This window comes from Epinephelus lanceolatus, chromosome 3 (genome assembly GCF_041903045.1).
Source record: "Epinephelus lanceolatus isolate andai-2023 chromosome 3, ASM4190304v1, whole genome shotgun sequence".
NCBI lineage: Eukaryota > Metazoa > Chordata > Actinopteri > Perciformes > Serranidae > Epinephelus > Epinephelus lanceolatus.
In genome coordinates, this window is record NC_135736.1 from 22,626,532 (window position 1) to 22,754,516 (window position 127,985).

Genomic DNA, 127,985 nt, shown 5'->3' on the forward strand with positions numbered 1-127,985 from the left:
TCTATAAGCCCTCTGTGGTTTGTGCCTCTCCCTGCACCTAATATAATTTGTTATTGTTGGTATTTTGTGTATTTTAAATTGTGCAAAAAAATAAGTGATCTAACTCTCAGTGGGACATATTTCCCTTAATGTCGAACTTTTCCAGTTGACAGTAACTGAGCTACATGTCCAACTGGTGCTAAGAGGGCGTGTGTGTTAAGTTGTTGGTAAAGTAGGCTGGTGAGGCCAAAATAAGGCACATGAACTTGTAAGATTAAGTCCCACTACAGTATAATATAGACTAACACTGTGGTATCATTAGTAGACATAATTTTCAGGCTGTAGTCTATCTTTATCAAAGCATTTTAACTGAGCAGTCATGTTAAACTTGGCTTAAAGCTGTTATAAGCTCTGAGAGTCTGAGCTTATTCTTCACTGCAGCAAAGCTGGTTACATGTTAAATGACAGAGCAGCAGGCTTGACAGACTAGTCACAGTCAACAGTGCTTCTAAAAGTAAATCATGAACAGTCCACATAGTGCTGGACCAGTGAGATCCACAAACTATGAGTAATATTACAATGCTGGTTTAACAGTAATCTCTTTTGCCTGCTTAAATTAAACACAGTTCACATGAGATTCAGTAATAAGCCTTCATTTTTAAAAACACACGCCCATAAAAAAAGTTCTTGATCTGTTGAGGCAGCCTGCATGTAAAAGTCTTCGGTGCTGGTGAGGCACTAGTGCATTTGTGTCCAGTGATCGAGGGATTCGTGACTCACAGCATCATGGAGTAAAAATCGTGCATACACACTAACACTTAACACTGCAGATAAAAACATATAAACATGATTCTTTAGTGACGATTATAAGAAATCAGTGCATTTAGTTGCAAATATCTTTATGACTTGTAAATTGTTTCTGTCCATCCAGGGCTCATGCTGCATGTGTGTTTCTGTGCAGCTGCATTGAGCTATAACAGAAACTTAACACCGGTGGTCCACGTCCTGCGTGGCGCTGTTTGATGAGGTCACACAGGAAATGCATCACTCTCAAGTCGTACTCACTGCTGCAGAATCCCCGCATGAGCAGGAAGTCCGCTTCTCCTGTGCCATCTTTCCTTCCAGCAGTGTTTGAACGTTGTAAAGCGGGATTAAATGTGTACAGCAGAGCCTTGTTGGCGAGCGCGGTCAGGCCGCTCTCCAGGTGCAGCAGGTACGTGATGCCTCGGCTGATGCTGGTGTGAGGGTCGGCCAGTCTGCTGACGAGAGAGCCGGAGTATGACGGACAGCGCAGCGTCCTCTGGTCCAGATCCAACAAGGCCAGATAACGACTGTAGCGAGTCAGAGAGTGCAGAATGCTGGCTGAAGAGCTGGAGGACGATCTGGTCAAAAAGAAAAGAGGATGTAACAGAGCAGTTTCTATTTGGTCCTAACAGTGTCTCAAAAGAACCCTGTGACCTCAGGACTATGCACAATTAGGAATTAAAGGAATAATACATTTAAACCATCAGTAACCATCAGTCGACTGTGTGTTACGGAGTACCTGTGTATTCCTATCAGTCTCCAGGTGAGCAGGTCTGTCAGTTGCAGCGGCGTGGTCAAACACAGCATCACAGCGTTTCCATCAGGACCAGGAGCAGGCAGGAAGAGACTCAGAGCGTCCACCAGTTTTTTGACAAAACTCTCATCTCCTCCGATGACGACCAGCGGCCGCCCACTCAGGAGACAAAACACGGCATGCTGGGAGAATGAGTTCTGTTTGAGGAACCTGAGGGCTCTGAGTCCAGCCTTCCGTCTCCTCTTCTGATCCCAGCGGGTGTTGCTATGGACGTTTTGAGTGGGAGAAGGTGGCTCCGAGGAGCCGGTGAAGCTGGTGCAGTCGGATGCCTCGTCGACGCTCAGCAGCCTGAGAGGAGCGCAGGGCGGAGGCCACCGATCAACCTCAGCCAGGGCAACAGCAGGGGCGAAGCTGACTTGGAGGTCAGGGACTGACAGCATTGTCTGATGGACTTCAGGCCACTGGGGCGTCGACTCCAGAGCTTCTTCAGCTGATAAAACAGTTTTATTACATGTTAAAGGATATAAAGAATCGTTCCTGTTATTCACAAAGTTATTACTGAAATTCTCATACAGCACTTAAAAGAAGTCCAATGGGGCAAGAAACATGAGCAGTTGACGGATCAGATTTGGAAATACTCGGAAAGAAAATCATGGCAAGTGGTAAAATCCATCAGTTTGCAAATGTTATAAATATTTTTCTCGTACACTCACTTTCTGTTTTACCTCCAAATGAAGTGGTTTAGATCATTTGAGTTGTTTATAACCTGACTGTCTGCTCATATTTCCTGCCCCATCAGACTTTGCCGTGATCAAACAACCGAATCGAGGCTGCTTCAAAAGGCGGGTCTCGCTCTGCTTCCAAGCGGACTCTGGTGCGGTTCGTTTGTGGTGTGAAAGCAAACGAACCAACCACAGGGTTTTATGATGCAGATATGTGATTTTAGAACGATTTCAGAAGCTAAACTACTATTAAACCCATCATCTGATTGCGAAATCTGGACTCCCTGGAGCAACAGGTGATGGCCTTCTTCCACAACACTGGCTGGTATGTGGACAAAAACAACACTAAGATATGCCATCCTCTCCCTTGTTAAAACAAAAGTGAAAAACCAGTCTTAATAATTCTCTTTGTGAACAGACAACACAAACACATACTGCTGAAGCAGGGGAGAGAACTAAGAGAAGTCAATGTGTGTATATCAACAAACACCTGACAGGAAAATGCGGACATCAGCAGACAGGCATGCTTCCTGAGGAAACAGAACAAAGTACAATCGAAATGCACATGACTGCAAGGTTTTCGTCAAACTGAAAGGATCAATGGAGGAAGCAAAAGTGCTGGTAATAAGGGAAACTGAAGAACTTGACAAGTATCAGTGGGCACCTCCTGGGAGAGCAGCACGCTAAGGTAACTGATACTTGAACTTAAACTCAGGTCAGTTCACAAAAAGCACATAGCGTGACAGCAGACACACTACTTGGTCAGGCTTCTCCCGACTCCTTTTGAACGTAAAATGTTAATTTATGTGACATATTGAAAATGTGTTGAATATGTTCACCATTATTTATTGGTAACTTTTGTTTTTTACGAATACATAGTATTTATTTTTTTAATGATCTTCTTACGGTATATTTAATTCAATTCAAAGTTACCTGTCAGTCTGTATAACTTCATGTTTACTCCTCTTGGTTTGTACGTAAAAAAAAATCGATGTGAACCGAAACTGAAGATTCTTGATCTGGACCAAATGAAGCGAACTACAGGTGCACACCCTGGAGGTTTGTGGTCGGGTCTGTGGCACAAATCTTTGTGTAATAAATAAAGAAGACAACTAGAGAGAGAAGTTCAAACCTGGGCTCCTTTCTCACCTTCACACAGCTGACAAGTCACAGCTTGCAGTGGGTGTGAATGTCAGATTGTCAGTTTCTGAAAGTTGCAGAAATGGTCAGACGCAGCCCCTCAATCTGAGTCTAAAGGTGTGAGGGGATGGGGTTTGAAAAGCCATGCAACAGTCCAAGAAGCACTTATGAAGAAGCATTTTGGTAACTTAAGATGGCTACATTTAAAAACATCTTTTGCTCTCCAGTTTGGTCGTCTGCTCGTTTTACACGCTTCAAAAATTATTGATAATGGTCGATGGAGAAGAATGTGTTTTTCATGAGTAAAGAGTTTTCAAAATGAGCATAATAAGTGTGGACATAGTTCTATATTGTATTTAAATTGTGTTTCAGACATGAATATTGTAGCAGATGTTTTACCTTGCAGTAGTTTGGATGTCTTCTCAGGACTGTTGTCTTCATTGACTTGATTGCTGCTCAAACATTCAGTGACCGGCTCCTCTTTGCTCATAGCCTCACCATTACCACTTATTTGCTTTAAAGTCTCTTCTCTGTCAACACAGCTGTCGTCCTCCTGAACAGGCTCTTTGTTTTCACCCTCACTTTCTAAACTAGTTGCAGTCAGTGTCTTCTCCTCCTTGAGGACATCATCAGATTTACACTCTGCCGGTGTCTCCTCACTCTTAAAGCCGTTACTCAGAGGCTGGTGCTCTGCTTCTTCCTCTGTGATGGCAGTGAGGTCGTCAGGGATGATGGACTCTGTGGTACTCAGTACCTCAATGCTGTCCTCACTGTTGGCTCGTCTGGCGTACGCTTGCACACGCCTGATGTTTGAATCTAAAGGGGGTCTCCTGTAGGAGGTGTCCGTCATCCCAACTGGTGTTTCTGTTGAAGAGAGTGCACTGTGTCATCTGAACCAGATGTGATCTGTGGATTGCTTTTTCATAACAATAAGTTAATCATTTAATCTATAAAATGTTATAACAGAAAGACTCCCATCAAAACTTTGCAGAGCCCAAGGAGACATCTTCAAATGGTTTGTTTCGTCCGATCAACAGAACAAAAGCAAGATTAAATCTATAAAAAAAAGGCAGAATATCAGCAAATTTGCTAAGCTGGAATCAGCGAATGTTCAGCTTGATGTGTTTGCTCCATAAATACAACAAATCCAAAGCCTAAATGGAACCAAGCTACACTGCAAACTCCCTTGTTAACTATTTGCCCTCATGAACACTGTGATCATTTGCTACTGGTTTATCGGAGGTTCCCAGCAACAGTTTAAAGAAAATTGGGGATCCAGTCTTTGTCAATTACACCCCAAATCTAGGGAAAATACTACCTATAAATATCAGGGAAGCAAGCTCGCTAAATAACTTTAACAGAAAGCCAAAGACGTATCTCTTCACTTTAGACTTTAACTCAACCCAACTCAAATTTATTAATAAAGCACATTTAAAAATAACTCACATTGACCAAAGTGCTGTACTTAAATCTTTCTATTAATGCCTAACTGTCACCTGTGTTTACAGCAGCCAGAGGATGGATAAAAGAAAAGACTGCGGGTTTGGACTGCAGTTAGTTAATTTCACTAATTGTTTGTCTGTAAAATGTGTGGAAAAAGTCATAATTTCCCAGAGCCTGGGGTAGAATCTATAAATCACCACCATCAGCCCAGTAAAAAAAAAAAAAAAAAAAATTAAATAAAAAACTCATTGTTTTTTACCTCTGCTGTCAGATCCAGCGACAACATGCTGCGTCCGATAAGACTTCTCAGTCCCGAGCACCTCGATACTGTCACTGCTGCTCACACTTCCTGTCATCTCCATGGCAACACTGGGGTCAGGGGTCACTGTCCCAGCCTCTTCTGCCTCCAGTTTGATGGGGATCTCCTCCACACAGGAGCAGAATGACTCCAGGCTCAGTGGCTCTGACTGAAACATCTCGACGCGGCCTTTACTCCCTGTCGCCCTCGGCAGCTCTGCCTCAGCGCTCTCTCGCTCCTCCTCATCTCCATCCTCGGGGCTCCACAGCTCAAACAGGAAGTTGATGAATGTGAGTTTTCTAGACAACGACCGTGTGACACGAGCAGTTTGCAGCACACTCCTGTCGCCACGTAGGCGCCGCTCTGTGTCAGCAAGCTGCTCCTTCATCAGCGACAGGAAGTAAGTGTTGCAAAGCTCCTGCAGAGGCTTCAGATGGTGCTCAGACCTGCAGGAGGTGGATGTGGAGGTGGAGACAGAGAGACAGGGCTCAGGAGGCAGTAACGCTGTTGGGTCAGTGAGGGAGTCGGCTGGATCATAAGGGAGGAAGTCTGGCTGTTTCAGCTTCCTGTTTGGGTAGGAAGTGACCTGGCGTAGGAGATCTCTATGATTCAGGATTGAACGCTCAACAGCTTCAAGCTCATCTGCTGTTTCCCCGTCCTCTGTGAACCCATTTGCCGTCCTCTGAAGTTCTGTCTCCTGTTGCAGAGTCAACCGAGTGTACCTGAAACAGTCACAGAGAATTTATTTAGTCAACAGACTGTGAGAGCAACTTAACATCAGGCTAAAATGTTTCACTGCCCTCTCTGCTACACCTGTACCCACACCCAACTCTGATGTCACAGCACAGTGGAGTACACCTGCACATCACTACAGCAATATGTGAATTTTTACCACCCTAGGTCAGACAAGATTTCCAAGAGGCGTGAAGTTTAATCCAAACCTTCCACACACATGTAGCCACAAGGGTTTGACTTTTCATTGTCACCTGCCCACATCGACAAAGGTGCAAACTGCACAGAGTCTTTAATTTTGGATGTCTGCATGGACTTTATGTGCCATATACACATGTGGGGTCACATCCTGATACTTAACAGTCAGTTTAGTGAAAATAGAGCTACACTGAATTGCATGACGAATCTGGAAAAGTACTGGAAATAAACAAGTTGCCCTTGCTGCAGTGGCATCTCCCAACAACATGTGCACATTTGAATGCCAGCTGTCCTATGAAGTGAACAATTTTATCCTTTTGCCAGAATAAATTAACTCAACCAACTAACTGTGGTGTCACTGTGAAAAATAATATTAGTTGCTCTAATGAGGGCAGAGACAGCAAAGACAGTGACAATGTTGTCCAGTGTTTCAGTTTAATGAGTGAGTAATGCGTTACGGTTGCTTGTAGTGACGACAGCTCTTGAAAACCTGAAGAGAACATGTAGCTGTCCTCATATAAGCCTGCAATTTTACCTAAAATCAATTTTAAATACATACTCATATGTGTTAATTATCTACGCCAACCATTTACATAAGCTACTAAAAGTAACCATGGACACATTAGGCTGAAAGTCACGAGTTACTACAGCCATTAAATCAAACAGTTTTAACATTTATTTTGCAGACAGTTAATTATGTCTGCATTTTATGCCAAAGTTTGTCATCAATTAACTAAGATAACTTAGATAACTAAATCTCCAACCTATGCTGCTGTCACTTTCAGCAGGCAGCAGCAGCAGCAGACACTGCAGAAATGGCAGCGCCACAAGTTAGTGGATCACACAGAGTAGTTGCTGGATTGGTGAATATAATGGAATTTATTTTATTGAGATCAGTGCTGAAAAAATTAGCCAGTTATTCAATCACTGGACTGATAGAAAATTTGTCAACATCTATTTTGATATCAACTGATCTTTTAAATCACGTATCAAGTTAAACTGCCAAATACTCTTTGGTTTCAGCTTCTTATATACAAAGATGGGAAGCTGGCTGCTTTTGTCTGGTTTATATTGGTTTAATTCAATTTAATATCTTTGAAATGGACAACTTTGTGACATTATCTAGCCCAAACAAACAGGAATCTGAAAAAGATGCCACACGCTTCTCACTGGCTGAGCTGAAGTAACACATCTATGTGGCTGGGCATTGCTTGGAAAATGAGTATACCAGCACCAATACAAGTACTCTTAAAGTGATACCAACACCAATAGAGTACTTCATTTGATGCCCATAATGTGAATGGAGTGGTGTGTTGTATAGCCATACTTTGAAACGTTTTGGTGGCATCTCAGTGTGCTGAACTTGTTTATCAAAAAAGTGCCATGAAAAGATCCAGTCTAAGCCCTGAATGTCCTCAATTCCTAGAAACGCCCCTACACACACCTGTCCTGTGCCGGACCGCTGCGACTGGACCCTGGCGTCCTGTCATTTTTAAAAAGTGGCACCTGGGATAAGCAAGTTGAGTTTTCCTGCTGTATGGGTTGTAGCTGCTGCCACGAATGTGTGAGCTCCACACCAGGGATAGTTGTGAGGGTCCAGCCACCTGTACAGACAACTGACAGGGCTAAGTGCTAGCAACACATGGCTTACGTTACCTAACGGTTATTAAACTGGTTTAAAGACAGACTTTAGTTTTTTCAGTGTAGGTGTGAGTTTGTTTGGGTCAGTTAATCGATGTTAGCCACTGTTGTGTTAGCTTGTGCTAACTGTGCAGATGTCAAACTGACTATTCACTGGGGGAGAGCGGCTCTGGAGATGACAGCAACAGACAGTTTGCTGATCTGGTGGGGAGTTGGGAAGGTGCAGGATCAGACCCCCGGTGTAAAAAAGACTGCAGGTATCATTTGACACAAGACCTTTTGATACCACTTGGTACGTGTTTATTTCTGTCGATACCATAGAGGTATTGTGTTCGATACCAGGCCATATCTGTGTAGCTATGATGGTCTGTGCAACATTAATTTCATCTCATATCTGCAAGGGTCCACCCAAAACATACAGTATGGCTGCATGGACCCTAAAGCACCGACTCTCTGCACATGCAAACTAAAGTCCCGCATACCCAGAGGAGTTTCACTTTAAGTAGCTGATTTGACTTGTGCTCAGAGCTGTGTGGGTATGTACAAACTACACTTGACTGACACAACTGTCGCTCACCTGTTAGCTTTGGTGCATCTGTTAGGGTGGGACAAATGACACATTTATCATTCTAATTGGTACATGGAGTCCAGTGACCTTACATATTCCCAAAACAGCACAGGTGTTTTCATTTGACCTGGCTAATTAGACGTCTGCTAAGGGTACAGTCACATTATGTTTCAGTCCTACTGTGTACGAGAGCTGCATTTTATAGTCTGGTAGTGTGTTAATGCAACAACAAAAAATCAATAATGATACATGGGCTTAGGATAGTTTTTTAAAGATAAATGATTTCTGTACTGCAATTTCTTGTTTCTTACTGAAAACTTATTGGCTGATATGGATCTGGATCTGTAATAAGCTACTATCAGCCAAGTAGCCAGTGGTGGATGCCGATGTACATGTATATTGTTATTTCATCAAAGTAGATCTTGATCTTACTCAAGCTCCTGTAATTTCCTCTGCAGCTCCATGGAAAACGCTTGTCTGTTTCCTGTCTTGAGGCTGTCGGCGGCCTGAGAGAAGCTTGTCATCAGCTCAGAGAAGTTCTCCATCAGCTTCTTCTGGTCTGAACACACGTATGCCATGCAGAAAGGACGCACCATGCCCCGAGCCTCCAGGTCATACAGGGTCATGTGGTGAACATATGCGAAAGCGTCTTGGGCTGAATCTCCCAGAACCACTTTGGAGTCCTCGCTGAAGTTGAGGCGGGGGCCGGGGGATGAAGGAGGGGCATGGCAGGGGCCGGACGCCTGGTAGTCCACAGACATGATGCGGACAGAGAAGTGGTTGAGGTCGAATGATCCGATGACTCTGGGATCATCTGGTATCGTCAGCACAGGTTTGGGTCCCACCTGGAAACACACAGCAAAGGTTTGTAGAGACACAATATGATATAAACATTCACCCATAATGACTATTTCTGTCTTCACTGAAATCTGCACACTGAGACACAGTAAAAGGTCTGAATTAGGTCTGAAAGGATTAGTTGTTTTACACAAAATTAATCACCAACTATTTTAATAATCGATTGTCATTTTTTTTAACACCTAAACACCTAAATGTTCTCTTTTTGATGTTTTGAGGTGTTGATTGGACAAAACAAGACTTTGAAAACTTCACCTCGGGTTTTGAGATATGATAGACTTACTGTCTGACATCTGAAGACATCACATTGGGCTCTGGGAACTTGTAATGTTGTAATTTTCTAAAATTCTTTATAATCTAAAACGACTGATTAATCAAAAATATACAGCAGACAAGTCTACACCAGGGGTCAGCAACCTTTAGTATCAAAAGAGCCTTTTTTGTCCAAAGATAATCCAAAAAAATCTGCCTGGAGCTGCAAAACATATTTGAGCCTGATGGTCACACTGTGTATTGAGTCTAAATTAGCCTATCAACATAAAAAATAGGTCTAAATTAGCATTCAAAAATATTTTTCATCACAAGATGGCTCCTCTGCAGGGGGCTATATATGGTTATTTGGTATTTTAAATTGCAGTGTTAGCAGTAAAAGCAAACAAATCTGTCCACCCACTATTAAATTCTGTATTTTACCCTGAGACTTTTACTTTGATGGATTTGAATCCATTGCTAGACTAGCTAGGGAAGCTCAAGACCAGCCACCGCTGTTGAGGTTTGGGAAATTTTAGAGGAAAAGGTGCCAGGTCATAGACATACAACGCACATTTTAGTTGATGAAATGTTGAAACTTATAGTTTAGTTTAGTTACTTTATTGTCTCCCTTGGGAGAAATTTGTCTTGGACACAAGAGATGTTTACATATAACACAACAGAAAAGCACATATCAACATAGAAACATAAGAACCAGCACCAGATGTCCACAATCCTTCCATCTCGCAACCCCGCAAAGAGCCACTGGAGAGGGGCTAAAGAGCCGCATATGGCTCCAGAGCCGCAGGTTGCCTACCTCTGTTCTACACAATGAAAATAAACACCTGTGAGTTTTGTGTCTGTACATTTTTTAACAATCAATATACAGGATATACTAGACTTACACTAACTATTTACAGGACACTACCAGGCAGTGTTGTATATTCAGAGTTACACTTTGGTCCTTATTCTTAGTTCAGTTGTGTGGTTCATGTGTGACGTGGCCTTAGTTAGTGTGTCTGTGTGTGATGGCTGCTCATCTTGTGAAGAATATTAATGCAATTTGTTCTCTCATCTTTCTTGCAAAGAGAGATGTTTATCTCACTGTGACTTCCTAAATAACGTCACACTCGCCCCTCTAAGTTGTGAAACCGTTACCACAGCAAACGCTGAGCTAATATTGTGGAGAAAATGCAGCAACATAACCACACGTCTAACAAAACTAAAGGATATAAGTTAATAAACTTGTATAAAAAGATTAAATATTTCAAACTTCCTTTTATTTATGAACTTTGGTGCTTTGTTGAATTTAAAAAAGCAGATGTAAGTCACATATGTGAATGTTATTATTATTGAATCCTAGAGAGTTACACTACAGATCTATGACACTGCCACCTTAGTCTATTGTTCTACATAGCCTTATCTATTATTATGTAATTTTCTATAATGACTCTTATCATTCTACACCTTAATATCCCCAAACTATTATTGTATACTTCGCTCTGCACATGAAAATGAGGAATCTCTTTGCACATTTACAAAATGAATGCACATAAAGCACATATATAAACACTGGCCTCAGCTACTGTACTGTATATAGCTTTCTTTTATGGATTTACAGTATTTTTCCTACTTAATGTTTATTGTCCTCCACTTACTGGATCTGTAAGTGGCTTCAATCTGTTTTTATCTGAGGAAAACTGCAGGGCAGCTTTGGACAGGTGCCTCTTGTAAAAGAGATTTTCAATCTCAATACTTCCTGGTTAAACAAAGGTTAAATAAAAATCCTTACTCCATACTTTCGGTATCTTCGTCTGGTCTGTTTTATGTGCTGCTGTAACACATTTTATTTCCCCAGTAGAGCAATAAAGTTTTATTTCCACAGTTGTTCCTCCATGATAACTCCTACACCACACACTCTTGGTTCCCTCCAACATTACACCTGCATCACAGCAGGTACAGTATCTTTAATCATAAATAAAAAACACAAACCTGCTCTGAGAATTCAGCCACCAGTATGAAGTCTCTGTGAAACTGGGCGGAGGTGGTCCAGGGGTTGGGTGGAGGTAAAGGGGGGACAGAGAGCTCCTCAGGTAGACCCTCATGGTCCTCCTCTGCTTCCCCAAACTCCTCAGTGGCGGTGAAGGCCAGCAGGTCCGGTGACCCGATCATCTTCAGCCCACGGAGGATCTATGAGGAACCTGAAGATCACACATAGCTCGGCCCCGGCCTCCAGTCGGTGAGTCAGCTGTTCGGCCAAAACAACAACCGGGGACTTTAAGTACTTGTTGCGCAGTTGAGTACAACCATGAAACGAAAGCTGTACTAAATTAAAACTTCTCTCATGGCCCTCTCCGCTTCTCAACAGTCCCGTAAACAACTGTCAGGAACAGACTTCAGAGAAAACTTAACGGAGAAGCGAAACTTGCCTACGGGTAGTCACAAGGTTATGTTAGCTGACCTTTGTCCCGGGATTTATGTTCCTCTTTTTGTCGTAATTAGTTAACAAACATTCAGCCTAAAACTACTGGTGCCTCGGTGTCACATATTTGACCGGCAAACTGGATCTTCTGCTCCCATATTTAGCCATGTGACAGACGCCGGGCCGGGGACGCGCTCCTGCTGAGAGAGCGGCGCTTCATGAAGAACCAGACTGGAGGTCTCAAGTCTCACATACTAACGGACACTTCCGGTCAGCTCTTTCAAAATATTTTTTTTTTTTTTAACTTCCGCTAAAATACACAGTTAGGCCTACACTCAGCGAATCTAATGCAGTCATAAACAGTCCACTATTATTGGACTGAATTGTTAAATAATTATTGAATTATTACTTATTAAATGCTACAGAACAAAACTACTAAAGTAAAAGTCGCGCATAGTATTTTTTTTCATCTGATTTGTTTTGTGTGCGTTGTTTTTGTTTTGTGGTTTCCTTCTTTGTGTTTTGTTGTATTTTAGGTAGCCTTGTGGAACATCTTGGTCAAGGGACTACAGATGAAAAATAGCCTTTTAGCTAATTCTGGCATTTGTATACAATATACATTTATTAATTTGCACTGTCCCTTCTTAAATAAACTAAAACAGGGTATTTTCAGAAACACAACAGCTAAACTAACCATTTAAGAGAATTATGAAACAAAAATTGTAGATCAGAGCTCCTAACCCTAACCCAACCCACACAGGAAAAGTGCACACACTATGACTTTTTACGAATTGTTAAATGGCATGCAATCACTTTATAAAACTACAACAGTGGACAGTGATATAGCTTATATAACACTCACAATTTTATACTTTTTAACACATTTTAAAGAAATAAAAGAGAGAGACAGCCTATGGCGTTTGACACTGACATTAATTACCTACACACAGCAGTTGAGTAACAGCTTCTGCTGGGGTACAGCCATGCCACTTGCACAAACTGCACACAGAACTGCAGTTCACTGTTATATTAGAACCAGCAGTATTAATGATTGCTATTTGCTTAATCTATTCATGATTATGTTTATATATGCTAATGATTATTTCACACAGTGGTGCATGGCTGCTTTTTGTTGAATTGCAATTTTTTTTTTAGATTTTCTATCAATATATTATGAGGGGAGGCATATGATGTGGAGATGTGCCCTTCTAGTATATTATAATTACTGTTTAGAAATGTACTCATTATGCAGAATGGCCCATTTCAGAATAATATTTCTCATGCCTGTGGATATTCTCATTCATCCAGGTCATAGTTATCTCAAGGCAATTGAATCGAATGCAACTGGACTTGGTTTTGTCTTAGAAGACGTTTCACTTCTTATCCAAGGCCAATGATGTCACTGGTTCGTTAGTGCTCCAATGGTGTGTCGACGACAGTCGTTGAAACTCCTGCTGCAACGGTTGTCACTGGAGTCCAGTGACATCATTGGCCTTGTGAAGACCTCCCCAGAGGTTAAATACCTGGGTGCTTCCACACCAGTTTGTCAGACTAGTTCCAGCCTAGTCAGACAAGCATGAACTGATGAAGCCTCTTGGATAAGAGGTGAAACGTCTTCTAAGACAAAACCAAGTCCAGTTGCGGTCGATTCAATTGCCTTGAGATAATATTTACCATGTTATCAGATTGTTATGATTAATGCAGGGGTGTCAAACTCATTTTAGTTCCTAGGCTACAGCCCAGTTTGGGCCGGACCAGTAAAACCATTGCATAATAACCTATAAATAACAACAACACTATACACATTTCCCTTTCTTCTACCAAAAACATTAATCCATTTACAAAACAGATGATGAACAGCCTGAGATGTCTTTGAAAAATAAGTGCAATTTCAACAATATATCTCAGTTTTCCCCCACATTTAGTCAATGTACTAATCACTGTCATTACATGTGCATTTTCCCCACACATTTCACCAGATCACTACACCACACTAAAGTGGAAGCTATTGAGCAGGCAGGTTATCCCCTCCTTTACAAACCATTTGCAAGTCAAGAGTTTTGACTCCAAAATGTTCTGGAGTAGAAGTAAATAATACTGAAGTCCAAATAGGCTATATAAAATTTTTACTTAAGTACACTACTTCAGTGAATGCCACCACTGGTTATGTTAAGTTGTAGTTGAAACTGTTGAAAAGAGGTGTTAGTTCAACTGTCTGATCATACACGGAGTATGTGGTGCTATTTAACTGTACTGCTTTAAACTGACTTTTTTTTTTTGTCTATCTCATTCATATCAATAAGGTTATTGGTGGGTACTACTGGCTGGAATGGAAAATAATATTCATCATTATATTTCTGTTTGTTTATCATCACCTGAAAATAAGAATTGTGTTTTTGTGATCTTAAAATGAGCCCTTCATATGTACATATGGAGCGGGTCGTCTTCCACGGAGCATGCCAGGTATCTAAGGTAGCCCAGAAGAGAAGAACCAAAAGTGACTCTGGAGAGGGACTTTCACATTTTCATATTTCTTGAAGGCTTCAGTAGGTTTTACTAAACCTTGGGAATGGAGGCCTGAGCAGAGGGGTATTCAGTTGGTTGTAATCTGGACTTTCACCAGTAGATGCCACTGAATCCTACATACTGCATCTTTAAACTGAGCCCGTATCACATGTTGGTAGTCATCCAGTTCTGTTGTTTTCAGCTGCTGGTAATGGATCAGTGAGCTCTAATACCTGACTGACAGTCACATGACATGATTTCAGCATTTTGATTTGCATGACACCTGTGGAAGGCATTAACAATGTTGCACGACTCTTTGATTAATGGCAGGGGGCGCTACACACTGGGGAAAAAAGGTGTATGTCAAAGTTTCCCATGCAACACTGGGCCAAGACTCTCTTTAACACATGCTTTAAGTTAGACAAAAAATTCAGGGCAAGTGAGAACGAATCTAAACAAATGCTTTAATTTTTATTTGCAGTTTCACTTCTCATCACAGAAATTCAATCGTCTTTCACTCAGCAAGAAAAAACACAACTGAAGAAATGGCCACAACATTCATTCGGTATTTAAAAGCAACTGCATAAAATTATTAGGCAACTTTAATCATAATGTTGAGGGTTAGTTTACCCAAACAAGATTGGCAACATAACGAACACTAAATAAGACAAACAAAATCAAGCACACCTTCATCTCCAGTATAATAAAATATACACTCTGTGTTTAATAAGTCCAGCTGAGACAGACTGAATGGTTTCATTAGTGCATCAAAGCCTGTTGGTTTTCAGCAAGTCATCATTTTTCTGCATAGCTAGAATATATTAAAGAAGATTTAGGAAAATAATGCAGAGCACACACTACCAATAAGAGGCTAGAAAGAATGAATCAACCGTCCTCTGCCGTTATTAGATATACTGAACTGTATGTGGCCGTGCAGGATGTTCATGACTCCCTGTGAAGAATGATGATCACACAAACTCAAATGCAGACTTGGATGTGGTGTTAGAGTCAGGAACCTCCTGAAGCAGTGTTTCAAACATCTTAATGAACACTTCCTCAGCTCCTTTTCTCATCAGGTCTCTTTTCCTCGGGGCGATTTGTTTAGCGTGATTATCACTTTCATATCTGTAGTCTTCGCGTAGCGTCTCCTCCTCCAGTGTAGACAGTCCATGGTGCCGGCCATTTGTCATCTTAACTCTACCCTGTTCCCTTGCATCAAAGCAGGACGGAGGAACTAAACAAGAGTAGGCAGTGGGAAGAATACAACACCTCTGCCTTGAACCAAACATCTTGGACTATAAAGATTACTCCTTCAATCCGCTTGTGTGTGTGTGGTATGAGAGCTTGAGAGATGTGTGTGCAGACAGTTATATGAGCAGTATTTCAGGCTCTGACACAGCGCAGTACAGCATGAAGCCCATCTGGTCCACCTGGTCCTCTGACAAGCCGCTCAGCAGATTGACAGCTGGCTTGAAGTAGCTGTGTAAAGCCCCTTGTTCGAGGTAGCCAATCAGCTCTGTGATACACTGCTGGAATCTCACATCCAGGCTCATTTCGGACCAGTCGCTCTCACTGTCACTGAGGTGCAGGATGAGATTGGCCAATGGAGCTGCTTCGAGCGGCCGCAGGGCGGGGTTCAGTCTGCACACCGCCTTGAGGATTTTAAGTGTGTGTCTGCGGTGTCCGTCGTCAGCAGTGTCGAGCTGAGCCAGGCGCTGCATCTCCCACGGGTAGAGGGACAGGTGCCAGGCGTTGACCCAAGGAGAGGTGAGCTCCGGCTGGGCGGTCAGAACCACATCCTCCTCCCTCAGCAGAGGCAGCATGGTGATAAACAAGGACTGATCATTGCTCGGTGCCCCGATTACATTTCCAGGCCTAAAAAAATAACAACAGGAGAAAAATCCATGAGAGAGAGAAAGCACGTCAAGTTCAGCACGCGCAAACATCACACAGAATGTTTAACCTGTATTAAATCACATTTGTTTATAGCTAATAATACAAGCCATTCAGCTTTACAGAGAACCATGTTTTTCTTTTAGCATCCTGTTTCCTGCAGGGATTTGAAGGTTTTTTCTTTAATTGCCTTTTTAGTACTTTCATACACAAGACTGTAAGAACGCTGTTACACATCAGGAACACAAATTATCACCAGTTCAATAGATAGAACAGGTGAATCAACAGCGGCTTACCACTGAAAGTTTTATGATTATTTGGAAACTGATGTCAACACATTACATTAGCTAACTGCTGCATCAACAGCTATTAAATAAATATGTCATCACTGGCTTCTGAGCTTTAAATTGTAACTTCTAATAGTGCATGAAACCCATTAAAACTGAGCAATTCATTTGTAATTGAATCTCAACTCTGTTCTTTATTGTTGTTTTCAGACACACACCGAATCTCCAGTCTCAGGTCTGGTCCTCCCAGTACAGGTCTGACGAGACAGTCCAGGGTGCTGCTGATGGACGGCCAGTTTATTGTTTCCATAACAGCTTTACTAAACATGTTCACAACAGCTTCTGCAGACAGGTAACCACCCACCAGGTACCTGCAAGACACAACAAGAGACTGTTTTAGTGGATGGGCCAGCCTTCCTACAGAATGTTTCCCTGCAAACCTTTAGCTGTGATTAAGTGAGTCTATTACGGCTGCTTCAATGTAAGATACAAAGGCTGATGTAAAAGGTGTAGCATCACCCTTTAAGCTTAAATTGCTGAATTCTGTTGCTGGATGATGATTTAACTACATCAGTGAGCTGTCTATGGTTTCATCACTTTCACTTTTTATAATTACACATATTCTGATTCAATATTAATATAGAAAAAATGATTCAGGCTTTAAAGGACCTCGTCTGTGAATGTCTGAAATGTAAATTACAACATAAATTACTAAAAATGCCAAACATTCTCTAAATCCAGCCTCTAAAATGAGACAGCTGGTTGCTTTTCTTTGTCACATCATTGTAGAGTGAAAATTTGGGGGGGTTTGCACTACAAGTTAAAAGAAACAAGACGTGGGAAGATTCCATCTTTGGTTCTGCAAAGTTGTCATGGGCACTTTTTGACTATTTTATGACATTTCATAGACTGAACTATTAGAAAAAAGATAATCAGCAGAACAATCAATTATGAAAAAAAACCCATGAGTTTTGGTTATTTACTGATTTACATGGAAGAAATGTTGGCATATTCATTTTTCCTAACAATCACATCTGCATAATTTGTAGCAAAAACATATTTGTAACTAATAAGCAGCTGTGTTTTTCTTACAGACTTAGAATATGTAGCCCCTTTCCCACTGCACACAAAAAAACAAAACACTAACATCTGGCTTTTTTATGAAATGGGAACAGTTACAATTGGCATTCGCACCCGGGTCAAATGACTCTGCAGTAGTCACAGGTATTTATCAGCTCCAGCTCCAATCCGCTTCCATCTGCAGTGATGGAGATACAGCACCTGGGTGGACATGTTAATTTTAGCCCTATGTCGGCGCAACGCAGTGACAGGCCACGAAAATACCATTCGTCTCCACCCAAGCAGCACTCGAACATTGTACAAAGGTAATTGCCACCGAGTTTGAAAGAGAGACCTGATTAAGTAGGAGATATAAAAACCACTGTAACATTTTTACTGCGCTCCATGCTTTTTTCTGCTGCTTACTAACCTGTTTTCAGACCAGTCAGTGATGTTGAACGTGACACATCAGTGAAAAAACACACACATAGCAAGGCATACTCATTTGCTGCAGAGCTGTGTGCACAACTCTGGTCTACTGGCAATGGGAAAGCAGTCAATCAACTATTTCTAGTAGGTTTTCCTGTGTTTAAAAATGATGAAGGGGACTTGTGGAGGGGAGAACAGATCAGTCGACAAGTTTGGGATTGGATCAATCAGAGCTGATCAGATCGATAGTTTAGAGGAGCAGCTGCTGCAAAGGCAAGTAAAAGCAAACTTTTAGAGCCAGCACTGGTCTGTGAGGTGCGCGGTTTCCATGGGAACTCAGCCGGTTTCATTTGAAGTGGGTTGGAAAAACTATGGACAACACTAAAATGAGAACACTGTTGTTCTAATAAATAGACCCATATTATTTTTATATGAACTAACGAACTTTTAACTTTCATTTTCTCTGCAGCAGGCGTTTTAATGTGCCCAGAGTATGTTGGGTTCATAACCACGATTCATATATTCCAGATGCGCTCCAAATGAACAGTCCAGCTCCTTAGAAAAAAAAAAAGAAAAAAAAAAAGTGACAGCATATGCTGAATGAAAATTAAATGAAAATTATTATTCCTAAATTTGTGTGATCACCTGTCCCAGTAGCTGCGTCCTCTGGGAAAATACTCCAGATTGACCCGTCTGACCATCCAGTGCAGCGGGTGTGTGAGCAGTGTCTCCTCTCCTGGGATGAGACGCCACAGAGAGGCTTCCAGCTGTAGAGGCACCAGCAGACATGCATGGTCCGCACTGACCACCTGAACACAGAAATAAACCCAGGTGGCATTCATCTAACTTGGTGTACACTGTCACTAAAGGGAAATAAAAGTTATGTAAAAGTGTATTATCAGCTAAAAAAAAAAAAACATAATGTGTGCGTACCTGCAGGTCATCCAGCAGAGAGCCTCCAAGGCTCATTTCTCCCAGGGGCATGTCAGGGAGACGGCTGCGCAGAAAGCCCTGGATCTCAGTGCAGATGTCCAGAGCTAGCGACTGAGCCCTCTGGACCTCATGTGAAGCGAGTGCTGCCCTTGTGTGATAGTACTGCTGCAATCGCTCCTGAACACATTTCATACAGTTCTCCAGTGATTCAGAGCTCAGGCACACAGCTACTCTACTATGTCCATGTATGTGCATCCTTCACAGAGGCACAAATACTGTGTTGCTGAGATAACAGCTCTAAACATGCAGTTAACAAAAGAGTTTTTACACTTCCACGGGGAGTACTTGCAGCTGTCTCTTGAGTAATATAATATTCAAAGTCATTCTGTGCCTCTAAGCAGACTAAGGAACTCTGACAGGATGATGCTCTGCCAGTTAAGTTGCTGCGAGGAGGAAAACTATTTTGTTACTGCTGTTAAAGGAGCATTTAAAGGTGAACAATCAATCAGCAAGTGTGGGTACTGCATTAAGTTTTATGGTGCATTAAAAGCCCTACCCATGGTGCAACATGAGTGGACCTAAGAAGCATCAGAAACAATAGTAGCTGCCATAAAAATATTGTGGTACCTTCACAGAAACAAGTCGTTTAAATTACAAGTTTTGGCAAAGAAAAGTCTAATTTAAGGTTTTCTTTTTAGGCGTACACTCCCAGTATTCATTGTGAAAGCACCGTTCCAGAGATGCAGAATAGAAAATTAAGATGTGTAACTATTCATAAAAGATACGATTTGCCTAAGCTTTCTTTAAAGGCAAAAACCATTGTTTTAAATCCCCTCATGTCCAGTCATGCGTTCGCGGCCGCTCTACTAAAATTTACTGAACAAATTGTTTCATGTCGCTCACACAGAACAATCCACAACACTTCTGCTTATGTGGATGTTCTGCACACTGACTCAAAGCTGTTTTCATGCTTGTTTGACTTCTTCTATACAGCCAGTGCACAAGCGCACACAGTATTTTGATTATGCAGGGCTCTCGGGGCTCTGTGCAGCCTAACCAGTGCATAACAATGCGTATCCCCTAAGCACTGCGCTTTACAAAACATGTTACACACGCATAAATGAATGAGCCAACACTGAGCAGAGCTCTTACAGCAGCTGCTATGACTGAATGCATAATCTATGCCTTGAAGGGCTCAGAGGGGAAACGTCAGAGCGTACCTGCAAACTGAGAACGCACAGCTGGAGTCTCTTGGACTTGGATTCAGGTTTGGACTCCAGAGAGGACGTCTGAGGTTGTTGGCACAAGTCAGCTGGTTGAGAAAGAAGTTAAAACAGTGGTCAAGTAATGATAAGACCGCCAGAGTGATGATTAAAATATATATATGATGATATACATCTCTATTTATCTGTGATATTTTTGTGTGTCATTTGCCTGAACACTTTTGGTGCTGACATATAGCACATACCTTTCTGCTGTTTGGCCGCCTTGGCAACATGTTTCATCACCACACCCTCTATGCCCTTCTTGATCAGTGTGGGGGAAGCAGAGACCAAACTCAACTCCTCCCAGCTCTCAGCCATCTTCTGCTCCACCTTCTCATCATCAGCTGCACGGCCTGCGCGCTCTATCAGCTTAACACAAAGACTCATTGTCACAGACTGCACTGCATGACTGATGATGCACTGCCCAGATACAGAGTGCATACGCTGCAATAAACCTTGGGCAAAAAATCTAGATTTAAGCGGCACAAAGATATCTTCAGCTTCAAGGAACAGGACCATCCTGAGGAGTTTCATGTTTTAGTCCATTAACTACAAATTACATATTTTGCATTACTGCTGACCATTTTCCAAATGTATTTTTGACTAATTTCCTGTCGTCCAGGCAGCAGCAGATTTACATTTAATACACTACTAAACAAAAAAAATCACAACATGTTGGACACACTCTAGGTACTGTATTATTGTGAGCATTTTACTGCTTTCATTTACTTTGTCCACTTAGCTGATTCCCAAGTCAGCTGCCTAACAGCAATCATTTTAACACTCAATATTCTCAAGACAGATTCAACCTGGAAAATTACGATTCTGACCATACTGCCGGATTGAATTACCAATCACAAAGCTTGAGAATGCAAGTGACCTATTTGTAGTCTTACAGGGTGCCTACTGGTATCAAACACTTAACTTTAACACTTTTTAGGACCCCGTCAAGATCATTTTTTAACCATATTTAAGACTGATTATTGGACAAATCATATTTTTCTTTGTCAACAACTGCAAGTAGGTATAAGAGTAGGTAGTATATATGTAGTGAGATTTATCTACATTTTGCCAACAGGTAAGCGCAACTATAAAGCAAAAAGACAGTATTAGGTTCCAGGGCTAAACAATTACAAGAAGCAAGTAAAATGCCACGTCGGACTAGTTAATGTAGCAACTCACTGGTGGTAAAAAAGAATTAAACACATTGTTGTTTCCAGAGCAGATGATGGTAGCTAAGTAATGTGTCATCTTGCTCTCTTCTCATCTCTACTGACAGTTGCACGTGTGCAGTACCGATCAAACACTTGTGAGAAAATGATGGCAGGTATAGACAAAGTTAATGAGCTGAAGTGCAAGTGAGCATTTCTGAAACAGCAGCTTAGTTGAGTTAGAAGAGAAACCTGGTGGAGAAACTCCAACTAGGTCTTGCACAGTTTCCTGGAAGGCTTTAGTCTTTGTTATTTGATCACCACTAATAAATAAAACAATTTGTATTGGAGCAAGTAAAACTTGACTTTGGGCAAATAGATTTCTGACTCTCTTGCCCGACCGCAAGTGGGTTAGAAAGTTGAACTCAGTGGTAGTTTTGATGATTTGTAACATCAGAAATATGGACGTTCACACAGAAGAGCTCGTCTCATTATGATGAAAATAAATTTAAAGATGAGTAAATGAAATAGATAAAAATGTTTGAGGCAATTAAGACCTCGAAAATTCAAAACAAAGATTAATATAAGACATTTAAGACCTAAAATTTAAAATGTAAGACATTTTAAGACTTTTTAAGGACCTGCAGACACCAAATTAACAATTTGCTGTTTTTGTATGATATTCTGCAACTTTCTGAATGTACTTTCCAGCATACAGGTAATAAAACAGCTATAAGATGAACTGCCAATCTATAAGTGCACATGATACTGTTTTGAATTCTAGCGTAGTACTTATGCATTAAATATTCATGGAGAATCCTGGGCTTTTCAGCTCTTTTCCACCCTAGGTCAGAATTTTTGCAGTAATGAATACCTCCTAATAGAGATGAATGAAGAGTGCATGAACGACGCACTGATGTGGTACTAACAATCTCAAAAACACTCACCCGTTTCACTGCCAGTGTAGCAATTCCAAGCATGGCAGCCCCGCCAACTCCCAGAACCAGCCGGGCATTAGACAGCAGGAAGTCAATCACCATGGCGATGCCATCCTCTCCTCGCCTCCTACTGCCCTGGAAGTTCATTGCTTCCTTTTTTGTTGTTAGCCTTGGGAAGGAAGAATGCATAAATTCAAGCAGGCAGAAAGGAAAATGAACTTGACTTGCAGTTGTTATTTATCTCTGGAAATCATGGGATGCAGCTGCACTTCCTCATGAAAGTTATTAAATCAGAATAAACCCATCAGATGGACTGACAGGATATGTTATGCTGTATTTTTATTCAAATAAAATAAAGCATAGATATCCAGCAAACTAATACTCAAATATGTACAAACAGGTAGAAATGGAAAAATGAGTAAAGAGACTTCACAAATGCACGGCACAAAGGGTCACTGCATGGTTTGATGTATGTGAAAACACTGCAGATTATACACACGTGAACACCTTTGATCATTAAAACACTAAATACAGGAGTGTTATTTGAAGAAATGATGTTCATCCCCTTGGAGAATCAGTACCAAGCAAAAGTAAAGCTGTTCTGGAGACATATGAAGACCAACACCTTACTTAAACACATTTTAAAAGACTTTTTCCTTAAATGTGTCAGAAATATCTCAAACGCAGATGGCTTCATGCTGACGAAGGGCTCACTGAATAGTTTAGATAAAGATATGAATAAAATGCTACTGCAGTCACCAGATCTCAACCGAGTTGAACACAGATGAAAGATTTTGTATCACTGTCTAAGACAATGCTCTCCACCATTGTCTCCATAAGAGCAAATGATATAATATAAACATTTATCTCTGAATCTATTTAGTGACATCTGTGTCTCTGATGCTATACGTCCTTTTGTTATGTCTGGCTATGTTTGTTTTTCTCTCCATCTGCTGTTGCAAAGGAGAACTTGATCATAATTTGTGGATCAATAAAAGGTTGTATATATTTATGAGATGCAGGTGAATGGTGTTCATCCTTCCAACAGAGTTCCACAGACTAAGCAAGGAGCATAGACGCTTTTCTGAAAACTTGTGGTGGGCTGACTCCATACTAAGACACTTCACATTGGTTTTTCCTTTGTCACCCATCTGTATGTGATCATGTTATAAATATACGCTCAGTTTGAACAAAACTTGAACATGCTCACTGTGCTTGTCATATTTATCTCCTGGCACCTGAGATCCAGAAATAGCAAGGGGACATAATCCTAAACCATTTCAACCAAGTGCACGTCCCCTTTCCTTGCCAAAGGTACAGGATCCCAAGAATGGAGACATGCTCTATTTATAGACCCAATACATGCCTGAGTCACACCGGCTGAGTCAAATATATAACAACCTCCCCTGTCAAGTTACAGTACAACAAATGTCTGCAGCTCTCTCAGTGCTGGGGCGACACGTTCAACATCAGACCAAACTTCACTTTTTTGGTTTAGTGTTAGTTACCTTACCATCAGGTCGAGCAAAGGACCCCTGATATTGACATGTTACACAACACTGATTACAGCTGCAAACATATGAAGCAACTGATAAAAGTATAGATCAGTGAGACAATAATGCTATTTCTCAATATGCTTTTAGTTGTCTCCGGCCAGTACTTCCATAACACAGTTTATTCTGCAATTTAAGCTTGAAATATATCTAATATAAAGTATTTCTGATATATTACCTGTGGCAGATTTATAGCAATTGCAGCATCACACAACACCAGGTTGTTATTGTAAGTGAGGGGACATGCAGCCTCTCTAGACCGGACTGTCGCAAAGAAAATGCATGAATAAAAATGCTTTCTTTGCACTATTATTATTTGTGTTTGTGAGATACTGTACTGACCAAAGGTGGCAGCACTGCAATGCAATAACGACAAGTTGTTACATGAGGACACTGCAGAATAAGAGCACTTTGACATCTCCAGCAAGGACCTTAAGCAAAAGATTTTTAAAACTTAATTTATAGTATGAATACATGTCATTCTGCTGGCTGGATTGCTGACAGCTTATCACATTGACTGCATCACCCCCTGCTGATTATTTATGCAATGCTGACGCACTTCGACACTGCCACTGTGTACATCACGTACTGCACGCCACATCTTTAAGGACTAATATCTCTCTGTACATTGTATTGTTTATTTTATTTTTATTTTTAATACTGTGAATTCCTAGGATGTATTTCTGCACCTTCCTATCAACTTCTACAATTTTAAATAGATATATGGGACATATTTTTAAGCATTGTCTTAAAAATACTTCTATTTTCTATTCAATAATTATGTTTTTTGTCTACATGCACCCAACACCACAACCAATTCCCTCTATGTGAAAACCTACTCTGTAAAAACAGTTCAATGTTATACTAATGACCCTTTTTCACCCCTGCTCCTCCTCCTCCTCCTCCTCCTCCTCTTCCTCCTCCAGTGTTTTGATACTCTACAAATGTAACGCCAGAGACTGGCAACGTGACAGAAACATAACACCATAAATGTCCATCTAGCTGACCAACACAACCAAGAGACACACTAATGCTGGGTATTTTAGCAGCATGAAAAGAAGCAGTAAACGGCTGCCAACTCCTGCTAGCAGCTAACGTCAGTTAGTCAAGCTAGCCAGCTAGTTAGTTAGCCACATTAGCAGTCAGCGAGAGTTACCCCTCCAACTTCTGTTAAATATACTTACCACTCAGCGCGGAGATAAATACAACAGTCCTATTCCACACCATGAGTGTTTTGATTAAATCCGTATTTCGATACTCTTTAACAACAAAGCGTAAAGTTATTTCGTATCGTTGACGGACGTGTTAGTAGGGTAAATATAGCTCAAACAACGAGCTAACAGCTGTTGGCTTCTTCTTCGTCCTGTTAATTCCGGTTGGTATTCAACGTTAAGGTGCAACAGCGCCCCCAGGAGAAGCCCCGAAACACCGACACCAACTTTAAATACAGTGCAAGCAGGAATGAAACGTAACTAAATACATTTCTTACTGAACGTTTCTTAGCCTAAGTACAAATTTGAGATCGTTGAGATAGCTGTGCATTCTTTTGTGCAACTCTCCCTCCTCATTGCCTCTCTGTGGGGCTGTGCATTGCACATATTCTCTATAATGTGAACTTATGCACGTCCCCTGATCACAAAACTGTCCAGGTCTCTCATTCTGAAACAGTTATAGTGTAGGTATTCGTTATAGTATTTTATTGTAATCTTTCTATTCTATATTATTCTATATTTCATATACCTCCATTTTTTTACTTTCACATTTACCTGTACTTATCCGTGTCATTGGGCAGCTGCAACAGCTGATAAAGGCTTATCTTATTTTACTTGAGTATTTCTATTTAAGGGCATTTATACCCGGACTCTGCTATGCATTTCAGTGGCAAATACTGTACTTTTACTTAAATACTTGTATTTAACAGTTACTTGTTTCTTCTCAGACCAAGATTTTACTTACAAAACATATGAGTTTCCTGGACCAGTGTGTAAAATACGGCACATTACTACAGATTAAACTACAGTACATGAAGCAGATAAAATCTGACAGACTGCAAAATTGAAATACCACTAACATATTTATATTTCTCATTAGAAATGAGTCAATAATATAACACTTACAGGGGCCATTCTACCTAATGAGTACTTTATTGGATGTAGGAATTGTAATCTTTTATTTTAATAGTGTGGTATTGCCATTTTTACTTATAGGTTAAAGATTTGAATACTTCTTCCATCACTGACATTTAGTAACTATTTTAGTGCTTTTGATAACATCACAACGTCATCAGCGGCAGACCAAAAGTTTGGACAAATTCCAGCAGCTGTCCCCAGATCAAGGATGAACTTTGGACCTCTTATCTCTGAAACTCTTTTCCAATCATGCTGCAGATTGTTGGGATTACCGATCTGTCAGCTCTACTCTTTCTGTTTTTTAAATCAAAACCCAAATTATTATGAAAGCCTCAGAGCTGAAGCCAAATCTACCTCTGCATTTGGCTACAAAGACTTGATCATATTCATTTGAAAAGTAAATGAACATAAATCTTTCTATTTTGTGAGATGATGTTTTGATTTTCTTAACTGTAAATATTTAAAAGCACATATATTTTACTTGTTTTCGTTATTGAATTATTAATAACTAAGTTTGTATAAGATACAAACTTATGTACCAATTCTAGGAATATTAGAGGAAAACATAAACTAAATTTTAAAGATCCAAACTTGCTTTCCCTTTTCTTCTCACATTGAGTGAAAATCACCACTTAATTGATAAGATTCTTGAAACTTAAAGTAATATTTATCAATAAAACAACTATTCCAAAGCTGGAAACTGTCTGATTTTAATTGGGACGACAGACCAACTGCTTTTTAACAGCACACCTCTCTGCTCAGTGTCCTACAAGTACAACAAAACATTGACTCTATTCAGTGAGTAACGACTGACGTTAGATTTTATTCAGTAAAGGGAGTCTGAGCTGAGGCCATTGGTTTGTAAAATCCACTCAGAATGGGCTCCTGTCTGTATATCACAAGTGAAGACCCTGAATGATTTACAGATGAAGGGGGCCCAAAGTGGACAGAAAACCTAGATCATGCCTGGGATAATACACAGTGTATTGTACTGGTTTCACATAGCTGGATACAGAACTTCCAGCCATGTCACTGGTTCCCAAATTCCAAAGTTGAACCAAAAAGTCTGTCTGTTAAAAGTGGAAATAGACACATTTTTGGCTTTAATTTTTCAGTCTAAAGTAAATTTTGATTGCACAATGTAATGGCTATAGAATAAAGACACCATCAGCATTTAGACTGGTTACTTATGAAGCTTGCTTTCACAATGCATTTCTGTCTGCTACCAGGTGTAATCTCCTGCGAAAATAGAGGTTCAATTTACAGCAAAAAGCAATAAGAAGACAGAGCTTTTGTTTCTCCTGGTATCTATTGGCAGCTAACCCAAGTTACCACAGAGTATCACTGTAATTTCTTTGCAGTTACTGTCCCCAGTGGTGGAAATGGGGAACAGTGGGACAGCCGAAGTCACTGACTACATTAACATGCACAAAGTGTTCTGCCTTTTGCCCTTGTTTCAACAATATCCAGTCTAAGCTTTTTACATGACTAATGAAAATGAATATTACACTACAATTTCTGTTTATATGCAACAGTGGACACTGAAATTAACGTGCCCTAACGTGTTGTTTATCACTTCAAAATCCGTAAACATGGAACAGTGGGAGCTGCTTATGCCATTTTGCTTCTTTGCATCAAGAAAACACTGGTGGCGGATTAGTTTGACTGTATAAACACTGCCTTCTTGAAAAGGCTGGTGTTGCAATATTTCCTAATATCTAAAACCTGTTGATATCCAAGTCTTTCATACGGTTTAAAAGAAGTTGTTTCTTCCTCTGACCAGAAATGTGGGCTTTTCTTCAGGGCATGCATCTCGACTCAGCCTTGCAAATTGCTGACAACGCACAGAGCTGACCACTTATTCTGAATGCTCTGTATACATGTTCAAAGAATGCCATAAAAACAAATGACACTGGTATATCTTAATTGGAAAATGCTTAATTCTGAAAAAGGTCAGAATGTCTGAATGAAATGTGCTGTTTACATGACCCATACCAAATTTAGGGGCAAATTTAAGGCACAACTCTGCTTTACTGAATGGCAGACAAACTCTGGGGACAATTGCATCTTTATTTCAGTCAGCCGGCACCTTTTTAGGCTCTGAAAATGTGATCACTGAAACCCATGAAGCCATCTTAAATGCCACCAGTGTGTCCTCAAAGTTGGTGCCCCATTCTCTGTTTGAGGAGCTCTTGCAGACCTTTACTTTTAATGTTTGACTAACATGTTCGAGTTGATAACTGTAGCAGAGACTCAGAAAACCATGGGCACAACTCACCCTGTTTTTAGAAAGTAATTTCTCCTCTGAACCGCGGTTATTTTTGTTCATGTGTAACTCCAGACTAACGTAGCAGTCAGCTAATAAGTACCTCTGCCAAATGTCTGACGGGACACAAGGAACAAATTTATCTGTGTTTACACAGCAAATCACGAGGACAAATACATCTGGAAATTGAGTTTCTTCCCAGCCACGTGTTTAGACACAAGTTAAACAAGACACGATAAGGTTGGTTTTGTTCTCTCTGACCCAAACATCACCCACTGTGAATGAGGAAAAATTCGATTTAATACAGAACAGCAATTACAGGGCCTCTGTCACTATATAAGGTAAAGCAACTTCAAACTGAAACAGGAGTGTAAAACAAGGCCTGAGTTTTTCATCACTCCGTAAATGATCAGTTCAGTTGATGCACCGTATTGTGACCTCCGCCAAGATGAGCCATACAGATGAATCAAATTGTAACACAGAAAGCATGGCTGAACATCCGCCAGGTGTTTCAACTTAAATAGGGAGGCCGAAGTGAACAAAGATCTGGGATGGCACAGTAAAGGTAGGGATCAGAAATGTAGGTGCCAAAAAACAAAGGTTTCTTTCTGCATAAAAGTCGCCCCAATCAAAGACTATACAAACTTATTGTACATTATAACAAGTTAGATTACAGCTCGGGTTTTCTTTTGTACAAGTCCATACATACGTCTTTCTTTTAGCTCTTGCGGTCTGTACATCTTGGTTACAAAAAATACATGCCATTTTGAAGTATCTATAGACAGAAACAAGAAATGTTCAATTAAAGGTAATTCAACGACAGAGCCTAACTGTAGTAAGTAACAGGTTCTGCACTGTGCAGCAGACACGCCAGCTTCGTCTGCCAGAAACAAATAATGCACTCAAACCGATCCACTCAAATCAAAATGCAGACAACATGGCGACTATGCTCCTCGCGCCAGACTGAAACCAGAGCCAGAAAATGACTGATCAAAGAATGTTACAATACTGAAATACGTAAAAGAATGGGTATATTTATATGTGTACATGTGTGACAGAGAAGTGCTCAGTGGCGTCTCATTTTGACTTTGCGTCCTGAACTCTCCCGGTGTTTGTCGGAGTCTTGACCGCGTCTCCAGTAGTTCTCTGAGCTGATGCTGTGACGACGATGACGAGAGTGTGACGGATGTCTGTTCTCCTCTTTATCCATCTCTAGTACCCTCGGCCTGGTGGAGGAAAAAGATTAAATGCCAAGTCAGATTTGGATCCTCATTTATCACATGCCAGTTGACTGTACACTGTTTTGTTATTGCAATTTACATGAAACCTGCTCTAAAGGAACAATTGAACACTATTACAGTCTCAGCTACAGTACTTCCAATGCACAAGTGTGTATAGAGCCCTTTTCAGACATGCAATTTGTAACATTACTGGCCTCATCTGTATGTTAAAGTGATGGCGGTTTGTCATTCATACACAGGTGACATTAAAGTAACTCAGTCAGACATGACATGTGCACATGAACTGGTGCTCGGGAGGGAGCAGCGAGTTAAAAGTGTTATGATAGCGAGAAGGAAGAGGGTTGTCTGTTCTTTCACAGGCTGCATCGCTGATGGACTTTAAATTATTTTGACTTTGAAGTCTTAATTAATGACCATTGTGAGCGTGAGGGACGATCGCCCCCGCTTCTCACTGTGAATCCACTGATACATTCTCACATCAATCTCATAATTGAACATTATTAGAGAGCCAGTTCTGCTGCCTGGTTTCTAAAGTCCTGCGGTGCACAAGCACTGACTGACAGGAAATTAAAAGTATACTACTGTTTGTAAAAACACTCCCCAGCAAAAGTAAAAGCCAACCCCAGACTGCTCTCATTTGGTGCTGCTTATGATCTGACACCGGGTCGCTACCATTTTATAAAGCCCCAACCTCACCTGAGCAATGTGGGGTCACGCGCCCATTAACATCATGATCACAGATAATAAGAAAACAGAGGCAGAGGGCAGAGTCTCTGTAGAGATATACACCGTCACACACTTCTAGTGGGTCATAAGTGATGACTGAGACGGATTACTACTGTATGAGTTTATACATTGCTCTTACGGAAAATCCTGCACAGTATATCTTTAACTTGGGACTCTTTTTAAAATATAACTGGGTTATGTGCTGTATGTATAACCCACAGTATGAATGGACATTGAAAATGCAAGCAGAGAATGCTGGTCTGATTATTCCAATCAGTTTCCTCAACTTAAAATGGGCTCTTTCAGTGTTTCAGTTTATCAAACAGCCTTTATGTTAATCTGACTGCATTTTTTTCAGACTTGCTGTGTCAAGAGTGATATAGGATGTTACTGTGTCTGATGTAATACGATCACTGTTGTGACATCTACATAAAAGTGGGCAGGGGGCTTTGTTCAGACATGAGTCTGACATGTTCAGTAGCCGTCACATTAACACAAATGTGTGCAGGTCTGAAGGGGGATTTAAAGGTCTTCATTGTTCTACTTGGTTCTGTGATCCCAGTTGGGCTGTGTCCACATAATATTCAGTCTAACTGTGTGGAGGCAGGGTCTTGGGGTACTGCTGGAGGTCAGAATGTCGACATGTCTAAGTGTTCAGACTGAAAACAGCCCCACATTTAAAAATGCAGGGGGCTCTAATGGTGGGAGCGTGTCAGTTTCAGGTCCTGGCGAGAGGGTGAAATATGATCTAGGAGATACGTCTGGAGTAACACATCCATGAGGTGGAAGGCTTAACAGATGCAAAAACACTGCTCAGTGTTTATGATGTAATGAGGAAGGATTCTGCTGCTTATCTCTTGTTGCAAGAATCTCAAGGTAAACAGCAGAAACACTGCAGTCACGCAGCAGCAAAGTATTCTACCAAGAATATGCACTTGAACGTATTTCACTGGCTAACGCAGCGTCTTGTTGGATGAAGTTACATTGCATTCCTGAAAACGTTGAGCCTGGTTTAACGTTTTTGCCAGACAGACGAGGGGAAAGCTGTTTGTTGAGCGGCTGTCCATAATGTTGCTGACAACACTGGTGTTCCGGTTTCTCCGGTTTCTCAAATACAAAAGTAAAAATGACCTTTGACGTCAGCTAAGTGGCTCTCAGCTGTAACTATCCTCAGGCCTGTTTACTTTAATTTAATTAAATCCAGTAGCTTTTTCCCACAGATCTGTTTAAATTGGACCCATAAAGACCTTTCCTAGTGTGTCTGTGTACCTGTGAGCAGCATCAGGGTCTGCTTTCCGATGAGAGCGCTTGGCTTTCAGCGGAGGGGGTCTCTCAATGAAAGAAGAGCTTAAAGGGCTGGTAGAGTCAAGTCGAGGAGCATCAGGTCTGGTCCTGACAAACAGAGGAGGGAGAACATGTAGAGGGTTAAAGTGAGATTCCATGCAAGATGATTATTTTTAGATGACAGCATGTTGACTCACTTTCTGAGGATGATAACTGCACGCCGCTCCTTGATGTCTTGAGGCCGGATACAGTGGGTAATGTCATCAGCTGCGTAGCCACTAAGAGACAAAGATGCTGTAAGCCCTTGGCAGCCACAAAAGAAACACAGGAATGCAATTGATGCATGACAGCAAACACAAACATAGTCACCTGAGCACTGTGACACTCCCTCTCCTCACAGGCAGGACAAACACAGGCTCTGACACCCGGATGGGCTTGAACTGGAAGCGGCAGCCGAAGCAGAGCGCGCTGTCACTGAAGAAGGACACTGAGACGATGGGGCGTGCAAAGATGTGCAGGGGATCTACATGTGACACAATGCAGCCACCTGGTTGATAATCATTGATGACTGCACTGTTGACAAACCCTTCTGGGACCACTCCACAAGACACAAGACGCTTGATCACCAGCTCGTGCACCCAGTTAGGGATCTCATCCACTTCCCCTTTGCGGTACAGCCTCTCCTGGCCCGGCCCACGCTTCTCCAGCTGGGACCCATACGTGTAGCCCTCCCCGAAGAAGTACTTGTTACGGAGGGGCGCCCTGTCCACGGTGTGCTCACGGTAACGTCCAGCCTCTGCTTTGGCAACCACGTCGTCGATCTTCTCCTCGATGAGGGCGCACTCCTCCAGTGTGAAGATGTTCTTCTGCTGGATGCTGCTCCTCACCCGGCTGGCCTCCTGCTCCCTGTGGTCCGCGCTGTCATCGCTGTGCTCAAACTCATCGTCGTCGGACTCTCTGAACTTGCGCTTCCGTCCTTTTCCGCTGCTGCCGTTACTTGTCCCGTCCGCGTATTTATTCCTGTACTCGTCTCTGTGTGGAGTCATGGACTTCAGCTTCTCCCTCAGGTCAGAGTATCCGCTGGCTGCCATGTCAGCCAAAACAATATGACTGCTGTAGTGCGACGTGAGCTCCTAGCAAACAGCTAGCATGTGTTAGCGCTGCATTTCAGCACTGCTCTAACAGACTGGTTGAAATGAACGACGAGGACGTCAAAGGAAGTTTTAATAGTGGATATCGCGAACTAAAGGGATTCACTCACTCTCTCACACACACACAGCGGTGTCCAGCGCACACGTAGCTAACATTAGCTAAGTAGCTTCACCGTCCAGTGTGTGCATTGAAACAGCGGTCTGGGGTGAAACTTGACAGTCTGTAGATGATAATACCGGACTATTAAAGTACAAGCTGTTATAAACGTTGCGTCAACACTTCAACACGCTCAGGTAAACGATAGCTATCCGAGCTGCTTGCTAGCTAGCTAGCTTAACCTAGCCAGGCTTGGTCTGTCCGTTGCCGCCTGGAAATACCGACAAACCACGCAGCAACATTTCACATGTCACCGTTAAATTCCAACCCTCGGTGCTCCGGAAACGTTTCCTCTCAGATGTTAACTCCTAGGTGTCCAGGGACAACATTGTTACAATCGCACAAGGGTGGACCGCGGCCACTTTACACCATCTTTACCCGTCTCCAAGAGAAAGGCTGAAAATAAACTCGTGTAACCTGCTCCAGATCTGCGCATGCTCGGTGGTGACCTGCCAGTCTGGGGAGGGACGGTCACGTGACCTGAACGGAAGCCACATAAATCCATTTTGGGTGGCCTGAGGGCACGCGCAGGGCTGCTGCTAATTTTGCCCCACTAACCTTTTATTTACTTAAAAGGTGCTGGGTTTTATTATAGTGTTATTGATTGTGCCTGAATTATTATTATTATTATCGATAATGATAATAATAATAATAATAATAATAATAATAATAACAATAATAATAGTGGTTATTATTGTCTTTTGTTTATGTTATTATTGACTAAGTAATGATAAGAAATTTTATTTATATATTTTATTCGTATTTACCTGTTTTAAAGAAAAAATATATAAATGTTGTAATTGAAAATGTTAATATTAAATATTGTTTATTTTTGTATTTTATTAAAATAAACAATGTTTAAAACAAACAATATTTGTATTTTTTTTCTTACAAGATTGGTAATGTACGTAAGATTTTGTGTCTTGACAAATATATTTAAATATGTGCAACAACTAGGAAAAAATGCTCATTTTTGTGCTCAAATTCACTGCTGGATATCTGGTACAAAACTGGTATTTAAAGTACAGATCTTCTAAATTGTAAAATTAACTTTTTCATTCTGTGGGTACAATCTGTCACAGACACACACTTCTTTTGTATTATTTTTGTTTCTATAACCTACACAGTACTATACCTAACAGATCTAAAATGAAACATTTTTGTTTTTATGCATAGGATACTTTATGTAATATTTAGATTTTGATCTGAAATTAAAATTATCTGTAAATTAATCAGTCGATTGAGTGAAAATTAATCAGCACCAGTTATGATCATTTATTAATTTTTAAGTAATTTATCTTTAATTTATCTTATTGGTAATTTGAAGATCATTTGAAGATGGCCTTTTTTTTTTTTTTTACTATTTTCTGGCATTTAATTTACTGAATAATTAACCCATTAATCAAGAAAAATAATCAGCACATTAATCCGTTAAAAAAAAAGTGCCCGTCACAATTTACCATAAAGCAAAGTGACATATTTAAATTGCTTGTTTGGTCCAACCAGCAGTCCAAAACCCAAATATATTCAGTTAAATATCATTAAAGACAAAGAAAATCAGCCAATATTCAGGTTTGACAAGCTGGAACAAGTACATTTTTGCTTTTAAAAAAACCCCCAAAACCTTTGAAAATGAATTGATTGGGGGGAAAACCCGTGAAAATTAATTTCAATCAGACATTTAAACTGCGACATCTTTCACTATTTTCTGTCATTTTGTAAATTAATCAATTAGCTTTTAAAAACAATGATAAAAAAGATATTCTGTTTAAAATAGCTTATTTTATTTTGATACAACATTCTTTAAAAAACAAGAAAGTTGATGCATTAATATTGTTTACATTTCATCAAGTTTTACTGTAAACAGTATCAATAAAAAAATAAAAAACAACATGTTACATATCAGTTATAAAACTTTGTAATGACAAGGCACAGGCCTGTGAAGCTCCCTCTCTGTTCAGTAACAGTTTCTGTACATCTAAAACATTAGGAAAGAAACATTAACTCATATTTACTTCACTGTCTTCAGGATGAACTCTCTTCAGTTAACACAGAATAATAATCAAGTAAAATTGAGACTGACCTCAGGGTACACTTATGCATTCACATATAATATTAGAACGACTTAAGGCAAGAAGAGGTAGGATATTCATAAGGGTTTCGTCTACATGTATGTGTGTGCTCATACAATTGTGCGTATAATGTAGTGTGACCATGTGTTATAACATGGTGATTTCGCTGGGTGGCAGGGTGAGTCTTCTCTCCCGCACGGACATCATGTTTTCCACCTGCATGGCGATGACTCGACACAACTCCAAGCCCTGTGGACAAACACCGCCGACATGAGCACAGAGACAGTAACACAGCAATGATCATGTGTGGCCTCTGATGAGTGTCCTTGTCTGTATTTGCGTAATACCTGCTCCAGCTGCAGCTGAATGACCCGCTGTGTGTCCATGTCCCCCAGGGTCAGGTCTACATACGGGTAACTCGTTCCGGCAGTGGGCCTCTGGGTGCGGCTGGACTGCACCTCCACCAGGGGGACCACTGACATCAGCTCCTGCACCACAGACACCAAACACTGTAGCACACAACTGTCTACTGAAACTCTGTGACTCCACTTTCAGGCTCGTGTTTCAGTCACGATGAGCTGAGTCATACGAGAGCTTGACGATCGTGAATGTGTGTGGTGCCTTACATGTGTATTTTTATGCAGGAAGTGGAGGCCATGTTGATTGACAGCAACAATACAGGGGGCGTAGAAGGTGGTGGAGCTGCTGCTGTGGATGTAGAAGAACGAGGAGCCAAACATGGGGAATGCACTGATGAGCCCTGCACTCACAAAGACACAGAATTTACGAGAGTGAGAGACTGACTGTCACATTTTTATTCTCTAAAGAGGCACCACATGAACTGGACAAAAAAGTTTATTTCTTCTGTGATAGTGGAGGAGCTTTGTCATGTCTAAACAGAATTATCCTGGTGATGTCATCAGGGTTATCTCAGCTCGGGTTTGGATACCACAAAGCCAGGCATTCCCCATAGACCACTATGTTAAAATGCCTACCTTTACAGCAGAAATAAACATGTTTAAAGCCTGGCACAAGAAACTGTTTTGGTCTCTATAGATAATTTCCCCCATCATGACGACTGCATGGGGGCTGAATTTTTATATAACTCACCCATTTACATTTTATCAAGACTTAAAGTTACTCATAATTAAGGGTGGGCCGCTTTGAGTGACAGGCTCTCTGCGGATAGTGTCCTCAGCTTCTCAGTCAGATCCATCACTCCTCTCACTCAAATATGGTCACTTCAGTGACGGCCGAAATGCTGAACTTGAAGCTTCAAAACCCGAGTCCACAAACCAATGGGTGATGTCACGGTAACTTACAGTCTATGGGTTTAACTCATAGTAGAGACTAAAACTCAGGAAACGTTTCCCTCTGCTGCTTTGAGTTTGTTTAATCTGTCTCTCAGCAAAATAATAGAGCAACACTAAATCCCTGAAGCAGTTAATTAAGACACAAGTACTTCTGAAAACATCCTCTAAAAAGTGCAAATTTACACATTAGTTTCATAACTTCTTCTGGCACATAGCACACATTTAGATATAGATTGTGATTCCTGTTAATGTGAAGATTAACGTAATCATCCAGCAAGGTATTCCAGATGTCCCTCTCCCCATCAACATTTTCCAGCTTCTCCTGGAGGATCCTGAGGCATTCCTAGCCCAGATGAGAAAGACAATTCCTCGAGCATGTTCTGCATCTACCCCGGGGCCTACTACCAGTTAGACATGCCCAGAAAACCTTTAACGAGAGGTGTTCCAGGAGGAAATCCTGATCAGATGCCCAAACCACCTCAACTAGCCCCTTTTGGACACAAAGGAGCAGCAGCTCTACTCCGAGCTCCCTCCGGATGTCTGAGCCCAGCCACCCTATGGAGGAAACTCATTTCGGCAGTTTGTATCTGTGATCTCTTTCCTGTGGTCACTACCCCAGAGCTCATGACCATAGGTGAGGGTTGGGACGTAGATGGACCAGTAAACCAAGAATTTTGCCTTCTGGCTCAGCTCCCTCTTCACCACGACAGTCTGGTGCAACACCTTCATCACTACTGATGCAACTTCAAACCACTTGTCCATCTCACACTCCATTTTACCCTCTGCATGAACAAGACCCAGAGGGGGCAATCACCATTTTCCAGCAGAGAACCACGGCCTCAGACTTAGAGGTGCTGACTTCACACTCAGTTGCATATCGCCCCAATGCATGCTGGTAACTTCATAATCGATTGACTTTAACAGTTCATTCCTGACCTTGCAAACAGCAGTTGACAAAACTACCTCAACTCAAGGTCCACTTAATGACTTGTTCTGGAGCCTTTGATTTTAACAAATGGTCCTCATTGGCAGATTCAATCTGTTAACACCATGGACTTCAGAATAACAAATATAACCACTAGAATACAGGCCCTGCTTTTAGCTACATATTGAATCTGGTGATGGAGACCATGAGATACGGACAAAAGATCCAGAACAAGCAAATAAAGCTCACACAAAGTTCACACTACACAACCTGTTGTCTTGTAATCGGGTCTCTTGAAGTCGTTGGGGTTTTCACACTAATCTCATCTAATAGTAAGTTAGCAACTTAATGTTACTTTAGCTAACGTTTTGTTAGACTGAAATGACAAAACATGAATAAACATGGCTGGACATAAGTTGAAAACAATTTTGGTACATTTCCTCGTCTGTGAACATGATTTATGCCTGAGTCACATCAGATAGACATTCATCTGCAGTGGTGGTCGTTTAACAACGCAGACAGCAACTCCCACGATCCCACACTACTTCATGACATCATCAAAGTATGTCTTTTGTTATTGATGTGATTAAGACAGCCTCGGTGGCAGACGTTAAATATTGTGCATTGAATGTGAACAGGGGGTCTCACCTAGAAACTGTGCTCTGGCCTGGTGCGGGTTCAGAGTCTGCACTTGCTGCATGTGCTGCGTCACCATGGTAACCCACTGCTGGGGTGGCTGCTTTTTGAACAGAGGTGTGGCGATGTACTCCGATAATTCATGTCTGGAGGAGAGAAGAAGATAAACAGGAGTCGGCTTCACTCAGTGATTTCTCAACATTTCTCAGGATGATGATTTTACTCAGCGAGCTGTTTCTGTTCTGCTGTCGGCTCTGTGTGTGTGTGTGTGTGTGTGTGTGTGTGTGTGTGGGCGGAGAGAGACAGTGATAAAAACAGTAAGAGCACAAAAAAAAAAAAAAAAGTGTCACGCTCTTTAAACACAAAAACTATTGATTGCACACTGCACTCTCTCCAGCAATGAGTTTGCTCCTGTACGGTCGTTGAACATGAGTGCTAAATGGAAAATGTAGAAAAACATCCACTGCAGCTTCAGTGCTCCTGCACTGTAACTATCTACTGTATATGCTGTCATGCTGTCTGTGTTACACATAAATCATAAAACATACCACATGCCAATAAATCTAATGTACACCTCTGGAAAATGTGCTGAAACAGAGGCACCGTTTAAGGTTGATTTTCCTAAAATAATTAACCTGCAGGTAAAAAAGGATTTTTGTGGAGAAATTTATGCTAATTTCAATTTTATATTTTGGTCATGTTAAATGTTAAAAATGAATTAAATTGGTGTTAATTGGGAAATTGCAAAGGTCAAAACCATCCTGTAATAACGGATAAAAGTATGAATATTAACTTAGAAAAGTGAGAATAATTGCTTTGAATGTATTACAAGAATCTGGAGGCTAAAAGGAACTACTGAACTACTGGAGCATATTAAAAACACAGCGTTAGTGATGTCGGTATTAATACAAGATGGGCTGAAAGGCTGTGCTGTGTAAATTGAAACCTTTGAGGGAATGGATGGGAATGGATTACTTGGTGAGTAGATGTTTGTACAGTATGTATGTTTCATGTACTGCACTCTATGTTTGCATTAAAGGCTTCCCCTATTCTCTCTACAATTACAATTATTCTAGAATAGACTAGTGTATATTGAATAGAGTATATTCTGCTACACCTACAACTGTAAAAAATACTATGAATTGTGGGTCATGAAGTTTAAAGACATCTTTAGATTATCTAAAGTATTCAGATCCTTACCTTAAGTATAACTACTAATACCACAATGTGAAAATACTCCATAAGTCCTGCATTCAAAACCTTAACTTACGTAAAAGGAGTATTTTCAGCAACATTTACATAAAGTATCAAAAGTACTCACTGTGCAGTAAAATGTTCCCTGTCAGTGTTTTACTATTGCATCTGTTGTTTTTAGATTAATATCACTGCTGCATTAATGTGTATGTTGCATTTTCCTGCTGCAGATGTTTAATGTTGTGCTACTTTGCACTCCTTCATATACTGCTGGGTAGTTTAATCTACAGCAGTGTATCATACTCTACAAGATCATCATATGTTTGTTGCGTCGCTGTCCTGTGAGAACCACATATCTCTAAAAAGGCAACTTTTCATGGTGTCAGAAAAACAGCCCTGTGACGACGCATTTTCTAGCTGATTCAAGAGTTTTTTAAGTGTTAAATTTAGTTTAGGAAGTAGGAGCATTTTCTCAGCATACAAAGGAACACTTCATTCTTCAGTTTATCACAAACATTCAACATCAACACATCTGGAGATACATGGTTTTCACTGTAGGAGGAGGGTATGAAGATCTGTCATTTCACAGTAACTGAAGCTGTCAGGCAAATGTAGTGAAGTATAAAGTACAATATTTCTCTCTGCCATGTAATGCAGGAGAAATATGAAGCTAAAAGGGAAACACTCAAGGAAAGTACAAGAGTAAATGTGCTTAGTTACACTGCTGTCTGTAAGACTACTTTATCATGTGATTACTGAAACTTGAGGTTGTTTGTTTTCTCACATGCTGGGGATGAAGATGATGTCTTTGGCTCTGTGCTGCAAAGCTGCCAGTTTGGAAATCTGGTGGAACTGTTGATCGCTCACTTTTCCATGTGGAAGAACGTTAAGCAGGCCTTTACGGTAGTCTGGCAGGATCTGAAAAAAGACACAAACACAGCTACATACACGTGCACATATGTAGGTAACATATACTGTGTGTATGTGAGACATCACCTGTTATACCTGGTTATAGTGCATCGCGACACAGAGCTCATTGTCGAACTTGAGCGGCTGAGTCCAGACAACTCGTCTGAACCAGAAGCTGTAGTTGGTGTCGACTAACTCGGCTTCTGTTGCAACATCCAGGATGTACTCGTGTTTGTTCAGAGGACGCACATTCTGACCTGAACACACACACATATATAATTTCATTTATTACACAGAAATAAGCATATTTATCAAAAGATTAACTTAAATCACTCAGTTCATATTTGTTAATACAATGATTTGTAAATACAATATATGCAAACACTTGTTAAAATCCAATACAAACAACTGAGGTAAATACCCTGAAGCCGCATGTTACTGTCGTGTAGCCACATGTATGAGCGGCTGTGCTTTTCAATAACACATGAGCGACAGCAGCTGCCAGCTGTTGTCATGTGGAGATATTTAATGTAATAGGAACAAAAAACCAACAACAACAACAACAGTGGATGCAAAAAGAGTCCTCTGTGTGTGTGTGTGTGTGTGTGTGTGTGTGCTTGAAGGGACAGATCAGTACTGGAGCTTTCAGCACTGAACACTAGATAAGATGGAAGCAGCAGGAGCACTGTGCAGAGCAATATGACAAAGTTGTTCAAACAGTAAGTGCCATAACAAAAGCTTCTACATTGTTTTTCAGAGAAACATGAAGAAGCACAAACAAGTTCCTTTTGAAAGGGTTGAAAAAGTTATAGTGTTGTGATGTGCTATGTATTTATTCACTAAAATGGTGTTAGTGTTTGATGATTTGGACATCATGTTTTTAATATAAAGATAAACAGTGTTCAAATAAATGGTGCATTAACATTTTATTAGATGATAAAGAGGACAAATGTGCAGTGGATTGTTACTGGCAGAGACTCCGTGTGGTGATATCAGTATCGGAAATGAAAAGGTGATATCAAGCCATCGCTCGTTATTTTTGCCATGACAGCCTGATCAGGACTCATGAACATGAGTGACTTTCTCCCACAGCTAGAAACCAGAGCGCAGTGTGATATGTGATCTGTGAGTGGATCTGCTTCACCGACAGCGACACGATGATTGACTTAGTGCACCAATACAACGTTTCACTCGTGTGTGCGTGTGTGTGTGTGTGTGTGTGTAAGAGACAGAAGCAGACATCTGTGAGCGCACCTCTATTGGTGACTAAAAATATAGCATATTCTTCCATGGCCTCCAGTTTGTGTAAACCCATCTCATAACACAGCTCCTCGATCACCTCCAGGGCAATCTGAAAAACATGATAACATCAACACACACACACACAAACATGCACACACACGAGTATATCTCCTCATAAACACCAGAGGTATTGAGCTGCCAGAAGTGGTGGAACACTTACTGAACACGTTTTGATTTTCACGTGACGTTCAATGCCTCCAGGAAAGAGAAACAGCTGACGTTTTGAACTGCGGCCCGCCTGAGGAAGTACAAACACACATACAGTATATACTGTACGTACACTAAACATTACAAACTATGGCTGAGAGTTCACCCCAAAATCCAAAGTAGATATCTTTCCTCATTCGTGTTGTGCTATATATCAATTTAGATTGTTTTGGTGTGAGTTGTGGAATGTTGAGATATCAGCTGTAGAGATGTGGACGTTTGTGCCAAATATGAAGAAATTCCTTCAAGGCGTTTGTGAGATATTGTGTTCACGAGATTGAGACGGGTGCAAGGTCGTGATAACCCTGATCTGATTCAGTGACAAAGCGTGACAAGGAATTTTACTGTAGTTTATCCTGAAACAGGTCATCGTTTCATTCCTACCGGCTACCATATTAACTTGCTGCTTATTTCAATAATAATACTATAACATATACAGTAACATAGATCTGAATGTGGCTATTCTGCATTCTACTTCTTCCACCACTGCAGATAAATAAGATTAGGCACTGACCATCACAGCCTTCAGCTCCATGCTGTTGGGTGAAACAGTGCGGCCTCCGTACTGGAACGTCTTCTTCAGGTTCTGCTCACATGCCTTAGCGATACCTGACACATTGACAGAAAACATCACATGCTGATGGTGTTGGTAATGTGCACGGCAGATTTACACTTTGACAGTGTCTGTTTTTTACCCTGATACTGAGCCCCGGCGCTACGAGATGCCTGCTGCAGGTTCTTGAGCAGAAAGGGCTTGAGGACTTCAGAGCAGCGATGGAAAGCGGTCAGGATGTACAGCAGCCTCCAGCCTCGTTGGCAACTATCACTGTACGACACAAGAGTGCAAAGACACACTCAGGATTACAGGCTCAGGGAAGAAAAGAGGAGCGTAGTGTGGGTTGGTTTGTGGTGTGTATGTTGTTTATGTGGGAGAGCAGACTCACGGTTTGGAGCTGGTGTTAGCCGTAAGCTGTTTGATGAGTTGGCAGTAAGCCTCATCCCTCATCAAGGTGAACTCTCCTATGAGCTGAGGGGAGGGCACACACACACACACACACACACACACACACACACACACACAGATTAGCAAACCATCAAAGAAGAAGAAGCCTAAGAAAAAAAAACTGTGTTTTTACCTTAAGGAAATTGCTGACCACTTCCTGTTCTGTTGATCCTCTTGATGGAGAGTCACCCATGAAACGCATCACCGCTACACAAAGTACAAAATCAGTACACAAACACACACCATTACTGTTATATTGTCACCTTACATTTAATAAACTTTTTTTTTCAGCTGTTCACAGCTCTGTGTGTTACACTCCTGTTTACATTCAGTTTATTACTGAATTACTGTCTAATCTATATTACTTTATTTATATCATATATCTTTTATGTTAATTAATACCTTTTTCTAACTTGCAGAATTTTCTATTTATATTCTCACTTTGTTTGTACTTGTGTGAGCTTCTCTTTCTTTTTTATGCATATTTAATTAGCATTGTTGGAGGGAGCTTAAGACTTACTGGAGGATTTTCATTGCCAGTGACTGCTTATCTCTGTGTGTGTATTGTACACATACAGAGGTCAGCAATGTTTACAGGGTTCCCACATTTTAATGGACATTTCCATGACTTTTCAAGGACCCATAACAAAATTTCCATGAACATTCAGAACGTAAAACACGAACAGAACTGTTTAGTACACTTTACTCCAAATGTTAATTTTATCAATATAAGCAGTCTGCAGACACAGCAGTAGTGCTCCCGACATGGGGGAGTGACAGCTGACCGTTTGGTTAGCCTGTTGGTTAATTTGTTTGAAAAAAAGAGCGCTCCGTACCTTCAAACTACCACGCTTTACTCTCAGAGCAGGTAAAACAAAACCAAAGTGAAGATTAGTGATCTAAGTGACAACTGAACACCCTAGGCTGCCAACATCAAGTGCTCAAGCTCTAAAATGTGGTGAAAAAAAAAAAAAACAGTAGCAGGTGTGAGTATGGAAACTTTGGGATTCATGACATGTTTAAGTCAACATATAAAGTCTCAACATTATTTTTCTTGCCCCACTCGCCCAACTCCGTTCAAAAATAATTCCAGCTAGCTAGTATACGTGGAGGGAGAGATGGATCATAGGGAGAAAATGAGGAAACTACATGATGGTAAACAAAATGTTGTCACACATTGATGCATACTAGAGCTACACTATGCCAACAGCCACAGAAAATAAATTTGCCCTTATGTTACATTACTGTAAAATTGAATTACACTCAACAAAGTTTAATGACTTTTCCAAAAGGATTTTACTTATTCCATGACTTTTCCAGGCCTGGAAAACAAGAATTCCATGACTTTTCCAGGTTGTCCATGACTCTGAGAACCCTGTATTTCAATTCAGGATTCAATACTTTATTGCCATTTCAACATAGCTAATAGGAATTTGGTTTGTTGAGCTCACAAAACAAAAGCAAAAAACCCACTCACACACAGTGACAACCTCAGGACGTAGAAATAATTTAAGTTTATAATAATAAATAATTAAAATAAGCATTGCCATTGGGATGATATCAGCACCACACCAGCTATGATGCATGTTAAAGAGTACAATACATACATAGCCTCACAGGAGTAATAGCAGCACATTAATGATTAAGAGTTAAAAGCTCGAGCGGCCTCAGGGTAAGTGCTGTTACAAAACCTGCCTGTCCTGGTTTTGACTTTTCAGTCTTTAAGTATTGAAAAGCAGATTTTGTGGAGAGATCCAGAACTTAAATACCTTAAATCTGATCAGATTGTTTCATTTCAACAGCGGATGAATCTGAGCCCTGTGTAATAAGAGTAATGTAATAAGATGATGTAATTAGAGGAGAGATGAGAGAAGGTGAGTACTTACACAGGAAGAGATCAGCTGCCACTCTGTTCATGGCTGGGTCTGTAAACTCTATCAGAGACTCAGTCAGAGGAGTCTGCAAAGAAGAAAATCACACACAAAATGTGTCAATAAAAACAACCTTAATAAAACTAAAAAAAAAACATATAAGTTATGCAAAGACAGAGTGCTAAGTTAAGTTAGAGCAAGAAGAAAAGCACCTTGGAGAACTTGATCATCTCAGTCGGCTCTCTGGAGTCTCTGTTCTTGCTTTTGCTCTTCAGGGAATCTCTGAGGATAAAATCAGTCACAAAGTGCGGTCTTTAATCTAAAGTGTGCTGGAAGAAGTTTACCTCAGTAAAAGCAGCAATACCACACTATAAAAATACTCAATTACAAGTCAAAGTCCTGCATTCAAAATTTAATTTAATAAAATTACAGAGGTATTAGTGACACAGTGTATTTAAATATTTTCATTATGCAGAGTGGTGTCAATTAATGTTTTTATTCTGACATTATTATTGATGTAAACAATACTTTAATGTTGAAGTTTGTAAAGATGGAGCTGATTTTAATAACTTTTTATGTTGTTTGGGAGTTAAATCCATAGCAGTGCATCTTATTTCATAAACTAATGATATGTTTTGTATGTAAAATGTAATAAGTAACTAGTAACTTTATTTGTTAATTCAATAATAATAACAACAATATTAATACATTTAATTTAATGGCACCTTTCATGGCACTCAAGGTAACTTTACATTACATAACAACATACAATAAGCAACAAAACATAACTCATCAATGAGTTAAAGTCTGTGTAAAATAAGACACAGTTGTTGCAGTTAAAGTGGGAAATTAATGAAGTAGAATGAAAGTACAATATGCCACTCAAAAATGTAGTGAAGTAGAATTATAAAGTGTAATACAGTTAAATACACGTACCTCAGAATTGTACTTGAGTAAATGTACTTTCCACCAGTGGATTTGAAATACTTTTCTGTGTGTTTATGAGAATTTGAGTGTGTTTTCACTTTTTTTTCTGTGTCTCACCCCTTCATGTTGTTTCCCTGTTTGAAGTACTTCTTGGCGAACTCCAACATGTCATATTTACTGTCCTGCAGGGCCCTCTCATCCAGATCTCCTTCAGCAAAGCCGTCAAGGGAAACCTTCTGAAAAGACAAGAAAAAAAAGATTGACAGCGAAAAACAATCTGACACTCAGATCAATCTGACAGACAGAAAAAAAAAAAAAAAACATATGGGGTGTGTGTGTGTGTGTGTGTGTCTCTGCGTACCTCAATTGTTTGATCTATCTCGTGTGCAGCCATGGTGGACGCCACGGCAACAGCGACGGCTGATGACACAGCAAACTGTCCCGCTCCCCCTCGAGGCTCTGACTTGCGGTCCAGTGGTAGCGATAGGAAGTCAGGAGGAGCGACGGGATGGACACACTCGGCCGGGAACGCACCGGAGCGGCCGAACACGGCACCAAACTTCCAACCTGATGCACACACACACACACACACACACAAAGCAAAGGGATTACAACCCTGCATTCAAAAGCACCTGGGTGCTTTGTGCCTCTAAACAAACTGCGTCTCTGCTGTAAGTCCTGATCACTATCTGCCTTTCCTCTAAGAGCAGGTCAGCTTTTCATTTACACAAGTCAGATTCTTATCTGCCCGCTTTTCTCTCTCATTTACAAGACTTAACTCTCCCCCGCCGCTACACTGATAACCTGGAACATTATGCAGCCTCTGGTCTGATTATAAACACTATACACATGGGTTTTTCTGTCACATGTAAGGGCATTGTGTTGACTTACATTAATTCCCTTACCCAGACATTAGCCATAACAACAACATGCCAGATCCCAACCCAAGTTTGTAAACAGATGTTTTGATATAGCTTTGCTGTTGTTACACTCAGATGCCATTTACTTTAACTAATGAAGTATGATTGCCTTTTTTGGATTCTTCGTTCACCATGGAGGCGCGTGTGAAAAGCTATGGTCTCTTCAGGAATTCATGATAACACTAGGTAAGTGATTGATATACAAACAGTTATTTTATTGTATCTGTTCATTGTTTTTAAGTTTTCTTCTACTAATGCATCAAATGACGTGCAAAGTGAAAGAAGTCGCTCCTAGTGACAACCCCACAAAGAATGAGCACCTGTCTCTGTTGTTCCTCTTACCTCTATGAAGCTTTTTAGCATCTTTAAGCTCATTGTTTTTGGTTTTACAGACCACAACTTTACTGTTTTGGGTCACTTTCACCTGTTACAACTGTTGCAACCATCATAAAACCTATGATAAACTCACTGTACACCTGCTCAGCACCAAACAGCAGACAGATAAAGTTAACAGCTAGCTGGCAGATATTTCTCTTAGGATTTGGTGGAGACCAAAACAGAGCTAAAAGGAGAGGGAGTACTGGACTTACATTTGTCATATGGACAGTAACGCCACAAATAAATACTAGTGTTGCTCCACATCTGCTGGATGCGTACATGTGCAACTGTTTGCAACATGTTAGTCATCTCAACTTTGTAACGTTTTTTAAAAGGTCATTGCTGTATTCAAAGCTTGGAGACCAGCTTTTTTCCCCCAACATTGTGATATAAGTATTCACACAAGCTGTCCTCCCAGAACCCCTTGAGTTTTTAATACTTGATGAAAAATCAAATGTGTAAGAAGCTCAGATCTTACATTCACATTTGATGTAATTAAAGTTCCTACCTTTAGAAATTCTGCCTTTTTACTGGATTAAAGATGATAACAGAGCTCAGTGGATTGTACTGTGGAGGATGGCTTGTACTATGTGAGGTTCATATGAGGACGGTTTTGAAGTCCAAAGGAAAAATAAATGCATCACAGTAAATTACAAAAATGTTTGTTTGTCCTGTCCAGTATCTGTTAAGCAATGGAATGATGTGACTTCTCCTCATCTGTGATCTTATTTCATCTTTTGTGTCCCGAAGAAATGAATCAATGAATCAATATTTTTCAAATTGCATCGCCATCTTTCATCTGAAAAATAATTTTCTGATACAATATTTTATTTAAAGATCGCTGTCGGCGCCGTCAACATCACTGCACCTATTTGTCCTTGGCTTAAGATACAATCACACCTCCAGGGGACACGGACACACTCTGGGATAGTAAATCTCTCAAAGCTGTCAGTTTGAATTGTTGCATTGTTTATTTTTTAGCCATGACGTTATCATCTGGTTGTTTATAGATCTGATTTTGTTTTGGATTTAATTGAAGGGACTTAATGGACACTCACCAAAGTCTTGAGTTTCTCTTTTCAGCTCCTCCAAATACACCACCTTCTTCCTCACCACACAGCCGTAACTGTAACCTGGAAGAGACACAAGGCAAAACACACATGCTTCAATCATAGATTCACTCAGAGGATAACAGGACTACATGTGCCACAGTGACTTACCCTTCTCCAGCCCGTCCATAACCTGCAGCCTGATGATGTCACCTTTGTGAAAAGTGAGCATCGAGCGGTCATCTGTCACAAAGTTTCGCTCTGCAATCACATAATCTGAGTCCTGTAAGAGACAAAGACACATAAGTGGATACTCTCACACTATAATCTGCATTTAAAGTATCTGGACTGACATTTACCCTCAGCTTGACTCATCTACTTCTGCTTCAGACACTGTTTTTCTACATCTCTCATATAACTCACAGAAAAGGGGAGTTTGTGACATTCAGAATGTGCAAATGAAGGGACTAAAAGAAATCATCATCAAGATAAAATCACGATTTTAACATCACCAGAATGACTAGTGCTGTCCTGTTGCTGTTCATGTGTTAGCTGAAACTGCTCTCGGGAGCTGGTAGCAAAGTTTCAAGTTCATTTAATTTATATAGCACTTTAAAAAGCACCAAAGTGCTTAACAAAGACATAGAAATGTATACACATGCGGACACAACAGTGCATGGATAAGTTAAACGAATAGAGAAACATGTCAAGTACAATTAAGATCCAGAGACTAAAAATGGGTCTTGAGGTGCAACTTAAACGCATCAACAGACTCAGCCTGTCTAATGGCCTCTCAGACTATTCCAGAGCTGAGGAGCCGCTATAGAAAAAGCCCTATCCTTTCTTTTCCATGAACAGGGCACAGCCAACATGCCACGGTTGGGTGCTGCTGTAAGGAGTAAGAAGCTCTGAGATATATGTCGGGGCCAGACCATGAAGAGATTTATAGACAATTGGAAGAATTTTGAAGTGTGTCCTCAAATGAACTGAGGCTAGTGTGAGGACACGAGGACAGGGGTGGTGTGGTCTTGTTTCTCTGACCTTGTTAATAACCAGACAGCGGCAGCAAAAAAAAATGTGTGTACCTTTTTGATCTCATTGATGAATGTGTCTATGAGATGTTTGACTTGAGGGGCCTTGGCTGAGAACAGGATCAGTTTCTCGTTGGTCAGATTAAACTCCAGCATGTTCTCAGAGGGGATGGTGACAAACAGGATGTCTGCATAGCTGGAAAAAAAAAAAACATAACACAGTGCCAGGGTGTCTACAAGTATCAAACACTCAAATGTAATGCTTTTAGGACCTTTTTAAGATAATTGTAAGCAAATCTAAGACTGATATTTTGACAAATATTCTAAAAGTAAGTATAAAGAAAAGTTGTATATAAAGTTAGGTTAATCTACAAAACCTAGACCTTATATTTATGAAATAAATTAACAACATTTTTAGACTTTTTAAGGACATGCAGACACTCTGAGTGCAACAGGAAATACAGCACAAAAGCTCCCAACTTAAGTAAAACAAAGTTACAAAATCAGTAGATTGATGCAGCTATTAAATCTTAATAATGATGAAATACTGTATTAAATAAATAAAGTATTTGAGAATACAAATATAATACAGCCAGAATGCTAAATGTATTAGGTTTCTAATATGATAGATTGTCATAAAAGCAAAGTCAGGGCTTTTTATAATTAATGACAATCCATTACTTTCCTTCTGTGCTAATAAGGTTTGTTGGAATTTTAATTTTTGAGCCACAGACCTGAATAAAAACTGCTCCTTCACCAAAAAAACAGAAGACATAGTGGTATCAGTGTATATGTTGGCCAATAAGTAACAAACTCTGAAATATGGGTATTATATTGCCTTAAAGCCCAGCACTAGTCAGGCCAGATACACAAAGGAATCTTTTCCTGAATAGTTAAAAAATAAGTAGAGGATTGACATCATTATAGAAAACAATTAGGAATTTTTTTCTGTGGTTTACAACTCACCTGACTCTGACTCTGAACTGTTAAACACACACATCTGGATCTCCAAACAAAGCTTAAAGTAAGGCTTATAAAAGTGTGCAAACAAAGACATACGTGTAGGGCCGTAGGACTCTGAAGTAGTCTGGAGCTGCAGCGCTGTTTTTTACAGTCTTCAACAGCTTTATACCGCTGTGGGACACTGACAGCACCTGCACACCTGTTCCTACACTACCCTGCACACACACACAAACATAAACACACACACACACACACACACACACACACACACACAGAGGTTTAATAAAAATGAAAATAACACACTCAGTAATTACTATCCTCTAAGGGTTTAACCCCCTCACCGACGCAGGGAACAGACGGGAGAAGTATATTTCCCAGGTCTCTCTGGCAGCCGTCACGATTGTTTTCTTCACATGCTCCTCCACCGGATCCATATTCTGTTCCACCCCGTGTTTGGCTGTCATTCACACAAACAGACACATGAACTCATGAATGTCAAAGAGAAGTGTTTGGATTAGAGCATAAGGCCTAAAGAAATGTCTGCAGGAAGAACAGACAGACTACCGAAAAGAGCCTTCATTTTCTGCCTTTCATCCCGGGTGATGCGAACACATGCCTCTGACAAAGTGTCGTTCACTATCTGCAGGAGACAACAGAGGAGAGGAGAGGTGATGTTGGAAATAATTTAGTTTGATCTTTCGATGATTTTTATGTCGTCAGGTAAAAACAATCTGGAGCACAATTGGTGTCCGCAGATGGGAAAGGTGAATAAATCAACAAAAGCATTTAGGGAATACTTCACCCACAGAAAGATCATTTGTATATCAGTAACCCATCCCATGTTCCACTGACTTTATGAAGAAAACTTTGCTTGTCCCGTATCCCTCCACAGTGAACAAAGAATCAAAAAACGCAGAGAATTCTTGATGGATTGTAGTAGGAGGGGACCACTTTTAACTATAGCAAAACTGTATCAAAAAGTCAAGCAGTCTTTCTTTTTTGCCATACAGTGTGCAGTGTACTTGTGGGGTTGTTGTGGTCCCCAGATTAAGTTGCAGAGTGAGCACTCTTCACTTTCATGCTGTTCTTTGGTACAGGCAGCTGTGGACACAGAGGCAGCTGCCCAGATGAGGAGAGGCTTTGCCCTGTCAGGCTCCGAGCTAATGTTATCTTCTGCCTTTGGCTAAGAAGAGTTGAATCTACAGCTCACAGCAGCTTACTATGATATGATGTCTGCCTGTTGTTTGATATCTAGTGTCTGCAAAAAATATTGCTGCACATTTCTGATCCGACATTAGCATAGTTAGCTTGTTTACTACATTAGCGAATGTCACTGTCACCCTGAATGTCCTGCTGAACCCCATTCAGTCTCTCAAACTCTTCATGAAAAAACTTGTGCAGTATAATCCAAGTCTCATTTATCCAGTTGTATGATCAGTACTTTTTCAAACACATGCATTTTCACTAAAACGTTATGATTTAATAAACTTCCACCTATGAGTAGCATGCCTGAGCATTTGACTGCATGTGAGCTCCACTTGAGCAGAGTTTAAAGCACACGTGTGCTCAGGCATGCCACTCAGCCATGCATGTTTGTACTAACAGGTTTTATATAGTAAGTTCATAGTGAAAATGCATGTGTCTGGGGAGGACTGAGCATTGATACAGTTTTGCTGTTGTTAAACACAGCCTCCTTTTACTCCAGTTTATCAAGATTTTTGATTCGTCATTCACTGTGGAGGCGCGTGAAAGTTTGAAATGTAACATGGGGTGAGTAAATGATATACAAATGGTCATTTTTTGTGGGTGAACATGCTTTGAGTTGGTGGTTCAGTCCAATTACCAGCCCAAAGCATCAGTATTTGACAACTGGGAATGCTGCAGTTGATGCTGCATCTATTCATCCATTCATCCTGCGTTACTTCATCTATCTCTCAAGTTACCTGCTTGAAAATGAGATCCAGCACCAGAGGATTGTTGAAGCTGTCTTTGGGATAAAAAACCTGTAAAAGAGGAAAAAACACTCAACACAACAGAATACAAACATTTTGACAGTGGATCATGATGTTTGTGTATTTGTGTAAGTACACACCTCCTTCCTGAGGTACAGTCTCCAGGGAACGTTGGTGTAGGTGTAGTGCTCTTCATTGGTTCTCTGATGAAGCTGTGTCTGGATTGTCTCGGTCTCTACAGGAAGCTCTCGAGAAACTGCATCAAATAAGTGACGTCACATTTTAGTTTCACCTTTATTCAAAGTCCTTATTATATCATATCATTGTATGAAGTGAGTGTTTTAATGATCTGTTGCTTTGGGACAGTCTGACTGCCTCTGCTCCACTGTTACTCTAGAGAATGGAAAAGCCTGATCTTGTCCTAACATTGTTGTAATCTTGTTCACAGACAACCTAATGCTTTAAGGTCAAGTGCCCTCAAGACGACAGGACAAATGTGTTTCCAGAATCTGCATATCAGTAGGATCATATGGCACCTTGCCACCTGCCTGCTGTGAGAGTCAGTGTGTTCTTGTTTAACTGCCCACCTGTACTCCCGACCTTGTCTACAACATAATGAGACTATTCGTTCGCAAATAAGCTTGCCAGTGGTGATTCAGTGTGTGTAAGTAAATAAGGTTAATTGGCACTCTAGTAAATATCAAGGCAAAATTTACACTGAATAATGTGAGATGTTCTCTGGGAGAATTAAGTCTAATGAGCCAATGTATGAACAAGTGGCACAATTCAGAATAGGTCACTGCCAACTCTCTCTGATCGGGTTGATGCAATTTAACATAGTTCTAATACAGAGCATGAAACTGACAGGCTCCCCAATGGACACATATTTTTGAAAACATCCAGAGTAAAAGCTGTATGTAATATCTCATGTTTACTTTAAAACAGTTTAAACACAAACTATGTACTTTAACAATATAATTAATAGACTGAAATGTGTCTTGTGCCTCCTCCTTGCCTCACTGTCAGCAATGCTTGTTAAAAAAAAGGGGCATGACTGTAATCATAGATCTAGACATCCCAGAAAAGACATGTCTACTGGAATGGACGGGAGATCTGAAAGAGTTCAATTTCAGTTCAGTTCAGTTAAATTTTATCTATAAAGCCCAATATCACAAATCATAATCTGAGGTCTTTACAGCATACGACATCCCTCTGTCCTTGGACCCTCACAGCACACAAGGTAGAAGTAAGCTCTCTGCTCTCTGTAATGCCATTAAAAAGATAAACGACAAAAGATTTTGTGGGACCATACGGAGACTAGAGAAGTGAGTACTGTATACATGTATATATTGTTTCTGGATTAAATATTCCTTTAAATATATTAAGATATACATACAGTTTTAGTTGTCAATATTTTCATAAAGCTTATCTACTGCGCAGGTTGGGGAGCTTCATAAAGAGCTTTATGGTATAAATAGGTGGTTAAAATGAGCATAACTTTTACTTAAAGGTAAACTATGCAGGAATGGTCGGTACTGTTCATAAGCAGTTTTACCAGGGTAACTTAAAGCCAATTCCAGACATATTTTGCTTCGCTATATTTGCGTTTTGGCCACAATTTTCATAGCTTCCTCTTGGATGCGTGCTGCTTTCGATCTGGCACCTGGTTGCTACCTTTTAATAAAGTCCTGACCTCACCTGTGAGCTGTACCCAGGAATGTCCCAAACACAGAATATAAGAAAACAAAAAAGAAAATAAAGGCAGAGGGTAGAGTCTCTGCAGATAAATACACTGCCACACAATTCTGGTGGGTCATAAGTGATGATTTAAAGGGATAACTTTTGCACGAGTCTATACATTTTTTTTTGGGGGGGGGGGACTCTTACGTCGTTTACCTTTAAAAGTACCCTGGTGGAGTTTATGACCACTAGGGGCAGTGTAGTACAATGAACATAAGATAAAACATAAATCAAAGATAACATAAACAATGTAGACTAGTTTCATAACTATCAACAAGTGCTTTGATGATGCCCTACGAGGTAGGAAATACAATCTAAATATGCAAGATGTTAAAAATAACACACTGAGTTTTGGTGAAAGACATAAAACCTAAAAAAAAAAGCCAAAAGCTCACCAAGATACCTTTAACTCTGTAAAGTTATTTAGCCTTGTCTAGAATATGGGGATGAGTGTGCACTTTGTGGTGAGTGTGAGTACCTGGAGGAGGTAGGGGGGGAGGACGATCAGGTGCTCTGGTCTTCGTGGCTTTGATTGGTTTGAATCCCGCCTCCTTTATTGCAGACGCAGATGGTGAGGGGGCAACAGGACGCTTGGGCTGGACCGACACAAAAAGGCTCCCCTGCGTGACTGAATTCTAGCAGCGTCTTATCACTTTATACTGCTTGCACTCTGTGACTGTGTGTTCTTGTTTGTTTCTGTGTGTGTGTGTGTGTGTGTGTGTGTGTACCTGGGGAGCAGGAGGGTTGTCCATCTGCGGTTTGAGGATCTGTAAAGCTTCATCCCGAGGGGTTTGCTTCTTTTTAAACTTCCCTTCTGGTCTCCTAAATACATCCACACAGTGTCAACATCCCACATTAGTCTGCAGGGTTTTTCAGCTACAAATGTAGTCTACTGTATAATCTGTGTGTTTGTGCTTATTGTGTGTCAATACAATCATTCTGGTGTTGTGTGCTCACTGTGAACAATAACAGCGCAGTCAGTATCTGTTGGTGGTTTGTTGTATTCAGGGCTTTACAGTATTCACACTTAATTCTGTGACTGAAGATAGCATCAACTGCTGTGCTCTATTTACAAGCAACAATCCATCCATTTAAAGCTATGAGTACTGTGCCCACTCTGCTGTTATCAGCCTGTGTGTTTGTGGGACCTCACCTCTTCTCATGTGGCAGCAGCTCTGGCACTGGAGGCGGGGAGTTGTACCTTTTGATGATTTCTTTAGAAATAATATCAACCATTAAAGAATTATGCAGATTACACTTTATATTTTCTTTCATTGTTTCAAATCCAAATACAGACCAATGTGTCTGATTGAAATCAAGAGATGAATTACTTTATCGACTGCATGATCATCATTCAGTCATGTTCTATTAACCTGTGACATCAACACTGTTCAGCTTTTAAATTCAGTTACCTTGGATATCTTGGCTGGGGACAACATGATCTATAGTCCGAGCTGAGTATTTCACCACCTCTCCAGCAGGGGGCGGAGGAGACGTCACAACTGGGGCTAAAACACACACCATCAAAAAATAAATAAGTCAAAAAAGAGTGATGTTCTCTTGTGTAAATCTCTTAAATAAGAGCTCTAGTTAAAGGGACTCTGTCTTTGTCTCTTGCTTGCTCACTCGCTCATGTTTTCTCCCTCTTACCAAACTTCCTGGCGGGTGCGTCCTTGTTTATGGGGATGCCTGGAGCCTTCCTCCGAGAGACGCTGTCCTTCCCTGACTGAACCTGAAACAGCCACACAGAGAGAGGACAGAGAGTTTGCACTTAAAGCTTTCCAGGATATTAACATATTGTCTTATAAGATTTTGTTGACCCCAGAGAAATGTCAGAGTAAAGAAAGGGAAAGAATGTGAACGTGAATGTGAGCGTGAATAGTTGACTGGTGACCTGTCCAGTGTGTACACCGCTTCTCACCCAGTGTTAGCTGGAATAGACTGCAGCCCCCTGTGACCCTGAACCAGGATATGTGGTTACAGATAATGAGAGGTTCTCACCCTCGAGATCCTGATTACTGCAGGCTGCAGACACTGACCAAATACTCAACTTCAACTAAATCAGAACAAAGGAAAAGATTCCACAGACTCAGCAGCGGCACATTTGCTTCACCCTCCAGCCCACTTTTACTTCTGTCTGGAGATTTTGGGGGAATTTTTGTAATCCCACTGGACAGTTTTAGACTTCACAGGACTTTATCTTTGTACATTGTATATTCCTTTTATACTTTGTACTGCTAACCTCTGCACATTCCTTGGAAACTTTTGCACATTTCTGCACAAAGCTATCACTTCTAAAAATGGCACAGCTCTTTTAATTCAGATGTACTGGACATATTTTTGAAGAATTTTTTCATATTTTATGTTAATGTTTCTTGTTTCTTTTTTGCAGTGCTTGCTTTTATTTTTAATACCAATTTCTCTTACAATATTTATATTATGCACTGAAGCTTATTCCTTGTATGTCAAAACTGGCTTGGCAATAAATTGGATTCTGATTCTGAAACTTGTATTTAGTGATTGTGACTGATGTTGTTATCTGCTTTTGTTTGACTGGTTACGTGTTTATCTTTTATTTGTCTGGCTTTGATTGTTTGTCTAGGTCTCTCTGGCAAAAGAGATCCTGATCTTAATGAGAGTACCTGATTACATAAAGGTTATACATATTTTCATTTCACTCTCAAGTACACTTGCTTTTCCTTTTTCAACCTGCGTTAGCTCATTGTCCTGACTACACAGCTCTCATTCTTACTGCACACAAACCACTCACTCGTTCCATAAAAGGAAACTGCATCTTGTTCTGTTTATATAATTTTTCCTGAGGAAGTGCTGCTTGCTGTTGTCGTTGGAGATTACAATTAATTAAATTAAAAAATTAAAAAGTACTGAATCATTATGTAATGCGTTAGTTTGGACTGTTACCTCACGCATCTCAGAGTTACTGACCCGTGCAGCAGGATTAGCTTTAGGCTGTGCTGGCTCAGTTTTGTTAGTTTGGGCCTGAGGCTGAGGCTGAGCTCCGGGCCGAGTCTGGGGCTCCGCAGGCTGATCTTGAAGGTGCGATGGAGTTTGTTCCAGTCGAGCAGGGGGAGGATAGGGATGCCTGGGTGGGATGTCTGCTGCAGCAAAGGGAGTGGGAGTGAAGTTGGCATAGGGGCTGGGTGGGATGTTAGCGTATGGACTTGGGGGTATGACAGCATAGGGGCTGGCGGGAGCATAGGGGCTGGGAGGGTGGTGGAGCAGCGGGCTCATGGGAGGGCTTGTGATTGGAGAGGTGGGGGGGCTGGTCACTGGGCTGCCGACCATGGCCATGGCCTGCATGGTCATCTGCTGGGCCTGAGTAACAAGACGATGGTGCATTAACTCCAAAAAGAAGAGCGGTGGAACAAACAAACAGATCCAGACGGAGGGTTTACCATGATGATGGCCTGCTGGTTCACGATCGCCTGCTGCTGCTGGTCCAAAACAGCCTGCTGGGCATCTGGAGGAGAGAAGAGGAGAACCACAGTAAACAGGAAGGAGGGATGCAAAAATTATGTTTGATGAGATTTTTTTCCTCTTATTTTTCTTCACACTCGATACCAACCAGGTGTTACAGGTGCCACTGCAGCAACAGGAGGTGACATCACGCCTCCCACGGGAAGGACTCTCACAGCTGTGCGCACACAAACATAGGCACACATCAAATTTCAGATTTTAAGAGTGTTTGTTTTATTACACTTGCTAATGATTTTTGAAGATATTGAGGTTCCTCCAGTGTGCGAGGCGCTGTCAAAAATATGATTCTATATTTACTATAAAACACACTTTATCTACTGTCTCCTATTTCAACTGAGTGTCTGGGTTTAGTGTAAATTTATGGTGAGCAGAAAGCTCTCAAAAATTCATTTAAAAAAAAGTCTATAGAGCACACACTTATTTTGTCTTACAGTCTCACAGTAAAATGTGTTGGATTTTATAGATGGGAAAGTTGTGTGACACTGCACCTGTCAGTGACGACGCAAAAAGTAAATAGTGAATGAATGAACAAAAGAGTGATTGCAGACAGAGCCTGTGTTTTTGACTGACCCCCAGGTGGAGGTTGGGAGCCTCCTCCAACTCCTCCAGCACCCTTCATCCTGCTGGACAGTGCTGCAGCTGAATCTAGTTCCTGTGAGGACAGAGACTTTAAACTTATCATCAGATTACAGCATGAATGTGTAAGAAAACACAAAGGAGGTTAAAGAAATACTCAACCAAAACTGTATCTTCTGGGCATCGAACACCCTGAACAGGTCCAAGTATCAAACCGATATATAAGCATATTAGCTGTTACATCAGTTTGGCGTATATGATGGCTGACAATTGGCAAGAAACTTAGGTATAGTAATGCCAAAGATTTGTAACACTGATGGCTTTACATACTTCTCAACATACATACTGCTCAGTGAATATCTTTGTCATGTTCCAAAATGTTGGCCAATACATCATTAGCAGAAATTTTAAACTCAGTATCGACCTCAAATATCTGGTGTCAGTATAGTCTGTAGTTCAGAGTATCAAAGCTTGGTCCAAATGATCTTTTTTTTACAGATTATTATAATAGCTTTTTTTTGCATTTATTAGACAGGATGGTGTTGGGCTTGGGGGGTTGACATATAGCAAAGGGCTATGGGCTGGACTCGAGCCTGTGGCTGCTGCGGCAAGGACATTGTCTTTGTACATGGGACGCCCGCTCTGCCCGCTGAGCTGCTGGGCACCCCAGCTTTGTCCGAATTCTGATCATTTTAGACACTCTATTCAGGTTGCACATCTGTTTTTGTTGTTGTTGTTGAGAAAAGGGATTTGCTATGCTAGGTATACTATGCAGAATTGTGGTTACTGTTTGTAAACACACTCCCCAACAAAAGAAAAGAAAAAGAAAAAAACAACCCCAGTTTCACTCTCTTTGTCGTTTCCCCTCACTATATTTGCATTTTTCTGGTGCTGTGTCTCTTGGGTGCCTGCTGCTTATAGTGTGGTATCTGGTCACTACCTTTTTATAAAGCTCCAACCTCACCTTAGAGCTGTGGGGGTAAACGCCTATAAACCTTCTGAACACAGAAAGTAAGAAAAACAGGCAGAGTCTCAGCGGATAAATACACCACATCACACTTCTAGTTGGTCCTAAGTGATGACTGAGAGGGATTACTTCTGTATGAGTCTACACACTCTTTTTTAGGAAAATCCTGCATGGTATAAATTTAGTAAAAAAAACTGCAAGGTGCTCTTTAAGTAAGGTATAAAATAAAGTATTATTTTGGTATTGTTACCAAATCTCTGGTATTGTATCAAAACATTACATATGACACTCAGCCCTACTGTACCTGTGATGCATGTATAGTTTGCTCCTTCACAGCGAACAGCAGCTGTATTCAACATGAATTTACTGCAGTTACAAAAGTTTCTAATGGAAACCCAAAGTATTGTCAAAAAAGTGTCAAAACCAAACAACTCCAGCAGCAGAGCTTCCTCCTCCACAGTTGATCTGTGTCTTCAGTACACCCCGAAGAACTGTCACTTCACTAACAAATCGCTGAAAATACTACATTTAGTGGATGTTCAGGACTATGAGGAGGCAATAGCATAACACTGGAAGTGGTGTATTTAGAAATACTTTGACTCCGGTTCCCTATTCAACTACATGGTAACAGGTGGAAATCCTGACTACAGCCGCTGTCCGTCTGTAAAGGAGCAGACTACAAACTTTTCAGAGCTGCCTTTGAAGGACAATAGGTGAAGTGTTTGACACTAAAAGACAGATTTTTAGTAGAGAATTCCATTAATCGCTGTGTTTGTGAGTGTGGACATCAACAGGAGTATTGGAAATATATATATATATATATATATACACGTATATAACTACTTGTGTAATCAGAGCACTTTTTGACTGTCAGACCAGAGGAATCACCCTCTTATGTGTGCAGCCATTCCATCAGAAATCAGCCGCTGACCCATAAATCCACAGGAGTGTGTGTGTTTGTAGGCCATGTCTCATTAAATAGTAAGCCCTTCATTTGCCAGAGTGTCAGTTCCTCGTAAGCAGATCCCCGCGTTGCCTGGGTGGGAAATCACCGTGGCGATCTAGTCGGTGTGACAGTTACGGTAACTGGGTAACGTAATAGGTTGCTGGGCGGGAGAGGTCTGTAGAACACATCTGATACATGCTAATTCCTGTCAGCCACATCCGATAGCACGGCTAACATTCACCACGTCGCTGTCCCAGCTGAGGACTGATAGATCCAACATGGCCAGCATTCACTGCACCATTGCACTGACTTAATACATATGGATTTAACTCAATCAATAACCATCAGATATTACTACAACTGTAGTTTTCGTGACTGGGGTGAAGTATAATGTTTGTGGTGGAGGTAATGTTTCACAAATGAGCTGACATAGATGTTTCATTGCTACCTAAACTGAGCAGCGAGCATTAATCAAACACGACACCTTTACCATCTGCTAGATATATAATGAGAAACCTACTGTGGTAAAGAAAACTGTCATATGGTTTATATATGTGCAAACAGCAAACCAGTCTTGGTCCAAAAATGTGACAAGGTGCACTTATGCTCCATATTTTATTGCAACATGCCCGGAAATATACATTGAGTCTCTGGATTTCAAATAAAACACATTAATTGAAACAATGGTTGTGAACTATAACAAGTATGATAATTTGAGGCAGTGCTGTAATCAAGACCACCTAAACTGAGACCAAGTCAAGACCGAGATCAGGGTGTATTGACACCAAAACAAGAACAAGATTCTGAGGGGTTACGACTGAGTCAAGACCATGACCAAGGCAGGGAGACTCCCAAACTGCATGATACACTTACGATAACATGTGGAACATGCAAACCAAAGACACTCCTCAAATTGATCTGAAAGATCCACATTCTCATAAAATCAGCCACTGAAAACAAATAAAACAAAGATTCCTCTTCATTTACCTCTTGCCATACTGTATATATATGTGTGTATGTACGAGTTTACCATGAGAAATGTCCATAAAACAATAAAAAAAATTGTCATGTTTATGTGTGGGTATTTTTCTTTGTTTTAAATGAGCAAACAAATACAAACAAAGAGCAAGGAACTGAATTGAACTTAACCATCTTCGTTCAACACTCCTTTTCTGCACAGGCCGAATGTAAAATAAAATCCTGAGTCCTCTTTCTGAGGCTGTGACAAGATCGAGTCAAAATGCAGTTGAGTCTGAGATGAGCCTGAGCCCTTCAACAAGTGGTCTGGAGCCAAAGATCAATTGTGAGTACTACAGCACTAGTATGAGACTTTCCTTTCAGATCTGAAGGTCAAACATTTGAACAGTTGAACGACATGGACACTGAGACAGCCCAAAGACTGATTTCCAGACTGAGGGATTAGTCTGTAAACACACAGATGTGTAGAAACCACTTTATCTGTTCTGTTTATATGTTTAGAGACAACTTTGTCTTGCAGTTGTTACTGTTGTTCAGTGATAAGAAGCTCCTTCTCTTCATTTAATTTATTCTGTTGCTGTATTATTAGTGATTTGCTTGTTTTTGGTCTATAAATTATTTATATACAATTCATGTATTTATCTATTTACTATTTTGCCTACAAAAAATAAACAAAACAAAACAAAACAAACAGAGGTTTAATGAGCTTTACCTGACCTGTGCAGTAAACTACAGTAAGTGGTTGACAGAGGAGTCCCCTCTCAGGTGGTCAAGTGTGTCAGTGTGAGTGAGTTATGTAACTTACTCCGGTTCCTTCAGACAGTACAGGGTCAAACAGGCTGTCCAGATAACGATCCATCCCTCTCTGAGGCTCAAAGTCTATAAGAGCAGAAGAGAGCACTTCATATAATTAAATTTAATGTGTGTGAGTGCTTATATGTAAATGCTAAAATGTGTACCTTGTCCATCAGAGCCATTTAAGACTGAAGATATAACATCATCCTTCGTGTCAAACCCACCACCCAACAGGCTTCTGTGTAACACAAAGAAAAAGCATTACAACTTCCTTATCAGTAATTAAACCAGCAGAAGTGGAAGAAACACTCAAAACCTTTATTTTAGTAAAAGTACATTATCCGCAGAATGTATTTTAAGTATTAAAAGTAAAAGTACTTAGTCCATGTGAGTGATGAATAATGATATATTATATTGGCTGATTGTCAATAACATTGAATCAGTGCAGAAATAACATTTAACTGTAGTAGAGGGTCTAAATGGAGATAGTTCAGTCCTCCAAAGGGTCATACCATGTGTGGGGCTGTGAGATGATTAATGGGAGAAGAAAGAAGAAAATCAAACTTCTGCTACATAAACTTGTTTTCATTTTTTTTTCAAGTGTGTTCTTTGGTTTGTTTGTTTTTTTATATAAATATTGGATAATTTATCTCTTTGGGCCTTAAATGAATATTTAAATGGAACCGTCTGAGGAGTTTAGATGGAAAATGTCTCTGTGGAATGAACAACTCATAGATGTCTGAAGCCTGTGACAAGGGGCCCAAAGTAGACACTGCCTTTCTGTCAGGGGTTTTGTTTTCTATTTTACAAGCCTCCCATATTTTCTTCATATGTTTTTTTTTAATCTAAAAGCTTAATTAATTAAGTAAGTAGTAACAACAGCTGTAATATAAATGTATTGCAGTAAAAAATATTTCCTTCCGAGACAGTGGAGTAGAGCTATAAACTAGCATAAAAACCTACAACTACCAGAATGCACTGCGCCGCACCAGACCAATAAAAGCTCCTGCTAGTGGGTTACGTGATGCAAGCTTGACCGTATTTCCAAAGGAAGCAATATGGACGCTGGCTGGTGACATATGATCTCTTATTACAGTTAAATGGTAACCTAAAATAAGTTTATGACATCATTTGACGAAACAAATACAATACAAGAAACAGCATGGCACCCACTTCCGGTTTACATATTCTCGTATTACAGCAAAACAGTGCACCGAAAAATGTTTCTGAACACATTTTAGGTGAGAAGGGGCAATATAGTAACAGAATCTTGGTTTATATTTAATTAGTGCTGCCTTATTTTACCATTTGGGCTGAGTTTGGACTGCCTTTGAGACAGAGAGAAGGAAAGAGAGAGGGCAAGTTCTCCCTCTCGGTCTGCTTTTATATTCTCTGTGTCCGTGTTGGTAACAGGCATATGAAATTGAGGAAGTACAATCTGGAGTTTGAGCAACAGCCCTTTGTGGAAAATCAAGAGGGATCTGAGCTGAGAGATGAACAGGGTGATCTGGACACAGGTAAGATGGAGTAAAGTTTACCGTAGTTTATTGACACAAACTACCCACATTACTATGATACAAAGCTGGTTTCCCTTTAAGTATTGCACATTTATGTGTATTAAGTAAATGTGCGTCTCACATGCTGGCATTAGGCCGCACTCTGGTTGGCTCCTGTGCAGAGATGATGAAGTAGCTGCTGTGTTTGGGGAAGTCAGCAGGAAGCTCCAGGTCTGACATCAAGTCCAGAACGTAGTCGGAGCCCTCCAGCTCCACCCACTGAGCCGGCTCCTTTAGAAGCACCGACCAGCCTCGACGGCCCTCCAGCACACCCCTACACACAACACACACACAAAATACAGTTCCACCACAATGTCTCCTTTAGTTTCACATGTTTAACCTTTCTCTGTAATTTAATCCACGTCCTTAGTGCCTATGTTTTACAGTAAGGTGATACCTGTGTTGTAAGATGTCTTTGGCCATTTCTTCTCCTGTTGTCCAGGAGTGCAGAGGACACAAAAATGACACACCTGCAGGAGAAAGACAAAACTTTAGACAAACAAATAGCCTCTGACATACAGCAGCTACTCAACAAAACACACTACTTTTAAATGATGTAGGTTATATTTCATCTTAAAATACATTAAGAGCTGTTTCAGTCAGGTTATGAAATAGTTTCTCTTCTGTATCAATAAAACAAAGTTGGTAGCACTCTCCCCTGTCTGTCTATGAGGATTTACACAGACACCAGCATCAACAAACACACAACAAAGCCAGTGAACTAGAGCGACTATCAGGTGTTGTCTAATCCTCAGTAGACTTGCCAAAAGGCCAGAGGACAGATTAGCTGGATGAGGGGAGGAAATGAGAGACAGATAACTCTTGCGTGCTGGATAGTGTGCACACACTGACTGAGCTCAGGTTGAAAAAAAAAAAAAGAACAAAAACAGAAAGGTGAAGTTGGGTCAACAAGAGGGAGTCAAAGCCAGGGGGAGTCAAAATAAATGGGCCTCAAATTCACAATGCACATTACTCTGACACTGACACATATTGCTGGTCTGTGTTAATAGTGCTAAGCATAATAAGGCCTTGTGCAGTGTTGTAGCCTGTGATTTAGAACGATTGTATCACAAATTTATCCAAGGAAAACACAAAATTTCTTTAGACAGAATAAAATCAGTCTCTCTTTGCTGCAGAAAGTTTCACACAAGCTTTTAGTTTTACAATAATCAACACATTTACAGCCTAATTTAATTTCATTTTATCCCCCTTCTTTTTTTACTGCAGATGCAGATGGTGGTCCAGTGCCTTGCTTGAGGGTACTTAACTGCATATGCTGAGATAAGAGATCCTTTTGCACTCTCATTTCAGTCCATCCAGAATTTTGCAATCAAGTACAAAATCTGATAAAATCTCCTCTTTGCCCACTTATGTGTGTCTGTGTGCTCTTACCATCGAAACAGTGAATGTGCAGAACAGTGTGAGCTCTTTTGCGATTGGCGGTCCACTCTAGTAGACAGGGTGGGTACGTTCGGACATACTCTGGACCGACATTCAGCCGCTGCAGAGCTTGAAGCAGACGGTGTTGACACACACAGTTGTAGCCCTCCGGGCCGTAGTCAGACACAAACCTACAACAACAACATGCGCAGAGAGAGATGCAGACTGAAGTACTAAAGAAACTTGCATACACAGAAAAGCAGGTGATACATATACTGTATAATTATTACCTGGCCATATCTATGAACATTAATATGAACATACATCACTGTTTGACAGTGTCTCTTACTTCAGTAAGTACTTGGCCAGCCTTTGAGAGGGCAGGAAGGCAGAGAGACAGGAGGACAGGAGGAGCCAACCACGCTCTGAATTCAAAATGTTAGGATTCCTCCACACCTAACAGAGGAGAAGAGAAAGTAAAGAGATAATGTGCAATTAAAGTATAAGATTTTGTCTCATTTGGGTTTTTATTTCCATTCCATTGGCTAGAAAAATGAGCTGGGTCTCACCTGATTGACTACCTGAGCCAGGATTTCATCTCGCAGGCTGGGATTGGCAAGTCCCCTCTGGATGATATAGTTCCCAAACAGATTCTCCTGAGCCCCATTCAAGTTTGGATCGCCCATAAATCTTAGTATCTGTCAAAAGCAAAGGGATTTACAACGCATACTGTACCCTTACAAGACAAATTACACCAATAAAGGATGTAAAGCTTTTTAGAGGTCCTTTGTTTTCAGGTTATGCTTTGGCCTGCTGTAATATATGGTTACATCTTACTCTGGAAACAGTCTGAATCACTGACTTTTGGTAAACACAGTATACGATGTACACTTATCAGCCATAACATTAAAACCAGTGATGGGTGAAGTGAATAACAGTGATCATATTGTTACAATGCAATGTTCTGCTGGGAAACCTTGGGTCCTCCTGGCATTCATGTGGATGCCATTTAACATGCACCACCCACTCAAACACTGTTGCAGACCAAGTAAACCCCCTGAAGACAACAGCATTCTGCAATGGCAGAGCTGTCCCAGCAGGACAATGCGCCATTTCACACCTCGAAAACTGCTCAGGAATGGCCCATGGAATGGGACAAAGAACTTACAGCGTCAACCTGGCCTCCAAATTCCCCAAATCTTAATCCGATCGACCGTCCTTTGGTAACCAAGGCATGGATACAGGACCACTGGGGGCTGTCCTGTTGTGTCTGGCATCAGGGTGTCGGCAGTGGATCCTTTGAGACGTGTGTGTTGCGAGGTAGGGCACCCACATGTTCCACAGACACTCAGTAAGATGGGATCTAGAGAATGTGGAGGTCAGGGTGACACCTTGAACTATTTGTCATGTTTCTTTGGCCATTCCTGACCAGTTTTTGGCACATTGCCCTTCTGGGGGCAGTGCCATCAGGTAGTGCCGTTGCAGTGAGGGGGTGTATTTGGTCTTCGAGCATGCTGGGTGGGTGATGCATGTCAGATGGAAAGGTTTCTGAGCAGAACACTGCATTGTAACAAGATCAATGCTATTCACTTCACCTGTCAGTGGTTTTAATGCTGCATTTAAAAGGTGTATATCACAAAAAAACCTTACAACCAAAATTATACTACCAGAGTTTCTACCATGCTACAAAAAACTCTCTCTCTTTTTTTTTTTCTTTCTTTAAATCAGTTTAAACTACAGCATGTGTTAATTTGATTTTGTGACACTGTTTAGCAGCTGACTTAATGGTCCTAAATGCTGGTGTTTACCAGCAGCATGTGAATGCAACATGTACCAGAATGAAAACGTTCAGGGCTCCTTGTTTCAGCTCCTCATCCATTCGAATCAGTGAACTCTCCAGTGGGGCAGTCAGCATCCCAAGCAACGGCTCCTACAACACACACACACACACACACACACACACACACACACACACAGTGTATATGACTGATAATAAACAGTGACTGTTTACGTAGTTATGTGGATGGAGTGCTGCAACAACACTGTCCTGGGTCCAGTCAAGGTCACCAAGGTTAGTTTATGTTTCATTCATGGGTTCACGTGTAGATTTCCTGCGCGTACTCGGTTTGTGTTTACCCTAAATATGGCCCGGATGTAGTGTGTCATGAGGTAGTTGTTGATATCCAGGGGCAGGGTCAGCTGGGGGTCAACCTGAACCTTTGGAGCCTGGACCACCGCCAAGCAGTCAGAATGCAGCTCTTCACCACCTGCACACACACACACACACACACACACACACACACACACACACACACAGCAGGCCACATGTCACCACAGAAATATGACAATAAATATTGTTGAACCCACCTGCAAAACAAGGTGGAACACATCTGTTGATGGAAGTTTATTTATAGCACAGAGTGACTGCAGATCAGTGTGTTGTATATATACTGTGTTTGTGTGAGTGTGTGCACACCTGAGGCTGCCTGTAGCAGAACTGCCAGCTCAGCAGGGATAGGCAGCGTTGTCACATTCACCACTTCTCTGTTGATGCGATCCTACACACATCGCAAACACACACATATACAAACACTTACATTACACACTGATGCAACATCTTCATCTTTTCTCCTTCCTCTCACACACTTTATTTCACACCCTCACTCACCTCCTCTGCCTTCCTTGCAGGCTCCACCACTGTCTGACAGAAAAGAAAACAGCATCACACTTCACACATTTGTTTATTTTTTTTGCTCATTTTTCAAACACGAAAACTGTAAATGACACAGACACAGTGTGCATACCCTCATGTAACGCTGGCGGTTGACAATGAGCAGCACAGCAGAGCGGAGCCGGATGAGGTACTTCCTCCTCTGAGCAAACTTTTTTCTGTTCAGGAAAAGATGGATTATTCATACAGATACAGAAAGAGGAGAGGGAGATGTTGAAGGAATTGGCACGTTTTAGTTTTTAAGTCTGATGTTTTACTGTAACGTCAGTCACTGTAATTAGAACAGACAGCACAAATGGTGTAGCAAGATTTGTGTTAATCACACTTATAGAGTTAGTTATAGCTTCTGTGCATGAGGTATAATTTCCCTGAATTCATCAAAGCGTGACCGATGATTCTTAAGTATCATTACAGATTTAAAAGGTTTGACCTTGCTTTTATTGCCATTTTAGTGCCGTCATTAAACAAGTAGGTGAATTATTACACGTTCAAATACAATGCTAATTTGCATCACGTCTCCAGGTTTTGTCAGACTGGCAGTGAGTGAGAAATCTATCACCTTTGATGGATGAGCACCACCTGATTCGTCTGACCCCGTCTCCTCACATGAAGGACAAAAGAAGCAGGTTGTCTGTGATAAGCTTTGACCTATTTGGCTCTCTGAAACCAAACACTAAAGCCTGAATTGCCCAGCTCAAGACTGAAACTCCAGACTCAGGCAGGACGGGTTGCTGCCCATTAAAGAAAGCTAAAGCTCTTAAGAGTCAACTGCCAGTGAGAGGCCAATGATACGAGTGGTTTTCAAACTGAGCACTGGGTGCATTTGTCTGTTTGTGCATTTATCTGTTTGTCAACAGGATTACGAAAAAACTACTGGCCTGATTTTCATAACATTCAGATGAAGGGTGAGTCATGGGCCAAGAGGGACCCATTCAAGAGGCTCTATGTGAAATTCAGAGCATATGAGCTGTCTGGACACCGTTCCAAACATGGAGATGGCTGAGCTGGCACTAGCAGCTAACTGTGTTAACTCCGTAAACAGCTCAAAACAACAGCAACAGTGCTGACAGAGCTTACAGTTATAACCGGGGGGAACAGGAGGGTGGACGCTACACTTTCGCAAAAACACCGTCCCAATATCAGCGTAACTGCCATTTGAGCACAGTGAAAAGCGGCAGCCATGAGCAACCCAGTCGGATACACACATGCACCAACATGCATTCATGACTGGACCAGCTTACTGCAACAAACTACAGAGAAGCTCGGATTACAACACACACAGAGTTAGTGTGACTTAATTATCTGCTGAGGACGCTGTTACTCTGCTTATCTTTACATAGAAAATAGTGGTTAGCTGCTATATTAATGCTCTGAATATCACATACAGAACCTTTAAATTTTGAAGCGGAGCTTAATCAGGGGGCGGACACACCAAGATAGGGCATTTGGCCTTGGCGGATGTCTGCGCTCTGAGTGCTCGTGTTCTAAGGGCCACACCTCTATTTCAGTCATGAGCTGTTAAATGTAAGTTGAAATTGACCCAAGGTGAACATTACCTGGCCAGGTAGCCTCTGCAGCGAGCTTCAAACATGGTCACACGCAGTCGCAACTTGGCAAACTTCTTTCGGATCATACACGCACGGGTGTACCTCTGCAGCGTCTTGGCAGCGATGTTCAGCACACGGTCACGCTTCCCCTCCAACAGCTGATACAGTTCCTCTTTCAGGAAAATCTAACGCACACAAACACACATATGAACCTCAGTATAACAGTATTTGCTTCTTTTATTTGATTCATTTGACCTTATTTTGTATGTGTTTATGTTACTGAGACAGCTCACCTTACTGACTCCCAGCTGATACGAGCCACTCTTAACTGGAGCAAGCTTGTGGAGCATGGCGACACAGTTTTCTCCATCTGCAGGTGGAGGATCCTCCAGGCAAAGCAGGGCCTTATACCTGAGCATGCCCACACGCAAATATTAAAATGACAATCTAGTATGAATTCTGGAGTAAATGTGAACAAGGATCAGTGAAATCCAAAGTTGCAATATGTGTCTTACAGACATGGATGTAATATCAAATGAGCCATAGGGCTCAAGGGTCCCCTAAGCCGGAGCCTCTGCATGCAGTCGCTTTTATTAACTTTGCATTTCTTGTCAAAAGGCTTAGTCATTCATATCAATAATAGAGCCCCAACAGTACCTAAAAAAAGAAATGCTGAAGGAATAGCCTATTTTCACTCTGAACAGGTCAGAAGACACAGTCTTTCTCTCCCCTCAGTTGATCTGAAGGACTTTAGATATGCTGACCACTGTTTACAGTTTGTTCAACATGCATCTACTCATGGACAAGCTGCTGAGCTGTAACATTAGCTAGCTCAGTGGGGCTGGGTAAGCTAGCAGTAGATGCACGCTTCCTTCTGTGTGGTGATATGGTTGGCGGGTGTAATCTGGTAGAAAGAAAAAATTTCCTTTGAAAGTGCTCACAACAAGGTCTATGTAATATCTTGAGTAACTGGGTCATGATTTTTGAAAAAAAAACCCAAAACAAAACCCAACAACATTGCTGCTGAGTCTTTCAGATGTATTTTTTGGCACTTGGAGCTCCACAAGCTGAGTGTCATCTAGGTCCATTACATTTGAGAGAAGGCAGACATCTCTACAACCCATATCTCCAACACTCGGTAACTCACACCAAAACAATCTAGCACCATAAACAGCACTACAGGTAGAAGGAAAAATATGTATTTCTGATTTTGGGGTAAGCTGTTCCTTTACCTCAGTGTGAATGTAAAACTTGAAGACCTAGGGCAAGGCTGGTTGGTATTCTGGGTTGCGGTAGTTAAGTATTAGTTTGTATTTAGGAGCTTTAATGTGAATCTAATTGACTGTGAATGTTGCACTCTCAAACTGTTTTTCTGTAATACTGTACGTCAGACTATTTTGGCAGCCAGTGGTCAGAGGTGCTGTGAGATCAATTGGTTACTGCTGCTTTCCTACTGCAGGAACTGGCAAGTGCCAGATGGCTATTTCAGCATGAAGAAATTGGTGTGTGAACTGTACTCCTGCCAGAAAAAGCCAATACTCCCAGCAATTTTTTTTTCACCATATGAGGGATGTGAGTGGTAAGAGAACAAAAACAATTCGTTTCAGGAAAGAAAGCTTAACAGCAGGCTGAGATACCATAGTTTCAGCTTACATGGTTCAATTAGACCTCACATTTTCTCAAATAGGTTTAAGGTGAAGATTGCTTAGTCACCAACCTTTTTAGGAAGCTGTGAAAGTGCAGTCTGACTGGATAACCCTCCTTCCTGATATGAATGGTCTCCATGATGCCAGAGTAATGTAGCTGAGTGTTGACCAGCTCCATGTCAAACACTCCTGGCTCCTACACATACATATACATAATACACATCAGCTGCATGTTACAGACAAATTAAAATGCAAAGAAATAAAATAAAATAAACACTGCAAACCTGCACACATCATCCAACTTGTAAATATACCTTATGATGGTTTGGCTTGATGCATCGCACAAAATAAGGGTTACACCTGTCACAGATAGATGAGAACGAACGGATGGATAAATGAACATATGATTTGATACAGGCTTAGTACATTAGTCCTGCGTAAGGAGGTTTCCACCTGGGAGGAAACTAAGGGAAACCAACTAAGCAAGAAATTGGTAGAGCAGGGCATGGTTTTACAGTTGAAGCAACATATTAACAGTTTAAGAAGAGATCTCCAGAGGCCTCTGTTTTCATCTGTAAGAGACGTGACTGAGCTCAAATTAAGCAAATGAAATTAATCTTCACAAAATAAATGGCTCCTATAAACACTGGCATGGGAGGCTTATAGAATTGCCAGAACTGATCTCTAATCACTTTAGTCTATGGGTAAACCAAGGCACAGCACATTATTCAGTACTCACTCATTGTCTATTAAGGGTCAACGCCATGATACAGCATGTGCCCCTCCCTCTTTCAATCATTCCGTAGTCCCCGCAAGTGATGGGTGAAACGATTCTTTTTACAATATTGAACCTTTGGAGCTTTGATACTTTTTGCAAAATATGTGTCTCCTCGACACTCCTTTATTGTACATGCACGTACGACAGCTAATGCTGCCTGCCTCACAAAACTTTAATGCATTAGCGGTCATCATGTTCTAGTTTAAATTAAAAAAGATTAAATACTGTATTAATTTTGATGCATTGGTTCAAATTCCCACTTGTATGTTGATAGGCTATGTAAGCTCAATACGATGTTGGAAAACCTGATATGACTCCATCGATTTGTCGTTCTTCATTGCCAAGCAGCAGATGTCCCACTTTGAGAGAACGCCTCATTCTGTCTTGTTCAGTGAGTGTAATTGCCAGACTGTCTGGACTCGAGTTTGATTCAATGGCTTCTCATTCAATCACCAAAGCAGTGTGAGCAGAACCCTATGATAACATTGAGCAGGTGAGTGGGTGAGCATTTAGACGTCTGACAGGCTGACCCAGAACATATAGGACACTAAAAAGAGTTGTTCAAAAAGATCTGCTTGTTCATTTTCGTCTATCGCTGGTCCCTGCATCACACACACTTGCTACGTCTTATCTCACAGCAAATTTTGGACACTTACATATCTGCCTCCTCAGTAGCAAAACATACATGAATTAATGTTTATGTTGAGGGCATTAGATTGTGCATACATTTTTCGCTTATAGTTTTGGACAGTCAAATGAGTTGGAGGAAGGCAATTCTAACACTATAGGGAGGGAGCGGTGTTGAATACAGCTTTACCATTTTCCTCTGATGTTACAAACGTGCTTTAGAGGTTCCTACATTGTCCTTAAGGCTAAATGTTTGACTCAAACCTTTCCATCTTCTCCACCAGCTCCTGCAGGCTGCTCTGGAACTTTGCACTGACTGTGTTGGCCTGATAACGACGAGCCGTGCTGCTGCGCCGTACGTTCGACCGCTGCTGTGACCCAGACTCTGAGTGCTTCAAGAAGAGGCTGGACACCATCTGCACACACACACACACACACACACACACACACACAAAACAATTAGGTAAGCCACAGTGTGAACAGTCAGTTCTGAGCATCGTGTTATTTAATAGGAGGGTAATATTGCTGTTTGCATGTGTATTGAATACATGGTGAGTTTCAAACTGCAGAATTAGTAAAGTACTAGTGTAACCTAATGTCAACTAAAATGTATTCCTAACTGAAAACAATAATAACTAAGTGGGTCTCAACAGAAAAGGTAAAAGCAAAAGTCAAAACACACATTGTGCCACACACCCACAATGCAAGATGATGAGTAACAATCATAATATTTAACTGAAAATAAAAAATTAAATACTGTAAATGTCAGAACAATAAGAGAGAGAAAGTCATAAGTAAGTCTATCGAAACATCTCACTTTGTTCTTGCTCTGGATGAAGAGGTCTAAAACATCCTGTCGGACTGTGTCGAAGTTCTTATCCAAGAATTTGTGCACCTGCACCACAAATTATCAGAAAAGTGTTCAGTTTAAACCAGGAATTCAAGAGTAACAGACAAACAGAAGTGTAACAGCACCATAACCACTGATCCAAGGTGGAGAATTTAAAGGGACAGTTCACCTTAAATCAAAATTTGTTTTTCCTTTTCTTTTGTAAAACATCTTAAATTGTTACAAGTAAAAACAGAGAAAAAGGGAAAAGTGTCACAAACAGTGTAAGACAGAAATGTACCTGGTATGTGACTTTCCCAGCATAGTGTTTCAGGGTGAACTCTGGCAGCGGCATCTTTGGCCTGGCATATAGCGGGTTGTTTCCATGGTGATAGTGGCACTTCTGAAGGAAGGTGTGGTCGGTTGCCTAGCAGTGATTGGAGATGGTTGGTGAGCCATGGAAACTAAATCTTGACAGCACAAACACATGTTGCCTGTGTGTGTTCGGCAGATTGCCTCAGTCAGTTACTCGTGTAACACTGTGTTCATATTTCACTCTGAGCAGTGGAGACACTTCATAATACATTTATCTCAAGATGAGCTTCTTACATTGGGAGCCCTGGGAATAATGATAACAGCAGGCAGGCAATTAAGTGAGCATGTGGGATAGTTTAGTATTGATCCAGCTACAATATACTTAAGAAAAATCCAATATGTGAGATGTTTAACTCAATTTCCTTTTAAAAGTGAGATATGAAATATTTGGAATGTGAGTTATTGTCAGCTGTTGCCTTTTTTCACAATACACATAAATAAAAGATTTAAAAGTTTCTAGCAATCCAATCTAACTTCAATGAAGTACACATGCTATCTTGTTTCCACTTTACTTCCATCAAGCTGTGTTTATTATTACATTTTAGCGATTTCCTGTAACTTTAGAAAAGAAGAGTTTAAATCAAGTGTGGCAGTACCTGAGGGAAACCGCACTGATCATCCAGTATGCGCAGGATCCCGTGGGGCTTAGCAGCAATGAGGTCGAGACAGGCCTGGTTGTGGCTGAAGGGCTGCTGCTGCCACTCGATCTGCTCCCGCATGTACTCCTCCTACACACACAGCACAAAAGTTTATCAGGTTGGTGTGTGTATAAAACTCCTCTAACTCCACTGTTGGTTGTTTTCACTTCAGCTGAAGTGTTGCTGTGTCCACTATAGTTGGTGTGATTTAATGACCTTGTGGGTTTATGAGAGCTTCTCTGAAATGAGTCACATTACAAACAAGGCTGTGCATCTTTTAACTCTACATTAATGATACTGGATCTTTTCTTGCCTCTTAACTAAAAATAAAGGTGTTGTTGGGTTCAGATCTCTCAGATTTATGGCTGTGGTTTGTAACCTTTATTAAAAAAATAGCTTTTCTTATATTTGCTCAAACTGACTCTGTTTACACGGCACTAAATAAGGTAGATGTGTGTGAAAAAAAATCATATTCCTCTGCCTATTCTATTGCCTTATAGAGCCTCTAATGGCCTTACTGCATGTGAACAAAAACAACCAATTAGAGCCGAGGAGTCTCGAACGCAGCTGTCAATCACTGCTTGTGAACTGCGGTTAAACTACGTAGTGTTGATCAAATATAAATCAAGATTCTGTTACTGCATTGCTTATTCTTCACCTTAAATGTTTTCAGAAACATATTTCAGTGCACTGTTTAGTTGTAAAATGAGAAAGCTGGTCTAGCCAGTGAGCGGTGATTGATATTTTTGTCGACTGTATCCAACATGGTGGCCAGGTCACAAAATGTCTCATTTTACAGCTGAACAGTAGAGAATCAAGAATCTTGATTTATATTTGATCAGCGCTGCCTAGTTTTCTTGAGCAGTGAGTGACATGATTAACAGCTGCATTAGAGATGACTCTTACTGGTTGTTTTTGGTGCACAGTGGTATATTCCAGCAAATGTCATTACATGCAGTAGTTTTTTTTAAGATATTTTTTGGGGCATTTTGCCTTTAATGAACAGGACAGGTAAGCGTGGGGGGGTATGACATGCAGCAAAGGGCCACAGGCGGGCCGCCGTGGCAACAGCCCTGTACATGGGGCACCTGCTCTACCAACCAAGCCACCAACGCCCCAGACTTTTAGCACATTGTAAGTTTTAGCAAATATGAAACAAATTTACTTTCATAAAAGTTACCACCTGTAGCTCTGACGTTTCAAATGTACTAACCCAGTTAGCATTAATTTTTTTCCTTGCTGTTTTATGGTTACACGTACCTGTTTTAGTAGATTCAGTTTTAGTCAGTCTTCTTTTTTCTTTTTTTTTTTTAAATAATAACAGAATAATGATAAAAGTAGTTTTGAATTTGAGGATGAACTGCAATGTGTAACGAGCTTTACCTTTCACCCCATTTTTAAAAGATATTTATGTACATACATGGCCAAGAATACAGCTTTCCACAGCTCTAATCCCCCATCTCTTGCATTCTTGAATACATAGATTTTAAGAAATCAGGTAACAGTGGAAAGCTGAGTGTAACCCAATTACCTGATGGCATGTGAAGACATTGAACCCAACCTTTCTTATGATTATACTAACTTGTCTTAAATGCTCTTTTTTCACATTTTGACTTTTCAACCATACAGTATGTAGGCTGGTTTAACCTTTTGACAAAACACAATATGTGAATGAAAATATCAACTTGTAGTTTCCCTGACCTGCTCCTCCTGGAAGATGACCCTGTTAAAGAAGAACTGCAAAGTTTCATTGGCGTAGTTGATGCACAGCTGCTCAAAGCTGTTCACCTGTAGCTCCTGGAGGGCAAAGAGTGGAGACATTGGGGAGTTGCGGAGTTAACACAAGTCAGCTCAGACGCATCAGCGCTGTGACATTATTGAGCGAGATCACTCTTTAGCTTAACCTCAAATCCATAGATGTCCAATATGGAGATGGAGAGGGCTTCGTTGCGAGGGTAGACCCGTCCGTTGATGCGCTCTGTCAGCCAACTAAACAGCAGCGAGTACAGGATCTTGGCAACGGCATCTCTATGAAAAACACACAATAAGGTTTCTATGGAAACAGAAAACCCGGTTCCTATGGAAACAGAGGACATCTGAAAAATCTCTCCCCCAGCCCTGACGTCCTTTGTCCTCACATGCCTCTACCAAAGATTGGAAGAGAATATCAAAGACGCTTTACTCCCTCTCAGTAGTCTCCTGGCATGATTTTTGAAAAAAAATGAGGACATTAAAAACCCTCAAACAAGATTCGACTTTTATTCCAGGTTATTCCATGCAGAGGTAGGTGAGTAGTATTTAATTTAACAGATACTAAATTCAGTCTCACTGACCTGGCATCCACAGCATTCTCAACTGTGAGCGGAGTGAAGATCTTCTCTCTTACTGTGTCCTGGGGGATCAAACACATCTGTTATCTGACAACATCTCCTTAATTGTTATAACATAATTACATATATGTGTGGTTTGTGTGTGAGGGTGTCACTGTGTTCTGCTCACTGTCATTTTGAAGGTGACAGCCTTCTGCAAGCCGTCAGGTGAGACCTGCAGCAGCTCGGCTACCACCCTGATCTCCTGCGCGCTCACCACCGAGGCGACCTCCTGACCCTCAGCCTGCAGGGACGCACACCCACACGCACAGAGGCATACACATTCATTATTACCATCATCTATCAACATCATCATTATCATTCAGCCGTGAAACTAAAAGCATTTACTTGGCCTGGGTGTGTGTCTGTGTGTGTGAGACAGAGAGACCTGGTGTGGCTGGAAGTAGACGTTCCCCAGATGAAGGACAGAGGACAGCAGTCTGTAGATGCCGTTATGCTCCTCTGGGGTGAAACACAGGATGTCCATGGCATTCAGCAGACGCCTGAAGTCCTCCCCATCATCCTTGCCCTCTATGGTACAATCCCCTCCCTGCACTCATGTACACACGGATCACAGACACACACACACATACACCGTTATCAACAACAACATACTTACCCCCAGCCTGTTTAATCACAGCTCTAATTAAAGAGCAACTTATCAGCAGCTCAAAGTCTTGTTTTCGCAGACCTCCAGGGGGTTCAACTTCTCACCTTGCTGCAGTGATGTAGAAGTATATGTCAGGGTGTGTCAGTATACTGTGATGTCACTGCTGGGTGTGGTTACTGGGGCACATGTCTGACTACACTTTCACACTTCTGACCATACAGAGGGCAGTGAAACACTACGATTCAGCCTGGTGTTACGTTATTATTCAAAAAAGTGAGCCACATGTGCTCGTAGTAGTAACCACAACCAATAACAATGTAATTAGTCAAGGATCTTTAATCAGCAGTGGCATGAGCAACGTGTTGCTTTGTGTTTCATCACATTTCATGGAGTGGTACATAGAAATTCAAGAGAGCAAACTGGCTCAATGGTAGCACAAAAGTGTGCAAGGGCAGGGATACACTGTCAGAGTAGGGCTGGGTATCATTTAAAAAATTACAACACCAGTACCAATACCAGTGCCTTTAAAGTAATACAGATACCACCAGAGCACTTTATTTGATACTTTTTTATTTTTTTTTAAATTTCATTCAATATCCATCATGTGAGTGGAAGCTTTCAGATGCTTAATACTCTACCACCACTCATTTGGTGGCATCTTGGCACGCTGAACTACTAACTCTGTCAAATACACTGAGCTTGACTTTAGCACACCATGAACTGTATGGGTTGTAGCTGTTGCAATAGTAGGCCAATCACACATTGCATTAAATCAAAGAAAAATTCCAGTGATTGGCTGTGAGCAATACCATACAAATAGTCATTTTGTTGCAGGTCTGGGTACAAAAAGGATCCAATACCGGTATTGTTTGACTGGAGAAGTTTGGTTGCTACTTGGCACTGGGTTATTTCCGTCAGTAAATTGAGTACCAATACCAAGCCCTATATCAGAGAACTTACATAAGACTGATTATTGGTTTAACACACTATAAGTCAGTCATAGGAGAAACATTCTGTCGAGCAACCTGAGGGTCTCAATGCAAGATAAATCTGACAGGTTGCGGAGGTACTGTGACTTAAGCATACCAACATCATGATGATGATGCTAGTGTGCAGATGTTTAGCAGGTATAATTTTTTCCATATCCAACCTCACAGTTTAGTGTGTTAGCACATTTGCTAACTAGGGGTGTGGTCCGAATCACATAATTTTTTACTTTAAGTAGGCACTGCAGCTGCCCTTAAAAAGTATGTACTGTTGCATGCAGTATGCAAACAATCGGGACATACTACCTTGTCATAACATTACGCCCTAAACTTCGACCCTCTTTCTCATATATCCATTACCTATATACCCATATATCCACCAGAGAAGGAGGTTAACCCAGAGCTCTGCTGTTGTTACTTTGAGATCTATGTAGTTTTAACTTAAAAAGTTATAACTGCATACATTGTGGACTCTGACTGATAACATTCACAACAGTAAAATTACATATGCATTTCTCTGTCATTGTTATTTTAATAGTTATGTCCTTTTGTGGTTGGTAATCTTTATGATTATTTTGTTCATTTAAACAATTAATAGTCATATTATTACTATTCGACTGGTCGTCAGTTACGTGAATACACTGTCATCTGTCACTGCGACTTCTGACAGCTGTCAATGAGATGTCAACGAGCTATCATCTCTCTGAGTCTCAGTCTGTGTGGCGTGCGACTTGCATGCTGCAAAATCTTACTGGATGTAGTAGAACATCCCAGTACGTTTAGCATACTACATTAGTGCATTTGACATACTGGGTATTAGAACATACTAAATCTTTTTCTAGCATGCTAAAAAGTGTGGTATGGGTATTAGAACGCAAAGTAGCACTGAACAAAAACTGCAGCTGAGGATGATGGGAGTGTCATTAATCTTACTGGTATTTGGTCAAAAACCAAAGTACTGGACACATTTTATTTTTGTGAAATTTGCTGCTAAAAGAAAAATCAGGGGATCACTAAAGTAACTACAGTTCATCCTGAGGGTAACATGAATGTCTGTATCAAATATTGTGGCAATCCATCCAATAGTTGTTGAGACATTTTTGTAAAAACTAATTGTCAGCATCATGGTGGTGCTAGAGGAAAAGTCACCAATATTAGCAGAGCTCATCCTCTGTTAAACACCAATGTCTGTACACAGTTTCATGGTAATCCATCTCAGAGTTGTTGAGATATTTCAGGCAACCAACAAACATTACCATCCCTGGAGCCAAATGTAACTATATCATTTTTTTTCTTACCATTTTTCATTCTTTCCCGATTTGGGAACTGTTGATAGTTTTATCTCTTCAGGCCTCAGAAAAGTACTTAAATGAAACAATCAGTGAAGTTAAAGACCTCTCTGTTTAAACTGCTAACAACTCAAAGACACATGAGACAAATGACGATTCACAAGAGTTTTTGTTTGAGGAATCATAACCGCTGCTTTAGAGCGATACAAAAATCATGACATCAATCATAAAAGCCTTACTGGAGGATACACAGTGTAACGAGTTATATATCCATTTTGGAAATAAATCAGCAAATTACATTCATCACTCAATATATCTCAGATACAAAGAACCCAGACTGCAAAGGTCCCTTACTCTGTATTTGGGTACGGCAATGAGTTTTATGTTTGTGCCATTAATCACTTTGTAGAATAAATGTGACATTTTCAGAAAGTTGACATCTCATTTGTTAATGTGACTGTGAAATTGATTACAGTGACCACTCCTTATCTGCGCTCTGTGCATGCGTGTGCGTATGTATGTGTGTGGAGGGGGGTGTAATTCATATTTCTCTGAGCACCTGATTCAGATAGTAGTACGTCTCAGCTTCCTGCAGATACAGTGAGCTCTTCTCATTAGGGGGAAGACCTGCCAACATCTCATAGAAGATGTGATAGTTCCGCTCCGATTTGGCCTGTGGATGAACACATGGCAACATGACATACATAAATCATCTATCGCATGCACACTTCTTTGCATACATAATTAGAGAAGCTTCACAGTGTAGACCTGTGGTGGTGGATTTACTGACATGGAAATAATGCTGTAGAAAAGACAAATGGATAGATGGATGAATGGCTGATGGACTGGGCTGTGTAATGATAGAGTGCAACATGTTTGACACCTCTTCCTCTACAATCTCCTCTTTCTCACAATGACTCACAGGTAAGAAGACTCCACCTGACCTGCTGTTGCTGTGTGTACGTGTGTGTGTGTGTGTGTATGAGTTCATGTGTGTTTCTCACCTGAAAGACAATGCGGGACTTCTCCAGCAGGTACTGAGACGTTATGGCACCGCTGATTACACCCCTTGTAAATGACACACAGGGAGGTACACAGGCACACATGCACACACACATGAGCACACACACACACACACACACACACACACACACACACACACACACACAGTAAGTCTGCGTTAAGTAACTGGTCATGCATGTATAATGTGCTCAGTTCTTCCCTGTCACAGTCCTAGCAAAAGATCAACTACTCATCTAACTGTGTTACTGAGACATGTAAGCATATTCTCCACTAAGCCCACTGTGCGTGTATGTGTGTGTGTCTGCAGACGTGCACATGAATGACTAAAAGCCTACTCAGAATTAAGCTAACATACAGTACAGGCTGCTTCTTTGAAGGCGCGGTGTTGTGGGTGGGCCTAACGGGCCTCAGCCCTACCAGTTGGATAAATGGTCCATCCTAAATAACTGGGAGAACATTTATCTTCTCTTAACTTTTATTTTTAATTATTGAAATTAATTAAATAATAAATAAAATAAATTATATTTTATTTGTATATCAGATAATTTATGCATCCACTCCACTGTGAGCCAAGGTAACGAAATTTCGTTTAATATGTGCACCGATGGTGTATTTGTTGAATGACAATAAAGCAAGTCTAAGTCTAAGAACCTAGAAAACAATGTTGGCAAGACAGGAGGTAGAGCTGAAAATTCCCGCCTGACTTGGTTGTCTCTATATTGCCTTGGAAGCATAGACTGTTTCTGTTGAGCCAATTTATTTTTTACAAAATAACAAAGTTTAAAAGAACAAATCCTCTCTTGAATCATTTCAATCTTGTCATTGTCTTGACGGAATTTCTCTGTCCCTTTAAAAGGCTGTTCTCCAGTATTTGTTGCTTCGGTGCAGCCTCTGTTACCCACTCTGTGTTAGTACCTGCTTCCATCTGTGCACCCATGGGTGTGTAGGTCTTATAATGAGGTGTGGTCAGGGGCATTGTTGGTGTATTGCTATTTTGAGGCAGCAGAAAGCGACTGAGCCATTGACCAATAAAAATCTGGTCTAAAGTTAACAGCAAATTATTTTCCTGCTACTTAAAGGGTGCATTATTTAGAAAGTAAGATGTGCCTACATACAACAGTTGAATGAGTTCCACAAAGTTTGAAGCGCTGCCCATTGGAGGAAAATCCTATCCTAGAACATTTTAGGCAAGAAATAGGCGATGCTGATGCTGAATTTTGTTAGAACTACATCCCCTAGTCTAACAGCTTAGTCCAAAGCCCCTTTTACACTTCCAGATTTTCTGCGAATGTTGGGCCATTTTGCCGGCAAGCTGCGAGTGTTTAGACACACAGAGCTGGATTGGCAAGTTGATCCGAGGTGCCCAATTTTCCGCCTCGGAGGGTAGTCATATTGGCAGAACCTTTTTGGTTTAAACAGAACGAGGAGGCCTTCCGCCACAGGAGGGGCTGTTGATGACTTGTGGGAGGAGCTGTTGATGACGCCGCACGTGCGACCCACTGGCAGTGGATAAACAGGAAACAGCTGATAGCAGGAATGAGCAGTTAATACTTGTAGAAAGAGGGAAACGCAAACCTGACAGACACTGTAGAGATGAGCAACTGGGGAGACAAAGAATTGCGTGCCCTCCTTGTCCTCACAAACGAAGAGGCCATTAACCGGCAGATGATGGGGATGGTGAAGGACGGGCCAACTTACGAAAGAATCGCCGAAGGACTGACCAGCCGCGGCTTCCCTTGGAGTACGTCACGCGCTGTGCTACACGTTTGTTACTTGCTCACGCCCCCCATTGCCCCGGAAAAGATACATTCTGTATGAACAAAAGTAGGAAGGTGGCAATTTGCCGCACTCCCCAATTTTGTTTTTATACTGCTAATGCTGAAAGAAGACTGATGGGGCTTTCCTGCAAATTTGCACAATTCCTATTTAAAAAGGGCTCAACTTTCGATACTCCCACAATGCACTGCACAACTGCTTCTCCTGGTCTCCACAGGAAATGAATAAAAACGGCTAAGACACTCTCCTTCGCCAGATTTGGTGAAAATGTACCATAACTGATGTGACCATGATTTGGCTTTAAAGTTTATTCTTTGAAAACACCTTTTAAAAATGTGATCTGATTTTTATTTTCTAAAAATTAGGGGAAATTCTTGTTTCTAGATCATCTAGCTTCTCAAATTACAAGCCCAAAACATTCAAAACTGTTGCTGATGTTTATTGAGTTCTTCACTACATGTGTGGAAGTTGTAATTACTCACTCCTCCATGTAGATCTGCGTGTATTTGCCAAAGCGTGAAGAGTTGTCATTGCGCACTGTTTTGGCATTCCCAAAAGACTCCAGCAGGGGTGTGGCCTCTAGGATCTAAACAATCACCATAGACATAAATGTTATCATGGCTACCATCAAAGGGGATGGTGGTTATCATGAGAGTGAAAACAAAGGAAGGACTTTACCTCTATCTGATAGGAGATAGTCAAGAAGAAGCGAGAAGAAAGGAAAGCAAAAACAGTGTTAGCTTAAATGGCCACAGTATGGACTGTATTTGTTGGCATTCATAGGTACACAATATACTGTTCACCTACCTGTTGTGAGACGTTGCATTTGTGATGTATGGCTGTCAAGTAACGCAGGATCAGTTTAGTAGCCTCAGTCTTTCCTGACCCACTTTCTCCGCTGTAAGAACAAAAAATGGTTAACCTGAGTCTTTTACAGCACTTCTTTTTTGTATTATCCATAAAGAGGATGGTACACATTGTGATCAAAATAATAAATATGGTCAGAAATTGTGTTGTTAAAACAATTCAATCTGAGCATGTCACACTTCCTAGTTTAAAAGACAGCATTAGAGTTTTAGTTGGAATGAACAGCAAAATCAAAATACCTGATCACAATACACTGCTCCTTTTTGGCATCCATCATGGTGGTATATGAGAGATTAGCAATGGCAAAAAGATGACTGCAACAAAACAAAACATTTTAATGAAAAAACAAATTAGCATGCTCACTGGCTGAGTCTGTGTGTGTGCATATTGTGTGAAGTGGTAGTGAAATCCATAACCAGACTCTCCCTTGGCAACCAACCAACTGCAATGTAATAGGAGCCTCTCACTAACACCTGAGAGTGCTGGCATTTACACCTCTACTTACCACTGTACTGTATCTCACAGCTTACAACACATGTAGACAGATGTAGTACAACAGGACAATCACACACAGAAACACACAGACTCAAAGGTTATGGTTGGTTATGGTCGATGTATTCTGTTCAAAACTAGAAAGCACTCATAGGACATACACCTCCACCAATGCTGTACAATCATCTTATGTTTTTATTTTAATAAGAAAAGATATTTAGAAATATTCAATCTGCATTTGGCCCTGGCTATGTTTTAAAATACACATAGGGATAGGCAGTTATGGGACAGATATGGCATGTTTTCATTCAACTGAAAAAACTGAAAATATCAAAAATGGCATAGACTACGATGTTGAAATCATCTAAGATGTACTTACTAATAACTAGTCTCTATATACAGACTCTACATTCAGTGAATGTAGAGTCTGTAGGCAAACCCCGGAGATCTTGCCTCCGGAAGAAGAGTGGAAGAGCCCTGGTTTCTGGTTGTAGGCTGTTTGCAGTCCGCGTGATATTGACCAATCACGTTTGAGCCGGCTGCAGCTGTTGCCAGGTTAAACGGTCCGTGCGGTGAACTAACGAGGCGGAACATAATTGGCATCACTGCAAACTCTGCATCCATCACAATGGTTCAGCATATTTACTATATAAACGGAATTCGGAAACGGAAATTCGCCTCCTCTGCCCAAATCAAAATGGAATGCCAAAAAATCGGGGGTCTGCCCCCAGAGGCTGTATCGCCGTCTGCCAGAAGTCAGACGCCGAATACAGCCGATGGGTTCCGAGAATGCTAATAACAGTCAGGTTCACAATGTCCTGATTTCAACCTTCATTCAAAATGCAAGCTGCAAGCTCGAGTTTGGGGCCATGCAAGCGTTTAACAGCAAGTAACCTTGAAGACAAATGGATGATGAAGGCCAGTTAAGACCCACTACCACTGATATACTACCAGCTCCTCAAGCCATCATTTAAATGGTGAGATGCCATTGCAAAGCATATTAGGGTAGGTCAAGAGACTTACAATGCAAAGACCTTTGCTAGTGCAGTATACAATATGATAACGATGAGGACTCAAGATCTAAAATTCTGAAGATAAAGAATGACATTTTGAGTTCACAGACAATCACTAAAACTAGAATTACCGCCTCGTGGTTGCATGCCACTGCACACCAGTCAAGTTTCTCTTACAGTTTCCATCCATGTCTGTAAAAACATGGATGCTTCAAACATTAAAGATTTATACAATCAGCACAGTTTCAGGATTACGGTCACCAATTCAGTATCTGACCAAATGTCTCCCCTTCTGTCCCTGAGAGTTATGACGTTGAATAATGGCCATGAAAAGTGTTTTTGCATTATGATATCACAGAAAAGTTGACCTTTGACCTTTTGGATATAAAATGTCATCAGACATTTGTGTGAAATGTTAGTCTATGAATTCTTGAGTTAAAGTTGAAAACATGTTTTATGAGGTCACAGTGACCTTGACCTTTGACCCTCCACCACCAAATTCAGTGAATTCAAATCCAAGTGACTGTTCTTAGTTTATGTGAATATCAGAATAAATAAAATGTATGTTTAGCCACCAAAAATAAACACCTGCATAGCTTGGAACCGGACAATTAAAAAGGTGTTTTGAACATTCGCCATATTTAAAATCCAAAATGGCCACCATAGTTTAAAAAAATGGAAATATTAGTTTTCATATTCCTTATGTTGTAACGATTCCAGAAATGTTTTGTTTATCAACTCCCCAAGAATATTGAATGAAAATACATGAGGAAGTGGGCTATAATCAAATACTAATCACCTGTCCCAGGCCCCAGAAGTAAATCAGTGGATACAGTTTTTTGAGTTTCACCTTTGCCGCATAACGACTGGTTTCACTGTTGGAGCACTAAACCGTAAGTAGGCAGTGCTTACTAACAAATAGACAGACAAGCAAACCAGATTGAAAACATGACCTCTGTGCTAGAGGTGAAAATTCAGGGACTAATTGCCCAGGTCAAACACACACATAAACACACACACTCCCAGGTCTTACGGAGGGTTGTCGCTCAGGCCGTGACCAGCATACTGAAGCACCATGTCTGTGCCATACACGTTGAGCAACTTGTAGGGATTCACGGACACAAGGATGCTGCCTATGTAGGTCTGTGTGGGAAAAAGAGAGAAATAAAAGACTAAGGACAGTGGATAAGTAGATGCAACAGGCGTACATGACATTTGACGATATTAGTTATCTCATTTGCATATTATAAATGAAGCATACATATATCAGTTCCTGGTCATAGCGCTTCTTCAGGTTCATCAGAACTGTGGTCTCATTCAGCTCACTGAAATTAAACACAGATGAAATTAAACACATACAGAGCAGATATATTGTCACACTGCAGGAGGATTCTCACACTCACTTTGACATCCAATATTAATTACTTTTCAATGACATTCAAGATATCAAAATCAGACATCAGAGAGAGTCGTCACTTGGCAGCGTGTCAGGAAATAACTGTGGAATAATTTCTCTTTAAACTGCTGTTGGAATGACACACATATCTAATGCAGGGGATTCCTCAGGATGTGAAGAGATCTATTTGGGTGTTGCATTTTAATAAAATACTTAACATACTTAATGCTAGGGATTTCTTTCTGAACTCCAAAAAATTTTCAAGGATTTTCAAAGCCTACAGGCACGCTGTGACACACACACAACTACACACACATACACTGTAAATAGTTGCTTGAAGAAACTGAAAGGATATGCATTGAAATGAGCTGTGTTGCTCTACGCTGGAGCAACAAAATGCTTCCAAGTTTGTGACATGAATGACTGTAAGGCTGTTTGTTAATGCTGGATTCTGCTTACGGCAGTTGTGTCATGTCCTCTATTCCCTCCGCCCAGCGTTTCACCCTGTGGCCTGTTGTGGGCATGCTTAGGATAGAGTAGATCTGGACACACACACACACAGACAGACACACACACATAATGGTATGTAATTAGCCCAACATTGCCATGAAACATTGCCAAAGCTTGAGGGATATTCTTATCACTTGATGCAGAGCTGATATAAAATATGCAGAAATTCAAATATTCTTTTTTGTAATGATTTTGTGTGCCATCCAGCTTCTGTGTTGTTAATTTCACAGCTATTGCTAGAATATTGTTGATATCCCTCTTACTGCTATCACAATTTATTGTAAATCAACTTTCATTAAAAACTAAAAATGGATAAATGCTGCCTTCTCATACACATATGAATAAAGACATGAATTAATCAGTGTAGCTACCTTGTCATACCAGCTTTGACCGGGTACTCTATCTCTGTCAGGAGTCCAGTCTATGTCCTTAGGCTGTCCGTCTGCAAATCGAGGTGTTGGTGAATATCCTTCTAACACCCCATCTTCTCTGTACATGGACCACTTTGAAAGATTCTGGACCGTCCCATGTGGTAAAACCCTCTCAGCTGCCCAAACGTCTTCCCCTCCCTCCCCTCCTCCTTGGGCATTCCTGGCCCAGTGTCCTGAGCGCGGCCCATAGGGTGGAACCACAGCATAGCGATTATCCTCACCCTGCAGGCCTGTTGGCACCCTGTATGAAGCATAGCGAAGCTGCTGGTTTTGGACGGCTTCAGACAGGCTTGGGATCTGGAAGCGACGTGTGAGAACAGAGCCATCCGGCAGCCTGTGGAGCAAAGAATGGTGACTTCAATTAAGAATGTGTAACACAAAAATATGACATTCGTCAATGTGATATAAATGGCAATTTTAGCAGCTTTTCGACATTTAGGGTGTTTCCAGTGTAGGAACATTTACAAGGGACCAATAACCTTTTGAGGAAGTCAGGAAGTAAATCTCAACTTTGACTGCATAAAACAGAGATTAAATTTAGCTCATGTGCAACAGTTCAAGGTGTAAAAAGTTCCTGCTCTCAGATGAGTACTTTCTGCAAGGTCAGATGGTACTGACTGGTCAAAGGAAAACTCTTGGGAACTTGTGTGCCACTTATGTGCGTGTTTCGTTCATTAAACGAGGACTGTTAAAACACTAAGAGGTTGAGGATTGAACATTTTTGATGTTTACTAATGTTAAAAACATCAGACTTTGTTGTCCTAACTATTTTAAAAAAGCGAGACAAGGAAGTGTGAATGGTTTGATGGAACTAATGAGAGACAGATGGAGCTGCAGTTGAGAGAGGTAGAGAGTTAATAAGGGACAAAGAGGGAGAGGACAAAGGAGAGAATAAAGTGAGATAACAAAAAACATAAAATCCAGCATCGGTCTTATTGGCCTAACCTTCAGGGTTCTTCAGATGCAATGGAAACAGGGGACTTCCTAGTTTAGTTTCTGAGTTTTGTTTCCTTTTGTTCTAGAGTTCCTGGATCTTTTCTTTTCGAAAGGGCTTGTTATTTATTATCCACTGGTAAAAACTTAATGCCTAGCTTGAAACTTGATTTCTCAACAGGTAGTTCTGTGCAACACCTAGACAAGCAGATCATTATTTGTTCTAGTGTCCATTTATAGCAAAGTTCACTACCTGAAATTGGCACCACGGAATTCCTCTTTCCGCAGCGCAGAGGCGAGGTTTGGAGGGGTAGGTTTTGGTGCGCCTGACAGTACAGAGTCTTCTGTTAGATGATAAAGACCTGCAGACCGAAGTGCCTGGTTTCGCCTCAGAGCAGATGAAAGGCTGGGCTTCTGGCCAGGGATAACCAGGGTGCCATCAGGGAGGCGGTACGATGCACTACGAAGGTTTTCATTCATAAGAGCCTACAGAGCAAGACACCAGGCAGTTATTCAAGGCTGAGAGTTGGCAATTTACTGTCATCAAAGTGTAGAATTCAAAAGCCTGTAATGGCTAAAATACTATGATTGATTTTCACTGGGTGAAAAAAGAGCAAACAAAACAAACAGGTGCAACAGAAAAGTTGAACTGAGGTACAAACCTTAGACAGGTCCGGGCCAACTGGTTTCCGTGGGTCAATGATGATGGTTCCATCAGGCAGGGTGTAGGACACATTCTTTAGATAGGGATTCTGCAGGGCAGCTGCCAGGTTGGGGGTCTTAGGTTTCCTTGGGTCCACTATAATGGTACCATCTGGGAGGGTGTATGAAGCTCCTTTCAAGGCTGGGTTACTGAGGGCCTAGGTAATACAACAGCTGGTTTCAGTTATGGTAAGCCTGAGTGGTACATAACTGCAATTCAATTAATCGTCAGTAGAATTAAAGCAGCACATTTGATCACCAATCATTACAGAGAATGTGAAGTCGACGTCATCTTGTTTTTGGACTGAGTGCATACACTTTGGTAATGTAGATAACATAGATAACAGAGTGCATATCTCAAAGATGGTGCCCCTGTCACAAACAGCGTGACATACCTTCAGGTACCTCCAAGTCACAGGGATCTATGTTGTTTATCATGAGTATTTTGTCCAAATACTGCTGCTTGACCACCGTAGGAGGCACAAGCATGAAGACATAAAGAGAACACAAGATAATGCCTCCATCTAAATATCGCGTGACGTCAACTTCCCATTCTCTATGAGCAAAACAAAATCTGCAACAATTTATGGAAGCTATTTCAAATCCCTCTACCTGTACACAAGTCAAACTATATAAAAATGAGTAGGAAGGGAAGACTAATATAGATTATCACAAACACAATGTAACAGGCAGTGTGAAAGTGAAAATGTACAAAACCAAAGAGTCTGAAGCCATGGCTAACCTTAGCCAGGTTTGGTGAAATGGGTGTATTGGGGTCCTGAACCCCTTCCGGTAGTGTGAAGGAGGCGTTCCGCAGGGGTGAGTTTTGAAGGGCGCCAGCGAGGTCTGGAGATACAGGTTTCCGTGGATCGATGATGATAGTCCCATCAGGCAGGGTGTAAGATGCACTTTTCAGGTAAGGGTTCTGAAGAGCTGCTGCAAGGTTTGGGGACTTCGGTTTCTTGGGGTCAATCACAATAGTACCATCGGGGAGTGAATAGGAGGCTTCACGCAGAGCTGGGTTGTTTAGGGCCTTAGCCAGGTTTGGGGAAAAAGGTTGCTGAATGAGCAGAGGCAGTAGACAGAGAATAATATTCATTAGCTTTAACTAATACATGGTTAACAAAATGTGAGACATAAAAAGGAATAAAATAATAAGAGATCAATACTATTAAAGTAAAGGATCATGAGTTATGGGTTACTTGCTGTCTTGGGTCTATAATGGTGCCATCAGGGAGAGTATATGAAGCAGCCTTGAGATCCTGGTTCTGAAGAGCTCTGGAAAGGTTAGGGGACATGGGCTTTTGGGGGAGACGTGGGTCCTGTGATTAAAGGTGGAGGGTTATACCAGAGAGTAATTGTAATAAAACTATTGTTTTTCTGTGTGTAGACAAACATACATGTCAGGTTGTATAGTTATTTTGACATGTTCCTTTTATACCTACCCTTATAATTGATCCATCAGGCAAGGTATATGAGGCTCCACGGACTTGTTGATTTTGCAAGGCACGGCCGAGCAATGGGGAGGATGGTGAACTTGCATATGGTGACACCAAGGTTCCATCTGGCAGCCGGTATGATGCTTGCATCAACTGCGGGTTTTGCAGGGCACTTCCTAACATTGGTGAAGATGGTGGTTGGGGTCCATATGGAGACCGTCTGAGTTGCATAGGTGTCTGATAAGATGCATGGCGGAGGTTTGGGTTCTGTTGAAGAGCACTATGGAGCTGAGGCCCAGCTGGTGCATAAGGGTTACGGCGTTGCATCATAGGGGATCTTAAAGATGAGACATTCTGCAAATTAGACCGGTTCTGAAGGGCATCATGAAGCAGTGGTGATGGGCCAGGCTCAGAGATATAATCATATGGAGTAACAACAGTTGGTCCGTATGGTGGACGGAGGTGTGGAGTTTGATAAGAAGCCACACCCCTTAGTGCCTGACTATGTCTCATGGCTCCAGAAAGCATTGGAGATGAAGGAGCAGATGGGGCATATGGAGACTGAGGCCTTTGAAGAGGAGATACATAGGAGGCTTCTCTCACTGCCTGGTTTTGCAGAGCTCCTGACAGCATTGGGGAAGCAGGGGGCATAGGCTGCTCATAAGGGGACACTGGCCTTGGTAAAGGAGAAGTATAGGATGCACCTCGTATTGCTTGATTTTGCAGAGCACCAGACAGCATGGGAGATGAAGGAGCTACAGGCTGCTCATAAGGTGACACTGGTCTTGGCAGTGAGGAAAGATAGGATGCATCCCGAATTACCTGGTTTTGCATTGCACCAGAAAGTGTAGGGGATGAAGGAGCATAAGGTTCTACATATTCAGTAACCATCCCGCCCATGTCTACCACCTGGGCTGGCTCTGGGCCAAAGGGGGAAGCAAAAGAGGCCTGTCGAATAGACTGGTTCCGCATAGCACGAGATAACATGGGAGAAGAGGGGGCGACAAACTGCTGGGGCGAGTGCTCAGTATAAGGATCAGCATAGGAGCCAGACACATAAGCTTCTGGTGCATAAACGGGTGGATGGGCAGACTGAGGGGGCAGGAGGGGCGAGGACTGACGAGAAAGTCGAGGAGAGAGACGTGGGGATGCAGGATGTGGCATGTGTTTAAGAGAGGGCTGTGGAGAGGCAGGAGACATCCTCCTTATGGACTGCTGGGCCATGAGGGGACGTCCTCGAGCCACGGGGCGAGGAGGAAATCGGCCGGATTCTCTCCTTCCCAGGGGAGCACGGTGGACCATGTGAGGAGAGTGAAAAGGAGACGAGAGGAGAGAGGAGTCCACTGTGAGAACAGAAGACCTATTGCTTCGTATGGAGGAGGCACGGAATGGACGCACATTCTGGGTGGGTGGGGGTACTGGGCGCCCTCTGAGACCCATAGGCGAGGGCCTGACAGTACCTAAGGGAACATTTCCCCCCATCCTAGGCCGGGCCAATGGTGTGGGGTCCCTGAGCAGCCGAGTTGAGCGACGAGAGAGGGTCGGAGATGATGGGGCAGGCCGAGGCCCAGCAGGGGACAAACTCCGACGAGATGGGGAGGGAGAGGGAGATGGTCTTCTACTGAGCTGTGGAGAGTGAGGTCGAGATGCATGACCAGGGGAGAGGGGAGGCGAGAGAGGACCACGTATCTTTCTCCCTCCAAATGGGCTACGTGCTGGAGTGGGTGAGGCTGGGGGACTTCGCCTCCTCATGGAAGCACGGGGAGAGGAAGGTGGAGAACGCTGTATCATTGAAGCTCTTGGTGAAGGAGGAGGACTTCGCCAGATCATGGAGGCACGAGGAGAGTGAGGGGGTGAGGGCCCTCTTGCCAGGGGAGACGGTGATCTCTGCGGTTGCATTCTACGACGGGCGTGGGGGGAAGCCATGGGGGAGGTAGGAGGTGAGATTCGTCTTGACATAACAGAGGGGGGTCTCTGGGCATTAATGAGCCCACTCCTCATGGATGGTTGTGGGGAGGGGCTGCGTCTCTGTGGAAGCATAGGAGAAGGTACTGGGGAGGCCATGGGATGGCGTTGCATAATTGGGGAGGGCATGATGACAGAGCGGCGGGATGGCGTTGGAGAGGGTTGCAGGCGGCGCGCAGGAAGGGGGGACATACTTGCTTGCTTAATAATCATGGCAGTTGGAGTGGGGATCATAGGGCCATAACCCTGTTGCTGTGACATCATCATTGGGTCTGTCATCATCTGCTGCTAGAAAAACACAACAAAAAATTAGTATAGAATAGATTAAGAATGAAAAAGCTAAGAGAGCCATACATTTGGTGAAAATGGGATAGCTGTGCTGAACATAGTATTAAAGCTGAAGTGAATGTATGGTGTTCATATTAGAATACAACCATCCACCCTATCAAAAAGTTCAGTAAACTGGCACATCTGCTCCACAATTAAATGATTTTGGGGAGATCAAGAAAGCATTTAACTGTCGATATTGTAAAGTGTGGAGGAATGCATTTTTCAAAATGCACCTAAAAACTATATTTTAAGTGAGTATGCAACAAGTGACCACCTCCAGTTCACACCAACACGGCTCCTTGCAGCTATAAAACCCTTACGAGCACAAGAAGCATGGAATTTGTGTGGCTAATATTTTACTATGCTAACATTTGGAAACCACTGACTTATACAATGTCCTCTTATTATTAGTTGCCACTGGCAACTAATATTACATTAGTTATCATATTACTGGTCATAAACAACCAGCATTAGGTTATAAAAAGTTTAGAGGTTTAGGTTAGACTTATTTAGTGGTTGGCTACACTAGGTAAGCATTATTTGTGTAAAGCAACTGACTAGTCAAGTCCCCTACTGGCACACAACCATGCTCTCTAGATACTGGCCTGAGCAAACCATCTGAGTCTCACAAGCAATCAGTATTACTGTTTCTTTAACCTTTTTATTTATGACAAGTCATGTAATAATATGTCAATTGTATTAAATAACTCTGCCATACTGGGAAAAGAGCAAGTTTAATATTAGCTGCTGATAGTGAGAATTTAATCAGGGTAATAGGGAAATGTTCATTGTTTTAACAAGACTAATATACAAGAGTAGCCACTTGGGCTGTTGAGTAGCCTCAAATATTCCTACTTAAATATATCACAGAAATGTTTTTTTTTATTATTCCGTCAAGTATTAATATGACTCATTGTCTTATGTTATAAGTTAAAATTTTAATATCTGAAAGCTAACAATGTGGTGGATTTTTTTCTTTTCCTCTAGGTTGGGATAAGTTAAAATAAATACCTACAGCCTGTGTAACTCGGGCTTGGGCAGGCAGTGGAGGTGTGCTCTCTAGCATACTGTGGGAATTTTTATCACATTTCCACATGCTCACCCCACATTATATATATAGTGCTCCAGGGATGATGTTTTTCTGTATGCCGACACAGAAGTTGGCGTCGCCCTGTTTCCCTTGTCAAAAAGCCTTTGGGATTTTTCAACTGGCTGTTGGATTATTGCACAAAATAAGCTCTGTGGCAAACAAATGTTTATGGTACTTGTATGTTTGCTCACCAAGATAATCTTCATAAATGAACAGCTCTTTTATGATTTTTGAAGCCTAAATGCAATCACCAGTAGTAAAAGCTATCGTTAGGTTATAAACAACCTATGGTTGTATGATTTAACATCTCACCCACAACAATGCTGCAGACTTTTTTTCAGGCATCTAACCAAAAACCATTTCAAAAAACTAACTGACTTCAAGACGAGGGAACCAGGACTGCAAAAATGCTAACTTATTTCCAGATTTCTGGACTTGTTCTTGGGCCACTCTATGGCAATCAGGTTGAAATTCGGCAAAGTTGTCCTTCTGTTACCCTCTGGTGTTACATAGGGTGGTTATATAACATCAATGACACAACAGAGCTAGAATTACCTGTGGTGGAATCACTTGAGGAGACATCATCTGTTGCTGTGGCAACATCATCTGCTCTTGTGGTGACATCATTTGTTGTGACATCATCTGCTGCTGTGGTGACATCACTTGCTGGGGCATCATCTGTTGCTGTGGTAACATCTGTTGTTGCTGTGGTGTCATCATCTGTTGCTGTGGTGACATCATTATTTGTTCTTGAGGGGACATCATCATTTGTTGCTGTGGTGACAGAATCTGTGATGGCATCAATTGAGCAGACATACTCTGTTCTTGTTGTAACATCATCATTTGTTGCTGTGGTGACAGAATCTGTGATGGCATCAATTGAGCAGACATACTCTGTTCTTGTTGTAACATCATCTGCTCTTGTGGTGACATCATTTGTTGTGACATCATCTGCTGCTGTGGTGACATCATTTGCTGGGGCATCATCTGCTGCTGTGGTAACATCATTTGTTGCTGCGGTGACATTATCTGGGGGGGCATCATCATTTGTTCTTGAGGGGACATCATCATTTGTTGTTGTGGTGACATTCCCATTTGCTGCTGTATTGCCATCATGTCACCAAATTGCCCTGGTGCAAGAGGATTCTGGTCTTCATACTGGATTTCTGACATGCCTTCAAATTCTGGATCAGGTGGCAACGTTGGTGGAGGAGGCATGGGCACATCTAGACGCTCTTTTCCAAAAAGGCGTACTTGAGGTCTCGGAACTCTAAATGTCATTTCCCCTCCTTGAACTCCACCGGTATCATCTCCATATTGATCATACTGGTCTGCATACTGGTCCCCATATAGGCCCTGTATCCCCTGCCCTCCCAAGTCAAAGACTTGCTGGCCTCCTGGTGGGAATCCAGTGACCTGCTGGGAGCTGTAGTCTTGGTAGGGCATGCCAGCATCACTATAACTAAGTTGATAGTCTGGTGGAAATCCCCCTTGCATTCCCATAGTTGCTGCATAAGGGTCCCCATAAAGACCTGCCTGTCCATTGTCAAAGTAACCCCCTTGTCCGTCATCATAGTAAACTCCCTGACCATTTTCATCATAATAACCCTGAGCCTGAGGGTGAAGGAATCCATGAACCTCTCCTCCATACATATGGTCCTCACCCATTAGTGCATAGTAGTCCAAACCTTCGTCACCATACATTGCCATTTCCTGTTGTTGCTGGTAACCATAGTAATCAGCTTCCTGGTTGTTGTAGTAGCCTTGGGCAGGGGGATAAGGGTTGTAGTAGTCCCCCATGCCATCATCATAAAGACCACCTTCATAATATTCTGCATTTGGATCATAGAGTCCTTCTTCCTCATAGTAACCCAGGTCTTGATAGTCTGCTGCCCCTGCTCCATTGTCATAGTAACCATACTGACCCTCGCTTCCATATGCTGCAGCTGCCTCATCTCCATAACCACCATAACCATCATCATATCCTCCATACCCTTTGTGGCGGACTGAATGTCGCTGGTCGTATCCATAAGCCTCTTCCCCATATTCATAACCATTGTTATAGTGACCATGAAGATGACCTCTGGAGCTGGCTTGTCGGCTATGTTCTCTTCGTCCACCCCAGCCATGGTGTCCTGCATTTCCTCGCATTTTAGTGGATAGGAAGCGTTTGGTCAGCCAGTTAGTTGCTGCTGCAACCTTACCCAGCAACATACTTCTGTTCTTGAAGTCGTCAGGAGGCCCATCACCACTCTTTTTTCCAAATAAGTTTTTAAAGAAACCCCCCTTCTTCTCATTTGATTCTCTCCCTCCTCCAAGACGAAGCAGCATGTAAGTTGGCTTCTTCCCCCCATTTTGTTCTGCCTTTTCTTTGGCCTCTTTTTCCTTTTTCCTCTTTTTGCTGGCCTTAAACCTCATCATGAATCGAGAGGTGTTCTTCAGCATGGACTTGCGGCGTTTCTTCTTAGCAAGTCGGAACTTTCTTTTCCCCAACCCCAGGAACAAACGCGATGTACTTTTCAGCTTCTTCCTGCTGTTCCTGCGCCTCTTGAAGCCAGAAAACTTCATAAACATCCTGGACATGTTCTTCAGACCTTTCCTTGGGATTTCCTTTTTCGGAAGCTGCGGATCATCCTTTTTTCCTTTCTTCTTCTTTGCGTCAGCATCAGATTTCCCCCCTTTATGGTGGCGTGCATCTTTTGATTTCTTTTTGGATTTGCCGTGATCATCATCATAGTCATCCTCCTCTTCTTCATCTTCATCCTCCTCGTCATCCTCTTCTGAGTCCCCACGTCTAGACTTCCCCCCTTTTTTACCCTTAGCCCCCTTGCCTCCCCGCCCCTTCCCTCTCCTGTCATCCTCTGAGTCTTCTTCCTCATCATCCTCTTCATCACTGAACTCCTCATCCTCTTCCTCATCACTCAGGAGTTCCTCCTCTTCCTCCTCAGACTCCACTTTCTTACCTTTCCCTTTGTCTTTTCCTTTCTTTCCATCATCTTTCCCCTTAGGTGGCTCCTCTTTTCCCTTCTTTCCAGTTTTCTTATCATCTTTTCCACCCTTCTTATCATCCTTTCCACCTTTCTTATCATCCTTGCTGGATTTCTTGTCCTCTTTTCCTCCCTTTTTGTCATCCTTCCCTTTCTTTTCCTCCTCTTTCTTTTTCTCTGGTTCAGGTTTTCCACCCTTCTTTGCGTCTTTCTTGGCGTCTTTCTTGGGCATTTTCACAGGTGGCTAGAAGCACACCATGCCCTCTCTTCAGGATGCTGTAGACCTTCAAACACACAAACGATGCATGTACAAGTTTAACATAAATAATTTATGATGTGGTATGTTGAGAAAATATGATCAGGAGTCTGACCTTTAAAAGATTCCTTGTTTTAGATATGCCTTGGTGAATTTGCACCGGCACTATATGCAGGTTCTGTGTGAGGACAGGTCCATCTGGCCAAAGCAGTTCTACACTGTCCAAATCTGGTCCCCATGAAGGCTCCTGTCCAGACATACATAGATAAACTTCAGCAATCTTTTACCGTCCACACACATAAACATGCAGGTATATACACACAAACACTAGCATACACACAGTGAAACCAAGTAGTTAAGTAAACCTTAATCTTCACCATCTGTCACCATCCCATTCAGGAATTCTGTTAGAATGTATTATTCAAAAATTATTAAGTCTGTGTTTATGTCTTTGCACCACAAACTGTTTTTTAAGATGTCGAAAATTGCCACCCATCTTGCCACTGAATGTTCTCCAAGCAAGGATCTCAAACTCCTGATTCAACCCTGCTCTAAATCTCTGAACCCGGCTCAGTTCCTCAACTGCACACTCTCTAAGCCCTATCTCACCATTTGTACACACTACCTAGAGATGAGATATCTGATTTGAGAAAGCTCTGACCCCTATAAAGTTATGCAACCCCTATCAAGAGGAGTCAAGCTCTGTTGTAGCCTTTAAGGTCAAATGGTTCAGTTGGCCACAGCTCTGAACACCTTTTATAAATCTAATAATGCATCACATTAATTGTATTATGAAGCCTAACCTCACTGCGAACTCTTACAAAAGTGATTTTTACTATGTTGGTTTTACTAATTTCCACACAGTATGAACCCTGAAGCATTTGCTGTCTGTAACAAATGGAGACAAACATTAAAAACACACAAACAAAACATGCAGCTGTTACTCCAGCTTGAGCTCTACCCTCTCTCCGGTCCAGTCTTTCTCTTGTAGACTTGTAGGTGGCTTGTGGCAGTGTCACCACACACATTCACCAAGACAGCTTTCCATCATAGTCACCTCCACATTCAATGACAAACAGTACAGAGGAGCAAGTGTGTTGGTCGCCAGAATCTCTGCAGTCTTCAAATTTGTTGTGTCCTTGAAGTACGTGTCTTCTTTAGAGGTTAAAAACCCCACACTGAAGCAAAAAACAAACAAACTCCAGGACAAAGTCGTTAGGTCACACTCAGCTTCTTCCTTTGACCTACTCCGTCCTCTGTTGCTCACTACAACACATTCCCTCACTCAACACAGCACTCTGTTCACACTGCCCTCCTCAGAGTGTGTGACAGCTAGTGTGTGTGGTGTGTGTAAGTAAGTGTGTGTGTCTGAGGGAAAAGAAAGAAGGGCAGATGGGTTGCCCGTTTGTGTGTACGTGTGTGCGTTTGCATGTGCATATATATGTGTATGTGTTTGAGTGCAATTGAGGAGTTCCTTGTGGCTGGTCGTAGAAGGAGTCTTAATTTGTCATTTGGCTCTACAGGGGAAACTCGAGAACTCTGGGCGGCTGAGGGGGCGGGGCATAAATAATACAAAAGGTAGAGAGAGAGAAAGAGGGAGAGAGAAACGGGATGCAGAAGATAAGACTGAATGGAAGTAGGAAGTCATCAAATCCACAAATATCGAATACATAACAGCATCTAATTTCCATATCATTACTGTGTAGCATGTACGCTTATGCATAATATAAGTCACATACACACATCTTTACTCTATCTGACCTTAAATCTACTACTTCTCTTTTTCCAAAGTGAAATATACTGTCAGGTGTGTGTATGTGTGTGTGTGAGCAAAGATAAGTGACGCATCATTCTGAGTTATATTATATTTAAACAGCATCAATATGAGCAACGCAGGCAGCCACCAACCTACTTCCACATACGTAACAGCAGGAGAAGGAGCAGAGGCAGGAGAAACACCCACTTGTATTGTAGATATATGACGTCTTCGCTCTGGGTATCAATAACAGAATGACTCTCAAACACACACACACACACACAGAGCCAGTGAAGGATCGGTAACAGGGCTGTGATTATTAGTGCCATCAACCAAATTATTCCTCTTCCAGAGGGAAGGGGTCGGATTGCCAGATCTGTCCTGTTACAGGGTGTAGGTGTTGGGTTGCCAGATCCTGATCTTTTGGTCTTGGTGTGTAAGTCTATCTGATCATTACCAAACAGCAAAGACCAGAGGTAGTGTATATGTGTGTGCATGTGTGCACACAGTGTTTATGCAGAGTTATGTCTTTGAGTGGGAGCACATGTGCATTAAAAAGACGGAAAGCGTGATGAAAGAGTATTTTTTCCTGGATTTCCCACGGTTTGTCTCTAACCGTACATCTGCCTTTGAAGCAGAATGAAAAGACCCTATCAAACGTGAAAAGCTCTGAGTAGCAGCCAGTCTCCCTCTTCCCAAAGCAATCGCTGCTGGCAGGTGGTCCTCCATCTTTTGATAGAATTTGTAGAGAAGAGACAACACAGAGAAACTGGGATACATGCCTGGGAGAGAAAAGCTGACTTATGACAGAAGTGGACTTGATGAGGCTCATCAAAAGCATTCAGGTCCTGAGGGGAAGCAGTAGACCATCTTTGTCACTTCACACACACACTTTACACACACAAACACGCAGCAATCTGCTGCTATCTAGTGGACCAGCATTACACCTGCAGCACCCCTAATAGTTTGGAGTCAGTTGGATCAGGTAAGTTTATAGGCCTGCAGCAATTGTGAGGTTTGCACAACACAAAGCAATTAGCACCTTGCATTGTTTTACATGATTTAATATAGTGTTATAATGAGTGGAAAGGAGATACATTTGGTAGTCTAACTCCAGGATAAACATTTATCTTGCAGGAGAGAAGTAGATTAACCAAAGTGAGCAGGCAAACGGATGGACAGGAGTTTGTGTGGACCAAAGAAAAGGGAGGAGGAGTGAGTGCACCCAGAAACTTACCTCTCCCCCGGCACACCCACACTGGAGCTCCGTAGTCACGTTCCTTCATCCTCCTATAGGTCAAGCAGGGAGACAAAACCCCCAAAACTAAAACAAATCCCGTTTAAACTTTTTTCATTTTAACTACCCACACAGTTCCTTGCCTCTGCGGCTCCCTTGGCGGGGCACAGAGTAGCAGGGGTCGGTCAGTGGAGAGGAAAAGTGTGCCACCGGGAACGGAGGATGAATATTTAACGACCGCTATTCTTCGGTGACCCGCCGGGGGCTTGAGTTCCACACACTCCAGTGAGAAGTGATGAGCACCGCGGTTGGGCAGTGTCGGTCATACCCGGTGATACACACTGATGTACACTGTGGTAAATAAACAAGGTGGGTAAACTTAATTAAAATTTAATTAACTGCTATGTTAATATCAACATTAATGTGTTTTATACATATTTTAGCCACATGTTTTTGCTTTACAACTGTAGCTTTTAGCCTAACGGTCAAATGATATAGCCTAGCTTAATTAAGTGTTTAGCCCAACTGTCAAATATAGCCTAGCTTAATTTGTGTCATTAGCGTTAGCCGTTAATTTAAAGTATAGGGGTAAGTTAGTTAGCGTGCTGGTGGTAAAAAGTTATTTTCTCTCCTCTTCCTGACTGTTGTCCGGAGGTTTAGTGTGTAGTTACGGCTTTGGATATTTAACATTTCCTCTCATCCGGACTGAAGACGACGCGGAAAGTGTGTCAAGAGACGGCTCAGGGGATTTATAATGGCGCATAATGGATGAAGGTGAGAGCTACAAGAAGACACTGTACAGTGAACGTCTGTCTCCACATGAGCAATCCTTCTGTTGCCCGCCAGATGGACCCGCCTGACAACAAACAAACAGCAGTGAGCCATTAAACTGCTGCATCTCCACTGGATTCACTCCATAACCCAGACGACCTTGCCGTCTCCCCCACATGACCGGCTGGCTGCCGGTATCAAAACAGGTTTTGGCTTTGATATGGAACCAACTGTGGAGAGCCACGATGCAAGACCTCGCTGCTTTTTTATTTTTTTATAAGAAAAACAAGCCTTTGGCTACGCTCGAGCTATTTTTAGCGCTGTTCCTGAAACAGTGATTTACATAGACTTACACCAATAGACAAATTTGCGGTGTTTTAGTGTTAACACACTTCATATACTGTTGACATGCTGCAGCTGGCAGACAGAGTCCTGGTCAGTGCAGGCAGCTCTCCAGCCTGCCAGCTTGATTTCTAACCAAAACCAGGTCACTGCTTTTATTTATTTGTCCACTGACAGCAACATAATCAATTACCAGGCTACTTAAACAGCTGCTTTAAAATACAGCTGGTGATGTGAAGCTAAATAATCCAAAACTTAAGGCCCCTCTCTCTTTTAGTCATACCACAAATTAGAATACATTAGTGTTCCCCAGTCTGGGGGTCAAGACTCCCTTAAGGGGTTGTGAGAAGATAAACAGGATTGCAAAACAGAAAAAACATGTGTCTGCCCAGAAACATTTCTTTCCTTTGGACTTTCCTTGGGCTTTCTGTTTGTTTCTTTTCTAAATTACTGGATGATTTTACAGCTCCACTATAAAATTGTATTTATATGAAACAATGAAAAGAAAAACTAAAAATTTAGTGGCTGAACTGATCACAACTGTTAGATATAGCCTGTGCAACCTGTATGTGGTTGCCGGTAGACACGGCTTCATTTTAAGGTGACAAGCCAAGAAGATTGAGAACCACTGGATAAGATGAATGATAGCTGAGGGCATCACTCTCTTTCACTGTGGTTGTGTTGTGATTTTACAGAGCTACAGGGTAGTAGCTATTTTAAGCTCTCTGGAAGCAAGCCTTACTTGAATTATTTGAATTTTTTGACGGCAGTGTTGCGACTAGGAGTTGCTGCTAGAAATTGTGTCCCTCTGACAACAACTTGCTTTGGGGACTGAAACAGTAAATATCTATAATGCTTGGTGTGTTCCACGGCCCCTGTCCAGCTCTGGCCTCAGTGAATCATTCAAGGAAAGTAATGGCTTCATCCTGCAGGCACAAGCTGCTTTTTTTTCAAATAACATATACAGCACAAGCCTTGTTTAAGGAAGGTGGTGATGTTTCTGCAGGGAAAATGTGTCGACAGGTGTCGACAGCAGTGGGAGAAGTACTCAGATCTATTACTGCAGTAAAAGTAAAAAAAAAAAAATGAATGGCAGGATGATATATATTACCGATTATAAATCTTAATCCTAATTTTTAACATTTCATTTTTTTCCCAATTCACACAAGTAGGCAATTTGGAAAGGTGAACCTCTTTGTGTATTGCTCTTTTACCTACACCAGGCACCTGCATTAACGAGGGAGGTAGCACTGGGTCAGCCATAGTACAGCGCCCTGGAGCAGTTTGAGGGTCCGGTGCCTTGCTCAAGGGCACACTGGCAGTGCCCAGGAGGCAAACCGGCACCTCTACAGCTGCCAGTCCATACTCCATACTTGGTCTGTATGGGGTTTTAAACTGGTGACTCTCTGGTTCCCCAGCCAAGTCCCAACGGACTAAGATACTGCCACTCCCAATTATTGATGAATTCATGTGTTTAATGTTGCAGGTAAAGGTGGACATCATTTTAATTACATTAAACTGCCGGATCCTTTAATCTATAATACCGTAATACATCATAATATATTAGCTGATTTATATTATGTATTCATCTAAATCTGCAAAGTAACTAGTAACTAATGTCAAATGCTTAAGTGGAGTTTTAAAGTACAACACTGGCTTTCAAAACGTAGTGGGGTAGAAGTATAAAGTAGCATAATAGGGAAATACTCAAGTACCAGTACCTACAGAATCTTTGTTCATAAGTTTATCAGCACTGCCTAATTTTATTGCTTGATCCAAGCTTGGTCAGAGTTTGAGAGAGAGTAGTGGATGTTTCTCCTAAATTGCCTCTATACTTTTTGTGTTCATGGTGGTGGGCATTCGAAAATGTGAAAGTACAATCTGTAGTTTGAGCAACAGACCTAGAGCCAGCAAAAATCCACTAGCAGATTAACAGGGAGCTCTGAGCGCTGGTAAGATGGAGGGAAGTTTATCACAGTTAGATTACACATACTACCTACATGTTATGATACAAAGCTGGTTGTAAACCTACAAGATATTCCTTTACATACAATACTTGAGTAGATATAATTAGTTACTGTCCACCACTGGTTGTTAAGCTAGACCTCTTTTGATATTGGGGAACAGAAATGAAGTGAAACGTCAGAGATAACTGGAATGAAGAGTTAAAATGTAAATAGCCCTAACTTGCAAAAAATGGAAATAATAGCGAGGTGGCAGCAGAAAAAAGGTGCCCTGGCGTGGTGCCTCTGAGTTTAACATGGTCAAGTCGTGAGCTTTCCCACTTACAGGCTCTGCTGGTCGTACAGCAGGAAACAGATCGGTGAGTGGATCGCCAACATTAGTTTTTCTCCTGAAGGAGTCAGCTGAGTCTGGAGCTGAAACAGCTGCTCCGAGACACCCGCTCCCTGCAGCAGGTCAGAGGGTGACTGAAGGAAGCTCCCACTGGGACAGAGAGAGACCTGTGCATGTGTGTCTTTGTCTGTGTTTAGGAGAGTGAGAGAGAAAGTACAAATACAAAGATATATGGATAGATGGACATAGGGATGTATGGAACAAAAGAGAAAGAGAGTGATGGAAAGACAGAAAAGCAGCAGGGTACATTCATCCACATCCACTTAACAGAGGCTCCACCTGGATAGTCCGGATAGTGGAGGATAGTGAGGCTGCTGGAGTAGCGAGAGCCCTGCTGTGTGTCCATCAGTTTAAAATAATCCCTGCTGCTGCTGAAGTGTCCTTGAGTCACATTTTGAACCCCTTCCCGTTCAGAGACACACCTGACTGCTGTTGCACTCCAAACTACAGTGAATTTTTTTCCTGTCACTCACAAAAATTCTACTTTTCTGCACCTGTCTTTTATCCGCAGTTCAACCAAACAGCTCAGCAATGGTACAGGCAAGGACCCTGAAGAATCCAGTCACTACATCCCCTCTCACACCCACACCAAGATGTTTAAAGTAAGGGTGTGTGTTCTTATTTGTGTGTGCACGAGTGTGTGTATGAATTTGCTGACAATGACAAATAGCCTTAAAGGGGATAAGAAGCTGCATTCATGGAATATTAGAACGTCAGAGGAATGTATAGCTGCAGACTGTATTTATGGGCTTAAATAATGAATTATAGGAGCTTTACAGGAATGTATTTGTTTCAGGGAAAGCCACACGAAGTGCCGCAAAGAGCAATGCAGCACATTAATCCAAATTTGAACAACGGGCAGCAAAACCTGCTTTTATCATGTGCATGACTTAATGAAAAAAGAAATGGAAAGTTCCTGTATTATACTCTTCTATGCTAGTGCCTGTGGCCTTTTTTTGTTGGGGGTCAGTTACCCCAATCACAGTTAACATGCACCCCCTGTGGTGCATCCCTCTGAACAAAGAGTCCACAATAATAACAAAATTATTGCTCTCTTACAATTACATAGCATGGATGCATAAGGTGGAACAAATGTGGCTCAACTTTCTAGTCGGATCCCTCACAGCAATACAAAAATAGATACATTTAACCATTGTAACCGTCACTGCCCTCATACTTGCATCCTTAATCTTGGCATAGATACATCCACTAGATGGCACTAGAGAGTAGAATCAAAAGTTCCTGACAACAACAAACATGGTGACGGTAGAGGAGGTCGTAATAATGTACCTTTTAACAGAGTCATCGTTGCAGACAGCAGTGGTCTGTGAGGCTATTAAATACATCGCAGCATGTGGACAGAGAATTATTTTCACTATATTACCAATTCATTCACTTCAACCATTTTTAAGATGTCTTTATCGTATCTTCCGGTGATGCATACGCTTTCAGAAAACATGCACAAATACTGAAAACATGAACACAAAGTACGGACAGAAGGCTCTATGTCTGCATACGTGTCTAATGTTGACCATAAATGACCACTCATGGTACATGTCCACAAGATCCGCCATTTCCAAGCTTCCCATTCATTGTCTATGTAAGCAGCCCTGTAATGTATTCTAATAGCGCAGCGTTGGGTTTTAGAGATGGGCATCTGCTCCTTATTTGCATAAAGTTGAATCTAGGCTGCTTAATGTGAATCAGTGGCATCCAGCGTGACTCACTGCCTCTGCAAACCATCAAAAAACCTTTGAACTAACCATTGTTGATCTAAAATGAAGACAGATTTAGCAACTATGTGGCTTATTTTTCAACTCAAATGTTTTCAGAAACACAATTTGTTGAATTGTTTTGGTAATATAAGAAAATTTTCAAACGAGCTGACATGTTGGTCCGGTTTGAAATCTGGGAACAGACAACCCACAGGCCTTATAACGCATCAATCAAGGGTCCAGTTCTGGGAAGTGGCGCCCCCTCGTGTACAAAAACACCCCTGTGGACCATACTATCAGAGCGGTAACTTTACACTGCCACTGACTGACAAATTTTAAGCATGATTCAAAAGACCAGAAGCAAGAATCAAAGCTGATGTTGCAAGACTACTATGAAGAATTGAAGGTGAGTCAAACTATTTTATTTGCATTTGTCTCAGGGTAAGACTTCGGTAAATGTTTTTGACTAGTTAATTTAATAGCCAGCTCAAACAGCCAACAGTTTGCTTGCATTAATACTTTTTGTAGGTTTGTGATAGTGTTTGTCAGAAAATTTCTCTCTTCATGAATGGTTAGCCTGAGTTGATGGCATACCGTACTGTACATTTGTCAGTTTTACTACATAGTTTTGAAAGGCTACCACAACAAAAATAATTCAAGCAACCCAGCACAGTATACTGCGGTTTCCTGATGTGTTGTGCATTCATCTCCTTTTTTTGCCTTATAATTATCATCAAAATGAAGAGAATAAATGACATTATGTCCTATATCACCACCCAAAATAATAAAGGAGACATTGAGACAGAGCCAGGTCCAGGTGCTGAAAGAGGTAAAGAGAAACAGCAGGAAGCAGAGAGGACCACAGAGAAAAGCCAGAGGACTTGTTAGTTAGAGAGGCTGGTTTTCAAAGTGAGGGCACAGAGCAGGAAGGGAAGAGAGATGAAGATCCCGAGGGTGAGGCTGACGGTGACATACAAGCATACAGTGTGAGAGACAAACAGAGGATACGTGAGCATCCACAAGCACTAGACCACCATTGTGATGTTGAAAAAACATTTGCTTGCTTACAAAACAGTGTAAATCTCATGTGGTGTGTCCATGTAGAGGTGTTTATTTTTATGGTTGAGATTAATGAAATCTTCCCTCATGACACTGATCTATGAACATCGTTAGCCAATTGGTATTTTCTCTTTGCTATAGTAGATGTCCCTTCTGTATTTCAGTTTGTCTTTTTCCACAGATATCAGCAAATGGGACACATTGACACAGCTTAACTTGAAATTGCTTCCAGGGACCTTGATGGGGGACAGGAGAAGGAACTTCAAGGGTGTCTGGTACAACATTCACCCCTGGCTTTATGTTCTGAACTATCAGTCTCTGTATATTGCTATGCCTGCAGACATTTAAGCCCTCCTAATAGCACAGACACAGAATTTGACTCACTATTTGAATTCAAAAACTTGAAGAAAGCAATCTACAGGGTTTTTTTTTACAATCCATGCCAAGTCTGAGTGGCACAAACAAGCAATGATTACATGGAGGGACTATTAGAGAGCTGCAACAACTAATGCAATGCTGGCAAATGTCCTAAACAAGGAACATAACAAACAGGTTAGAGTTGTTTTCAATATGATTCAAGTTCATTTCTTAAACTAGGAACATACTGTCACTATCGCCATCGACGCCCTGGGTTTTAGCAGGTGTAGTGTTGCTTCTTTGAAATGTCACCCAATTACATTTCCATTGTACTGACACTTCAGCCCAAATAGAAATCACACAGTGTATTTCGTGTGTTCTCCATACATGAGAATCCATTTTGCCTGTTGTTATGGCTTCTTCTTGCTCTTCTATTGTTGTAGCTTCTAGTTTTTGGCATTTTAAAATTGCGCCATTGGTGCACAAATGTACTTTCACCTAGACAAAGAACATCAGCTGACCAGGCGGTCTTTCAATGTGTCCCAGGACACATGAGCATACACACTGTTGAAAGAATGAGGCCATATGACCACCTCTGTATGTGGTCTGAATGATCAGATCTCGAGACACTTTGGGTCTGTTCACGTCTGTACTTAGGGCTGTCCAATAGCGATCCAATAAACCATGACGCATGTTAATACCAAGTGTAAACAGCTTTAAATTTGTTCTCATCTGTGTCATATGTTCATCCTAAAAGGCTAACTATACAAAGAGAGCCTGTGTATCACTGGTATTAACATGCATTTCCATGATCTGAATGAAGGTGGACAGCCAAGATACATTAGCATTGTTACATCGATCACACCTGTTTCTGGCATGCATCTCCAGCTGACCACTTTTGTTAAGATTTCATTACTGCCTACAACCCTTATTCTAGAAGGTCAAAGGGCCCCGCACACAGCCATGACGTCCACATTCTCACTAGACGCTTGCTAACATGCTTGCTCGTCACATTAGCAACTTTGTTGGTGCAGCTGGAGATATTGCTGTAGGCAGAATTCAACTCGTCTCCTTCCATAGGGCAAAACAATGGAAGTTCACACAGCATGTCTTGCATTGATGACGTAGTCCTTGTCGGGAACACATCAGGATGCATTTGCATTTACTTTACAAAAGATGTGGTCAAATGCATCCCAGACCACCTGTGCTAATTACCCCAGGGGTTTGAGTGATCAGATCCCAATGTGTCTTGGTGGCTCTTTATTCTTAAATTTTGCGCTGTCCCCTCATGATTGGATTTCCCAAGACGCATGTAAACACAAGGTATAAACAGGGTGAGAGAGATGTACAAAGGTGCACCAAGAAAACTCCACTGACTAAGTGAAGCTCAATGGGCATGTCAAATTATGGCTCTACATAACATTATTGATAGATTGCCTGTCCTTAAGGGAGTGCTGCAATATGTAGCCCAAGAGCGCAATGATGAAAGATCTTTTGAGGTGCGAGGTGTTCTGGAACAGATAGATGTTGAATTAATTGTGCATCTTGTTAACCTATGTAAAGTGTTAGGAGAAACAAAACCTCTCTCTGATATGCTATGGTCTTCATTACTCGACTTTTCAAAAAAACTTTTGATTTAGTTTAAGCCTTAGTTCAGACATCGAAGGACTTCAGGGAGGGGTAATTTTTTGATAACTTGTGGGATAAAGTGTTGAACATTTCTGTGCTATATGATACTGCAATACAGCCAGTTCCAAAAAAGGCTAAGGTCTGAACTTAGTGAACACTGTGTACCAACCACTGTTGGTCAGAGAGAGTCAGAGCCAGGCGAAGACAGATTTTGTATAGCCTTCATCTACCTCATCATTGATCTGATGATCAATGAGCTTAACAGAAGGTTTTCAAAGACAAACTGTGACATAATGAATAGCATCCAAACTCTAAAACCTCAAAAGTGATGCATTTCTGAAAAAGACAGCTCTGTTTTCATTTGCTCAATTGTAGGATTCAAATATTGATGACTTGGGACTTGAACTACATCAGTGTTGCCGAATTTCAGAAAAGAAAATACAGACTGGGATGCAGAGACCCTCTAGTACAGTAGAGCTGGTACTGTTCATTGAGCCATATAAAGAAGTGTTTTTCTGAGCTTTTCAAACTCTGCAAAATAGCAGTTGCAATCCTGGGAGCTTTCCTGCACTGAGGCTGATGAAAACTTACCTCAGGTCCACCATAACTGATGAGTGATTGAGCAGTCTGGGTGTTCTGAGATTTGAGTCTATGGCAAAGACTTTGAATCTTGCCTCCTTTGTCGAACAGTTTGCCAAAAATCCCAACAAATGCAGAATACATTTACTGTAATGTCAAATTCCAGAAAGGAAAATACAGACTGGGATGCAGAGACCATCTAGTACAGTTGAGGTTGTTCTGTTCATTGAGCCTTTTTAAGAGGTGTTGTAAGAATGTGCTGTCACCTGAGCTCAGGGTAATAGGAATGTGTTTTATTTAGTTTTCAATATTGTAATTTAATAAAATTGTAACTGTGACTGAAATAAATACCAATTATAGCATTTTTATTTGATTATTTTGTGCATTACTACCTTATACATGGAACTAAAATTTTTCAAAGCTTGAACACTGTCTTTGTCTCTTATGTCCTGGGTCAAATGTGCCCCACTGACAAAATAACTGGTCCTAGCCTGGAGGTTGTTGCTGTACTGTACTGTCAAAAGAGTTTTGTCACAATATCAATATAAAGAGAAATGATTAGAGATATGGCAAGTATCTATCTATCTATCTATCTATCTATGTCTGTCTGTCTGTCTACCTATAGGATTCTTATAGAAATCATCTGTCCATCTACCCATCTACTGCTTAAATCTGTATCCATAAAATAATAAATTATTCAGGTAAATATAACGTGCATAATGCCATAAAAACAAATTGTGTGATTCATCCTAAGCTTCAATCCTAAGCTGCTACAAAATACAAAACAAACAAAAATCTATGCAAACTTTATAGGGCTGTTATTTCACACCAGTAGCTTATTAAAGTGCTGCAAGCTCCGGGGGATAAATGAAATTATGAGTCATTTTGTCTTGACATTGAGCATCAGGAACCTACAGTATATCCAGAGGGGAGGAGAGTATACCAGAGTACAGTAGATGCAGAGGATGCTCAGTAGCTTTAGAGCAACATAAATGTTATATACCTGTGATATTTCATTGATTGATTATAGTATACAGATAAAAAGTTATGCAGAGTGGCAATATTTGTCTTCAGAAATGAGCTTACATTTATGAAGAATCTTTGGTGTCTCTCCTCACTCAAAAAATTCATTAGATCACATCTTCTATGATGTGAGAGCATGTCTTTAATGGCTGTTAAACATAATGATACAGCTTAAAGAATTTAACATCTCTGTTCCTCCTGGGTGTTTTGAAAACACAACAGTCTGAGGATTTCGCTTAGTGCTGCTTTAGATCTCCTCCACTCTCGAGTATATGAGAGCAAAGGGGCAACAGAGATGAAATTATCATGTTGTTTTCCGCACAGCAGGTGATTATTTGATCATCAGGAACCACTTGGTTCTGAGATCATGCTTTCATGTTGGGATGGTTCTGCGGAACAGAGATAACACCTGTCTTGGCACTCAAAAACACAGAAATGGAATTTATATGAAAGCTGATGCATCTCATAAGCCTATTAGATGAAGCCAAATTACAATTTAAGATCTTTTTAAATAGAGGAAAGTGGGCAGTCCACCCATAGCTGATATTTGCCTATTTAGACACAAAGCGGAGACACGCGGCGGGGGGCACACCTGTGGCCTCAGACTTGCCAGACTTGCTTTTTTTTTGACTAACTGTGCTGCAATTTGAGACATTTATTCACATTATACATGACATGTGGAAGATGTACAGCAGCAATTTATCAAATTGCTTTCCCTTGCTCTTTGCATACTGATGCGATGTGAGCAGGCAAGCTCTACAAATTTATATTCAGAACGGCTGACTTTAACAGACCTGCAGTAACCCCCACACTCTGCCACTCACACTGAGGAAACATTGAAACAAAGTATTCCTGTATGGTCTACAAAGATATTGCATAATCAATTTTTTTTAAATAGAATGCTTTAAATAAACTTGGCATTTTAATAACCTTAGTGGGTGATGAATTTTAATGTGAAATTTAACATTTGGGTGAGTTTGGATTATTTTGTATTTAACCTTAACAGCCTGCAGTAAAACAAGAAGGATATAATACTATCCTCCAGTGCTTTTTATAAGCTCCTACTTTACTGTGTAGAAGCTGCAAATACCACATGTAGCCCAAACAATTGTGGCTGGAAAAATACCTCAAACAGAAGTGAACTCTTCACCTGAATTGGTTTGATTGGTGTCATGCATGTTATATTCACTTTAAACATTTATTAGCCCAAAGATATTGTAGTCCTGTCCCATCAACTAATGCTGCGGTCACACTATGAATGACAAGAAGACAGACCGCAAGTCATTTAAAAGGAAGTCGGTGACATAAAGGTAAAAACTGACACTTTATGCTGCTGGATGGGCATGACACGCTACAAATAAAAGCTGAATTGGTCTCAACCTTTTTCAGTGCTCCAATGACTGGGTGAAGGGTCAACCAATCGTGTATTTGTTTCTAGCTGTGGTAGTTAGCTGACACTGTGCTAGCTTTATGTACATTGAGGTGCACACAGGGATATAATGGGGTGGTGAAATGTGATATTAAAATGGGGCTCAAACATCAATCAAAAGGGTTAGGGGGTTAGGGTTAGGGTTCCATAACAAACTTTAGATGACATTTGGTTGAGGTGCTTTGTGGCAAAAAGCAGACACACACAAACCTGTGACAATGTAATTATGTTAACAAGGGCTGGAGCAACACTTCAGCTGCGACTCCATCGCAGGTCAGAAATCGATTATTCGGAGTTGCAATACACAACTTCCGATCTAAATGCGTCCCACTGCATCTGTTCGGAAAACCCCCAGGTATTTTCACATCATCTTTTCTGGCCCCCATTCCAAACAGTTTGGACACCCCTGATCTAGAGGACCCACATCAATTACCACAGCGCCATTAGCAAAGAGAAACCGCATATACAATCAACTGTCTTTCTCATCTTTGCTCATATAATAGCATTCAGCATTACAAAACTGTGCAAATGGGAGCTGAGCGAAATAGTGTGAACCACCACAGCCAACAGCATGAAGTTGCTGAGTGCATTCGTTTTGTGGTGACACAGATGGAGATACGCATGCTTGCAAAGACTTCCATCAAGCACAAATCAATTAAATTAGGCGGCTGTGGCTCAGGAGGTAGAGCGGTTTGATCCCCGGCTCCTCCAGTCCGCATGTCGTAGTATCCTTGGGCAAGATAATGAACCCCAAAGTGGTCCCCGATGGCTGTGCCATTAATGTGTGAGTGGGTGTGAATGTTTAGATGAGCAGGTGGCACCTTGTATGATAGCCTCAGCCACTAGTGTGTGAGTGTGTGTGTCTGAATGGGTAAATGTGACAAGTGGTGTAAAAGCGCTTTGAATGGTCAAAGACTAGAAAAGCGCTATTCAAGTGCAAGTTCATTTATCATCTGTTACCAGATGACAGCTACAACATTGTCACAGCATGTTTCACAATACAAAAACAACATAAAACACAACATAAAGTAAAATAATTGATGAAAGGGTCATTCTGCTGCTTACTGTGTGCACCACCATGTTGCTGTGATGTCAGCTGCGTTTATGTTGGCACACTCGAACAAGATGGATCTTACATGAGTTTACGACTTGGAATTCTGTCTTGAATGACTGTTGCATTGCACTTTTCTGTGTCAGTTTTCAGTGTTTTGAGTATAATGGATTTCAGCGTAAAGGTTATATAAAGATTGAAAATCAATCCCCAGGAGGAACTGGAGGACATGGCTGGAGAGACAGATGAGTGGGCTATCTTGCCTGCTGTCACCATGACCTGTACCCAGATGAGCAGTAAATGGGTAGACTGATGGATAAGAATCTGTATAACAGTACATTCTTAGGCTAAACTGTACTACATTACTCTTACTGTTGTTGGCATGGTTTCCATGCTCTCTGCCCCTGCAGTTTGGAGCCTCAAAATTTAGGATATCAGTGTAACAGTTCTAGAGTGAGACCCAGAAGCAAGATCAGCAGGTAGGAGTATAAAAGCAGGCTTTACTAGTCAGATAGATAGATATGGGTCAGCAACAGGTAGGCAGTCAGCGGAGGCAAACAAGACCAGAAGGGATCAGGCAGGCAGCCAAAAGTCCAAAAACTAGCTGGGTTCAAAGTCACTAAAACAGGCATGCAGGTAGATACAGGAAACAAGGCTGCAATAGACAATCTTGAAAATGCAGAGAATTACTGGGCAAGAATACACAGTGGGGCTGATGGGGGATAAGGTTCAGGTTATCTGACAGGTCGAGATCTGACTGGAAAGGGTGGGAATACACTGGGAGCAGAGTCTTAAATCAGAGTAGCACATTCTTAGACTAATCTACATTCCTCTCACTGTTGTTGGCATTGTTTCCATACCCTAAACATCTTAATTTTGAAGCCTCAAAATTTAGGTTATCACTGTGACAGATCTGGATTGAGACCCAGAGGCAAGATCAGCAGGTACAACAGCAGGTTTTACTACTGAAAATGCAGGATATATAGGTCAGCAACAGGTAGGCAGTCAGTGGGGGCGAACAGGACCAGAAGGGACCAGGCATGCAGCCAGTAGTCCAAAAACTAGCTGCGGTCAGAGTCACTTGCAGACAGGCTGGTAGATACAGGAAAGGCAGCTATGTGGCAAATGACTGGGGCTGATGGGGTAATGAGGTACAAGTATGTAGACAGGTGGAGGACCAGGTGACTGGAAAAGGTTGGAAAACACGTATTGCAACTGGTGGACAGGGTGGAAGAGGAATAAAAGTGTCTAAAATAATAGCAGAGGTTGGCTGAAAATCAATACACTGCATTCTTAGACTAAACCACATTACCCTTGCTTTTTTTTTTGGCACACAAAATTGGTTTGTTAGAAAGTGAAGAAATCTGGCTTAGTGCTTGTGATGTTTGTCCAACAGAAAGTAATTTTATTGAATTATGAATTTGATGACAGCGGAGGTTAGTGTAGAATTCTTTTTAATGGAGGTATTTTGGCATGTCACAGTAAGAAATGCACAGGTGTAAATCATAAAGTTAATGATGGCTCAATTCCATTTAGCTGCTTTAGTTTCAGGGTCCTTGTACTATTGTGCATGTTGGCTCACCGTCACACTCATTATGTTTACATGCATACTTATATTACACTATTTTTGACATATGACATTATTCTGAATTTGATACAGCTCATGAAAACAGCATATTCCGTCTGGATATTCTGAATAAGGCCTTTTTCTGAATTAAGTATTAAGTAATTAAGTTGTGGGATATGCCAATATTACCCAGGTTTTAGGAGCATTCTTTGGACACGTATATAGCGCACTGGGAATATGTGCCTAAAATGGGGTTTTTACGACACACTGCTTCTTGCATGTTTATGATCAGCTCTGTGCGTTGTCATGGATGTGTGCACACAATCCAACAAGCCAAATGTGTGCAAGAGATGCATGCCCAAGAGAAAAGCCCACATATCTGGTCGGAAGAAGAAACTCACCTTCTTTTAAACATTTTGAAAGACCTGGATATCAGCAGGTTTTTGGATATGTGCAAAAATGTGCAACACCTTTTAGACCTTTTGAAGAAGTGGTTGGGGCAATAAAAGACAGAGGTTGTGTTCGCAGAGTTGAACAAGTCTGCCACCACTGGAAAAATTGAAGAAAATCCTATTTTGATGCAAACATTTACATTCATACAATCCATTTTTTCATATTTTGACATGATAAATGACATTTTAGCACACGTTAATCAGAGTATGAGTAAAGGGGAATGTTAGTGGAATATCCATTTTCATTCCCCATGTAACCAGTTTCGCAGGAATATTGTCTGCCTCAAAATAAAGGCGAAAGTCAAAATATATTTTTGCATGTAAATGTAGTCACTGTCATTTTTTTTTTTTTTTTTAAATTTTATATACTTTATTAATCCCCGAGGGGAAATTAAATTTTTTCACTCTGTTGTCAATAACACACAGGTCCGAACACACACACATGCACAAACAGGACCTATACATGCACTAAGTGGAGAGATGTCAGGGTGGGGCTGCCCATGACGGGCGCTCCGAGCCGTGCAGGGGTTTGGTGCCTTGCTCAGGGGCACCTCGGTGGTGCCTGGTACCTCCAGCTACCAGTCCACGCACCATATTTTGGTCCGGACGGGGACTTGAACAGGTGACCCTCTGGTTCCCAACCCAAGTCCCTATGGACTGAGCTACTGCCGCCCCCATAACTTACTGGGACACTTCAAATAACTGACCCGTTGTTAATGTTATCAGTAACACCTGTATATTTTCAACCGCTACTTTCCTAAGTCAAAATATCTGTTGTGAAAAAGGCTCCTTGACAAACTGAATCTTTATTAAGATGGTTAACTGTTGCCCCCCTATTAAATCCATTCGTTAGCGGCAATTTGTTCTTCTCTCCGTTTGAAAAGGCCTTTTTCCTCTGATTTTTACAGACTGCCTTTGATTTCTCAGTCATCTATTATTTCATATGCATTAGTCATATACTGTATACTTTTCTATTTACAGCAACTAAACAATTGTTTGAAGGGTAAAACCATAGACCAGAGATGCACCCACATCCCACTCTCTCGCTCTGTCTCTCTCCTTCTCTCTCTTTATGGGGAAGGCATGGGTCTCTCTCAGCTCACTGCTGGCCTTCAGGTCCCAGTTGGCCACTCATGATGGTCAGTCCACCTACGCCTCTGAGCATTGTTGCCAGAGGCAGAAGTATACAGGCAACAACAATAAGTTACTTCAATCATTTATTTCTTTAGCAAATTTTGCACATACCCCACCCACATACACGCAACACTGAATTTGGCTGGGATTGATTAGCATTAACATTTTGCAAAAGCTGTTTACACTTTCACTACTTCCTCTGTCCCACCCCTATGTCCTACCCCCACCCCCCAACCCCCCTCCCAAATCTGTGGGTAGGGCAAATGATTAGGTGTTGCCAGGAGCAGCTGGAGAAAGTCAGAGATAAAGTCAAGACACAGCTGGAGTGAGTTCACCTCATTTAGGCATGACACATTCACTTGTTCACGCACTTACAAACACACATTTCTGCATATGTTGCTGTTTCGCATGTGAATTCAACCAGACTAATGACTTAATTGCTGTGTATATTCAGTGTGTGTATATCAGCATGTTTAACAGGAGAGATTACTAGCAGTGAGAGCAGGACTCCAGTGACAGGGTGTGCCATTTTCACACTGTAAACCACTGTTAGAGATTTAACATCTGCTCTGCCTTTATTGAAATTACACTGAACAAAAACTTCAACTCAACAACTTTTGCTCCCATTTTTCACAGGTTTAAGTGACAGATCTAAGACTTTTTTATGCACACAAAGGACTTATTTCTCTCAAATTTTGGTCACAAATTTGTTGAGATCCGTGTTTGTGAGCGCTTCTCCTTTTCCAAGATAATCCATCCACCTGACAGGTGTGGCATATCAAGATGCAGATTAAACAGCATGATTACTGCACAGGTGTGCCCTTGGATAATCACAATAAAAGGCCACTCTAAAATCTGCAGTTTTATCTTGTTAAAAAAGGCATTCACTGGGATTCCACATTACTAGCAGAAATGCACTTATGCTCACAGATGCCCCCAAAGAATCAGCATTTGATGTGACCACTATTTGCCTCATGCAGAGCAACACATCTCCTTCACATAGAGTTGATCCGGTTGTTGATTGTGGCCTGTGGGATGTTGGCCCAGTCCTCTTTAATGGCTGTGTGAAGTTGCTGGGTATTGGCAGGCATTGGAACATGCTGTTGTACATCCAATCCAGAGCATCACAGACATGCTCATGGGATGACATCTCTGGTGAATATGCAGGCCATGCAAGAACTGTGATGTTTTTAGCCCTCAGCAATTGTGTACAGATCCTTGCAACATGGGCCATGCAGCTGCCCATTTTTGTGGCATTTTTCCGCCACCATCACCTTATGTTGCAGCATGATAAACATGCTGCAACATAAGGTGATGGTGGCAGAATAAACATGCTGCAACATAAGGTGATGGTGGCAGAAAAATGCCACAAAAATGGGTCTTGGGATCTCGTCATGGTATCTCTGTGCATTCAGACTGCCATCAATGAAATGCACCTGTGTTTGTGTTCCATAGCTTATGCCAGCCTATACCATAGCCCCACCGCCACCATGGTGCACTCTATTCACAACTTTGGCATTAGCAAACCGCTTGCCTGCAAAACGCTATACATACCATTTGCAATCTACCCGGGAAATGGAAAGCGGGATTCATTTGTGAAAAGAAAACTTCTCCAAAGTGCCAGACAACATCTACAGTGAGCAGCTGCCCACGGAAGTCAGTTACAATGACGAACTGCTGTCAGGTCAAGACCCTGGATAGGATGGTGAGCACGCAGATGAGCTTCCCTGAGACGGTGGACATTCTCGCAGGGTTAGGATTCCTGCAGTCACCATCCCAGGGCACGCTTCCTCAAAACATGTGACATCTTTGGCATTGTGTTGTGTGATCAAACTGCACATTTTAGAGTGGTCTTTTACTGTGACTATGACTATCCTAAGGCATACTTGTGTAGTAATGATGCTGTTTAATCAGCATCTTGATATGCCACACCTTTCAGGTTGTTGGATTAAATTGGAAAAGCAGAAGTCTTCACTTACACGGATTTTAACTAATTTGCAACCAAAGTCTGGGACTCTTTAACATTAATCTGTGCACAAGTGGAGCAAAACAGAAAGAGATACATTTATATTTGATTTAGTGTACTTAGACTCCAACCAACTTGTCAGATTGGATTTAGGTTTCAAGTGGAAAATGTTTTATGAGAGATTTAACAAGGATCACTGCTCCATCAGCTGCTGCCCTGATATTAAAAAAGGACATCTGTCTGAGTTCGCTCCCTATTTACTACACAGTGCGCTACATTTACTGTCTGACATTTTATTTGAGAGTGTAAATTCATCCAATATCTAGTGCCCTTAAAAGTCCCACAGTGGAACAAATAAGTAGTGTCCATAGCATGTACACTACTCTCTGCTACCAAAATTACTTACCAAAACTCTACAGTAACCAGTGATGACATGAACTGATGATAAGTATGTGTGTGAAATCCCAATTTACTGTTCACTTTTGAGTAAACTATTGCGTATTCATCATATAGGGTGTAGTGAATGACTTAACAAGGGAGTAATTTCAGACACAGCCCTCATTTGGTACTTTTTCATATAAACAGTAGGCTACCTTTAGTTTTCATTTTTCACTCATACCAGTTATAACCAGTGAAATCACCTCTTTGGTCATTATTGTTGTAGATATTGGAGCCATAATGACACTAACAATATGACAGCCTGTTTGTGCTGTTCTCACGGGTGTGGTGTAATGAGGATAATATTGGCCAGTGGGCATCGAAATACAAAGTGCCACAGAAGATTACACAGCAGGTGACAAACACGCTGGTTTCCATGAGAGACAAATAGTCCCTCTGCAACTGTGTTAATGTAGCCTTCACTGATCATATTGACTAGACCATATGTGCCAAGAAAATGCTACAGTGTCACCTTACAAAGGTGTGTGTGTGTGTGTGTGTGTGTGTGTGTGTGTGTGTAAATGTTTCTGTCCATGTCTGAGACTGCATGATGTAGCCACCCAGCTTTCCCCCTCGGTGGTCCTTTAGGAGATGCAGCAGATGGACAATATCCTTGCAGAGCTGGAGTTTCCCATTCAGAAGAATAATGTCCCAAAAACCAGACTGCATGAGATTACTAAATGACCAAACAAAGACTGGGGCTAAGACATACCAGCACACAAACAGATGCACACCAATACATTCAGTTTGAGGGCCTGTTTAAGCAAATGAGTCTTTTAATTCATTGACTAAGAAATTCACTGACAAATCAATAACAATGATTATTATTAAGCAAAGGAATTAAGAAATTAGCAAATAAATGGATATGGGAATCTGATAAAAGATATATGAATTGAGAAATTGGTGGTTGCAAAATGCTTCAATTAATAAAGCAAATTAAAATCTTATTATTTAGAAACATTATAACCACATTACTGGCTTGATGAAGGGCCTCCTTGATAACGATGGTCTGTTTGTCATGAGGAACATCAGCAAGATTTTACTAAGGAAAGCTCCTTTGATTGACAGTTCTGCAATTCTGAAAAATGTAAAAACAAATAATAATAACAAAATCTATCACTGCATTCTGGCATAATAAAGTGTTTTTTTTAATTTAAGTATCATTTTATTCATCAAAGTTGACTCAATTTTCCTTTTTTTTGATTATTCCCATCTTAAGTTTTAGCATGAGTATATTTACAGGTAGATGCACAACAACAATATGCCACACAAGCATGCTGTATGTTGAAGGACAATATCACATTGTGCTGTAAATCAACCGCAGATCATTTCATTTCCTATCCCAGTCTCCACCAACCCCAGCCCCCCCACACCTATGGGCAAAAAGAAATTAATAAACATGATGTATAGACGTGTATCCTCCCAACAACTACAGATTGATCCACACACAGACTTATCTGTATTCAAATATGCATGCAGACATGCATGCACCAATATACCTGTGGTTATCTACATATGTACATGCAAATGTTAAGGAAATATATATATATTAGTGTCCTTGGAAAGAACACCTAAAAGTAACCAATGTTACAGTAGTTATTATTATTATTATTATTACATTCATGTCATTTATTTTTGTTTGAATTTAACTTTTGTTTTAATTGTCACATCGTTAATTAATTATTAGCATATTTCTGCACTGATTAATAAGGGGAAATTACTTGATTATTAAATGCTAATTGATTTGTCAATTTATCACATTACCGACTTATTTTTTTGCTGATTTATCAATTTATTAATGAGTGATGTATATACCTCACAGTGCCTGAGTGTACTGAAGGCATATGGAAAGGACTGAGCTGGCAGGCAGGAGAAGTCACAGGTGGATTTTCAAAAGAAGGGTTTAACTTGCCCAAAAATGAAGCAAACATCTGACAAATCATATTAACTAAAAAGAACGTAACTCACACCGTGCTAACCTAACATAAATTGACTAGAACTAAACAGACTAAACAGACCTGACAAAGACTACAGCTGAGCACAAAGTGGAAGATAGTTAATGGCTGATTAGACCATTTTTGGGAAAAAAAGAGGGGAGTAACGCAATAACATGCACTAGCAGCTAAGCTACAAATAAAACAAAACAGTTCATCAGTGAAATATTTTAATAATCAAACAAAACAACATCACCTAAACTAATATGGTCAAAAGAAATAGTCAAAATCTCTACACTAGAGATCCCAATCCCCCCATGATGTGGCTGGCACTTGGCACATTCTGACTGGCCACTTCCTGTTTTTAAGAGCTTTGCATTAGAGGGCGCTTGTTTTGTTTGGCCTGACAAGATGTCCCTCCAGCAGCAACAACTTGCGCAGCACCCTCAGCACCGATAACTCAAAAGAAATAAAATCAGAATGACCCAAGGCAAACTTATCTAAACAAACTGAAGTGTGACTCTACTGAAGTTAACTTAATGCTTGCTCTGCAGTTAGAAACTAAAGTACTGCCAACAGTTCTAAATAAACTGTGAGTATGATGTATGAAAGAAAAACTATTTGTCATCATTTATCTGTTTGCTGATGTAACTGCAGTGTGCATGAGGTCAAAAGTTCAAACTCAGTGAGGAGAAAATAAACCTTTAAAGGAGCAGTGTGTAAGATCGAGGAGGATCTAGTGGCATCTAGCGATGAGGATTGCAGATAGCAGTCATTTGAAACTTTTTGCAGTGTTCATTGTTCAGGAAGTTTTTATCGGGAGCCGAATTATTCACCGAGGCTCCTAAACATCCGAACCTGGTCATTAAAACAGTTAAAAACACTAAATAAAGCAGTTTCAATTAGAAATCAGTGATACTGTTATCTTGCTGCAGAAGGGCCTTTAACCCAGCACCTGCTAATGTGTGCTCACATTTTATTTCTAAAGACTTAATGTGTGCTCACCTTTACACTCTGATAACTTAAGATCTGGATGTTCAGGAGGTTTTCACCGGTAGCCGAATTACCCACAGAGGTCTCTTCCTCTCCAAAACAAATAGACCAGGTGATTTAAACTTGTAAAAACACTGAATAAAGCAGTTTCATAATACAAATCAGTGTTTCTCAAATGCTGTTTGGCTAATCTGAGACCAGCTGCTAGCCAAGCACCTGCTAATGTGTGCTTACCTTTTTACTTTGATAATTTAAAATCCAGTTGTATAGGAGGTTTTTACCCAGAGACAAATTATCCAGAGGTCTCTTCCTCTTCAAAACAAGCAAACCTGGTGATTTAAACCAGTAAAAACTCTGAATAAAGCAGTTTCACATGAAAAAAAAATCAGTGTTTTTTGGACACTGCTCATTGCAGAGGGGCTGCTTACTATGGTGGCCTATGTAGATATAAACAACCAATTCTATGCTCATGAAAGCACAATGATTCTTATTTTCAGGGGATTATACACCAAAGAAAACATACCTATTATATAATATTCTATTTCTGCCAATATATCCCCCTAGATCCCACACACTAGACCTTCGAATGTAACCTAGAAAGAAAACAGTGTGTGCAAGGTATCAACATTTAAATCAGCTGTGTGGCAGCAGGTGCAGTTATCACAGCATAATATAAGGTGATTTAAAAGAAAATGATGTAAATTATGGCAGTTTTATGGCAGAGTTAACTAACTGTACAGGATATCCCTCCATCTTTGCCTCAAGTTCAATCAGGTGGACTACCACATTCTCAACTCTTTTTCTTTACTCTTTCAACAATTGCTCCCCGTAAGACTCTTTAAAATACAAGTGGTTACTCCCTCTGCTTCTTTTCTTACCCACAGAGGAGCCAATAACTGATCATTGTGCTCTTTATTAACCCAACTTGCTGATGCCAGCATTCAACCACAGCATTCCCCACCACCACCACCAGGATAAAGACTCGATCAGCAGTTGGCTGATGGCCAGGCTGGGAGTTTATGCTATTGTCTGGTTATTGGATTCATCCCCATAATCGGGCATTATCCCCAGCTAAAGTCTATCCCAATCTAATCTATGTTTAATCAACACCACTAAATTTTTAAGCTACTCTGCTGATTGAAATCATTACATGTACTTTTTTTTCAGTTTTGGAGTTGTTTGCGTTAATGGAAAACAAGTGAAACAAGTGTGCTTGTGGCTTTTAGGAGCTCAAGAGGGGCCTTAAAATGCTTCATTGGAGTGGCATAGTTCAGTGGTAAATATTTGCAGGTTCACATGTTCAATCCCACTTCCACTGAGCATTTCGCTGGTGTTGATCTTGTGCGCTAACAGACAAACAGCCTCTTCAACACTTAACCAGCATTAAAAAACAAACAGCTCAGTTCCCAGTTTTTCCACCTTGAACAGCTGATATGTTCTGTCAAAACATTAAACATTTCAGTTCATCTTGTATTTAGAGGTCATACTGTGAGATCTCATCTGAAAATGAACAATGCCTCAATCTAAATCAGTTTTTTGTTATTGCCAGTAAGATATTTAATGCACCCTCTGGCTATGCTGATAATAGAAAGGCCATAAAAAGTTACAGCCTCAAGATGAGCTATTTTAAATTGTTCTGTGGACGGGGCCAATTAGTTTGATTTGGCTACACCCTCCAACATTGAAATGCTCCATTGCACCAACTCCTTAGCCACAGTGCCCAAAGTACCTAACGTACAAGAATTTAACACTCTGAATATACAAATGGGATTTCCTGTAGCACTGTGAATTTCCGAGCTGTCAAATAGGGTACCAGAGGGTGCCCTGGTGCTTTAAGTGCAAATTAACCAACACAGTCTAAATGTGTACTTTCCCAGATCAACAGGATGACATCATTTCTGCATATTTTTGTGTGTTGCAGGTTGCTGCTCGTGGTGGGTCATAATGGGGAGTCGGTGTTCTCTCTGCCTCTCTGTGTGCAATCCTGATGCCAAGCTGCAGCAGCAGTTGACAGTCTGCCATCCATATGACTGTTGTGATTATTAACTTGCGCATGCTTGAATGCCCAAGTTGGAGGAAAGACTTCATGAAACCTGCAGGTTAGTTCTACATTGTCAATGCAATAATGTGACCATTCGGAAAGAATGCTTATTTGCTTTTGTTCCTTGAGTTAGACGATAAGATTGAGACCAATCTCATGTCTGTACAGTAAATATGAAGCAACAGTCAGCAGCTGATTATTTTAGCTTGCCATATAGATTGGAAACGGGGGGAGACGGCTGGCCTGGCTCTGTCTAAATGTAAGAAAACCTGCCTGCCAGCTCACTATTTGAGACGTTATATCTTGTTTGTGTAATCCACACAAAAGTCTAAATATGTTTACAGGGGGGTTACATTAGCCTGACATATCCAGACCAATTGTGAAATAGTCTGGAACCTCTTAGTTCACATTAAATTTCCAAGGGGCATTGTCAAAGGGTGTAAACCTAAATGCCTCTGGATGCATGCAATTCCATAGACCTGCTATCAACCAAAGCAACAAAACATGGGATGAAGCCCTGTGCGATGGAAAAATGCGAACACATTACAGCATGCAGAGATGAGTTGTTATGGTGCCGCATCAATATGTCTCTGAACAAGTGTCGCCATCTTTGCCATCAGAATTTGAAGGTAAAAGGTCATTCTTATTGGCAATTGATTGTTCTTCTTTCAACAGAAAGTCATCAGCTGCAGCCATGGTCCAAAATGAACTTTTTGGTCTATCTGCCAATGCCTGGTAAACTAAAAAAAAAAAAGCCCACCAAATTATTTTTAACTGGCCATAAAACAGTGAACGATACAATGTCATTAAACACAGGGTTTGAAATATGGGGAAGCTCGGCTCCCTGAATGACAGATGAGCTCCCTAGAAAGCCTCGTTTGAGAAATTTAGGTGGAGTTCTAAAATATCGGGCCTCCCTAGCGTAGTGGTTGGAGCACTCGTCTCCCATGCGGAATGTCCAGGGTTCAAATTCTGCTGGGGTCGACCTCAGCAAAGGCATGCGGTCACAAGAGGTTCCCACCACTGAATTAAACAGGATCAGATTCCTTAAGGAAGTCCTCGATGAGGGTGCATCTCAATCCTGTTGTAGACGGGAGGTTCCAGACGTAAAAGCAGATTCATTCTAAAATATCGTAATTTTTTTTGTATGAATTTATATTTTATTTTATATTTTGTTTTATATTTGTTTCAAATGAGGCGTTTCAGTCCTGTATTTGTAGGGTGTTGACACAGTTTGATGCATATGTTCTAAGAGTAGGGTTATTCCTTTAAAGGTAAACTATGCAGGATTTTCCTAAAAACAAACAAACAAAAAAAACTGTAAAATTAGTGTTAGTGTTATTAAATGCACAGTATGTTGTAGTGATGAGAGCTTGTAGAAAAGTAGGGCTATTTCAGCAACCCAGTAGTGGTGGCTGACTTAATTTTTGGTGTTAATTTTGAACCCTGACTGTAGCCATCTTGCTTGCCTCAATGGTTTTCCTCTTTACACTCATGGTTTCAGACACGCCCCATATTAGATAAATGGTTGTGATTGACCCATCAGATCTGAAGTTGCTGGAGATCTGTCCAAAGCTGAGGGGGACCAGACACATTTGCCAGAGCGAATAAAACATGACCTCACAGGTTCATCTGGTTCCCAGACAAGGGTTATATGCAACACTATTTCTTTCACCTTTCTGGCCAGGTTCGGTAACTCCTTGGAGCCGCCACTGAGACACCAAGACAGGAAGAGATAGCCTGGTACAATGTGGCAGTTGTCAGTGACACCGCAACATGACAATCATACACTTTGATTTTTGTATGACTTTAGAGGTGCTGGGAGGCAGCTTTTATCACTATGCCACAGAGCCAGGCTAGCTGCTTCTCCCTGTGTCCAGTCTTTGTACTAAGCTAACCAACCACTGACTGTAGCTTCAAAAAGAGAATAAGCATTATTCCCAAAATTTTAATTATTTATTCAAAATGCGTGTTACTTTTTTTTTATCTTATCATGCTTATTTTTCTCATTTATTTTATGATAACCACCCCAAGATGAACCCTTTGTGTGCATGGACATTTTGCATGCTTAAATTTGGAGAGGCAAGTTAACTAAGCCCTGCTCTTAAAATATATATTATTCTATTTGGCCCTAAATTTATTCAAAATATGAATTATTCAAATTCCTAAACTTGCCTGTGCTGATTAAGTTAAAGTGCTCTCTTTATCAAAAAGTCAAAATTCTATACCTAATTGATGAAGAGATTTTCATATTTATGCATATTTAGTTCACCTATTTCATATCTTCCAGCCCAGAATGGTTCTGGGTTATGTTGTTAAAATAAGGACTGACTATTCTTGAGGAGAGGTCTCACTAAACCTTCAAAACTTTCTAAATCCTTTCTTGCAATTAATTATTAAATTATTGACTGACCTTTTCAAGCTAAGGATAATTGCTGGTGTGGCCAAGTGAAAAAGACACAGCAGTGCATCACTCCCAACTAATTGATTTGGCGGCTGCTCTCATGAACTTTTCACTGTGATCAGCACTGTGACAGGAAGTAATCACCCATCAATTTTGGAGATGAGTGGTTTTCAAAGGTGCCCATAAATTTGAATGGGGGTGACGATAGTGCCAAGGTGGACCCTTGAGAGTCAGTGTAAAGCTTGCCTGAGATCCAAGCACTACACACTGCCCCAGTCTGGCTGTAGGACGCAGTGCCGTCTGTAGGAGAGCTCATTCCAGGTCACCCACTCTCTGTGGGCGAGTGAGCGAGAGAGGGTGGAGAGTGCAAGAGAGGGAGGGAGACAAAGTAAAAAGACAGACTAGAGAGAGGGAATATCTATAACTCGGTAAATGCCAGCAATCACACCGTTCTGTTCCAGATAGAGAGCCTTGAATAAATTTCTGTTTATTTTGTTGCCATTTATTGACGGAGTGATTCATTTCCTGAGTCTATATAAAGCCATGTACTGTAGCTACAATGCAATGTCTTTGCTATGGCAGTGCCTCAGTCTGAAGAAAAAAAATGAACAAGAGTCAAGATCATTGTGTAAAAGACAGGAATTTATCTTGTAGGCTCATCATACAGTCATCAGAACGAACACAGCCCACCTACTTTCTTTACCAACCAGCTTACTTCTAGTTGCATAGGAACATTACAGTGAATCATACTTCTGTGGATTCCTATTGTGTTCACCTGTCAATCAAATCCCTCATGATTGTCCTGGTATGAAGGCTGCTATGAAGATGCCAGTGCATTTTAAAAACTGGGCAAGTCTGTGTTTCTACTGGAGCTGCTGTAATAAGGCAGTCAACCATGTGAGCGTGACCGAGTGATCAGGATTAAGGACTTGGTGTAACTGCTTCAAAATGCAAAAAGGACAAAATCTACAATGCTATTCTTAAAAAACACACACACAAATGGATAGTAAAAATACAACCCAAAGTGTGCCATCAGGTCTTGTTGTCATGGAAACAATGTGCTTCTTACTAAAAAGATTTTTAAGCAAAGTTGACAGTTACAGGCTTTTATGGAGTGGGTTTCAGTTAGCTATGCAGCTAATTAGCAGTGTGTGTGCTTTAAAAGATTTCCATATTAGTTGCATCAGCAGTGAGCTGGCTGCGGCGGGGCTGCGTGTGCTGGGTAGGTGTGATCAGCGGATCCTCTGTACGTCAGTCTGTGAATGAGTGGCTGGCATCCTGTAGCAGTTAACGTGGCCAGTTGTTTGTGAATGGGGACTTGTGTAGTCCAGCACAGTTCGCAACACATAAACCATATGTATCTGGGTTGCGCCTCTGCCAAAACAAAAGTGGTGACACTCTGAAAAAGTCAGTTACCATGGATACAAAAATTGCCCACATCATTTTTGTCAGAGGCCTTGTGTAATCGTTTTCTCTTCCCTGTAATTTATTTATCTATTTATTTATTTATTTATTTATCAGTTTGTTTGTGAGCCTGCCTGCTGGTTCATAGTTGGAGCTGCTTTAATTGGACTCCTTTTCCTTTCCTCTGATTCATTTCAGGAATATTGGAGTACTGGGCTTTGACTATTAGCCAAACAACATTAGTGGAATGAGCTTTTGTCTTCAATAATTATACGGAGTAATAACAAAATAGTTGGCACGTTGTTGACGCACTACACAGTGATAATGGGTCTCCCTTGTTTTTCAAATATTTTATAATCACATACTGGCAGCTATTAGCAACAGCCTTGTGAAATTTAATCAGACAACAGAAATGAAGAGGTAAAGGCAGCTGGCTCGTCGGGGTGTTTGGATGCTGGGAGCCAGATTTGAACCTGAGCTGAGCGTCTCCATGTGAGAGTGCGTGGGGCATCATCTTTGCATCACGACATGCCTGGGTAACTTCTGTTCAATGTGCTGTTGGCCCATGAAAGATGTATGATGACTGAGCCCAGCAGTTATAAATCAGTTATAATAGTAGGGACGCATGTTCAGAGAATTTCAACACTGAGGACCTACGAGTGTCTACAAACAGGGCAGAGCTGACTCACTATACTGTCCAACTGTTGTGCTGGTGTGCATCAGATGAATGCATACTAAATGAGGGAGAGAGAGAGAGATCCTCAAGTCTATGCACCACAAGAATCCTGAAAAAGGTCATGTCCCAGAAATTACTACAGGGAGGTCTGCAAGCGTGCGTACCCTTGAATGAGATTATGTTTATAAAGAAAAGGACAGCTTTTAACAGCTTATTTATGGTGGCCTGGAACAATGTGTGATTTTACTTCCTTGGAAACAGCTTAATTCTTAAATATAGAATAAGACAAGCTTAGCCATACTCTGTTGGGGCTAATTGTTGCATGAAGTGAAAACAGACAACTCTCTCCCCTCTTCCCCTAGCGTATTCATGTGTTACCATTGGCGCTGCTGTTGCAAAGACAACCGTATCACTTTCTGCTTTCCTCAGAGCCTAGCAACTACAGTTTCCACAGTTACTTAAGTTGTTCCTCCGTCCACCATTTCCAGTACTGCGGATAGTAACTGCAAAGGACTTATCCTCTTCTTGAATTGGTTGCACAATAGTTGATGCTCTTCCTTTGTGCTGTATTCCGAGCCTTCATTTTCCTGGCAGACGAATTGCAAAGTGAAAGGGAACCAGTCTAAATGCTGATGGTGTCACCCACAGTCACTACATTGTGCAATCTACATTTACTAATGATAAGTTAAAGTAAAAGTTGTCTTTCCCCACTTTAATAGACTTTAAAATGAAAGCCTCTGCTAATGACAAAGAATCTTCTGCAGTTCCCATAGGGGCATCCTTTGTCTGGCCTGTCCCAACAGGACGCCTCTAATGGGTAAATAGCAGGTGGAGATGGTAGCGGGTGGGACGGTATGAAAGAAAAGCAGAGCTATTATATTTGGAACCCCAGGAATTTTCTTTCCTCAAAAGAAAAGTAGACCATCATCCACTCCTAGTGTGGTCTGTATCCCTCTCTTTTATGTCCATGTTATGCAATCGTCTGTTTCTTTTATTCCAAGCCTCCGAGCTCGGGCTCTGACGGAGGAGGATACCTCAACAGGTGGAGATTTTTTATTCTAGGGATAGAGGAGGAGGTGGAGGAGGAAGAGGAGGGAGGTAAAGTGTTCCTTAATAGTAAGTCCTCTGGTCTGCCTTTTTTTTTTTTTTTTTTGCTTCAGTGTGTAACTGGGCTCATGACAGCGAGTCCTAGTAGTAGATCCCTGGCCTGCTAACATGACCCCATGTGTATCTGCACCATCTGTCTGCAATGGGACTCCAAAGGAACACTCAGAGGGAGATGCAGAGAGAGGCATGGAGGGAGAGGGGGGAGTTTTGTCAGCACTCCCCGAGGACCCCCTGTGCTGCAGTTTTGATCTGCTAATTATGTTTAATTGAGGCTGTGTAATTCACTAGCGTTGGCTCTATTTTTCCCTTATCTCACTCGTGGCTTTTAACAAACCCTGGCGCTGACGAGGGAACATGACACATCATCAGCAATAAACGTTTCGGTGCGGTATTTTTTTGAAGGCATCGGTCTTTTAATTTCGGTGACGGGGGACCACTAGATTGGGTCAGCGGATATTGAAATGTTTTATCTGTGCGCAGTGGATGCTCCGAGGAGCGGAGGCGCGACGCGGTGACTTGTTTGACGCCGAGACAGTCGTCACAGCACACACACACACACACACACACACACACACACACACGGAAAAAAAGATAGATAGATAGATAGATAGATGCTTGCACACACGCGCGCACGCGGTTTCTTTTGGCAAGGTGGCACCAGGTAAAGCCATAAACGACGAATGATGGTGTGCGCCATACCTCTCTTGCGTCTTCATTTTTTGGAGAAGACACGCCGGGAAAAGCGGCACGCAGAGAGACAGAAAACCCCGAGAAAGACAGACAAGGAAGAGACATATCAGTTTTAACGAACTGCGAAGTTGGAGTCGCTTTTTGGGAGGGCTAGATATGGCAAAATGTCCCCGGCGCGCGCCCTCATAACTCGCCACATATCTTTTTGATATTTTATAATGGGGAGATGAAGTCACCCAAGGCACCCCCCTCACCACCACCACCACCCCCCTCTCCCCCGTCACCACATCATCATTCTCTCATTCAGGCCCGTTGCCCATATGTTTAATTAACTAGGCTGATGTGTAAGTACCTTCAGCCAGCGAAGCGTGGGCGGGC

General features: G+C 41.3%; 4 protein-coding genes across 4 annotated transcripts; all 4 read right to left on the bottom strand.

Moving 5' to 3' along the window:
- Positions 1-629: 629 nt before the first annotated feature.
- On the bottom strand, positions 630-11,705 carry smcr8b (Smith-Magenis syndrome chromosome region, candidate 8b). The gene is made up of 6 exons (XM_033624605.2): positions 11,379-11,705; positions 8,712-9,124; positions 5,102-5,862; positions 3,799-4,263; positions 1,523-2,027; positions 630-1,361 (listed from the first exon to the last, which is right to left on the bottom strand). Exons 1-6 carry the CDS (start codon positions 11,556-11,558, stop codon positions 914-916), a joined length of 2,772 nt encoding a protein of 923 aa, XP_033480496.1. The 5' UTR covers positions 11,559-11,705; the 3' UTR covers positions 630-913.
- Positions 11,706-14,756: 3,051 nt separating this feature from the next.
- mief2 (mitochondrial elongation factor 2) lies at positions 14,757-25,178 on the bottom strand. Its single transcript, XM_033625243.2, has 8 exons — positions 25,006-25,178; positions 22,278-22,437; positions 20,383-20,548; positions 20,135-20,226; positions 18,915-19,091; positions 18,627-18,790; positions 16,712-16,864; positions 14,757-16,188 (listed from the first exon to the last, which is right to left on the bottom strand). The coding sequence occupies exons 2-8, from the start codon at positions 22,413-22,415 to the stop codon at positions 15,681-15,683; spliced, it is 1,398 nt and encodes a 465-aa protein (XP_033481134.1). The 5' UTR covers positions 22,416-22,437; positions 25,006-25,178; the 3' UTR covers positions 14,757-15,680.
- A 3,320-nt stretch (positions 25,179-28,498) lies between these two features.
- On the bottom strand, positions 28,499-33,185 carry alkbh5 (alkB homolog 5, RNA demethylase). Its single transcript, XM_033624973.2, has 4 exons — positions 31,837-33,185; positions 31,665-31,745; positions 31,453-31,575; positions 28,499-29,442 (listed from the first exon to the last, which is right to left on the bottom strand). The coding sequence occupies exons 1-4, from the start codon at positions 32,556-32,558 to the stop codon at positions 29,283-29,285; spliced, it is 1,086 nt and encodes a 361-aa protein (XP_033480864.1). The 5' UTR covers positions 32,559-33,185; the 3' UTR covers positions 28,499-29,282.
- A 1,357-nt stretch (positions 33,186-34,542) lies between these two features.
- On the bottom strand, positions 34,543-93,608 carry myo15ab (myosin XVAb). The gene is made up of 73 exons (XM_078166599.1): positions 92,811-93,608; positions 88,877-91,123; positions 88,634-88,753; positions 88,174-88,491; positions 87,380-87,589; positions 86,983-87,215; positions 85,737-86,130; positions 85,315-85,397; positions 84,721-84,784; positions 84,493-84,602; positions 82,194-82,268; positions 81,895-81,985; positions 81,570-81,673; positions 79,293-79,356; positions 78,848-78,961; positions 75,792-75,953; positions 75,534-75,647; positions 75,368-75,426; positions 74,939-75,062; positions 74,736-74,831; positions 72,993-73,124; positions 72,323-72,448; positions 72,010-72,087; positions 71,457-71,608; positions 70,102-70,147; positions 69,859-69,983; positions 68,435-68,552; positions 68,151-68,326; positions 66,668-66,752; positions 66,532-66,564; positions 66,340-66,421; positions 66,000-66,130; positions 65,698-65,793; positions 64,433-64,561; positions 64,213-64,319; positions 63,876-64,054; positions 62,881-62,953; positions 62,566-62,757; positions 61,080-61,165; positions 60,934-61,032; positions 57,236-57,310; positions 56,754-56,822; positions 56,584-56,648; positions 56,114-56,503; positions 54,818-54,899; positions 54,580-54,675; positions 54,321-54,381; positions 53,896-53,989; positions 53,646-53,763; positions 51,568-51,683; positions 51,419-51,478; positions 50,040-50,115; positions 49,817-49,932; positions 49,572-49,690; positions 48,567-48,708; positions 47,653-47,764; positions 47,491-47,565; positions 45,496-45,701; positions 45,252-45,370; positions 44,420-44,489; positions 44,223-44,295; positions 42,470-42,543; positions 42,278-42,360; positions 42,029-42,159; positions 41,848-41,942; positions 41,287-41,364; positions 41,079-41,175; positions 39,921-40,081; positions 39,700-39,833; positions 37,734-37,867; positions 35,474-35,607; positions 35,195-35,335; positions 34,543-35,096 (listed from the first exon to the last, which is right to left on the bottom strand). The coding sequence occupies exons 1-73, from the start codon at positions 93,534-93,536 to the stop codon at positions 34,995-34,997; spliced, it is 11,451 nt and encodes a 3,816-aa protein (XP_078022725.1). The 5' UTR covers positions 93,537-93,608; the 3' UTR covers positions 34,543-34,994.
- Between the last annotated feature and the right edge of the window lie 34,377 nt (positions 93,609-127,985).

What these genes read in the sequence shown, in the direction of transcription:
- myo15ab (XM_078166599.1), bottom strand. Translation starts at nt 93,536, where the DNA reads ATGACATTTAGAGTTCCGAGACCTCAAGTACGCCTTTTTGGAAAAGAG. An exon ending in TCTGCTACAGGCAGCCTCAG is followed by an intron (nt 66,131 to 66,339) that starts GTGTGCACACAC and finishes GTGTGTGTGCAG; the next exon opens with GTGGTGAAGAGCTGCATTCT. An exon ending in CGCCGGGGCTCAGTATCAGG is followed by an intron (nt 41,943 to 42,028) that starts GTAAAAAACAGA and finishes TCAATGTGTCAG; the next exon opens with GTATCGCTAAGGCATGTGAG.
- alkbh5 (XM_033624973.2), bottom strand. Translation starts at nt 32,558, where the DNA reads ATGGCAGCCAGCGGATACTCTGACCTGAGGGAGAAGCTGAAGTCCATG. An exon ending in GGGAGTGTCACAGTGCTCAG is followed by an intron (nt 31,746 to 31,836) that starts GTGACTATGTTT and finishes TTTGTCTCTTAG; the next exon opens with TGGCTACGCAGCTGATGACA. An exon ending in GCAGTTATCATCCTCAGAAA is followed by an intron (nt 31,576 to 31,664) that starts GTGAGTCAACAT and finishes TCTGTTTGTCAG; the next exon opens with GACCAGACCTGATGCTCCTC.
- mief2 (XM_033625243.2), bottom strand. Translation starts at nt 22,415, where the DNA reads ATGAACTTCCAGGGCAGTAGGAGGCGAGGAGAGGATGGCATCGCCATG. An exon ending in GGCGGCCAAACAGCAGAAAG is followed by an intron (nt 20,227 to 20,382) that starts GTATGTGCTATA and finishes TTTCTCAACCAG; the next exon opens with CTGACTTGTGCCAACAACCT. An exon ending in TGTGCGTTCTCAGTTTGCAG is followed by an intron (nt 19,092 to 20,134) that starts GTACGCTCTGAC and finishes AAATGTGTTCAG; the next exon opens with GAGCGATTGCAGCAGTACTA.
- smcr8b (XM_033624605.2), bottom strand. Translation starts at nt 11,558, where the DNA reads ATGATCGGGTCACCGGACCTGCTGGCCTTCACCGCCACTGAGGAGTTT. An exon ending in GACATCCAAACTACTGCAAG is followed by an intron (nt 2,028 to 3,798) that starts GTAAAACATCTG and finishes CTGTTTTATCAG; the next exon opens with CTGAAGAAGCTCTGGAGTCG. An exon ending in AGACTGATAGGAATACACAG is followed by an intron (nt 1,362 to 1,522) that starts GTACTCCGTAAC and finishes CTTTTTGACCAG; the next exon opens with ATCGTCCTCCAGCTCTTCAG.